This window comes from Euwallacea fornicatus, chromosome 15 (assembly GCF_040115645.1).
Source record: "Euwallacea fornicatus isolate EFF26 chromosome 15, ASM4011564v1, whole genome shotgun sequence".
In the NCBI taxonomy this organism is placed as follows: Eukaryota; Metazoa; Arthropoda; class Insecta; order Coleoptera; family Curculionidae; genus Euwallacea; species Euwallacea fornicatus.
The window spans coordinates 607,838-737,937 of NC_089555.1; the positions used below are offsets into that span (position 1 = coordinate 607,838).

General features: G+C 39.9%; 9 protein-coding genes across 19 annotated transcripts; 4 read left to right on the forward strand and 5 right to left on the reverse strand.

Annotated features, from left to right (window-relative positions):
- Positions 1 to 27,308: 27,308 nt before the first annotated feature.
- On the reverse strand, positions 27,309 to 27,916 carry LOC136343509 (uncharacterized). Its single transcript, XM_066290272.1, has 2 exons — positions 27,781 to 27,916; positions 27,309 to 27,710 (listed from the first exon to the last, which is right to left on the reverse strand). The coding sequence occupies exons 1-2, from the start codon at positions 27,817 to 27,819 to the stop codon at positions 27,363 to 27,365; spliced, it is 387 nt and encodes a 128-aa protein (XP_066146369.1). The 5' UTR covers positions 27,820 to 27,916; the 3' UTR covers positions 27,309 to 27,362.
- Positions 27,917 to 31,982: 4,066 nt separating this feature from the next.
- On the reverse strand, positions 31,983 to 44,277 carry LOC136343633 (ankyrin repeat and SAM domain-containing protein 1A-like). Its single transcript, XM_066290483.1, has 21 exons — positions 44,045 to 44,277; positions 42,460 to 42,540; positions 42,246 to 42,399; positions 41,487 to 41,632; positions 41,313 to 41,426; positions 39,628 to 39,857; positions 39,444 to 39,576; positions 39,263 to 39,382; positions 39,102 to 39,200; positions 38,645 to 38,833; positions 38,356 to 38,593; positions 38,046 to 38,299; positions 37,602 to 37,989; positions 37,111 to 37,276; positions 35,913 to 36,382; positions 35,491 to 35,859; positions 35,200 to 35,439; positions 34,988 to 35,140; positions 34,802 to 34,933; positions 34,587 to 34,748; positions 31,983 to 34,534 (listed from the first exon to the last, which is right to left on the reverse strand). The coding sequence occupies exons 1-21, from the start codon at positions 44,146 to 44,148 to the stop codon at positions 34,388 to 34,390; spliced, it is 4,089 nt and encodes a 1,362-aa protein (XP_066146580.1). The 5' UTR covers positions 44,149 to 44,277; the 3' UTR covers positions 31,983 to 34,387.
- A 241-nt stretch (positions 44,278 to 44,518) lies between these two features.
- On the forward strand, positions 44,519 to 46,896 carry LOC136343635 (transmembrane 7 superfamily member 3-like). Of its 2 annotated transcripts, none has more exons than XM_066290486.1 (7): positions 44,519 to 44,804; positions 45,026 to 45,382; positions 45,437 to 45,862; positions 45,917 to 46,075; positions 46,123 to 46,275; positions 46,327 to 46,587; positions 46,639 to 46,896. In XM_066290486.1, exons 1-7 carry the CDS (start codon positions 44,711 to 44,713, stop codon positions 46,809 to 46,811), a joined length of 1,623 nt encoding a protein of 540 aa, XP_066146583.1. In that variant the 5' UTR covers positions 44,519 to 44,710; the 3' UTR covers positions 46,812 to 46,896. The 2 variants fall into 2 exon arrangements, with proteins under 2 accessions (XP_066146583.1, XP_066146584.1); XM_066290487.1 differs by having other exon boundaries at positions 44,521 to 44,804; positions 45,920 to 46,075.
- A 193-nt stretch (positions 46,897 to 47,089) lies between these two features.
- On the reverse strand, positions 47,090 to 79,864 carry toy (twin of eyeless). 5 transcript variants are annotated; one of them, XM_066290489.1, is made up of 10 exons: positions 79,551 to 79,864; positions 71,822 to 71,964; positions 67,318 to 67,540; positions 67,078 to 67,270; positions 55,601 to 55,817; positions 52,766 to 52,912; positions 52,577 to 52,659; positions 50,522 to 50,709; positions 48,451 to 48,668; positions 47,090 to 48,012 (listed from the first exon to the last, which is right to left on the reverse strand). In XM_066290489.1, the coding sequence occupies exons 2-10, from the start codon at positions 71,832 to 71,834 to the stop codon at positions 47,924 to 47,926; spliced, it is 1,371 nt and encodes a 456-aa protein (XP_066146586.1). In that variant the 5' UTR covers positions 71,835 to 71,964; positions 79,551 to 79,864; the 3' UTR covers positions 47,090 to 47,923. The 5 variants fall into 5 exon arrangements, with proteins under 5 accessions (XP_066146586.1, XP_066146590.1, XP_066146587.1 ...); XM_066290493.1 differs by having other exon boundaries at positions 52,589 to 52,659; positions 67,078 to 67,258; positions 67,318 to 67,543; XM_066290490.1 differs by having other exon boundaries at positions 67,078 to 67,258; positions 67,318 to 67,543.
- Positions 79,865 to 87,916: 8,052 nt separating this feature from the next.
- On the forward strand, positions 87,917 to 93,429 carry tsl (torso-like). Of its 3 annotated transcripts, none has more exons than XM_066290496.1 (5): positions 87,917 to 88,102; positions 89,172 to 89,369; positions 91,085 to 91,610; positions 92,686 to 92,927; positions 93,218 to 93,429. In XM_066290496.1, exons 2-5 carry the CDS (start codon positions 89,248 to 89,250, stop codon positions 93,369 to 93,371), a joined length of 1,044 nt encoding a protein of 347 aa, XP_066146593.1. In that variant the 5' UTR covers positions 87,917 to 88,102; positions 89,172 to 89,247; the 3' UTR covers positions 93,372 to 93,429. The 3 variants fall into 3 exon arrangements, with proteins under 3 accessions (XP_066146593.1, XP_066146594.1, XP_066146592.1); XM_066290497.1 differs by lacking the exon at positions 87,917 to 88,102 and adding an exon at positions 88,811 to 88,934; XM_066290495.1 differs by lacking the exon at positions 87,917 to 88,102 and having other exon boundaries at positions 88,954 to 89,369.
- A 256-nt stretch (positions 93,430 to 93,685) lies between these two features.
- On the reverse strand, positions 93,686 to 96,003 carry LOC136343638 (tetratricopeptide repeat protein 5-like). Its single transcript, XM_066290494.1, has 8 exons — positions 95,560 to 96,003; positions 95,058 to 95,408; positions 94,761 to 95,003; positions 94,651 to 94,704; positions 94,404 to 94,589; positions 94,174 to 94,349; positions 93,975 to 94,119; positions 93,686 to 93,925 (listed from the first exon to the last, which is right to left on the reverse strand). Exons 1-8 carry the CDS (start codon positions 95,629 to 95,631, stop codon positions 93,806 to 93,808), a joined length of 1,347 nt encoding a protein of 448 aa, XP_066146591.1. The 5' UTR covers positions 95,632 to 96,003; the 3' UTR covers positions 93,686 to 93,805.
- Positions 96,004 to 96,134: 131 nt separating this feature from the next.
- On the forward strand, positions 96,135 to 101,253 carry Cpsf6 (cleavage and polyadenylation specificity factor subunit 6). 2 transcript variants are annotated; one of them, XM_066290484.1, is made up of 11 exons: positions 96,135 to 96,707; positions 96,882 to 97,067; positions 97,127 to 97,342; positions 97,397 to 97,583; positions 97,646 to 97,842; positions 98,099 to 98,384; positions 98,568 to 98,740; positions 98,825 to 99,120; positions 99,170 to 99,349; positions 99,978 to 99,992; positions 100,059 to 101,253. In XM_066290484.1, exons 1-11 carry the CDS (start codon positions 96,651 to 96,653, stop codon positions 100,267 to 100,269), a joined length of 2,004 nt encoding a protein of 667 aa, XP_066146581.1. In that variant the 5' UTR covers positions 96,135 to 96,650; the 3' UTR covers positions 100,270 to 101,253. The 2 variants fall into 2 exon arrangements, with proteins under 2 accessions (XP_066146581.1, XP_066146582.1); XM_066290485.1 differs by lacking the exon at positions 99,978 to 99,992 and having other exon boundaries at positions 96,141 to 96,707.
- Positions 101,254 to 102,106: 853 nt separating this feature from the next.
- Positions 102,107 to 103,332, reverse strand: Prosalpha7 (proteasome alpha7 subunit). Its single transcript, XM_066290498.1, has 5 exons — positions 103,186 to 103,332; positions 102,922 to 103,128; positions 102,620 to 102,865; positions 102,424 to 102,536; positions 102,107 to 102,361 (listed from the first exon to the last, which is right to left on the reverse strand). Exons 1-5 carry the CDS (start codon positions 103,204 to 103,206, stop codon positions 102,184 to 102,186), a joined length of 765 nt encoding a protein of 254 aa, XP_066146595.1. The 5' UTR covers positions 103,207 to 103,332; the 3' UTR covers positions 102,107 to 102,183.
- Positions 103,333 to 103,954: 622 nt separating this feature from the next.
- On the forward strand, positions 103,955 to 107,549 carry LOC136343641 (uncharacterized). 3 transcript variants are annotated; one of them, XM_066290501.1, is made up of 5 exons: positions 103,955 to 104,417; positions 105,787 to 106,109; positions 106,840 to 106,971; positions 107,029 to 107,140; positions 107,193 to 107,549. In XM_066290501.1, exons 2-5 carry the CDS (start codon positions 105,828 to 105,830, stop codon positions 107,375 to 107,377), a joined length of 711 nt encoding a protein of 236 aa, XP_066146598.1. In that variant the 5' UTR covers positions 103,955 to 104,417; positions 105,787 to 105,827; the 3' UTR covers positions 107,378 to 107,549. The 3 variants fall into 3 exon arrangements, with proteins under 3 accessions (XP_066146598.1, XP_066146596.1, XP_066146599.1); XM_066290499.1 differs by having other exon boundaries at positions 103,955 to 104,331; XM_066290502.1 differs by having other exon boundaries at positions 103,955 to 104,331; positions 107,196 to 107,549.
- Positions 107,550 to 130,100: the final 22,551 nt, after the last annotated feature.

Consider the following 130,100-nt stretch of genomic DNA (forward strand, 5'->3'; position numbering starts at 1 on the left):
CGCGGCCGTAATTATCGGAGCCCATGCTATCTACATACAACAATAATGGCCGGGCATTTTTCAATGAAACCAGATTTTCCACTACATTGTGAGGCAGTTTCCTCTGACGAACAGGTCGAAGAAACGACGAAGAACAACAATAATTATTGATGTTGTTTATTTAAAAAACAAAAAAACCAAACAAACAAACAAACAAACAAACAAAAAAAAGACAAAAAAAAAAGCATTGAGAATACGAAGTTTCTGGTTTGGGAACGAGTTTTTGTCAATTCCGAAGAACGCCGTTTCTCGGATAATTGTGAGATTTATGTGGTTCGTACCTGTGCATTAATTATTGGAAAAAGATAATCTATTCGGTTAGATGCCATTACAATTTTATAAGGAATAATTAGGAGAGAAAAAGCGTTCTAGGAAGAGCGCTGGCACTGGGATTTATTTCAGATATTCCATCAGAAGCGCCAGAGAATTTGATGCGATTGCGATTATGCGGATTTTTGACCGTGAGGCTCCGATGGGGCAATCAGCGAGAGGGCAACTACCTGGACGTTTGGTAATTAGCGTAATAAGCACCCAGGGCGAGCGAAATACGAACGGGCGACTGTTCGAAATTCGCGATTTGAGGGGAACCACGGCGAACCCAGCTCAGAATCCAGCTTACTTTAGGCGGGAATTTTCCATCCTCGTGCGACGGCCAGGGCCGGCCTCGGCCACCGGGCGAGATTGCCATTCGCCCCTGTTCCCAAAGAAAAACCGCCCACCGGAAAAGTCCGCCGCTGGCGTCCAGCCTCGTCCCCCTGTGAGACCGGCACTGTGTGTGCCCACGCATATTTCGCGTTTTCCCGTCATTCTTTTACGTTGTATTGTGAGGGAGAGCCGAATGAAAACCTTAACACCGATGTCAAACTTAATCTACATAAACAACGTCAAAAACGAATATGTTCGTTTCCCACGTAGTCCTTACTAGGTTCAGTGCACCTTCTCCATCGTCATGGACGCGTTAGAATACCCGAAAAAAAATCTCTAATAAAATAGTGCGCACAGCCCCTCATGCACCGCCTGAATTACCTCATAATAACTGTTTAAAACTTCTTCCCATCTGAAGCCTCTTTAAGGCGACCAAGTACATGACAATCGCTGGGGGCCAGGTCAGGTGAATGCGGAGGATGCGGTAGACGTGCAAACTTCGGAAGACTACTGCCGTTGTGGGGGCAGTGTGCATCCCGATGCAAAAGGACGTCATTACTCAGAGATCCTCATCTTCAGGTTCTGATCGCGGGCTTGAAACGGTCCTTCAAAAGTTCTGAGTACGTGGCAATAGTAACTTTAGCTCCATAGTGCGAGGAGCCTTCTAAAGTTACCCCTTTAGCATCTCAAAACAGGGTCAACCACACTCTTTATTATAGAGAGCTGAGTGCGAAAAAATCTTCTAACGACACCCGGCCTGGTATTTTGTGGAATTCCCCAGGGCGCCAGCCTACCAAAAACCTCGGCTGTGCTTTCCCTGTAGCCCGCAACGGCCAGGAATTGTCCTGGGGGGATAAAACGGCAATGTCGAGGGGCCTAAGGGTCAGCTCTCAGTTGCTTTTAGGTCGAAGATCATTGTCCCTCTTGAATACCACGCTTCACGGGCTCCTTTTCTTTGACCATCGCCAAAATGGCATTGCTACAGTGATCCCACTTTATTTTGTTTTCCAACATCCCATCGGTCGAACATGTTGGACTTGGTTGTCCACACTATTCTACTAACACCTCCCGCTAATTTTTGAATAACAAACATCGAAAATTGCAGAGTTCTACATTATCGACAATTCCCGCAATCCGGACTTATGTTCCCCATTCTGTTGGTGTAGCTCCTGAAGCTAAGGTGTTCGCTGCGCCCGTGAATCAGATAGTACGCAGTTGAGGCGCCTATACAGGGTGTTCCAAAAGTAAGAGAACGAACAGGAATGACAGATCCCTGCCATCAAAATCTTTAGATCCAACGCAATTGTCGTATTCCGAGAGTGAATGTCAACAAGCCTACAGGGTGTTAAAGGTTAAATTTTGCTTTTGATTTTATTTCCCGTCTTCACAGTCTTTTGACTTACGGTACTGAAAGTTGGTATATGGAAGGTTTCGGACGTGGGAAACCAGCTAGTGCTTCCGGTTTTGCTGTAGGTTGGAGAGGACGCCACGTGAAACCGTCTTGGCTAGTTAAAAAAGCCGGTTTGTTTTTCTATGCATCTCTAGTAGTCGTATTAATAAAAAATATTATTCCGTTTGATATTTTAGACAAAAAAAGTATACCTGCTAGTAGCCTCAAAACTGGGCCATTTGATGGCGGGAATCTGCCGTCGCTCTTTGTCCCATCACTTTTGTGGCATCCTGTATATGCACGAAGTTCACGAGTCGGGGCCGAGAATCAATCGTTTGGTCCACTAGCTCTCGTCTACCACTCTAGTCCATGGTTTGCCACTTCTCGATGGTCACTCTCCTCGCCTTTCGTCTACGTATCTTCGCGACCTGAGAGAGGGCGCTTAGGCCGTGCGCTCCTCCAGGGCTAATTCGCCCGGTTAGTTCCGTGACTTAACCTGAATTAACCTAAAAGATGTAGCGAACTTTGATAGTCATGCGGACAGGAACTGTATAAGTCTAATTGTAAATCAAAGACCTGGCTTCATTATGCGATTTTTGACGTACCCCGCGGCTTAATTCATAGCAATAATAACAATAATTAAACTAGCCGCGAGATTAGCTCACTACTTCTGTTCATTATCTATAATCAGGTTATAATAATATGGGCTTGACAGTGAAAGAATACAATTTGTGGTCAATAAATAAAAATTAATTGGCGGAAGCCCTGCTGTTTGAGATTTTGTTAACGGACGATTCCGCTCGTAAGTCAGTTGGTTTTATGTAAATATTCGTGCGAGTTGATTCGTTTCTCACACTTGGGTTACATGCGACTGGAAGAACAAAAGGAAGACGTGGAACTTCATTATTTTCTACAGGAAAGCACTCGCATCAGTTTCGATCCTTGAGCGTCCTTTCAAATAAGGCCGCATGCGGAGTCATTTAGGTCTCGAAGTCGCAGCGTGCACCTTGTCAGAATTGTTAAGAAAGTCAAAAGAATAATTGTTGAGCAGGTTAGAATAATATCTGCGAATACACGTGAGATGTACGGGGGGTTGGAATTGTGCGGTAGAATATTGCGGACCTGGAGCTGATTTCCTCGCAACGAGTTTCGGACGTTTGTGGATATTTCTAGGAGGCTTTCCTGTCAACATGTTCATATTGAATGCTCCACGTAGTTTGGTTGGAATAAAAGGAAAAATGAACATTCTAACCCAAACGTATAAAACTTGTCCACGCGATCAAACGTCCCACTTACACCCAGCGCAAGTGGTGGCTCGATCGGTTGAATGATCGCAACATTAACCAAAGAACCCGCCTGCTTTTATTTACCTCATCATCTGCTTCCTGGTGCCCGATGAATAGTGGTAGGTGGCGAAATTCCGCCAACCAACAAATGACCATCTTGACCTAACGCTGTAGAATCGTCCACCTGTACCCCGATGTAGTTGCTGCGACATAGGCGCTCAAAGGCCAAACATGAAAATTTTAAATTATTTTTTTGCATTCCAAATATAAGTTATGATACCCACAGGGGTGAACGTCCCATTCACCATACCATGTGCTTAATTGTAACGCGCAGACTCCTGCGCTGGGCGATTACACAGGGATCTGCGCAGACGCATCATGGTTACACACAGAAGTATTTCAGCGATCATTTGAAGTTCCTGGCCTATTATACAGAGTCGCGTGAAAAGAAGGTGTTGGTTCAAAGTAATCAGGGTGTTCGCACTAAAGTCGAGCGAAGTACTCAGGTCGCAATTCCTTGCCTGCCAATGGGTGACGCGTTCATAGGGGGTGTCCCGCGGAAAAACGCCCACTCTGTATACTTTTTCCGTTGTTTGTTGAGAAGAAAACACAGAAACGTTGAAAGTGACCTCCATCGACTTCCATGCACTTGTACAGGTAATTCTCAAAACGTTGTCGCACATTATCTAATATTTTTGGTATTATTGACCTAAACTTTTCGACGATTTGGACACGTAATTCCTCAACGTAATCAGATTGTGTGTGTCATAGTTTTTGGTCTTCAAATGTCCCCATGAGAAAAAATCCAGGAGACTTAGGTCAGGGGATCTCGCGGGCCACTCAATCGGATTTTTTCTGCCAATCCATTTCCGAGGAATTTTTCAACTAGAAACTTTAGCACAGCAACAGTGTTGCATGGAGCGGGTTTATCCTGTTGAAAAACTAATTATTGCTCAAGTATGTCAGTTATCCAAGGGAATATGGTGTCTTGTAGAAGTTTCTCCATTTAAATTTTCAAAAATGAAAATAAGTTCAACAGTGTGATTATCCAAAATTCCTTCCAAAACGTTATATTGTTGAGGTTGTTGAGTCGAGCAAATGAGGGTGGACGTCACTCCAGTAACGACAGTTATTTCTGTTTAGTTTCTCCAAGACCGACGAACAAAAACAGAAAATGAAAATTCGACCTTGTAGAGAATTAAATTACCTTTTCAATGAGATGTAGCACAACTCTTTTTCATACTTGAAAATTTCAAAACGGTGGTTCCCAGAGGTAGAAGGATGACATTCCAAAAACAACTTTTTCGCTAAATGATGTGCCTCTCCCCGTCAAAATTGACGTGTTTTACCGTTTTGTATTTTTTAACAAACAACAACAAAGATATTCAAGGCGGACACTTCTCTGGCACACCCTGTATGAGGGTGCGCGCTTGACCCCTGATACGAATCGGGCTTTCTATGTCAGGAACTATTTTTGTACCACCAGAAAAATCTTCAACACGGCACCCGACTAAGCGTTCTGACAGCCGGGTCGTGTGGGATTCACCGAAGCGCCTCTGCTACCTTCCCCGTCTTTGGAGAGGGTTTCGAGTTCCTACTCCCCAGGCCTCCGCTAGCTGTTCCGCGCCCTCCTCGTCTGATGTGATATCAAAAAAATCTACCGTTTCTTCAGGTCATTTGGGTCTAGTTGCATCGTCCCTGGAGTAATTGGGGGGACCTTCCACATGGTTTCGCGCCTCCCCAAGTTCGATTTGTGTTCTTTTAAGTAAAGGGTGTTAGCACTCTTCCTCCTTTCAACCACTTTGTGTCTGCCCTTCTGTACTTTGCGGCTCCGTCCCTGCCAGTTCTGTCGTCTCGTCCCCTTTTCGACTCTGCGACAGCAAAGTCAAAGAAGCGACAAAACAGATCGTTTACAGAATAGCTAAAAAACCAACACAAGTGCAAGAACTTACGAGAAAAACGTGGACTGGCAGGATGTACGTTTGCGTATATTTTGTTGTAATTAAGTTGTAATTTTTTTTTTATTATATATTAAGCAGTTTAATTGGGCCTTAACGTGGATCAGCGAGCGCTAAACAGGCTTGTGTGAGGACCGCATCCAACTTGATCGTTCAACCAGGCCCCATGAACCCCATCGGGGGTCATTGGTGCAATAACCCCTTTTTTATTTTAGGACGTTATTTTTAAAATCTCTTAATCGACTCGTTTCTTCACATAGACCACCCGGTATGTTAACGTCTTTTGAAACCTGTATTAAAAACTATATTTTCTAAATCTTCTTGAAACCGAGAAAGACATTTTAATTGGAATTTAAGGCAAATTTAAACGCCGCACTGAAATATGAGGTGTATCATTAGTATCTGTGCTTCAAATAAAATTAACTTCAACCGAGTGATCGGAGATTGAATGTGTGTAAAAACAAACATTGCCAGTAGGTACGTAAATGTAAAGTAATAACATACTAAAGCATAATAATATACAATAACCCCTCCACATTCCAAAAACCTGTTTAAGCAGAGACACAAACAAGATCAACAAGAAATAATGTAGGTATGCATTACGAATATTTCATTTCCTCTAACGAGTATGAGCTCCACGTATAAGCCCTTCACAGTTCACAAACGTGATGTTTCACGACCGCCGAAATCTTGATGCCCAAGAAACGCTCATGCTGAGACAGGTTTGAGTAATCGACTCTCGTACCCCTACACCCAATGCGAACCCAGCACTCCTTATCCCTGCAACCCGGATGTCCTACTCCCTTTTGACCCTAATATGGGAAGTACCGAGGAGCTCTGTGATCTTCTTGAACAGCGCGCTCTATACAGTTTATACAGGGTGGCTCTTTAAAAAAGAAAGACGCGCGCTCTGAGCAGCTAAGGAGAATTTATATAAAAACGCTCGTGCACGCGAAATTTATTTTTGAGCGGGAAACATTTTTGGGCCAATTGGGATTCTCCTACCCGCAAACCCTTGAGCGGGAGGACGTTCATAACGAAATCTTAAATGGGAGGGGGGGTCGAGTGATACCTCATTTTGAAGGTAGTTTAATGTAGTTCCGAACCCCCGAGTTTCCAGTCTCTGCTATAAACGCAACCAAAGTGGCGGCTGTCTAAAGATGCACAAGTTCAGTTACTTAAGTCCTGTTATTTTATCTGCTTCACGTTATTGCGGTAACCGAAAATATTCGGGTCAAAATTAAATAACACAGTGGAAAACATTGGTCTTTGCGCATGCGCAATAGAAATATACATAATAAGTTACGACACACACGAACGATTTAATGTGATAGTTGTAAACAACAAATTTTATAGTAAACAACAAGAGCAAAATAACAGTAATGAATTCCTACATCACTAATACAGTCCCAATTCAGCCTTATGAATGTTTTATTTTTTAATTAAATTAAATCAATAAGACAGTTCAATGACGTCAAACCTTCAAGCCCCGTATTCTCAGATAAATCTTAATCATTGCAACTCAGTCATAATAATAATGCTGGAATGTGCACTTACTCCAGATTTGAAGTGTATTATATCAGAGCTGAGCTATTGTAGGTGAGGTTGTCGATATTTACAGTTGCACCGAAACCTTTCAGAAAAGCCTTTAGAATATTTAATTATAGCGGCTTTGTCTGATTGGTGCCACCACGTTCCCTTCATGTCTTTTTTGAAGGCAGGCCCCCTTTTACCATTACAAACTTCGTTCAGGTACGCCACTGACCGCGAACATTTTCAACGTTTTAGAGTTGTTGAACGGCCGTTTGGCAGGATTCCGACAAAAAATGCCCTCAATGGAACTTAAGGAATAGACATCTTGCTTTTATCGTCGCCTGCATTCGCCATTTCGTCCAAAAAATGGCAATTGTCAGTAAAAAACGCTGCACGTACCGTTCTTGTAACGGCCCCAAGCACCGGAGTTCTGATGATCTATGATTTTTCTGAAAAATCGTTGCTTAATGCCACTCCGAGATTCGTCAATATTTGCCTTATTATGGCTGTCGTGTAACAGATTAACTGTTATGTAATGAAATTTTTGCATTTTTACAAAATAACACATTTTGCAGAAAACTTAATCTTCGGGCGAGCTTATTTAGATTACGCTAATTTCCTGAAACTCCAAATGTTAGCATTTCAATCTATAATCAATGGAAATTTCTTAATATGTGTTATCGTCGGAGTTGTTAATGCCACAGAATCGACTGTTGCATAAGACGAAGAAATGCCTAAAAATAAGTTTCGTCAAGATGCCTCCTGAAAATCTAAGAATAAGATAGCGAATGACCTTAATTTGTTCTAGTTACTCATTGGAATATCGTTATAACTTTCGGAGAAAACAAATGTTCGTGGTAAAAATTTGAGAGGACCAGCGACGGCCATTGCTGGGAGGAGGACCGATTCTCCTCAAAAAGTATCAAAATCGAAAAAGGGGGGTTTTAACTAACAAATAAATTGACCATAAACAGCTGTAAAGTAACCAGATAATTGTAGAAATTGAGCATTAGAGTTGGTGGAACCGGAAGTGTGCGTTAAAGTCGACGCGGTGAGAATGCGTTATCTTTAACACCCTGCATCTCAGAAACTAAGGGTTGTCCTCCATACCTTCGTGACATACTCGACCCCAAGTAAGGTTACTATGGAGTCCTGCTGGTACGAACCGATTCACCCTGTATGGATCTCCCAGTGTTTACGATCAGGACTTCAGGAACGGCGAGAAATTGAGATCTTCGGCCTTTTCCTCTAGCTTCCATTTGATTTTTTCCAATTTGAATTGTGCAAGATTTTCATAATTTTTTACACCTCACAAAAAAGAGCAGTGGCTTACTAAGCTTCGCTACAAATATGTAAATGCGAAGGCAAATCTAACCTGGTAATTCCGATGTAAATAATTATCATAAAACTGTGAACTTATGCTCTGCGGATTTTTGAAAATAAGTGCGAAGTCCTCGCGTGGTCGCATAAAATCTTTTCGACATGCGTATATCGAAAGTGCCATATGGTCGCTATCTGGTGTTAATACACAATTAATCTTTAGAATGTTTTAGGTATAGATAACATAGATGTGGGTACGTACGGAATTTTTTTTATGCAACCGGCAATACGTGAATGCATGCCGTTAGGACAACTACCACTTGTGGCGCTGCCGTAGGGGCATAAATAGCCATTTAAGCCGCCCAACGTCAATCTCAGTCAATACGAATATTAATTAAAAAAAATATATTTCCATGTTTCTTCGTGTGTCTGGGAAGTTATTTTATTTATTGTTAGGTTGGGATAACGCCCGACAGATGCCGCTGGGATGAGTTACATCTGTACATTGTTTTAATGTTACGTGAGGAGGTACCTGAGGTCCCCAATCAATTCGTTCTGCTTCCTGGTCCGGTCGTTTACGTTTCACGTTGCCGATAGCAGCAAAACGTCAAAAACCAAAGTTTTCTCTTGAATTACTTTATGGGCGTTTCCATTAGAATTGAATAATGACGGCGATCTACTACACAAGATCTCGGTTTTAAGCAGCAGAAAAGCTGCGCTGTCGGGCTGTTGCTGGGAAAATCCTGAGCATTGTTGTGTTCAATTGGAGGTTAAACGTCGCCGCCCTGAAGCGTGGGATTGGGAACGCTATCAGACAATGCCAAGTGAAAACTCATTGTTTGGCAGGGCGCAAGCCCGGCAGGAACAATAGAGTTTGCAGACAACGGCGGGCGGAGCCTCCTGCTAACAGTATTGTTCATTTGTCGGTCTCGCAGGGCTCCCCGACCAATAACTATCACCAACTTGCATAAACATTGTTCTACCGTATAGGAGGGCTATGTGCATTTGTTAATTAGACTCCTGTTGCAAATAGCCGAAGCACAAGTGCAAACCTCGGTTAATGTCTTCGTGCATAAATCTCACTGCATATACAGGTAGCCAATATGTGGTATTAGTGGTGCAATAATTAACGCTGCCTAAAACCTTTTACTTAGGGATTTACGAGAGTTGATACCGACGGGGGGTAATTAATTCTTACTTTTGATAAAGTCTCTACTGTTTGCTGTCCAATCTGGGCAGACACGCAACCGAGTAGAAACCGGCATGAAAACTCTGTCGGCTTTTGCTTTTGTTTTAGGAAGGCCGCTTCTTTGTTTAACATGCAATTAGCCGTGAAGGTTGTCTTCAGTTTCATCAGCCTTCAAAGCGATTTGGGGTGGTAAAAAGAGAGATGAAGAACAACTATCTTAAGCGGAATATTTCATCTTCTGAAAGAGTTGCATAGAAAATCTTTGAAAATCCAAGACTTTTACGTCCTGTATGTATACTTGCGTATTTTGCTCTGAAATTGATTATTCCTGACTTTCGCTGGTGTTCAAAACTCCAGAAACAGCACACTTAAAACATGGGATTTTATATTTTCTAGTTCAAACAGCTTCTTAACGAAATTACCGGACGTGTCCTGTATCTTCTGGTGTATTGTGTGTTGCCGTCTGGCCGAGTAATGCGTTGCGGAAGGGTGCCAGACAAGTACGGCCTTATCCAAAGTCACACGCGTAGAAGTGAAATCGATTACAAAGGCTGAAAGTGCAGCATTAAGTTACCGGGGGGGTTTGATAAATTTAACATTAAATTTCCCCGAATTTTAACAATTTACATCTTCCAATTAAAAGTGATTTTTGCATCAAATTAAAATTATGGAACGTGCCGTTGTCACCTTGATTCTTGGAAAAATTGAGGGTTAAGTGCGATCTAGCACTCTTTGTATTGTTTCGGGTCTATGCGGTGTTGTTTCTTGAATTTTTTAAATCTTCTCAAGTATCTCTTCCCTCAACTGGGAACCGCTTTCAGAAATTTAGGAAAATCGTTAACTTCGTAAGAGTCATAATATAAACCAGGCTTATTGCCGCGTAATGCGCAGCAAGATGTACGGTAAATGGCGATTTAGGATTCCACAATCGGCGGAAGTAAATATTTATTTAAAATAAAAAAAGAATATATCCAAAAAATGTTTTATAATACGCAAGAAAGAAATTATTTCTTTTCCTTTTACGAATTTTCAAGGTCTTCAAGATCCTGAGCATTCAAAGGCGATTTATATTAATTAAATTTACCTTCAGCTCCCCTAAAATTTCATTTGACTCTGGCCAATTCCTGGTTTCTTCAGAACTGCAGTTTAATCATTTAAACTTCCTTTAGTCACGGTAATTTTCAAAATATCTCAAATATCCTTGAGATTATTTGCTCTTCGGCTTTCACGGCCGAGAACGTCTTCAAATGTGCGTCTCAAATATACAAAGATCCGAACTGGTTTAATCCGAAAATTGAACTACGGCCTGCCCTCTATAAACAACCCCTCGAGATACTAAGACACTCTTAAATCAGTATGTGCGGGTAAGGGTAAATATTCTTATCGATTATCGAAACTGAAGATTTCGATAGTCAGTTGGAGCTACATTTAGGGACATAAAAGATTGATTGCGTTTGGACTATTGGTAAAGAACGGAAACATTTCGAACGATGCTTTATTATTGAAAGACGCAATGATAATTAATAGAATTCTTAAATGGGTTTCGGGTTACGAAAATGAATCGTATAAAGTAGTGAAGAGAAAGACGATCAATTGGTGATTAACTTTGCTTACAATTTTTAATTACTCCTTTAACTACCTGTGTTACTTCTTAACTACCTAAAATCAGCAAGATATCACCAAAGGGACAAGTGTTATAACAAGAACAATTTATTGGTCGTATATCGATTTATTAATTACTTCCTTGCCTTTTAAACTGAACTTTTGTAGAGATACGTAAGGCAATAGTTAGATAACACACCATACATATACGGATTAAAAGAAATAAAATTAGAATTGCGATCTGCTGTCGCCATCTAGGGACGAGAACTCAAAACTGGTTATGTCGAATAACAGAAAGCCTAATTTTATCGATTTGTTTCGCTGGAAACGTATCAGTTTTGGCTTCGCGCTGAGAGATGGCAATAGCATCTTCAAATAACTTGAGGAGGTCTGTTATGGTATTGAAATTGGGGATAAAGATTGGAGTAAATTGGAAGCATTCACTACTACGAATTTATAACCATTTCAAGGGGTGGCGCTGTTTGTGTCTTATTAAAGGAATCGTTTTGGGGAATTTTGGTAAATACATAAGTGCTAGGTATGTATGTAAGTAGCTAAGAGGGTATGAAAGGTTTGAAAAGGGAAAAGAAAGTCCTCTTGAGAGTTTCGTATAAAAATGTAGGGTGACCCATTAGGGAAATTCGGCTGATAATCGCGGGAAAAATATTTAACTTTTTCACACGTATCAATTTTTTTGAGCCACCTTTTGTTAATATTGAATCTCCAAGATCACCGCTTCGATTCACTGATGATGATGTATCGCATTTATTTTTAATAACTGAAAACGGTTATTTTCCCCTAAAACCATAAAATAATGCCCAAATCGACGGAGATGATCGAGAACGATCAAGAAGGAAAATACCGTGTTAACACCAGACACTGAACATCCATCAATACTGGTTGCATGTTTCGTTGGCCCATTTTGATTAAAAAGAAATTGAAACTTTGATAATGTGCGTGGCCCGCTACATCCGATTCATCCTTCCATCCGCTTTTCTGCGTCTTCCTCGATGAGCATCCCCATATAACCCGGCAATTAAGTATTCAAAACATCCAACTCCTGCATCTGCATACGCATAACATATTTAAATTTTATTCAGGAAGAGTCTTTTAAAACCCAGCAAGCAGGCCAATAAAAGAACCTCCGAAATGATTCCGTATATATATCCACACAGCAATGGGCAAGTGCCCAATATCAGGGCATATATGCGCGGAAGCGGATGGTGAATGCTAAATGTACTGGAACTTTCTCCCAGCCGTAAGTGATTGATGGGAAAATGCCCTTATACCTACTAGTGCAATATGTGTTATTGAAATATGAGATATATGGCCCTGTAGTTGTACAATCAATTATAATATTACGCCACCGATATTATTTGCCTGCAGCATTTGTGCTGTTGTGAACACACGCACTTGGTGGTGCGATCAACCGATACGCTTATTTTCTATTATTTTGACGTGGGGGTCGTAGAAACGTTAACGATAGATGAATTATTAATTTCGATATCACCCAAATTTGACCTCAAAGGGCCACTCGTTAGAGCCATCGACGGAGTCGGAGGTAATTCCCAAGAGCGTGTTTTCAAGTGTCGCCAACTTCGACAATTGCGGTGTATTGTAAAACATTACCCTAATGACAATAAAGTTGTATTTTATATCGTTAGGATAAGGGTTCTCAAATACTGCCCTTTGTGCGTTGTAAAGGATGCACAGGGGCGGACCTGAATAATTGCCCTTAAAACTGCCCGTTTATCGAGGCGTCTTGAACTAATGATCTTTTCCACCAACGAAAGTGTGATGAAATTGTAAATGCGATAACATTCTGGAAAATATAGTGGAAACTGTGTGTTAAAGAAGTTTTCCGTGTGACCGACAAAATCAACAATTTTCCGACAATATACAAGGTGTCACGGGAGAAAAAAAGGTTTCGGCTGTTAAAAGGAAATGGTGCCAACACTTCCCTTAAAATTGTGTTCTTATTCACGTCTGTCCCGCTACAAAATTAAGATGTGGGGTGGGTACAGGTAAATAAACTGATCTTAATAAGCTGCAAATTCAAAAAAAGAATAATATCCATATGAAGTTGTAGAGCTATAGCGCCCCAAACGTAGCAAAAATAGCTTTTTTGAACAAAATCAGTAAAAGAACTAGTAAACCAAGTTTTTATGGTCTGACAAACGTACAAACTACTTCAAATTCTATAGGAATAGATATGGCAAAGTGTATTGAAGAACTGCTTTGTGCAGTTGGTAGGGCCATAATGTTCAATAATACGCAGGGCATCTCTGTTTCTGCAGTTTAAAAGAACAGTGGCAAAACTCCCCTTAAAATATATTGAAAACGAGCTCCTATTTAGCGTGAAATTAAGCGAGATAGACTATGATAACTCAATAGGTAGAATAACCCTAACGGTAGGTGAGTTAAAAACATTTAATTATGCAGATTTTACACCAAATAGAGCAATTTTCGGGTCCCAATCATTGAGAAAACAATTTTCAAAATTTTTTAAATTTTCGCCTCGTCATAAGGTTCAAATTACCCAGAAACCGATGGAGATCGTTGCAGGGGAGTTATACGTAAAAGTTCTGTGTGATTGGTGGGTTCATAGTATACAGGGTTTTTCACAGAGAGACCTAGAGTTGCGGGGCCCGGTTGGCTCGAAAACTCCCGATAAATGGCACCGAAAATGCGCTCTTATTAATTATTAATTAAAGCTGTTAAATTAATGCCGCTTGAAAGCCAAGAGAGGGGATGCAGAGGGTCCTATAAACCACCGGCCGTAAAGAGGAAAAAACCGCACGTTATACATGGCGTTCTATAAGAAAAAAATCGTATTTTAGCTATTATTGGAAATTCCGCAAATGCGGTTTCGTGAAGATTAAAACGACTCGAAACCCGTAAAGGCGCCGGTTGCCCCCCACGGAAACTGCGGAGTTCGGCGTGACGTTGTGTCCAGCCGAAATCGCTCAGATGCGTCCGCCAAACTACCTAGTCCGGGCCTGACCTTTTCAGATATAAATTGAAGGAGAATGACTAAAGTTTTGCATACATCGAATGAAAAGGGGGTGAAAACATTGAAAACAACATCATTATACAATGGATATAACAAGTTATTTCTCCTGTATTTGATTTATGATTCCCAGTAGCGCTGCCTATGCTAATAGCAACATTTATATCCGTCCGAAATTCGAGTAAGTTATGGCTTTTTGAAGTTAATTTGTTAGTTTGATTTACGGCCGGTCTTAAAAATGGAAAGAACTTTCGAATAAAAATAAACCCCCGGCCCTTTTTTGCTATATGCCTTTCCTTTCGGGAAAGCGAATTAAATTTATGGAAAATGCAAAACAGCTGTTGATTTATGCATCAATCAGCTCATTTCCCGGAGGCGGAAAAAAAAAAAAAAATTGCGAGGCCAAATCGGATATTCTTAATTGGGGGATGAACGTAAGGGAGAATTAATACAACCGCATTTTGCATGAGCTAACCCGAATTTCACATCTGTCAATGATATATCTGCGACTGAATTAAGTAAACTATGGGCAGCCTTAAACGCGTTAACATTCAAGTCCTTCTGAGCGGAAAGGACTTTGTATTGAAAGAGGGCAGAAAACTGTTGAGGGTGGTGTATACGCAATTCCTCGCATGTGTTAGATTACATGCTGGATTAGGTCGGCCTGGACAAAAGTGCATTATTCGATACTTAGATTGCATGTTTTATTGCGGCATTGCATAACCAATTACAGCCTCGCCAATGATTCTGCAATTTAGGTGTGTACATGGAACAATGTAAATCCTATCCAGGACAATTCCGGCTTGGCTGGAATTCCCCGGATTCTCTCTCCATGAGTGAAGGTTAATCGGATTGATTTATATTGCGGAAATGCGCCTGATTAATGGGATTGTGTAATTGCAAATTCTTTATGTTGATGACTATAAATTTCCTAGGGAGTGTTTGAATGATTTTTTGTTCGTCTATTTCTATGGTGTTTTATTATGGAAGCAGTAAAATTTCTGCCTACATTCCCAGCTATAACAATCCCAGAGGTTTAATGCTCCACTCACAGAGATTTTTATGGCCGATAACAATAAACTTGTTATTGAAGTCCGGGCTTAATAAACCGATCTCAGTGTTTATAGACAACTCGAGACCCAAAATAGGATTTCGGAAGCAAATATCTTGACAATTCTGACAAATACACAAAACGGGCAGTTATTGGTTTCTAGAGTGGCCTGACCACCCACAATAGGTCGGATTTGGCTCACAATATGCAGCAGACTCTATGCGGTCTCTGACATAGACCTGACAGAGATCTCATTACAGATAGGGCAGATAAGCCCAAACAAAGGCAATACCGATTCTATATAAACAGTGGGTATAGCGGCGATATGCGTCAGGGAAATTACACACAATCCCAAAATCCGCCTCCATATTTATGGGGTTTGTACTTATCTGATTCGGTAGCAAATTGATTTTATATGCTGACCTCTATTAGGCCCTATAAAAATTGGTTTGGGATTGGATTTCTGGGCCTGGACATTTCGTATGAATACGGCAGACGCTCAACAATGGAAATGAATTCAAACCAAGTGTGGTTCACATTATCGAAATGTTTACATAAGCGGACGTGATTTAAATGGTAAACGTTTTATTAAAGAAACGTTTAGTAGATGTGCCGAGTGTCCAGGACAACCCTGGACATAAGAGACCAACGTGGGAAATCGGTTTTTACCTTTTTGTCTCTGCCCGGATTATCCAATCGACTTTTTTTTTAATGAAGGTCGTAGCACTCAAGGGCTGCAAATCATTCCGCAATTTTTTCAACTTTCTAGTTGGAGCCGTTTTGGCGCGAAACGCTTCCAAGTTTCAAAAATTTGAACGTCCCGCGCAACCGTTCGAGGCTACGATTGGTCAAAGTCTTGACTCCGACCAACGGCTGCGCGGGACATTCGAATTTTCGAAACTTGGAAGCGTTTCGCGCCAGGTGGCTTCAGTTCGAAGATTGAAAAAATTGTGGAATGAAGTCTGGCCGTGAGTTCCGTAACTTTCTATACCTGTTCATGTAAGAGATTTTCAGTTTGATAATTCGTGCAGGCGCGAAAACACAAAGGCCGATTGCCCATGTTAGTCTCCTTTGTCCAGGGTTCGCCTGGACAGCCGGTATTTGACAAAACAAATAAATATTGTAATGGTAATAAATATTTTTTAATTAAAAGATAAACAATTTGCAGTTTTGGTCTGCGTAAATTTGCGCTTGCGTGTTTCAATGCCTGCGCCCATAATTTACGAAGAACTAAAATATCCCCGCTTTTCTTTCAGCCCAATCCGAAGCTTGGTGGAAAACTCGTATAGCTTGCGTATCGCCCACTGGATTTCCGACTTCAATGGGAACATCCTCATCCTCCTCGATGCCCACTTTGTCCTCCTTGTTAATATCATTCGTCGGTCCATCTTCGTTGCCTAAATTAATATCAGCTGAAGGGCAAAGAAAGTCGAGACTCGCTATTCCCAATACATCAAGAACCTCCAATGACACACCGACAAGAACGTCAGCATTGGGTGGCCCCAATTACGCTTGCGGAACCATCACCTTCATCTTGATCATTGGGACAAAAGAGGTTGTTAACATTTTTGAATCGTTCGATAATTAACTGCATTCCAGGCCATACGCAAATTTAAAACAGGTTCTCGTAATGTTACCTGTGTCAAAGCCTCAGATATGTGTTCGGGATCCTTTGGTAAGACAGACGAAAGTAGAAACTTTCATTTGTATAGCTGGGTTAGTTTCATTACGTCCTGGTCCATGGGTTGAATCAATGGAGTCACGTTGGGCGGCATGCACGTGACGAAATTGACCCATCTCCGCTCCTGGGCTGTTGCTCTAGAGGATGACTTTTTGGTGCATCGTCTAATGGCAACAACGCCTTTATTGCAAGCTTTTTTTGGAAAGTTTTTACCTACAAATCAAATAGTTTTCAAATTATTAATCTGTAGAAGATTTGTGATTGCTCATTCGTTGTGATACTCCAGGGCGCTCGTGGAGCCACCTACTGCCAGTCATCCAAGCCGTTTTTAAACGGTCATTATAAGTCAGGCATTGCGCTGTACACGCAGGGGAGTCCTGGAATATGAATTTATTATATCAGCTGATGGGTCAGGGTAATGAACGTCTGCGGCCAGCGGGAGGGCCCGACTTAAACCCATTGGACCGTTTGCGGGACTCCGTGGAGGCACGTCTGACGCAAAATCCACGTCGTCCTCACGTTCCTCTCAGATTTTCTAGGTTGCGGGACAACCGAAAAAAATCGTTGAATGGGTCTCGTCGTGAAATTCTCCGAAACCACTTTTCGCACGTGCACCCTCGAGAAAACCGTCTTATCTAGGTAGAAAAGGGGCGAAGCGGGTGTTTTGATATTCAGTTCACAAGGAAAAGATGAGAAAATATGCTCTATACTTTTAAAAGATTTCGCATTTACTCATGATTGCACTCGAACGGATGGCCCACAAGATCTGGAGGGTGCTGCATTGTCCGTCCATCTGCTTCGCCTTCTCGATTTCGTGCTTTTCGGTTATTTCCGCATCGTGCACTTGAAAAGTCGCCCTGAGAGCAAGATGATGCTGCTCCCGGTTACCAAACCCATCCATCGATCTTCTCGTTAATGCGAACTAAATAAGGGGTAGATGCAAATATCTCAATTACACTGGCTTAACGTTTTTCGGCAATCTGCGTAAGCCGCAACACGTGACTTCACGACCGATTTCCCTCGATTTATTGCCAATTCTGGCAAATGCAAAAATGGCCAGTACCGACGCTGGATTCCAGGGTCGCGTGCCGACGCCATTTTTGCGCGGCGCCGTTTCAACACATCAAAGTCCGAGGCACAATTACGGGACACGTGACACTTTGCCAGCCACGTGGACACAATGGCGTCAACCAGACGCGAAATGAAGGTTTTTTAGCACCCGACGTGGAAAAGACGTTAATAAAAATTGATAGTTTGCATGGGTCGCTAACGAGGAGATGGTATGCAAATACCACAAAATTGGGGACTTTTCAGGGGTGAAAGGTCCGGGAGAAGTGGGACTTTAATCCTTGAAATTCTCTGCTTCGATTGATTTTGTCTCAGTCAGCAATTCGGCGATTTGTGAAACTCCGGGTTAGCCCCATTTCAGGATCGCTCTTTGGAGTTTCAGCGTTTTGACTAGAAGGGAAAACCGCCGAAGAGTCCGACCTCCTGAAATCGCTAAGAAATCGATGATTTCATGCGGCGTTAAATGATAAATAAAATGGCGCCCGAGGAAAACGGGCAACGGGGGCGGAATCGGCCACGATTCGCAGCAAGAGCCCTTGCAGCGTGCGTAACAAGAGGCTCCCAAAAAATACGATGCGGAAATAAGTCGTTGTTCTCTTCGAAATTTCACCGTTTTGAGTAGCGCACTGAAAGTGACGAGGGGAGATCGAAGGCAAACGGTTTTGCTCTAAATGCCCGGAAGGCAGCACCGAACCACCGGACCGCCCCTGCGGCGGCCGCACATCTCTACTCGAATCTTCCCGAAAGTACCCAAACTGGCACAAAAACTCCTCTTTTCTGCATCCCTAGAACAAATTGCACATCTCTCAAAAACCCTCCTATCTCATTCTATTCAGCATTTCCATCGTTAATATAGTGGAGTATCCCATTTAAGGATTACCAGCGGATAATGCAGCAGTCAAGTAGTCGCAGGTTAATTGAAGTTCATGCCCTATTCAGGAGCGTCTAAAGCCAGCAGGTACGCTCGTCATCCTCATTGCTGCACAAAGATAAAGCGGGGCAGGCAATCAGGCGAATTAGCGTGCAGCAGGATTACCGAAGAGAGCAGCGTGAATGCAGCCAAGATTCGCCACAATTCACAACTAGCGATCCGTATACGATTCATCCTGTGTATATTTTCTGTGTTTCCTAATTGGCTACGAAAGGACACTAAAAAGAGCTGCACCGATATTGAGTGATATGACTGAAATTCACGGAACGGGGTGAGGCCGGAGCAAGGGGAAAGTTGCAAATATACACAATTACTAATCGAATCTCTCTACAATATGCACGCACCACTGGCTGGACAAATTGTTTTATAAACTGATTATGGACGTATTATTGTGGCTATCTGCGTTAGAGCTCTTAATCAGGTTTAAGAGCACTTCAAAGATTTATCAAAATATGATTTGCCGAATTCATATTGGTGCTTTATTGCGTGGGGTTGCGTCAGATGGCAAAGTGTCCGTCGAGATGATTTAGACTCGTACACGCGGAGTGCTCGTCATACCTCGTCATTACTTCAGGCGATGAATCAATGCGCGATTCCAAGCAAAAAAACTCACGTAGGCATATGGCTGGAAATGCTCCGCTTCGTAGTCGCAAGGTAAAAGAACCTTTAAGGCCCTCGCGCCCCACAAACGCTTCGCTGCGTCCCGTGTTTTCTGTTTTGGGACATGTCGCGAGTGCTTTAAATTTCTTAAATACAATTTTGCTCGAAATTAAGCGCAGATCGCCAGTTCGGTTTTGCACTGTTTCCTCGGCCGTACCGCCCGCCAGATTTAGCCCTATCAGATTATCTTCTATTTTCAAATTTGAAAAAATGGCTCGGTGAAAAGGGGTTTGGCACCAATAAACAGGTGCAGTCTGAGGTTGATGCCTGTTTTAAAACACTCGATGCTACAAGATGTGAAGCATCACTGGGAGTGCGTCAATCTGAAAGGACACCGCGTTGGGAAATAATGTAATATTTTCCATTTTTTTTCTTTAAGTATTGAGTCGTATACTTCAGAGACTATCTTCGCAGGTACTACCACGAAACATCCTGTATAATTTAATGGGAAACCGCCATTCGTGTTATGTTTTTTTGTTGAGGCACCTGTACTAAAAAGGCGCATTGAGATGAGCTCAAGCTGCCGAACGAATTTTACCGGGGCGCTTTCAGGTTGTTCTGGGCAAATGAGACAGCCATTCATGTCAATACAAGATGGACGAAAAAATTCAGTGAAGCCAATTCAACGCCTTCAAATTGGAGCTAAATTCAGGACTCATTTGATTCATTAAAGTATAATTTGCCCAATGTATGTTCCTGTTTTATTATATATGATCGTAAAAGGTCCTTAGGGACGATTTGGGCTTATACGCGGGGCGCGTATAATAGTATGCAATTATTTAAGATGGTGAATCCATGTGTGGTTTCAAGCGGAAAGGGTGGGGAGCCACGGAGGCTTCGGTACCAAGGTACTGAATGGGGAAATTTCGAGGGGTGGTCTGCTTTAGCCCTGATGGCATTCACAATTAATTGCGATCGAAAGCTCAATACTCACAGTATCGAAGCAAGAACAAACCGTTTCGAATTCAGTTCGTTTTTGAAAAAAGGCAGAGCGGGGTAATGGGAACGGGTTCGGGACGGGGTCGAAAGGAATTTCACGCCCAGCCAACGTCGCCTCACAAATGCAAATACGTAAATCATGATAGGTGATCTGCATCCCGAATTTGAGGAAATTGCGTCAAGATTTCCTTGAAAACTTGAAAGTTTCGCACACCCCGTGGATGGATAACAAACCCCGGACCGATCGACCCAGAAGAATGGTCGGTCGCGAATGTTTGATTTTTAACTTATACGGGGAGTTCTCTAGGAACCTCAGACGACTCTTCTCCTGCAAAAGCCTTACACAGAGTGTGCACGAAAAATTGGCACGGACGAGTCTGGGATGCTAGGGGGTAAAAACTGAAGCAGTTCACCTGCTTCGCAGCGGAGCTGTCACCCATTTTCCGGGAACTCCGTTGGGGAAGCGTCGCCGAGAGCTTGAGGGCTCAACACGGGAAGACTCATACTCGCCGTCATTCAAATTCTGAACAGCTAAAATGATTTCCGGACTCATCATCGGCACGTGCGGGCATTTTTCCTCCGCTTCCTGTTTCATTTTCACTGACGCTGTTCAATATTTCTTTGGACTATCACACAGTGACCGCCCAAAAAAATCCAGTTGTTGAATGGACAAAACGGCGTTTCAACCACCCCCGTTCTGTCGATGCGAGGGGCCCGTTCTGGAGGGTCTGTCACGAGAAACTGCAGTTCCGGATTATGCTTTAATTGATTCGGGCATGCAGTCTGAGGTCGCTCGCGCGTGAATCTCTATCATTGTGCCCCAATCATTATCTCTTGCCATTCACTCTCGTAGTTAATTGCATGTCTCTCCTCATTGGTAAATTACTCTGTGAAGGTTTCTTTTTGGAAGCAATAAATTCGCAATGAAATCTGGCAGTTCCAGTCAGGGTGGATGTTTAGTTTCGCGTCATTAGCTCGCCAATGCGGTCTCTAAACAGTTTCCTTTCGGCGGATCCAACAGATATTATGGGGTACGAACTTCTGCGTTCTATGACTTTTTGTGTCCGTAATGTTCGTGCCATTGACGTAATAGCTTGTCTTGTTGCGGTAAATTATTACCCTCAGTCTCTGCCACGCTTCCGGGAGAGGTTTCCTCGATGTATAAAACTGTTCCAAGAGCAGTCAAATACTATAAATATTCATTTAAATCCGAAATTTACCTTCATCTGGTATACCAAAAATTATTATTTCAGTCGCAAAGTTCCGCGAGTTTAATGTTTGCAAAACCCGAGAGGGCCTCGCGTTCAAGTTTGCTTTGTAAAGAAGAAGCTCGGGTATTTAAAATTTCGGTTGGTCCCCTTTAAAATAATTACATTTGCAGAGGGTAAACGTGACCTCAGACCTCTGCTTCAAAGGTGAAGTTGTTATTGAATTAATTCCACCGGCGCTAACAAATAAAAACTCCATAGACGAGGGCTATTAAAAAGAGCTTTTAAGAGAATATAAATTATAATTCGGAATGAACCCCAGTCACCCCCCTGTCGGCTCTGGCATTATAAAATCATAACTGACATCATAAGTAGTTGGGGCAAACAAAAGAGCGACAAAAGCCTTTAACGCCCCAAGTTTTAAAGATAGTATCCATGACAGTTAATTCTCTTTCTGACTCCGGAGCCAACCCTCATGCAGGAAGTTTCGCTGCGCTGGACCATTATCTTTTTATCCAATTTATCATAACTGACATCTCGAGGGTGTTAATATGAGGGACCAACTCATACTTCTATGCGTTAGGAAACGCTTTCGAGTGCGCTTTTTAACCCTTAAAGGGCACCTAATTGTTCATAGTGCGTTTAAGCGCCTGAACTTGCCCAACGTGACTTCATCTGAGTCCGCACGCACGGCGATTGAACAGTCATCACGAGGCCTTTCCGGGAGCAGTCCTGACGTGAAAATGACCAAAAATCTCCGCAAATGGATCCTTCCCCTTGCAGCTCTTAGAGCTTATAGAGGGTTTAGGACGAGTCCGGGATCAGTGCCGGGGGTAGTACTCTTATAGGCGCAAAATCTGCAGTTTAACAGGTGCTCTGGGGTGTAATGCGTTCAGAAAAGGGGGCCCCGGCTCAAAAACACCGATCCCAGGGGCACGGCCGGCTTGAAACGCGAGAAAGTAAATTTTCTCGATTCCACTTCTTGCATGTTTATGCGTGTGCGTGTGTAGAGAAGGGGGGCTGCGTCCACCGAGCGACCCCCTCCGGCTTCTGTGTGTTTAATTGTGACCTTATAAAAAAATCAATGTTGGGTACGTATGTGAGGCCAACGAAGGTCAATTTTGAAATTAGCAACGGCCCTACAGGGTGTCTCAAAAAACGTCATGGTATCATTTTTTTTAAATACGATCGCCTGTCCTTTTTTCAGGCGACAGGATCTTCCGCGTCCGTCCTAGATCGTTTTTATCCTGGGATGTAGTGACTAGATCCTTTTAAAACAAATTTAGACATTTGCAATGCCTCATAGGGCAATTAATGTTGCAGTCAGGTCAAGGTAGATTTCCATAATCGTAGGATGGACTTTGGTGTAGGATCACCCTGGCGGGCGCGAACACTCGTTTAACCTACGTACGTAATGTTCACAACAACTGTAATTTTCACTTTTGCAACTTCAGTTTGTTCGGATAAATGCGACGTTATTTCACATCAAAATAACGAAATTTTCATTTTTGTTCGTTTCACCTCGTAAACACCCGCCATCCCGTTCGATAAAACCAAGAAAAAAGCGATAACGAAAGTTGCTATCGCAAGCATTCTGTGAGCATTTTTGGCTAAATGAGCATTCGTGCCTGTTAAGGTGATCTTGCGTGAGAACCCACCGTGAAATGATCGAAATCTAATTTAGTAGAACCGCAGTATCAAATTTCTTACGAGATGCTACAGAGGTCTAAAATTTCTCTTAAAACGTTATAGCTTGAAGTCGCTGCAACCCAGGGCAAAAAAATCTCGGAACTACCCCAGTATCTAGAAAGGGTTCCATTATTAGGGAAAAACTGCAGATGGTCCCATTTAAAAAAATGACTTTTCGTAACGCTCCGCCCCTTTGAGACACCCGGTAATGCCGTCACGAATTTCGAAATTTAATTTCGTCAGCCTCATTTACACCCCGATAATTGTTTTTTTCCTGAAATTACAAGTAAACTTGTAGGAGTCCGAGGGGCTGTTAAAAAGGCCACGCTCAAGTGCACGAAATTGCGAATATCAAAAAGTTAGGACACCACGCTCCTTGGAACCAAATACATGTCTGCACGACAACGAGTTCAGGCTTGTCTCCCCTGGACACGCCCTTTCCTTGCCCTGCTGAGTACCGCCACCAAATGCGGCGTCATGTTATATCGCGTTCATCGTTAAAAGTAGTACTCCCAAATTTGAACTGAATATGTAAACTTTAGAAACTTTAAACAAAAGTTTAAGAGCCATTTCCAGTGGTTCTCAAACTTTCCATCACAGCTCCTCTGCAAAGAACCTGCTGGCTCACGCCTTGTTTTTCAACAACAGACTTGATGATGCAAGTAATAATTGAAAGCGCGCCCACGTCCATAAAAACGGTTTTTCTCGTTTTCGTTTACGACAGGAACCAATAATGCATACTTTTTGAACTACCCTGTATGCTATCGCTTTCTGGCGACCCCGCAGAGCTCTTGAGATCACCGCTACGTCAAGGTGGTACCGGGCCTATTCTAATATACGTACAAGGAGCAGATTTTGAATCACGTGGTGCACGGTACTCTCCATGCGTGCAACCACTTGGAATTGAAATCTGGAAGGGAAATTTTTCATGGCTGTAAGGTGTGTTGCGTCTCGAAAACTGTTTTGTTCATCGCCACGATCACTCGCGACACCTGTCTGATGTTATCCCGAGTCAAAATGTGCTTGCGTGAACTGGAAGGAAATGACCGTACCCGGACATTCGCGTACGCACGCAATTGGAGATATACAGGTCGGCCCAAAAACACCGAATACCGAAGTTATTTTGAGTCTTCTGAATGGCGACGCCGCAAACGGAATTTTTATCCAGAAGCAGAAGTAGCGGAACAAGAACTCACAGCACGGGGGGCCGTTCCGTTACCAATTTGATCACCACAACCACTGTCTGGTCGAAACGTGTTTAATTCTTCAATATTTCCCGAGCTGGGGGGATAGATTGTACCATAATGAGGTCTGACGTAAGTAGCTACTTCGTTGTAATCCTTTAATTTACAGCAGTGTTTAAATCCAATAAAGGAAAGCCTGAAAAGTGGTAATATTAGCGATAAATTTCCATCGATTGACTGGACCCGAACAAGCTGTTCGTTGATGTGGCATTCTGAGATTGACCGGTATTAGGCGAGGAACGGACGATCGGACTGTTCTTCATTCACACACCGTTGAGCAAATCCTCCAAACGTCACATGTCTATGGCTCCAACCGGACGACACGTAATACTTTTCCTTCCACTCGGATTTGAATGAAATATTACCCCTTTTTGGGAAATTACGATCATCCCGGTCCTCGTCCATCTAATAGACGTACAGGATGACGTACAAAACACCTCAAAGAAACTAATGAACAGATGGAGATCGTAATGGTCATGGTTAAATGAACATCAAAGCGACTGCGGTGCATGTAGCACTGATTCGTTATAAGAGAAGGCATTATGCGGGTGTGGTACCAAGCTAACATCAAAAGTAAGCGGCATGCTACAACTTACAACATTTACAACACATGGGCTTTTTGTACGTGTTAAATGTGCTTATTAGACCGCAAATTTAAATCCTCAAGGCAACAAATCGAGGCTTAACAGCGTCGGTTTCTCCTTGAGGTATAGATATTGAGCTGTAAACAATTGAGCTTAGGGGCTCTGTCATTACTCAATAAAGCGTTGACGCTGCGGGTGACGAAACTCATGCACATTTCGTACCTCTTCTCTCATTCAATTCTTTACACTACCTGGCCCACTTTTGTTCCCTATCACATGATCTGCGGTCATCACTCATGCGTGCACTGATCGAGATTAGTTTTTTGAGACCCTCAGGTATTTTTTTTTCATAAAAAAAGAAAAAAAAAACCGTTGCAGCTTTTGTGGTCTGAAATAAAACTTTTCATCGTCATACAGTAACAGAGGCTAATCCACGTAAGTGGCTTTTATTGATTTGTCCAGCGCCGATAGTGTCAAATGAAGACGTCAAAAGAATCGGCGAGTCAAAGACACGTGTCCGGCACGTGCCCGGAATATTAACATTGACGCCGATAGGGGAGATTTCGATTTGACGACTAAGACCCGTCAAATTACGTCGCAGAGCGATTTGATACGAATTAAATCGTTACACGACGCTAAAAATATTTGTTAAATAAGGTCACGTGGCATATTTTTGTTTTAGACCAGTTGGTGTGGACCGTGGGAACAGTAACAATTATTAACATGCGAATGACTTATCCAGCTGGGCGGTCGGCGCTTACCAAACCCTTTACTTCGTTTGCAATTAGCATGAAAATCGCCCGTAAAAAAACAACGTTGATGATGGTTGTGGAAAGTTGAAACGTCGAAGTTCACGCATGTCGCCGCCAAGTTGTAGAGGAGGAAAAGTTGGAACGGTGACGCGCGAGTCATTTTGAATGTACAATTAACAACCTGAGGAAGAAATAAAAACGTTTTTTTTCCAAAAATTTAGTTTTGTTCGTGACTCCGAGTTCAAAATTTCAATCGGCATTTGTTGAACGGAAAAGTTCGCTCAGGACCTCGCACCGTTTACGGTGGCCGAGATCCCCATCGTTCAAGTCCAGTAACTGACCGCCGAGACCCGCAAACGTCCCTTTGGAGTTTGATACAAATTTTCAAAAAGTCGCAGCAAAATTTCGTCGAAAACTAAAAGAAGTCTCAAAAGTTCTTCAGCCGACCTGCAAAAAATCCTCGGAGGTGGTTCCCAAATAACCCTTCTTGAACCCGAAAATTGGCGCTAACTATTAAAGCTCTCACATTTGGACTCATATGCAACAGGTCTCACAGATTTTGAGAAAATTCCTCACATTTTTTGGGTTTAAGAAATCGCCCAAACTATTCTTCCGGCATCCGCAATGATGTTCTCAGAAACCTCAGTGAGATTTAAACGAAAAGTCCTTTAGCACGCGCACGAAAAAGTCTCAAAAACTCCGAAAATGTCCTAATTGCAATGACTAAGAAGTTTTTTAAATTTCTTAAAGATGAAATCTCTAAAATCTCTCGGAAGTACGTATTCTTCATGAATTAGTCTCAAGTTCCGCCACAGAAACACCTCGAAAAATCCTCCAGAAAACTACGAGAGATTGAATAAATTTCAAATTTTTAGGAAATTTCATAACGGAATATGAGAATTTGCTGGAAATACATAGAGAAAAATCCCCTGGTTATCGTCTTGTTGGGGGATTGGGTCAGGCCCTCCGAAAAATTTCTCATCTTCTTTGAGGCCTTTGGGCCCAATCTGTTAGATTCCGTTGGATGTCTTGAGCTATTTTCAAATCTTCTTAAAAAGTTTGACCTTTTGCTGGAGTTTTAAGGTTCCCAAAAGTTCCTTGACGCACACAGGGCCGGCATTGCCACCGTAATTGCTAATTTAACTAAGCTCCATGGCCATACTATCTACTTATAGTTCGTAGGATTTTTAATTCCATAAATCGTTTGAAATTTTTCTCAGTTTTATATGAACTGAAATTTTGCATGACCAGTAGAAAAAAGTTTGGCAGCAATTTCAAACGAATTACTCACGCTCCACTGCTATTGGCTGGGGTTGTTTTGGGGGAATAAAGGGTGGGTAAGGGCCCGTTTTGCGCTCGACGTGTGTCAAGAACAGGCAAGACGCCACTTCCAATACGATGTTTTGCGGTAATTGGATTAAAATTTTAATTAATCCAAAAATCGCACCACACTTATTAAGCTCGACAATGGTTCGGCTTGATTGGAGCTTTTTCCCGTTTGTTGATTTCCAGTTCAAATAAAATTTCAATTAGTTTCTACAAGCTTTACTCCCATTCACATTACCATCTTAACATTTTGCTGCTCAGGGTTGCTGTCTGGTACCAAACTTATTGAAGGAAGGGACCCAGAATACTTTACCGGCATCTGCTGCTCCAGGCTCCTTGACGACTGAGACCAGAAAGTCTGGGAACTCCGCTAGGGGGGTCAACCCCTCAATGGTGGAACTGGAGGAGTTGTTAAAAACCTTAGAGAGCACAGAGCTCGGTTGTTGTGCCAGCAACATTTGAGGTAGAATCTTTGACAAGTTGGAGAAGGTGAGGGCAGGTGTGACGGTCTTATCGGCGACACTGACAGTCTGCTGAAGGGTCGAAGTGATGTCGTCAGCTGGCGGGTCTGGAGCTGTTAAATCTGCAGGAGCTCCGATTGCGGTCTATATATTAAAAAAAAAAAAAAAAAAAAAGCCCAGTTGGTGGGAATGGACTGTTTCGCTGTTCACTTACTGCGGTAAAGTAGCAAAGCAGTAGAACTGCACCTCTCATGATTATTCTTAGTTTTGTGTTTAAGAACGTGACACTCACTAATGATCTGAGAAAACGAGCGTTATATACTCTTGTAAAATATAACGAAATCGGCAATTTGCCATGTTTCCACTCACTGTACGGTTTTACGGTGATTTAAATCGCTTCTTTATTCGCTCAATTTCCCAGAGATTTCCTAATCTCGACGTGCGAATGTTTAAAAGTTTCACTTCTGATAACCGTATTACGCATTAATTATATCATTTCTCTCTGACTTTCTTCGCATCATTATTATTTTCCTTTGTCGGATATCGAGAAATGCCCCGCCCTCGCTATTTCCCTTCCATTGATGCGTGCTTAACGAACGCAAACCGCCCTCCGATCCCGCCCTGCTTTCATATCTTTATACAAAAAGAAACATTCTCCTTTGTGGAGGTGCACTCCTTAATATGAATATCTCAGGGGGCGAGTCGAGATTAGGGATATATCCATTCTATAGGTAAAGCATGAGAAGATAAAGCTTTGTGTTGAGTTGCGATACAATGCAAAAAAGGAAAAAACCTGCTCGATTTTTCCGATTTAATGGGAGTTTCCGTGACTCTTTGGACATTAAAACTCATATATACAGAAGAGTGGTAATAGAGAACAAGGACGGATTAGTTCCTCCAGAGATAAAGATTAGAGTCTACAGTGTTTCTAGAATGATACATGAGGGCCGTACGTTGTTTGAACTCTTTCAGGAACTAAAATCACTTATCGTTTCGGAGTTTCAAAGCCTCAAAACAACTTTGGGTCGGAAAAATTACCTCAAACTTTCTCTTCAATTTCGCTTTCTTTTACCACCAATCAATCGATTTTTTTCTAACAGAACACCCCGCATATTTCCCAATATTCAGAGACTGTTATACGAGGTTTATCTGGAAAGTTCGTATAAATAATATAAATCGTCGTTTAACAGTCAGAATGATCGCTGAAAATCTTTTTTTTTTTTGAGTAAAACAGTCGTTCATCAAATGTTAACGGAAAAATTAGAAATGAAGAAGTCGTGTGTCAAAATCGTTCCAAAGCTCTTGTCTCCAGAACAAAAAGCGCGTGGGGGTGGCATGCTGTGAAGCCTGGGCGGAATCTGAAGAGGGTGGTGACTTTCTCGATAAGGTAATTACCGGAGATGACTCTTGGTTTTACGATTTTGATTTGGAACTCAAATCCCAAGGCAAGGAATGGAAACAAGCTGGGAAGCCAAGGACGAAAAAGTCGAGGAAATCGAGGTCGAATGTCAAAACAATATTGATGGTTTTTTTCGATTATCAAGGACTCATCCACTGAGAATTCATCCCTCCACGCCAGACTATCAATGGAAACTTCTACATTGATATCCCGAGACGCCTCAAAGCTCGCGTGGCTCGACTAAATTTGGCCCAAGGGAGGCGGCGGATTCTCCATCACGACAATGCCCCTGCTCACATTTCCCTAATTGTGCGTGAGTTTTTGACCTCAAATTCCATTAACATGACGGAACACCTCCCTTATTCATCGGATTTGGCACCGTGTGACTTTTTTCTATTTCCTAAATGCAAGGTGGTGTTTCGGGGACGGCACTTGGGTGATACGGAGGCCATCGAAGCTGATACAAGAGAGCTGAAAAACCGCAAAACAGAGGACTTCCAAGACGCTTTCCAGCAGTAGAAACGAAAATGGCGCAAGCGTATTTTGAAGGAGACAAAATTGAATTATCTCATTGAACGTAAAATACATTTTTTGTTTCACTTTTATACGGACTTTCCGGACAAACCTCGTATCTCTAATACCAACTTGATCCGAAGAGATGGTTACTAATCACGTGTGTTTAATCAGTTATCGAGGCTCAAAGAAGACCATTCTACAGATTTTTTTTACTTCTTCACTAGTTTTCTAGTCTTCCACAATCCAAAAAGCGAGGATGTAAACAGATTACTCCGTATATTTTTTAATATTCAAATCCATCAATTATAAAGCATATGGTTCTCCCTATACCTATCTCTAACCGTTTCGGATATTCGGAGTCTTAAAGATATCCTCTATGTAGGGAAAATTGCCACAAACTTTGGCTTCCATTTTCCCTTCTTTTATGGTTCAAAAGTTGACTTTTTCGAATGGAACGCCCTGAATATTTTTGGATATTCATAAATCTTAATTCAAAGGAATGATTTCTGTTATGCCAGCGCGCATGCTATAGTGGGGGGTTGCATATAACATACAGAGTGTCGTTGAGTTTCTGAAAGATCTAACATTGGTAACAATAAATGTAATGTGGCTTATACAGGATGGTGCAACAACGCATTTCAGTGTGGTTGGTCGCGAATTTTTAACAATAACATGCGGAAATCGCTGGATTGGTCGAGACGGGCCTCACTTGTAGCCTGCTCGATCCCCGGATTTAACCTCCCTGGATTATTTTTTATGGGGGCATCCGAAGTTATTAGTTTGCAATACTTCAGTGGAAAACGTGGAAGATTTGCAAAATAGAATCATTCCTGGGTGTGACTCGATAAGAAACGACCTAGTTGCTTTCGAAAGAGTTCGGGAGTCAATGAGAAGATTGGATCTTTGCATCCTAGATGAAGGTAATGATTTTCGACAGTTTTAAGAAACTTTACATGTAATATTTAGTAATAAAATTTTGATATTGTCGAAAATTTTTCTCGCCCTGTATCTTCGGTGAAAAGAGGCTTTTCAAAACTCATCAAAGTCCAAAATATTCTTAGAATTGTCCAGAGGATAACTCCTTGAATTTTTACCGTATGTTTAACGGACACCCTCTATATGCCAACATGATTGAATTATTAAAGTAAAAATACTTCCTCGAGAGTTATTTCACCGCCATAAGATGCAGTAAACCGATTTTGGAGTGATTGCCCCGAAATCGATCTACTCTCCCTCTTGAAACTACGCAATTTAAAACAAATTTAAAACAGAGAAATGCACCCCTCAGGGGGTGAATTCAACCACTATCGGTCTCCACACATAGGAAACGTAGGCACAAGACATATTATTCGACATAGGAAATAAGCCCCGTTTCTGGATTAGGCTGATTGAAAAGTTAACCCCCAGGGCAGGTGAGATAACACGGGGTGGATCCCTCGCCGGATAGGGGGAAATAGATAGGGACGAGCAAAGTATTTGTTTATTGACGGTTAAATTTAAAACGCATTGCCAATGCGGCTTTTTATGAACCACAGATGCCATTGTGTGGCGTTGTTGGTAAAATGGCCGCCATTTTGTGGGTTTCGGGGGGTGAGAAGGGCAGGTGGTGGGATGCGACTTTATAAGAAGCTTCTTAGTTAAACGATAAAAAGGAAATAGTCAGAATGTTTAAACGTTTATCGAAGGTAAATGGCAACGTTGCCCTTAGGTATTGCTTTTAAACGTGTCTGGTTTATGATGAGTAGGGATGCCCGATTGGGCTCAAAATCTTTGACTTAAGGAGTTTTTAAAATGCACTAAACCGACTCAAAATTTTGGGTGCTTTGTGTCATAACTGTCGATTTCGAGTTACGATCAAATTGTTTTTTTTTTCAGCGCGATTTGCTCTTTGTGTTCAAGTGACGTCAATCAAACTGAAAAAAAAAATTCAGTAATTCTAATTTCCCAGAACTCGCCCTTTCAAACGAATAGCAATGTCCTCAAAGGAACAATATTGCCACTACTGCCGATTAGTAACTTACGGCAGATTGTCAACAACCCTCGACCATAAACATTTAATTCCGAAAGGGCTTTAGAAGAAAGCAAACTCACTTTACGATCTACATACCTAGTAACATTGATAATAGAAATCTGCGCGGACTGCGTTTGATGAATGAAATATCCAGGGGCGTATCGCATGAAATTGCCTACGGGAGATGTCTCTCGCTACAAATCACAAAATGTTAATTCTGGAATTTCCTCATAATCCAGTTTGGAAAAGCAGTTCAGAGGCGCCCCTGTGAGCCGGCACAAGAGCGAATTCGTCCCCCAATTGCAATTAGGCCTTCATGACTTGCGATTGCTATTAACTCAATTTGGTCGCGCGTTATTTGCTTGTATTAAGTGCTTGACTGGCGACCCTTGTAGGTCCTTCTGTCTGCATCAGCCACATCTCGTCGTAGTCTGCACAGAGCATCGGAAAATTAATGGGATTTCGAATTGAAACTACTCGAATTTTTGTTCAGAGCATTTATTATGTTTTAACAGAAACCAAAGAAACAATGCTTAGCGCTTAGAGTCTAAAAACATGATGATATAGTGATATGATAGTAACAATCTCGTCGAAAATATAACATATATGTCATTCGAGTTTATAAAAAATCACGGTTCGGCAGGAAAAGCAGGCATCATAGTTTGGTAAACGGTTGAGGTTGGACCTTCAGCAAATGTCAAATTAGTGGCTACGCACTAAATTTCTAACCTCACTCATTCGATCTGCCGAGGTTTTAACCTCACACACTAGTCAAAGCCGGTCGCTGTCACTTGTTTTCAATGGCGAACCAAGATTCTTACTATTTTTGAATAAAATATGCATGTCCAGCAACTTTACTGCTGCTTGCAAATACACACATTACATCGTTATCTTTATTAATATAATTTGACACTGAAATCTAATAATTTTGAACCCTGCTAATGATAAACTTTGAAGCATCTATTATAGTAACCATGTCTAAACATTAATTTTAAATAATTTACCAATGAGCAACTGCGTCTGTTTTGCTTGATTGCACAGAAAATTTTAATAGGAAAATATTAGAAATCGACAATGTAAACTAAATTGGGATATAAAAGTAGTTTTATGTGAAATCTAAATACATTGCTCCCCAGTATCAGTATAGATGTTTGAGCATATAATTTGAGAGGGACATCTACATGTAAAAACTATGCAATATCGCAGTGAAGGTTCGGTTGTCCCACATTTGACTGATTAAGGGCAGCAGCCAAAGCCTCAACACGACATTCGTTTGCTCTATTATTGCTGAATTATTTACATACTTCAAGGTGGAAAGCGGGGAAATGTTTAGTTAGAAAATTTGGCAGTTGTCTTAGCAAACAGACCTTTGGAAAATATTATCGGACTTGTTCAAAAAATCGTTTTTATAGTCCAATTGTTGTATATCATTATAACGTATATCAATATTTATATATTTAGTGTCATTTACACACATATCAAATATGTATAGTATATAAGCTAATATCAAGGTTTCAGTATGTATTAAATATTTACTTTTATTATTATATTAATTTTAAAGCGGAATGCTGAGAGATCAACATATAAATATTGCCACAATACTAATATACTATATTTATGTATCTGATTTTGATAAGAGTTCGCATTAACAAGTCATAAAGCTTTTAATCTTAGTGAAGCGTACAGGGTATTTTTGAAAAATCCCCCCAACGCGTCTTTTTCTATTTCGTCAGAAAAATATAGAAAACGCAGCAACGCCGGTTCTGCTCCACGTTGCCCACTTCAAATGATCGAGATTGCTTTCTTTTCCATTCGACGCTCGCACAAAATTAAAAAGGGCGAATTAACGCAATCCGGCAACGTCGCCACACGTCTGACGGGAAATGACGACATATCCATCCAAAGTTGTCGGCTTTTTACGTCGCGAAAATACAGGAGACGTCGTACCAATCTGGGGTGTGCTTCCCTTTTGCAACCTAATTTAATTGTCAATTTGAGACAGCTACATTGCCAAACTTCCAATGCTTCGGTTTCCTATTGGAACGTCGGACAGCGAGTACCGTTCGCAGACACGGAATAATAAATTCGTCAAAATCACTCAACGCGGCAACGTTGTCTGGGCGTCGACAGCAATTACTTCAATTTGCCAAGTTTAAATTTCGGAAATTACAGTTGATGAAAAATTCCTGGGAAACGGGAAATTAACAAAACGCGCAAACTTGGCCGTATTTTGATACTCTTACATGAGAAAGAACAGCTGTGTTGCCGATTCTCACAATATTAAAATATCGCTGCCATTTCGCGAGTAATGCTAATAACAAACGAAAGCTACGATGTTGTCAAATTTAAATTTTGACGCGATTCAAAATTTTCATCTCGGTCGAAACGATTTTCGGGAAGCTGAAAACGTGTCCTAACTGAGGGACACCAAGAAGTGGCTAAAAAGATATAATGGGCATGAAGGAAAATTCTAGAAAATGGACTATTTCGAAAGTGACGAAACGAGGAAGATATTTGAAGAAAAAGAAATTGCGTTACCCATCACGTAAGACCATAAAAATGCGTTTCAAAAACACCCAGTAATAATCGTTATTTTAAAACGCCTTTCCAACGTTTTTCCTATTAAATGTACACTGAAAGTTTAAAACAAAACTAGAAATTACTAAAAAGTTTGACTCAAACGTATTTTTGGATTCTCCTCACTTCTGGATTCCGTAATACATCACCATGACTAAAACCAGCATTTTCACATCAGTTTTTCCTCAATGCTCCCAACTCCCTTACGGCCCATCCTATTTGAATTAAACCTCTCACTGTCACTAAAATTGACGTCATGCTTTTGTGCGTATCATGAATAAACTTGCTCACACACAGATTTCCTTACAATTCCCCAATCTACGCACTAATATCGTTACTTACAACCTTAGTTGGTGTCTTGTTTTGGCTGCCAGAACTGGCCGGTTCCACTGCAATGGACAGTGTCAGTGGCATGATCTTTAACGGGTGTCCGTTCAGCTTCATATCGGCACTTTTCGTCGTTTCCTATATTGAAAATAAAAGTGCCGTTACTGGCTAAAAAGCTCACTTTCTGGACCTTGAAATCCCTGCTGTGGGACGACACTGAGCTGGGACTAACTGCGGTCCTACCAGAGTCGCTCTTGGGTTTGCATTTGTTCGTGACGTGATCCCTTAATGCCATCTGATAGGCCAGCTCGAAGGCTTGACCCAAGGTCAAGATTATTTCAGTGGTGTGCTCCTAAAATTGGAATAATTTCATTGAATATAGAGAGTATTTAGATGGGACCTTACAGGGCTGAGGGTCTGGAAGACATGGCAGTATTGTAAATCATTGTCCTTGGTGATATAAGCAAAATATGACTGTTCTTCGTCGTCTTGGCAGGCGCAGTTTATGTTCACTATTTCATGCTCGCAAATTATGCTCTGGAAAGGCACATATTGAGAATGCTGATGAGCTGAATAATGGCAAAAACATACTTGATTTGAAGGATTAATGAATTTTACTCCTTTGTAGGAGATGGAAAGGACGATCTCTTCGAGATAATGATCTTTAGATTTCACCACTTTTTGGATCGATTTTTTGGTCGATTCAGTTCCTTTGAATTCTTTGATCGATGTAGAGCCCCAATACTACAATGGCATACGCATTAAAAACATTATTGTTACACATCAGTCAGTTTCAAACATACATTTGCCGCGTACTTCACCGCCCCAGTTATAAGCAAAATGGGCTGATGCCGCCACTGGCTTTTGATCGAATTATTGCCCCCCACAAAAATCTCATTTTTTTTCTCCTGTTTAACAGGGGGAGGGGGTGCTGGCCTTGACTTTTTATGTCTATGTCTTATGGTGCCAGTATTACTTGACCCTGAGTGGTTGCTTTGAGCTGAGGGCGAGGGCATCTCCATGTCAGGCTGACTAGTCGCTTTCTATCGCAAACGTTTAATAAACAAAAGTCTCAGAGAAAAGAGTCTTTTTACCAATAGAGTCGCCTCAGTGCTAATATCCTCCATCTTCGGTCCGGCAACAATATTATCGCCTCCACTAACGCTGGCCAAAATCCTCTTTCTATGGCCGATTTTATCGATATCCAAAACAGCGGAAAGTTCCACGTCCCATATCCTCTTAATCCTCTCCATGTCGTGGTACAAGTGCTTGTTAAAGGTGTCAAAATAGTGCTCCAAGTGAATCCTTCTTAGCCACAATCTCACAGTATTCTGATCTTTGTTACTACTCCCAATCTGGTTCACTTTTAGGGGCAGTTGTTTGATAGCTTCCAACATGGCACTTCGCTCCTCTTTGCTCGTTATGCCCATGTCTATGAGATCACTTTCTTCTATAACTCCATTCTAGAATGTTATCAGAAGGTTTTTTCACACTCAGTTTGCTGTTTGCTACGTACCAAAAACCCAACATTATCGAACCCGTTGGACATGAACAACCCCACATAATCTCCCATCCCAATGCTTTGTAGCCACTTTTCCACAGTCATCTCCGCCGCATTAGTCAAACTATTCTGTGAACACGATATGGTCATTAACCTATTTTGAAATTCTTTTTCCAGTTCGGCAACAAAAACAGACTCCCGGACGATTCCGGTCCCGAAGGAGGCCATTATTTCCTGGATTTTGGCCCACTCTTCCTGCTCGTCGAACGGACTTAGGGCCGACATTCTGTCTCCTTTGTTAGTTCGGTTTTCTTTATTGTCCGACTCTTTTTCTGAACTCGAAGAGATTTCGTTATCGCTTTTCAGATCATCGCTGGTCGAATTGTCGTAAACGCGTTTAAGCTTTTTCAGGGTTTTGGGGCGTACCGCAGGGATGTTCATGTTGAGGCTTTCGAGGACGCCGCTGCCTGAACCTTTGATCAAGCCTGAATAACGGGTAAAAATGTCGAAACTCCGAAAAAATTACTTATGAACGAATTTAGCTTTTAGTAGGTACAGGGTGTGTCACGTAACGGGACCACTAGATTTTTCTGCCTTATGCTCGGATTTATATAAAAAGCGACGTGTCTTCTAGCACTTTTTCATACCATCCAAACATCTTCTCAAAAGAATAATTGAATGTGAATTTTCCAAAATACTCCGTGGCCCGCTTTCGGGCGTGTCTTTCGTACATTGTCAGTATCGCCGAAATCGCTCGAGCTATAATGCCGGGTCAGTTATGAAAAGGTCGCCTTTGTAGAGCTTCTTCAAGAAATCGATATTGTAGTTGCGGCAATTTTCTCGATTTTTTCCTTTTTTGATCAACCCCTGGCACATCACTGTCGCATTCGGATTTCAATTGTTAGGCAGAAGGAACTACTCTGAGTCGAGCTGCACTAATGACATTGGCGTAGGTCGTTCTTTAGGATACATGGGAGTTTTACGGTAGTTCAACGAAACCTGAGAATTAATGTTCCCGAAGTAGGAGAGTTAGGGATTTCCGATAATTTTCACATCTCGAAAACCACCCAAAATGAGCGCGAAAGTTTCCTTGAACAAACTCTTGAAAAGACCACTTTTCAAACTTAACCGACATTGTAACAACTCTTCAAAAGACGCCTGTACCTCCACATTTACGACTGCCCCTCGTGTGAAGAAATCGCATTGATCTTACCTGAGTACGGAGTATCTGAATGATACTCTTCAAGAATATTATCGACGCTTCGATCAGAAAGAGAAACACTGCTTGAGAAGCTGCCGCTTGATTCTCTACCACCGCCCACCAAGAGGTATTCCTCCTCGGTTTCAGTTTCCATATCCCTGGACCTTCTTTTATATTCCTGAACGAGTGACAAAAACACTCGATAAGGGGTATTAAAAAAGTAAATAAATCAAACGGGAAATAATAATCATAAAATCTATTTAATAAAATAACAGTGCGAATTGAAACAAATAATAATAAATAATACTAACGATACGTTTGAACAACAAAATGCCAACAATGTGCTGCAAAAATAAAATCGTACAATAGAGCTAACTTATCATACGTCTTGGTAAAATAAATGCATGCACTTATTTCGCGCTAATAGAGCAACTTAACAACATTAATACAGCTGCGCAAAACAATACTGAATATGAAGAAACTGCGCTTAATCACAAACTCACCTGACTCAAAGGGCGAATTTTCTCGTAAATGATGCTCTCGGCCTGCATGGCAGAAGGGGGCGGATGCTCCGGAGTCGGGGGTTGATTATAGTGTGTGGGAGAAAGAGGATAACTCTTGTTCTCTTTATTGCTTTTGTATGTCTTCTCCCCATTCTCCGATATCATGATATAAGCACTGGAAACGAAGGTCCGTTCTGGGGCAGTGGGAATCTCGTCGCTTTTCTTCAAATTATAGTCCTCGTAGGCATCATTGTGTCTGCGCAGCTTTCTTCTAGGATTTTGCTGCTTAATCAGCATATTCTCGTACAAACCCGTAATGGCCACAGGTTCTAATTTCTTCCGGCTGTCGAGATCTTCGCTTTTGCCTCTTTGAAGTTCGCTCTTTGGTCTGAAGTGGAAACAGGCAATAAAACATCACTGGGGAACTAGAAGATAGAAAACAACCTCTCGATGGGATCGTCGTCCAATGCGATATTGAACACATTCATCTCCACATACTGATCCATGCTATGTCCATGGGACAAGGCCCTTCTGCCCTCGAATTCATTCAGATTATTCTGGCTTCTGGTTCCGCTGTGTGCCAGAAACAGGTATTCGTAGGCTCCATTGCTGACTCCATCGACTGAGCTGGACATTGGTTGCATGTGAGTGGGAGAAAGAGGAACTGATCGTCTAGGAGGCTTCTTCGGAGGGGTGGGCTGGATCACGACTAATTGATTAATGAAAGGAGACTTTTGAGCCCACACGACCTCACCGAGATTTTACTTCCAGATCCAGGACTGTGGGACCCTTTATTCATAGGAGTGTAAAGAGAAGCTCCGCCACTATCGGGTCTTCGACCATAACCTAAACTAGAAGCCGCAGATGAGATGGATATTTGATCCGACTCCTTATTGGAGCAACTAAGACAGTTCAGATCCTCGGAATGGGTGCTACTATCCATAAACTGTCTAGGGGCCGAAGGTAAATGGTAGAGGCTATTGTCCGAGTCTCTGGAATGGTTTCATTAAGAGGTAGGGGACAAAAAGAGGTAAATTGCACACCTAGAGGAATCCGAGTTTATACAACTAAAACTATCATCCATAGGCAAGCATTCGTCACCAAAAAAGCTCCTCTGGGGTAAGCTATCGGTAAAATTAAAAACAATGCCGTCTAAAGGTGAGGAGAGTTTGTCTACTTTAAGAGGTCGCATGCGTTTACAGGTACCGTTTTGAAGTGAGTGGGGAAGAGGCCTAAAACATGCAGCTGAAGAAGATGGAAAATTCGATGACACTCTGTCTGAGCAACGAAAAATGTATAAAGATAACTTTAGCGGGAAGATAATTTCCATAGAAACGAGGATATTTCTCGGTAACATTAGCATATTCCAGAGCAACTTAACAGCCTGATAATACTTGAATCCAACAAAAGCACATTCTAGATCTAATAAATTGCCAGCCAAGCCAGAGTGCCATCCTAACAATAACTCAAAAAACTAATAAAATAAATTTAGCTCCTTACATGCCTGAATAATTCATATCCATATAGACATCATGATCATTATTATTTGCACTTGTACTGACACTTCTAGAACTACAATTCGACCGTGTGCTGCTAAAACTTCAGAAAACATAAATCAAAAACTCAAGAATCTACTAGAAAATTAAGAGGGGCGGACTTACATGGAGTGCTGGGAGACGCCCGAGACCCTCCTGTCTTCAAATGCCTCAGGAGGGCGGGCATATCTCTGGTAATCCCATCTTTGAGGAGATGTGCAGGGCGATAGCCCTGATAGTACTGACCTGAGGTCAGAATTTTGTAGGTAATCATGGGCTTAAACGACAGGAGACAACATTGTCATACCTTGCATTTTTGGAAGACGGCCTCACGTTTTCATAAGGACTCCCCAAGTCTGAATCCGTGTTTGGTAACGTTGGAAAGGGTTGATTTACACTTTCCCCGTCACTGTCTACTAAGGGAAGACCGCGTTTGTGACCTGAACGTATTGGGTTATAGCTCAAGTCATAAAATTTTCCGCAGAACCTACGCTTCAGTAAATTAATGATTTCCTGAGCTGCCTGGGCGTTATTGAACTGACTCAATATATCCATAACTGTGAGATTATTGGAATCCCTTATTCCAGGATTTACCCCGTGCCCCAATAAAGTGCGAGCTACCTCGACTTTTCCGCAAAGAGCCGCTTCGTGAAGGGCCGTCCCCGATTTCGTACGAATGTTAACGTTGAAACCGGCTCGCAGAAGGACTTCAACGACAGCCCTAGCAATAAAAATGTGCTTAAAAATGATTGAAAATTGACTTTTAATCGGTATTAAAGATTAACCCACATACACACCGTATGAATTTAACTGAATGCGTAATGGTTTGTCCAGGCCGATGTAATATGTAAGTTCTATCATGCGTAAATGAGGCAGATTGCATCTAGATGCCATCAGATGCTCTCTGGAATATCCTATATTGCTGTTTATACACCGTGTGGTAATTAGGACGCAGTGGTTTAGGAATTTGGGAAGTTGCTATACATATTAATGTAATCTGGGACGAATTAAAAGGGGAAATCCGCAGTGTTATTGGTAGATAAGCACAACATTTTCAGTATAAAATATTTAAATGGTTGTGGTACAGTTTTCAATCTTCAAAATCAATTACAAAACTTGGCAAACTGAGCAATACCGCAAGCTCCAATGAAAGAAAAAAAAAATAACACAAGTAATCTGCATGTTTATTTATTAGGGATGTACGTGGAATCCCTTTCAAAATATCAATATTTCCATCATAGCCACTGGCACATCACAATGTTGAAGTAATAGTGAATTTACCAAAGCTTAAAATTAATAAAACATAAAATTTCACGCTTGCGCAGAAAAAATTTTCCGGTAGGATATTCACTCATTTTTTTTTGTTGGGTGTTTAGGATTGCCGCTTATGGAATACTTAGGACGCTGCAGAGGGTAAAAATTGACAATGAAAGTCTGAATTATTTGAAAATATCTCCATAAATAGGGTCAGGTAACAAGGTAGAACAGCATTTTATTACGCTTTACAATGCGCAATTACCTATTTAATTATCTCCGCACAGCTCCTTATGTGGTACACCACGGCAAATCTGAACGCTCGACCTCGAAATTGACGTTTCTAAACCGGTACAACCGGGTTCCTTTCCACTTTCTTCTAATATCTGAACTGCAATTTTATATTATCAAGTAATTCCTCGAAACTGCACAATTCGAGCACCCCAACAAGCGCAATAAAAATTTTCTTGAATTAACTCTCATCCGAATTTCCTAATCTCCTTCCACTCGACGAAAAAGGTAATTAATCCCACTTGATCAATACGTGCATAAACGCGTAAACTCTAATGGCCTACGTCGTAAAACGTTCCCCAATTAGTAGGGCAAAATGACCATTAATTGATTGAGCCAGTAACCCAAACGCTGAAATGTGCATTCGAATCGCATTAGGCATCCGCATCACGGCACTAAAGCCGTGCACCTTCCTGTATCGAGGGACACAAAGGGGGTGTTTCTGTGCAACAGCTTGTTTGTTGCATACACCTGTGAAATTCATCAATGCGCCGATTCTGGATTTATTCGCTCTGATGATCCCTTACACATCGCTGCCCGTGTAACGCCAAAAGCACATGTACATGTACACCGTTATTACCACCTTTTGTCGCGTTATATCATGCACTTAAGTGAAAAAATTTGAGCTTACTTGTGCCCGTTTCGGCTGGCCAAGTGAAGGGGTGTGTGAGGAAAAACTATGTCCGGGGTTGTTCGTTGGATCAGCATTGGGTCCATCCTCACCAACAGTTCCACAGTCTCCAGCCTATCGAAGGAAGGTGCAAATTAAAAAAAAAAAACAAAATTCTGCTAGAAACTTCTATACCTTCCATACTGAGCTGCCAATTCTAAAGCGGTTTCTCCTCTACAGTTTCTTATGCCAGGGTCGCAGTTCTTTTCTAATAAAGCGCTAACTACCCCAGTGTGACCGTATTGGGCTGCACAGTGCAGGGCGGTTTCATCATCTTTGGTCTGAAATCCAAGCAAAACTCTCCTTAAGGCGTGCATTTATACCAAAAGTTCTTCAATCAAGGCACAAACTGTATAACAACATATTTCAAAGTTTCAATTTATAACCGAGTACTGCATTCGCATCTTTTCAAACAATTTGAATATACGAAGTTTCCTCTTACATTAGTCCCATAAGAAAGTTTCTTTTCAAGGTGCGGTTATTGGATCCAGGAGAAGTTATTTCCGTTATGTTGCAGTTTCTAGGCAGGAATTAATCTTTAACGAGATAATTAACGAACTCAGACACACGAAAATTGCCCAATCCAGTCCGTTCTGGTACTAAAACGGACTTGCAAAACCCACTACATGTAAATGTAATGTTTATCTAATTTAATATCACCTGAGATAAGCCGTCGAAGTACAAAGAGTTAAGGCGGCCTGGAGTTTCCATCTTAAACTTCAAAGTTATCACTCGGTGCGGTATCTTTTGAATTAAACTGAATTTAATATTCTGAGTTTCCTGCTGCGAAACCGGTATGTTTCGTTTTTGTTGCCAGAATCTTATACAAACTTTCCGCAGCTTTTCAACTGATTTTCTTTAGTTGAAAATCATGCCGAAAAGTCATAAGCTTACCGTTAAATTCATATTGCAGCAAACTGGCCCGGAGAGGAGAAGTTTGACGATTTCGAGATGTCCAGACCAAGCCGCTAAATGTAAGGGAGAGGAACCTTTGCTATCAACTATATTAGGGGATGCATCGTGATCTAGAAGAAGACGGACGATTTCCCTGGAGTAATTAATATAAATATTAGATAGAAATGTGGAATATTATAACTTTAATGTTTACGTATGGCCGTTCAGGGAAGCATGATGTAGGGAAGAATACCCGCTATTGTCTTGGACGTTGGCACCGGGCCCTCTTCGTAAGCTGAAACAAAGAAAAATAATTTGTTTCAATTAGAGAAATATAGGAATGTTCTTTCTATTTAACTCATATATTTAGCCGAATCGATCGACTCGAATTGTTTTCGTCGTTTTGCCACACCCGCAGCTCACGCGAGAAATTTTACTCTTCCTGTCTGTCAGCGAGCAATTTTATGGAATTTAATTAACACAATAATAGGGCTTTGTGTTGAAACTACGGAAAGTTGTTAGCTATGGCTTTATTTACAACGTTAAACGCAATTTTGATTGTGTGACATCAAGGTCTAGGTATTGTTTTATTGTTTGTTTCTTAACAAATTGGTCTCTATAAGTATGTAGGTGCCAAATCAAATTTATACAAACCACCTTAAGTAACTACGTTGATTTGAGGATTGAGGATAAAGAAAAACTCTATCAGTGAACCAATATCTACAGGATGCTTGACAAGGACAGAAAAGTTATTGCCATCTCAGTTTTGCAGATATGGGGTGTTTTAAAAACTGCCCGTTAAAATACATGCAGTCATTTGTCTTTCTCATACACACCACTATCATGATAAGCTTTTCTTTATTTAACTCATTATCCTTGCAAAAAGTCTTCTTGTTATATGACATTCAGTTTCTCTAAAGAGAATAATATATTGTTTATATAACTTTCTTTCTCAAGGCATATATCTATATGCAAATTAAATTTATAGTGTAAATTACACTTAAACATGCAATAAATATTTTTCAAATCATATTTATAACTAACTGTAATAACTTGATAATGCTTTTTACTGCTTCCAAGCTAAAAAGTATACTTCACCATATTAACTTTGCTGAGAGAGGGACTGTCAGCAGCATCTAGTTTGATAAAATAACTTTTCCATATTAACTGCATCATAATCATCATGTAATCACAAAATATTTTCTTCTTGAATTTTAACTGACATTATCCAACACCAGAAAAAAATTTACTTAAATATGCTGATATGCCATTGCTTTTCTTGTAAAACCTCCCTTACACCCTATTCCTTCTACACCTTAAACAACTATATAACTCTCATGAAAGTTAAGACACTAAACAATACATAAGAGATATATAAGTGTATCTATGAAAATTATGTTCTTAGATATGTTCGAAGATATGTATGTTCGTTACGTCCAAAGATAAAAGGACGATCATATAATACTATCTTCATAAAAGCAGAAAATATGTACTCTTTAAAGGATGTTAGGATCTGGTTAAATGAAAGGTAATTCCATAAACTATATACTGTACTTAGTGAGAAATTATAACAATTGCTTAAATCAAAGTAGTTATACCTGTTTCAAGGATAATGTTGTCTGTGATTATCTTAAAGGGCAATTTTACCACACATAATTTAAATTTTGATATTGAATAATTATCCATAATGTTAACAACAACAATAAAAACTAATTTGAATAAAATAATGAGTATTGAAGCCATCACGGGAGCTTCAAAATTTAAAAACAAATACGACTTGACAGCTGATTGTAACCCACCTTGCAAGGGGACCACTCCTTTTTGCCCTTTGTCCCAATATTTTCTCCACTACGGCAGTGTTTCCCTTTCTGGCGGCCTCTAACAATTCCTGGTCCTTCCCCATTGCAGCCCTTCCTGTTAGTTTCACAGGAACACCTTCATTTTACACATTTTACACGCGTAGTATTCGGCACTATACGTTCATTGATTACAACAACAACCACCATATTGCGACTGGAGCGCCTCTAGTAGCCACTAGCTGGAAATCAGGATCCGGAGGATTTCCGCCATTATCGATTTTGTTTCAATAAACTAGAGAAGGACTAAAGCGAGTGTGTTTCTTCTTTGTTTACAGCTATAGAAACGAAAGTGATAGGTACTGTTCGGTTTGCGAGGGTGATTGACATTCCTTTCTTAGTTACGTGCCAAGAAACTTTATAATAGAAATTGTACAAAAGCAGTTAGTGGTTTGTCTTTTTCTAAATAATTTAAAATGACAAAGATGTGAACTATAATTTTGTTAGATCTGAGTAACTCTAAACCCTACCTTAAGCAGTTAAAGTGTTATGTGTAACTGAATATTGTTGAATTTTTTATATTTTATTTGTGTTTTTTGGGTTTATTTTTGTAACTTAATTATTTAATACACAAAATATAAAAAGGTGCTAACTTAGTCACCAATTAACATGCCTGGAATTTCAGCTAAAGTTAACTATGTAGTACTTTTTATATTAATTTCCATTGGTACTTATGTCTCCAGAATTTATGCAGAAGCAATTTGTAAGTAAATATTGTCAATCGTCCCAGATAAGCAATTGACCCCTAATGAAGCCCTATTTGAAATGAAAATGTGTCGCTTAATTTTCCTATGTGTATAGGTTAAGTTCTTAAACTTCCCCATATTATTCAACTTATGAAAGGGCTCTCAATCGTCTCAACATCACAGTCAAGAAAGTCCTAAATTGCCTTTATTTTTAAAATAAATTAATTACACTTTTTAGACCCGCAGATTTCCATCAATCTCAACTACCTTCCTCCAGGAGAATCCATCACAAAGTTCCAAAAGCTCACAAACCTCGATTATAATAACATTATAAATATAACAAACATACATCCCAATGTCAGTTTTATGGTAATACAAATCCACACACTCACAGAGAATTTAACTCTATCTTACACTGACCCCATTTACGTAAATTCCTTCACCATGGGGAACCACATCGGCTTGGTGTGGAATGATGAGATACCAAAGAAATATGGCAAAAATACCATAGAGGCAGTGTTATATTTATTTCGTCAAATGCCAGTATTGGCCCCCGTAGATGTGCTCCTCTCAGTTAAAACATACACAAAATATGGTACGATTTTTGTGACTTTGTGGAAGAATTTGAACTCAATCATCATGTTTCTAGATCCAGTCCCTGGGGGTTGCAACTTATCCTTTGAGACTGAAATTGCACCCTATCAAAAAATAAATTTAAGTGCTGCAGTTATTACAATCACATCTCAACCCCCTTCAGTATTTGGAGAATTTTGCAATCGCAATACAATTACTACTGAAATGTACTATTTGTTTTTGCCTGAAAATAGTTACAATAGTGATGAATATTTCCAGAGCATTGAAAAAATGATGATCTATGAAAATGTCATTAAGTATGGTATCAAAGTGCGAAAGGGAATGGGTTTTACTAAATTTAAACAAATGTATAATAAATATACTGGAACGGGAAGGGTATTTGTTGTAGTGTCGACATATCAGGGCAGAAATTGTGTCTATGTACCTATAGTTTCTTATGGTTGTAATGTTAATGCGTGGGAAGAGGATTGCTTGGGCTCTAGTAAAAACGATTTGCTAGAACTCGCCTGCATACTTAATATATGTGAAATTTCAGGAGGTCTTTATTGGAACATAACAATTGCCTTTTATATAATTTGTGGGTTGTTAATTTGTTTGGGTGGCCACAGATTTTTCAAGATCACATTGTTCATTATTGGGTATACTTTTGGGGCTACAATAATGTTCCTTCTAGATCAAGATTTTTCTGGCAAAGGTGAGACATTAGTAATTTTTTTTTTCTTATGAAAGATGAAATTTAAGGAAAAGAAACTAATGCCTGCATCGTGGGGCTATTGTTCGGCATTATTTGGGTGTTTTTATGGTGGAAATTTGGCGTTCTTGTACTAGCTGTTGAGTTGACCTTTATGTTGGCTGGAGTCCTCGTAGCGTCCACTTTATTGTTTGCGCGATGGGGTATTTTACTGAGTAAAATTATGAAAAACCAATAATTGCAATATATTTCAGGAGAAATAGACATATTCACAAATGACCTAAACTTCTGGATGTTATTTGCGTCCATCATGGTGGTCACCCATACTCCATTATTGTGCCTTAAACCATTGTATCATATCATTGCTTTGGGCTTGTTAGGATCTTACGCCTTTATAGTGGCAATAAACTATTACATGGGAGGAAGCTTACACTATATTTTAATCAACACTTACCGCAGGTTAACTGTGAGGAATTTTGGGATGGCTATTGTTGACCCACCTTATCAGCGTTTAGGTAACCATATTCTCGTATAGAGTGTTGTTATGTGCGATTTTGCTTTTACAGAAATTTACTATACTCTTTTGTGGGCGGTTATATTTGGACTAGGAGTATATGTTCAATATAGATATTCTATTGGGAAGCCTCCATTTCCCCCTCATAAGAGCAGAACGGAATTTACTTATTTGAACGAGAGGACACCTTTGTTGCACGAGGAACGAACTATTGTGTCTATTTAATGTATAGAAAAATCTGCGGTTTGCAGACGTGTAATATTTTCATGACAAGAATAGAGTTTTTATTATTCCTTACCATTGGTGAGTACAGGGGGTGTTTTTTAAATCTATGGCGCAAATTGAAGGCAATATTCCTTGGGAGCAAACGGGGAAAAAGGTTCGTATAAACATTTGTCTAGAACCGCTTAATTTCGGAAATACATGATGTCAAAGTAGCCCTGATACTTATACCCAGGAGTTTTGTGGGAATCTGGACACACAAGAAATAACACAACTCCACATTGTATTTACTAATTTATTTCACAAACTAATTTTACACATCTACACAGAATACTATGTGCTACACTGGGTGCATTTTAATGTCACTTTTTATTAAAATTAATCACAGCAACAATAACTTACCAACATGTACGATTTACAGCTATCCGCGTATATTACTTTCGGTTCTATTTACAAAGCGCGTTTTTTAAGAAATCTTTGAATTTTTTACGTTAGTACCTTAGTTATTGGACAGGTGTCTAATCATGCAAAATGACCATAGTTGTCTAAAAATGGTCTGTGTGCTGGCCTGTAAAAGATTTAGAGATACCTACTAATTTATACAAGTTCATTATTGCGATCATCTCTAGCAACTCTCTACCAAAAATACAACATTGCTTCTGAATTGCTTAGTTATAGTGTTAAAGTTTTTACAACATAGAAACAGAGTTAATTTACAATTTTGTATGCACAACTCTTTGCGTGGGAGAATTTTAAGACCAAGACGCTCCGGCGCATGAGCTCAACGTAGTTTACCCTGCTTTTTAATTAAATTACGTTTAGGTAACTTGCCATTTATATACACTGAACATGCTAGTTATTTACAATGCTCTCTTACCTCCAGTTTTTAAAAATGTATCCTGGAAAACGTCCACAAAACTAACACCTAACACTTATCAAGTCACTTCACGATTTTCCTAAGAGCTCTCCTGATCGGTGGGCGTGACGCTCTGGACCGGGAGCACCCCGCTGGGGGGAGCAGGAGATGTCATAGGGGCTGGATGGTGCAAATTGGCCACCTGGGCTTCCTGGTGCATGAGTAAACTCGTCGCACTGGGAAACCCAAAGAGTTGAGATCACTGAATCCGAGGCCAGTAGTTCGAAGCCAGATCGGCCGCTTGCGAGGGGATCTGCACCGGCACTGAGACTCCCGCTGATATTACACCTGGAACAATGAAACATGGCTGGAGAATTTTTCTCGATATAATTGCCTTTAAAGCCAGGGAATTTATGGGAAATTCTTTGGCTTCCATAAATCAAACATTGAAACGTTTCCATAAAATCGATTTATCATCCTCGCTAAGCCACCGCGATTGTGAATCCACGGACGTAAATTTTATTCTCCACGATCAGTTTAAAGTGTCGGAGAAGGGTGGTTTCCAATTCTCGGCTCGGCGAACGCTCAATAATGTGCGAACTAAAGTGGGGGTGGAGACGACCGTTGTTTCGGTTGCAAGCTTCGTTTGAGATCTTCTCTCTCGGGAGCCTTCACGTGAAAGTGCATTTAACTTACAACAGGGCTTTGCCACTAAATTGGCCGACTAATAAAATTCTCTTGCAATTCACTTTCGTAGCAAAGGGAAAATGTCAAAAAGCAACTTACCGGTGCCCGTGGAGACGGGCGTGCCCCCCGCGGAGCCCCCAGAAGCGTACGAGGGATGATGAGTCGTCGGCTGCGAGTGGGCCACTGCAGGATTACAGGCTGCCGCCCTCGAGTTATATGAAGAACTCAAGGAATGCAGGGGATCGTGGAACATGTAAGGGTAGCCCGTGGTTTCCCTTTGTTGCAGACAGCTGGAGGTCAGGCCACCGGTCATCGGACTGTAAAAGAACAAGAGGTATGCGGTTAGACCGTTTAAAGGGGAATTTTTTGATTTCGGAAAAATGCTCAGTATGCGCCGCTCCGACGGACAAAACTGGTCCGTTAAAATGCGGATATTACAAGGAGTGAAAAGTGTGTTTAACCATTTTCGATACAGCAGTAACGCGTGTATACCTACAAGGTGTCTGTTTTTCCACTTCAAACCTGCTGATCTGGTTTAAACATTTGAAGAGGTACGAGGTCAGTTAGAATAGGATCGATTGCGTTATTTGGAGCCAATGGTTATTGATAACCTCGCGTTTATGACCACTGTTCACATCGACCTTTAACTCGAAGCTGGTGGACCTGCTGCGCACCATAAAATCGTCACTTTTTGGTACATGTCCGGAGATTAAGACGGGAGACGTAGCATGTCCGTCGGAGTAGGTGGCACTGGGTGAGATTTGATGATATCGACACAGTGGTGGTAAATGAGATTTCTAATAGCGAAAACGTTTCTGGCACTTAAGTACGTTTCTTCCTAGAGGTGCATTAGCCAGAGAAAATTATTCCATAGTCTCAAATATTTTATTTAGTGATAAATATCGATACATAAATTTTACTAATTTAAGTATTTGCTTTCTGCATTTGAATTTCAGGATATATCTAGGCAGCATTAATTATGTATCGAATTCTAAGACACGTGGAAATTGATATCAACATTAGTACATATTGTACGCCTGGCGTGCTATCGCGGCAGGTAAAAGACAGAGGCAAAAAAGCGTGGAGCGCTCGACCGAGTGATTTATTGCTTCCTTTTCTGTATGTCCAATATTCTGATATCTTTGTTTATGCTGATGTTTGCATGTGGGAAAGAAAAGTGGAATCTTCAAGTCATAGGATCTTAGCTACCATGCCCGTTTTACAAGTCTCTTCGTTGAGATCTCGATTGTCTTAAGGAATAGCAATCAATCGAATACCGAGACCGCAACGTTATTTTGTATTAGCACGTTCCCTTCACTGTCAATTAATTAGTTGAATTTAAGGGAACTTAATAACGTCCACAATGACTTCGTAGAAAATCAAAGATTGAAAGAAAATTGCATGGAGATTACAAAACAATATATAAATAATACAAAAAAGGACAGTGGCAGTGGGAAAAATATCATAGACTCCGCAGAGTAGACTGAATTATTGCATAGAAGTTTGAAAGTATTTATTGTTGACTTAAGGGGCTCGATAAAGAGCTGCACTGCTTGAAACTTTACACCTAAATATTGTAAAAATGAAATAAAAATTGTCAATACAGTGCCGTACCGAACCCCGAATCAAAAAAGACATTCGATATCTCATAAATTCAAACCGAGATCCCCACGCTTAATGAGCCCGATTTTTGGTTGCCGTGAACGTCAAGTGCGGCGCTTCATAATTAATGATTTGAACCAAAAGAAAATATTCTTACGTGACCATACCCCCTAATAAATTCCCTAATAGGATTTATTAGATTTGAACAGGCTCTACCACCAGATTGTCCCAAACTTATCTCTGGCCATAATACGACAAGCGACATGCACGCCATTCGCGTGAGTGTCACTTTACATAGAAAATTCTTGGAAAAAATCAGTTATAATCATGCAAATCAGCCGAAAAAAATCTAATTAAAAATGCCGTATGTGGCATGTATCCCATCTCATCTTCACTGTCAGTGGGTAAAGAATGTTTAAATACGAACGGTAGCCCTGCTATGGAATTATGAAGTGACAAGAGGCATTTAAAGACATCAGGCCCCCTGCCGCTACGCTTATTATCTCTTGAGACCCAGTTTAGTAACAGACACAAAGGTAGCTTCACGTACCTAAATGGTTGTACGTACCTATACGAATCGGCCATCGTGGCGATGGGCTGTGGTATCGAGGAATACATAGAATTAAATCCCGAATTGATGGATAATCTGCTGGTGGGTGCTGGAGGGCTGACTGTACCCACTTGGTCCACAGCTCTGCGTTGATTTCGCAGCTTTTCCTCGCGCCTCCATTTCGCCCTTCGGTTGCTGAACCACACCTGAAGCACAAATCACAACATGTTTCCCCAAAGGATAATCCAAATTAACCCCCCTTCCTCACCTCCTCCCCCTCTCAAAAAAATTAATATTTGAAAACTCTATTTGCGCAGGCCGCAGTCGTTATGATATGAAAGATCAGCATTAAGAGGGAGGCAAACAAACTCCGACTTGAAGTAGTTAAACACCATATTGAATGCCCGACAAATTGATGCGTTTATGTTTACTTTTGTTGCCGGCAGGGTTGGGGCGCAATCCCTTTATTATATCAGGGGGCTTAATGATAAGTTAGGGCTTCGATATTGCCCTCTTACGCAAACGAGTGGCCATAAAGAAAATTTTGATGTTGAGAGACAGAGAGGGTGCGCATTAGATGTGGGCTAACTGTATTGGGTATCTCTGGTCATCTGTTCGTTTTCTCGGACGCTACCTCCTCCTGCCGAAGGACGGCGGAAGCCCCAAAGTTTGAGGATTTTAGGAATTTCCTAATTATACGGATTCTGCTGTGTTTATACATTTTAAGATGTTCCGCTAAACCACCTTGTGGTTTTCCGTGTTGACGCCCCTCGATTTTGAAAATTTTTTTGAAAATTTCCTAAAAATCTCCCAAGGGGGAATTGCAGCGAATATATTGATATATGTCTGTGCCAACTGCAGCGAATTCCCCTGGATCTCTTTTCATGTTTGCAAATTTTCTAGGGCTAGGCGGTAATAACCCAAAGGGTACATTATAGGGGCTTTCAGCAAATGAAAAGCCGTGTATGCAGTTTTGAGAAAAGCGGCGCTAACCTTTCGCCTTTCATTCGATGTTACTTATCTAAATTGCAAGGTTTGCTATGAAAGAGTTTTCGGCCAGATATAGAGGGACTCCTTCAATGCCTTCGGCTTTTATGGGAATTTTCAGGAGGTAGAGATTTTAGTATATTAAAGACTAATGCTGAAAAGATACAAGACGCTGATTACCTTGATGAAATATCCGAAATGCAGAGGCTGTATGTACAGGCAAATGTTAAATTACTCGATCTCTAATTCCTTAATGTAGGCAGCACCATATACACGTGCCCGGAAAAAGTTCATTGTGTGCCACGGACACTTTACTAGTCTCAAGAATTGCGCTGTATTTTTCCTTAAAAATCGTCGTAAAATCGCGTCAACCAGTAATTTTTTACATCCCTAACTGGATATTCCCAATCTTAACATGGAAATTGCACTCCTAGTCACGTGGAATCTCATCAGAATTCCCCAGGCATGGAACTTAAAAATATTCACACACAACAACCACACAAATCGTTTAGCTTTTGCCCCTAATCAATGTTATTTATTATGCGCCCTTTTGCCTCATATAAATCGCACTCATTTATATATGGGGATGTAAAGCGATGACACCCTCAATACTGCGGGGATGATTTGATGGATATGCGGATGTCGCAGATACTCACTTACAGGGCGTCCCAGAGTCGCTCCTCGGCATTGGAATGATGTTATGTGGACCTTGATCGGTGTCCAATATGAAGGATTCGGTTTTTCGGGCAGCTAGACAAAGTAGTCTAAATTTTTTCGATTTCATTGCTCTTCTCAGCTTAAGCCCTGCAATTTCTTGAAAACTGGCAGAGACATCTATTGGGCATCGGCTTAACTTGAGGCAGTGCATATACAAGGTGTCTGGTAGACAAAGTTGTGGAAATTCAACTAATTTCATTTAGTTTCGCAGCGTAAACCTTGCAATGAGCCAAAATCTTGGAGACCTCCATTTTAAAGACCGAATTTGGGACACCCCGTACATATGGAGAGGGGTAGAGAAAGAATTTTTCCGGCTCGAATATGAAAATGGTTCGCAATTTTCCTACTTATTTGCAAAAAAATTGTTACCTGGATACGTGCCTCAGGCAATCCAATTTTCTCGGCCAGCCTTTCCCTCGCGAAGACGTCCGGATAATGGGTGCGCTCAAATTCTGGAACATGGAGATGGGGATGTGTATTTTATTTGACGGAGCAATTTGCAAGATCCAACGTAATGGGAACTGGGAGAAACCCCCTAATATCAGGCGAAAACAATACCTTTTTCTAGACTGTCGATTTGCTCGTTGGTAAATGAAGTTCGGTTTCTTTGAAGTTTCCTTTTCAGCCTTAATCTAAGCTGGGAATCTTCGTCGCCGGAGGAGTTGTGCTCAGAGTTCCCGTCTGATGTGTTCTCATGGATGGCGTCTGGAACAAATCCCGTTTTCAGTTTGCTGATTGCGTTAATACCCATTTTACAATATAAAACCCACAGCGAAATGTTTCCCTGAAATTACCGAACAAAATGGAAAGAGCTTTCAATAGTTCAAACAGTTTCAAATTAACGTCGCAAAATACTTTCGGTCTCATTCATATATAATTCCGAAGCGCAAACAAAGGGCTTTACAATTTGTTCTGCTGGTAATAACATTTTGAACTGCGCCCGCTCTGAAACCAAATTAAGTCGATAGAGGCTCATTAATGTATTAAATAAATTACAGGAGCTTTTTTGGACCAATAGATTCATGTTACTGCAGCTCGCATTGTCACAGAACGAACGACTTTTCAATAAAACCCGGTACAAAGTAATATAAGCTAAAAATTTCAAGAACCTGAAATTATGCAAAGTCCTGAATAGAGATTTAGCCGGCAGAAAATAAAAACAACGAGCGGCTGCGTTCCCCACGGCTGTTGGGGTAGAGCTGGGGGTAGGGGGAAAACGGGGGTGAGGCGACGGGAGAAAACCGGGGGGACCGGGGAAAAGGATCAGAAGATGAAATAAAACAAGGAGAATGAAATAGCGAGGGTGGATACAAAATAGGGTGGAGTTTACAGAAGCGGAAGTAAATAGGGACGCGCAGAAACAGGGTGGGAAATATATAGAGATGCCAACTTCTCTGGTTCTGACTGCTTGCTCGTTCGCCTCCATATGACGCACATGTTACTGCCTTGTTTTCCACCAATTCTGCGATATTTCGAATAAAAACGTCGTATATTGCCCTGGAAATGCGGTAGCGATTCTGTTTTCTGATGGAAATGATTGCCCGGAGAATGTTTCCATGAAATTGGAATTTGGAAAGTAAAATTTTGTTTTGTTCCATATTTCCAGCACTCTGTTACGAGAGATCTATTGGGTTTGGGATTGTTCTGGGAACGCAAATGGAGTTGAACGCTGATTGCTTTCTGCAGAATGAGCTCCAACTAACCTAGACCAATATGACGTAGAACTGGGAAGTGCAGTGGTGTACCCGAGGGCCCGCTTGCCACTTGACTCGTCACCGCGTGCGATATGGGACTCCCAACAAAGGCAGTGATGTTTCAAACGCCAGTTTTAAGAGTCAGGTAATAATAAACAATTACGAAAAAAAAATCAGGATCTTAAAGGAATGGGTTAAAAAAGAGAAAATCAGATCACCCAAAATTATGAAAACTCGTAGCGACAATGAAGAACGAAGTACGCCACTGATATTCATAGATATTGAAACCTCATAATTTTAAATTTGGTATTTTATTAACGTAAAACTCGACAATCCGACTCCTTGATTTTTGCTGTTCATTTCCAGTCCTGGGTACGGCCCTGACACTGATTTGATGTAAAATTTTATGAACTTTTACTGTCTACAAAAGACAGTGGTGTATTTAGGTTCTGAGAGGCTTCACACATATGTATTACAAAATGCGAGAAAACGCTGCCTCCTGAAGTTAACTCGTTTGGAAATTCCAAACGAGTTAACTTCAAGAGTCTCCAATTCTTAGCTTTTTCTTCAACCCTCCTGCCCTGATATTTATAATATCGCCTAAAACTTTACAAATTCTATGGAAAACTCCTTAGATTTTCATAGCTTATGAGAGACAGTGGCGATGGTTGTTGGAACTTCTACGAGGTCGCCAAAATACGGTACATAAACAGCAGACGTTTTCCGGACTTCTTGCCGCAGTTTCAAGTCGTCCCGGGTGCGGCCCTGATATTTTCTTATCGTCATAAAATCGCCAGGAAGATCTTCATGCCTACACCCTTTTATGGCCCATATAAGGCCATGGTGTATCTCGAGTATTCATAATTTTTTTGGTGACAAATCACGTTCACCCACCAAAAATCAATGGTTCCTCCTTTGAAAAATAACTTCTTTGATATCGTAACACGTGACTCTTTACGAAATATTGCAAATTTCTTTCCTTATATTCCATATAAGTATCTGCAATCTTTCGGGATCGTTAATTGAATAGGGGTACTGGGTGAGGTGAAATAAAATAAAAATAAAACAATTAAAAAATACAATAAATAATATGATGAAACCTAATCATAGCCAAATTCACCATATGTATTTTATCCGATTTTCAATTATGTTATATGTTTGTTTTTGTTTGGGTTAGAATAGTTTCGTCGGATTAGCTAAAGTTTTTGATGGGTTTCGCTATGGTTGGGTTAGATTAGGTTTTATTACATTATTTATTATACTGTTCGACTCTTTTATTTGCTTTATTTTGCCTCACCTAGTGCTCCTGCTTACTCCACGGTCCCGAAATCTCGCAAATACTTAAACGAAAAATAAGTAAGCAAATCCGCAATTTTTTGTAAAGAGTCACTTGTCGCGATATTAAAGAAACCATTTTTCAGAAGGAGAAACCATTTTTCGTGGGTTAAAGTGATATGGGCCCATTTTTTAAAAATAGAATAAGACTTCCTGGCGAATGTCAGCGTTTCGTGCGGCTGCAGTCTTACCCACCCAGTATACAATAAAAACCAGATTTTCCGCGCTTCAACCCCAATTCGCAAAACAAATCTCAATGGATTATTTAGTCAGCGTTCTCCATTAGGAAACGAAATCATAAATCCTAGATGTGCTGACATCTAAACAAATAGGCCACATTCGCGTGATTTATCATCAGCCTTACCTCGTTTCTGGATATCATCCCTGGTAATTTGCGTGGCTAGAGTGGGAGCTGGATGCAATCCAAGATGGGGAGCAGTGGGGGTCCCCGGGTACCAGGCCCAGCCGGGCGCCTGGCCGTTAAACATCCGCAGTTTATCGTAAACGGACTCGTTTTGGGCCGAAGCCTGCTGCTCTTTCTGACTGGCCAAGTTCCGAAGCACTCGATTTATCGAGGAGACCTGAAAAGAAGAAAATGATTTCGGTATCAACAATGTAGAAAAACAAAATTGGCTTGTGGGAATGTTCGATGCCAGACAAAAGAGAAGCCAGATGCAATTCACGCAAAACATAACTGGCTTATCCCTATCCCTATGAAAGGGCGTTATTATGCCCTCATTCTTCGGGTTAAATCAAGTGGAAGTAAAACACCTCGTCACTGTACGTCAGCGACACGCATTCGCCTACGAAATATTCCCTAAGCTTTTTTTAACGCATGGGAGGCTTAAATTAGCATATTATTTATATGACAGGAAATTATCGATATTAAATATTTTTCCGATTCGGACACACATGAAGCAGACACGTGAAGGATTCAAAACTTCCCGGTAAATTTTACTCTTCGTCGAAAATAATAAAACTGTAAAGGAACCTGAGTTTTCGTCAAATTCGCAACTGAAAAAGCCCCATACTTCAGCGTCTCAAGGGCCTTGACATTATTTTTAAAATCCTGATTGTGTCGAGACACCACACACACCCCGGGTGTAGGAATCTTGAACGCGACCCCGTCGGAACATGTGCGGTTTTAATCGGCAAAAATTCGAGGCAAATTTGAATGACCGTAATTTTAACACGGGGTGTCAGACTTTATCTCATACATTTATATAGTGCAGAAAGAAGATTATTTTGGTGTTAAAATCAATTTATGTGTTAAAAATGAAAGCACCGAATTGTTCGACGTTTCGAAAGCAAATTAAGCAAAACGCTCTATCTGCACTCGCTATTTTAAAGGTCTTTATTTTATTACTGAGAGTAGAGGCGCGTTCGGTTTATTACACAGTCCCTGGGAGAATGTTCTCGTCGCTTTTCAGCAGAAATACGAATCCAATAATTACACCAGGTGTAACGCATTTTCCTTCCCGACTCTCCAGAGTATAAATCGTGAATACAGAATATCAAAAAAAATGTTGTATAGAATGTAGCGAATGTAGAAAATTGTTTTTTACACGAGAAAAAATACGAATCCAATAAGATCGAGATATGACTTATTTACTTCGGGCGTAAACACCCCGAACTCAACTCTAGCGAAAAGTGTCAAAGGTCAAAACTAGGGGTTTCCATGCAACTTGGTTCTGTTCGACAACTTTGAATTTTGCTGCGTTTGCGCACAAGCGGATGGGCATCAATGTGAATGAAATAGAATTACAATATAGAAATTGGGAAGCCAATCTGGTTTGCGGCCAACGGATAACAGTACAATTAATGCCTTAAATTTGCAACGCGTTGAGAACATAAGAGGCGCATAACCCCAGCCCTATCGGAGCAGGTGCAACTTACACCAGTACTATAAAATAGGGATTTTCAAGTATAAATCAGTTCCGGGTGTAAGTCCATACAAATTGTAAACGATGCAAATCATAGTTTATTTTGGTGGAAAATCATTTTATCTGGCAAAATTTAAGGCACTGAATTGACCTACATTCAGAGGCAATTTTTTTTCGGGCAGTCTCGGTTCAGTATGTTACACGAGGAAAAATACAAAAGTATCAATAGTTGACACATTTATGCCTATTTGCTTCGGGTGAACAAAATTCTGAACTCGGCTAGAGCGAAAATTTACTGTCAAGTGTCAGCAATAGAGGTTTTCCAGCAACTAGTTTCAATTTTAATTTCAAGAAGTCTGCTTGAAACTTTCATGCCTAATTACATATTATGCACTTGTAGACAATATAGAAAGTAGCTCAACAGGCAATAATTGCTTTTAGAAGCTAAACTCTTGCAAAATTTCTTAGTAATTAAAGTCTTGACATTATTTTAAAACTCTTGATTTGATACGAGTGCAATCAGCGCCTTGAATGAGACGCGTTGAGGAAACACTCACACCGAGTGTGTGAATCCTGAACGGCGCTTCGTCAAAAGATGAGCAATTTGGGAGTTTTCAATTAGCTTAGTTCCCGGCTTAATTCCATGTGCAGTTTTTCAGCGCGATGATGCCGTAAAGTTCGTCTGAATGAGCCCAAATGTTTTTTTTTTTAATACGAGAACCGATATTGCCTCAATGTGATGTTGTGTGACTTGCAGAAGGCTTTTGATTGTGGGTCTCGTTACAATTTGTGTGAAGATAATTGTAAGGTCTAGCACTTGCATCTGGAACACGGGCTGCAGTGCACTGCAATTAATGGTAACTCTTCAGCCGTCAGAGATATTTGACGTGGAGTTCCGCAAGGTTCGTTGCTCGGACCCCTCCTGTTTGTTCCGGGTATCGACACTGTATTGTTGCGGACGTTACGGCTTTCAGAGCATCTGAGAAGGAGTTGAAGGACCTGCCCCTTTCGGGTGCTAAATGTACGATCCGGGACATCTATTTGGTGTCTGTCAAACAGTTTTAATGAAGAAAAGCCGAGATCTTTGGCCAGCGCAAAAGCGATTCCTCAGCTAGTATCGATTATTTGGCTCATTTGGATGGCAGATTTAACACCATGTAAATCATATACGTTGTTCTTGAAGGTGATCATGAAACATTCAATACACCGTGCGGCTCTAAATTGTAACCTCCTTAACTTTTTAGCAAATCTTTTTTTTTAACTCAACATCGGCATTAAATAGGAAAAAATGCTATATTTTGACGTTTGTTTATTTTTTTAAAGGTTGCTTACGTCATCGGTAGGGCAAAATGGCCGATTTAAAAACAACTCAGCCATGGGTCGAGTGACCTCTCGAATTAAAAGTATTTAAAAATTACATTTAAAGGTGTATCGCAACTCAAAATCTGTGGATTAGTTTTTGAGGACGGCATGTATAAATTTGGCCAAAATTGCAATAAAAACTCAGTTAAATAGTACCTAAACAATGAAAAAAATTGTTTGTTTTCGATTTTGTGTTCACAAAGAGTTTTGGGTTAAAAAAAAGAATGAAAAGATAAATAAAAATAACCAAAGACTGTTTGTGAGCACAAAATCGGAAACAAACCAATTTCCTTTCAACAAACAAGTTTTTCCATTGTTTACACACTATTTAACTGAGTTTGTATTTAATTTTTTACCAAATTTGTACCTGTTTTTCCCCGAAAGTAACCGATAGATTTTGAATCGTAATACGCCATTGAACGTAGTTTTAAAAGACCTTTAATTTGAGGTGTCACTTGTCCCGCGTTTCAATTAAAAAAAAAACCGGCCATTCTCCATTACCGATGGTTCGAAAAAAATTGAAAAAAAGAGGAAAAAAAATTTAAAAAACGTAAAAAAATAGAATTTTTTGTCATATTCAATGCTGTTTTTGAATTAAAAAAAAAAATGAACATTTGTTAAAAAAATTAACAGGGCGGCGCAGTCCAGAGCCACACGGTATTATTCACCGAGCTGCACATCTGATGCATTCGGGAACACTCTCTTATTCACAACCGACAAAATATGACAACTTTCGGGCCTCAAGGTCGGTGCCTCCTTTCCGTCACCGTTCGGTATTAATTTTTCAGGTTGCGCATGGCAGCATGCGCGACTCACAAATGACAGCGTGGTGAATCTTCATTTCGCGCAAGGTCGTTTTGAGGACGTGCATCTAAATTTAAGTTTTCCTTAGTTTCACTCGTCACCTTTGCGTCCTCGGCGTCTGCACAAAGCTGCACAGCTCAGGTCTTGTGGAGAGGTGACTCCTCTAAATCATCAATATTCATGTTTTGCCCTGAATTTCAAATATTTAAACTTCCCTGGTATATCCCTATATTGACGCAAAGCCAACTCCAGTTGATGCAAGAGCGACTCGCAAATCTATTCGATTTATCAGTTTTCCCGATCTCCGGCTGTCCGGAGCAGAGAGGGCTCGACAAGCCGATGACATGTGTGGCTATAACAATACCGCATGCTCTACATACATTTACATTAATTTAATTACCATTGTCGATTGTTCAACGAATCAGCCGGAGGGGAAAGGGGGGAGAGGGGGGGAATCGGGGGGGGTGGGTATTATTAAAAACTGACTTGTGCAGAATTCACTCTCGAATAATGGCTCAAATAATGGCCACAACTCAAAGGTCAAACCTCCATATTCAAAACTAATTTAATTCTGCTTACCTCCAGAGACATCTGTCTCTAAATACACATTTAGAGCGCCCCGCAGCGACGTACGTTCTCCCGGAATCGAAAGGTAAACACACCTCTATAATTTCGTAGATCTTAAACGAGATCTCTTCAGTCTAATAACGAGTGTTTATGTAACATGTCGTATGTCAACGCTAAAGCAAACTCTATTAGTGACAATATCTTACCTGTGTTTGCTCTTATGCCTCGGGCGCAGGTAGCGGAGAAAAGGGGCCAGAGTGATACTCCAGCACGACAAGAGTCTATTTTCACAACGTATTACTACAAATGTCCCTGTCGACACATTAAAGAGATTTATGCGAGTCCTCGAGCAGTTTGATAAAGGCACTTTTCAAGCAAAAATTGCATTCACTGCCTCAAAGGAACCGATGAAAGGAGGGCTACTATTGGAGATCGAAAAAATTGCTGTTTCCAAAGATTTTTGTTGGCCGGAATGTTTTTGGTAAGGGACCTGAAGAAAGGATGATTAATTGGATTTATTTCGGAGCAAAATGGACTTGTCAAAAGAATACTAAATATACAGGAGCCATTGTGGAATTATAATAAATACAAATCTGTGAAATGTGTTATCAATGGGGCACAGCCCCATTGACAATACTGAGACATGCAGGGGTTCACCAAGTGAAGTAAACTGGCCAGCGAAAAATCCTATTCAAGTCAATTTTAAGCATCATTTTCGATAATAAAAAAACTATTGATTGCCCTCATACTAATGTGTAAAGGGTCTTCTATTTTTTTCTAGATTCTTCTAGATTCTAAATGCTGCAAAGAACTTCAAATACTAGTGCTGGACCGGGTAACTCTGATTTTCGTTATTAAAAACTTGTAGGAATGTGTCAGAAACATAAATTAATATTTTTCAGGACCAAATTACTAACTTTAGCTTCCACCTGATTTCCATGTAGTCTGGCCGATACCCAGGCTCTATTTGAGCGTTTCAATGTCATTAGCTTGCAGGTAAAGTTACCATCACGTTAATAATTTGGACCTTAATGATACGAACTCAAAGTTATTATTATCCTTTACGTCCCATGGGTGATTCCATGCAATCGCATTCTTGAGTTTTCCATATATACTTTTATTCCCACCGAGACGTTCCTCAAGCAATCATTTTTCACTTTAAACCACAGTGTGTTGTCTTACGAACACCCATTTAACCAGTTTACACGCACTCTGGTCAGTGGCACGGCTAAAGGTAAAAAAAAAGCATAACAAGCTATTTAGGTTCAAGTTAATTGCTTCGTGTTCTTTCCCGTTTGAAGTCCAGGAAATTTCTCAAAAAAATGTGGCATTTTTAGGAAGTCTTGAGAAACTGTTAAAAAAACCAACAGAAACCCTTAGAAGTACTGAACATCAAAGAAAAAATCCAAAAATAAAATTTTTTTCTTAATGTCTTCTCAAAAATTTATCAAATTCAGACGGGATCATTCGAAGTATACGAAGTTCTATCCAAGAAATCCGGAAAATTGCTGGAAATTTCTCAAAGGTCCTCGAAACTACTAAGCGTTCCTTCGAAGTTTGAAGAAATCAAAACTAACTTCTCCGTTTAAGTATGGGGTGTTTAGCGGTCAAGCAGAAGTATAAAGTATATATGTATGAAGCAAAAAAAAAATCGAACTGAGTATAACTAGCTACAAAATAGAGCAGATAGTTAAGAAATTAAGCAAAAAATTTGATTTCGATTTGGAAGAATTTTTAAGTAATTTTAGATTAATGAGGTCTATATGTCGACTTCCAAGAAACCCGGGAAAATGTCCAAATCTGCTGGAAATCCCGTAAAGACCCTCAATTATTCGCCCTTCCGGATAAACTCCTAAAGCTTTAGGTAGATAAGTCTTAATAGGAATGTATTAATTAAGACTTTTAATAGACATTTAAGACTTTTAATAGAAATAGTGAACATTAGTTTCGAATTGCCCTCTATGCCGATTTTATTCGGGTAGGTCAACTCATGCCACGGAGGACTAAATCAAATCAAAGTGATTGTAGGATAGTTAGTTGTGTGTCACTTTCATGAAATCCTGGAAAATTTCTGGCACTCCTGGGAATCCCTGAGCCCTTCAGTAATATTCAATTTCTCTTAAAAATGTGGAAAACTCTGCTTCCACTTCTTTGACAAATCCCATGTTCATGTTACGTATATAAAACCTGCATGTTTTATGCGAAAAACTGATCGATCATTGGGGTTCTTCTCAATCACCATGTTCTTGTCGATCTTTTCTTCCACTTCTCTCCGAAAGTGGCGTATATCCAATCAGCCTCCACGCCCTCAATTCTCAAAATTACGGTTTCCCACTTTTCTCCTTCAAAATCCAGACAACTAAATTACGAAGCTGGAAATTAAAGTTTTCCACGGTACTTTCAAAGAATTAGATTTTGATGGGAAACCACAGTTTTCGATACAATTAATTTCCCGCATGGTCCTTTGCGGGTACGTGTTACGCAAGTACGTGCGACAAAGTGCGTATCGTATTGTTTAAAGTTATGCAAAGAGAATAAACGATCGACGAATTTGATGCTTTTCTACATGATACAAGGGACGAAGTAGAAAAACATTTTCCTACCCCCCGTATGAAGGGTAAAGGGCGTTCGGGGTTCGTGAAACTTTTTGAATGAGATCAGTTAAGCGTGTGTCACAATTCGGGTGCGGTCATATGTGAAATAGCCGGGCAGAGCCCATCAGAGGGGGTATAGTTCGATAATAATGCGAATTTCAAAACGAACCCGAAAGAAATTCCTCCTCCTAAGCCGCGGTCGAATTATTGTGTATTAAATTGTCCAATTTATAAAGCCACTATGATTTGCTTTAGGTAAAGGAGAGCTATTTTCTTTCCGGCCACAAGGGACAAAAGCCCGTAATGGTAATGATACGTTGGGATTTTAATGATTTTGAATATTTAATGTTAAGGCAAATCGGTTTAAATTCAGCAAGGGGAGTTTTGCTACTGAAACAGATATAGAAAGACTTTCAAGTGCTTAACACAGGAGCCCATGTAACCGGACACTGATGTTTAATGCAAACAACAATCAACCCTTTAGGGTGCAGGATGACTGAAGTGCATCGTATAGCTTCGCCTGGAGGATTAGGAAAGCGACGCAAAATTTCGGGCCAAAGTTCGAAAACCTACATATCCGGCAAGAAACACTTTGGAACTAATCCGACCCTTAACCTTCACGTAAATAATCGAATCGAGGATAAAAGATAGTGGAAACAGTGGAGAGTGGGCCCATGATAGGTCGAACAATTCGAGTTCAGTCGGATGTGAACAGGAAATGCCAATGTAAGGAGGAGAATGCCTGTAAATAGGGCCGTTTCGACGCTGCTAGATGACCAGCTCTTCTCATCGGATGCCCGAGAAAAAAAATCGGAAAAGTTATTTTATATTTGCTTTGTCCGGAGATGGAGTTTTCGATAGATATTGCCATGTTTCCGTTCGCCTTTTGTTCCCATTTTCTTAGCCCTTTATAGAGAAACTTATTGTTGCAACTAATATAACGAACCCTCCCATGAGACTGCGCCAGGTGAGGGCATCCTCGATGGGTTTTGCGGTTAAATATTATCTGGAGATTTAGATGGGACCCATTTTGCGAATAAAGACACCACTTATGGTATTAAAGTGGTGTGGTTTGGTCTATTATGAAGGGAATTAGGTGTACCGGATGTTGAGGGGGTTCAACTGAATATCGAGTCAGGCTCATGACGATGGGTCAATAATGAAGTCATTTTGGGCGAACTTTTTTCATTGGGATTCTCTTGTATGTCGAGAATGGCATCCGAATAATCTTCAGTATATCACGAGGACCATGCTCTAAACGAGTCAAAATTATGTGGATTATGGCATGAAGGAAGGAAGTAGCGTTACGGGAAATTTTCTTAAGTATTTTTTCTTCGGTATTCCAGACATTGATGAGTCTTTGAAGATCTGGCATTCGAGAGTAGCACTAACCCTCGTATTCGTATTCTCTATAAGCCCACAAGCCGAGCTTGGCCCTAAGCCTAGCTACACTTCTACACGCTAAACTGTCAGTTTAAGCCACACTTAAACTAAAGCAGGGCTTATGGAACTAAAGCTGGGGGATCTATGAGGAATATGGGCATGAATATCTTAAAAATATATATTCGAATAGAGGGTCAAAAGCAAATAAACCCAGTTTTTTCAAATTAATTTTTTTTTTATAGAGGTGCTGCATCGCCGGACCGACCATAGGAAAACCCATGTAAATTTCAATACCATGTAATACTATGCTCCCTCGTCGATTAAGGGCAAAATTGTATTAGACTTTTTTCAAGCTCCTTTTATGAGGGACTTACATGTAAAATGTGAAAAATGTTCTTCACACCATTTGCGAGATATTCTGGAAGAAACTTTTCTAAAATCTGCGAAGTTATAATGCCGCCATGATATATTCCTCAATTAAACCACCAGCAACCGTCACCTCATTATCCACAGCGGCATTATATAAATGAGTTTTGTCAAAACGATTCTATCTTTATTCAAATTTCTTTAAAGAGCGTCCTGCATAGTAGCAGAGGAAGTAAACATGATTGAATGGTACTACATTGGAAGCATTTGGGATTAATTGAACATTTACTAATTTAGAAATAGAATTAGGAATGTTTATGGCTTACTAACACTATTAAATAACACTATTTTGCTCCTCATGGTTTAATTGAAGAAAAAACAGGGGCGGCGTTTTAAGTTTGCGGATTTTAGAAATTTTTTCAAAATATCTCAAAAACGATGCGAAGAACATTTTTCATATTATACGTGCGAATCCCTCATAAAATGACCTTCAAAAAAGTTTCATACGATGTTGTCCTTAAACGAAAGAGGAAGATAATGTTAAATGGACTTAAAATTTGCATGAATTTTTTTATGGTCGGTCTGGCGATGCATCACCCTGTATCTAGAAGTTGTTTCTTGTAGAATTTTTTTTATCCGAAAAAAAACATGTTCCTCGAGAACGAAATTGTGCATTTTCGCTATTAGCAACATCCTATTCGGAATGTTTTTTTGAGCCATCAATGTCGCGAACTTAATAGGTTGGACGAAGACAGGTTTATTGGAATTATAGTGGACAAGAGAGAGATAGACGTTTAGAGATAGCGTGTTAAGCTTACAAATTGTCCGAATTTTTTGAAACTTTTCAAACTTTTAAAAGATGAACTGTCTAGCGTGGAAAGTGTTACTAATTCAAAAATGTAGATTCGAGTAAGACTTGAAGGAAATATTAGTTATTCATCTAACAAGTGCGAAAAGTAATACTTTTCCGAACCAGCTGTTATGCGGTCGAGTGCGATTTCGCAACGAAAATTCATTTCTCTGACAACGGCAACAAGGGACGATGTGACTGTAATCATACTCTGTCACGTTGCCGGTGTCTATGTGGCAGTAATCATCAATTTCACGGAATATCTAGTTTATGCATTATGCGATTTGTTCTCTCTATTTCAAAATATAATGCCAAAAAGTGGGCTGACCAAATCCGGTGAAGATTTCGCCGTTAAAACGCAGTCTAAACCCTCCCAAAATTCATATTCAATAATTAATTTTACCGTTCACCCCTACATGGACCGATGATAGGAAAATTTCACGCATGCGTGCGTCCGCTCATCGATACGACGTGCGATACGCAATGCGTTCCGATACACTCGTCATGGCGGATTTTCCCTTGTCCAAGGGTTGGAACTCAGGAGGAAATTGTACGAAAAACGATCTTTAACTCATATTTATTATTCGACTAACATAGTTACAGCTCTATGCGAAAAAGTTACGTAGAATTAAATTTAGTACAAACAACTTTTGATTTTAGTACAATTATTTGATCATAGACGGTAACCTTGTCCGAAAAAAATCATCCCTATTCCCTGTCAGCGGAGCTTCGCGGATTAAACTGGCAACGAGGGATGTTCAGGACAAATGAATAATAAAATGGCGGCCGATAAAGGGCCGCCATTGGACCGTTGGGCCGCCGTTTGTTTTTATCACAATAGGGCGGGATGCATCAAGTTATTATCAAGTAAATTGGGCGCCAGGTGACGGCCAACGTGAACGCATTGTATTCTGCGGTATTATTTAGGGTTTTTGATTAAAGGGATGGGCCCTACAGTTTCTGCTCGGATTCACGCATGAATATCACGTTGAATACGTAACTAGTCTTCCTATTATGTTCGGCATATGGAAAAAAAGCGACGGGGTTGGTGGCGATGAGCCTGCATTGTTAATCCACATCGGAGGGGGAGAAGAAATTGCATAAAAAGAGAGGAGAATCAAATTGAACTATTGAAAATGTTCTTACATGCCTCCATGATTCTTTGTGTCATCGATGGACTCTTGGGAATCTTTGGATACCAGGGAAACAGGACTGGGCGCCTTGAGAGAAAAGATCTAGAGGGAAATCACGTCTCCATGACAATAATTATAAGAAAAAATTAATGTCGCATTGTTGCCCGTTCATTCGCTCACATTCGGCTTCGTGATTATGGCCGTATCTCGTACGTATTTTGACGGATTTTCCAAACTTCAAGTACGCCTTTGTGGTGTCTCGACCACTAGAGCTTTTTTATATGTGAAAATAGTGTGTTTCTCATGACGCAAGGGACCTATTTGGACCCATAAAAAACTGAAAAAAATTCCCAAAAATCATAAGTTTTCGGGGGTAATTTTGTTTTTCAGTTTTCGCTTAAAAAAAAAAACAAAAACATTTCAGGGAATTTCGCTATGGAAGCAATCTATCGAACTAAAACTTTAAAGACGATATGTGGCCCCCTTAGATGGAGCGTCCTAGGTTTCATGATCATGACCTCAAAAGTGGCTACAAAACGGCACTCTAAAGTGGATTATAAACACTAAAGCGAATGCATAACATGCACAAACACTGAATATCCGAAAAATCTTTCGTCGCTTGACGTAAATTAGAAAACATATAATGTGCGAAGCTTTTCAGTTCCGTTCATCCACGTAAAATTTTACAATTTCCCTTAATCCCCGCTTATTTTTATGATCCCCAACATTCCGTCGTTCTCGCCCTTTTCCTGCTTCAGCGGTTGCCATGACTACAGTCTGCTCCCCAAAGATTTTTGCGACGTTCCGATTTACCCGAGCAAAGCCTCCTTTCGTCCTTTGTTTTGTAAATATTTGCTATTTGGGCCCCCTCCTTAATATTTCTAGCTTTAGGTACTTACGCTAGGAATGTTGTCGTTGTTACAGACGCCTTCGCTGAGCAGCCTGTCCCGGATTTCCCACGCGAATATCGAAGGGCACTCCCTCTTGAAATCGGCGATTTTCTGCACCACCGGCTGAGTGGCCACCCTCGGCTTGGAACCCCCAATGGCCCTGGGTTTGATCGATCCCGTCTCGTAGTACCTGCAATCGAACCTCCAGGAGTTGTCAATTGGATTTTAAACCTGGGGAGCAATAGTTACCTTCCGAGTATCTTGGAGACGCACCCATTAGAGACTTGAAGGATGCGGGAGATGTCGCAGGGCCGCGCTCCGGAATGGGCCAATTCTACGATCTTCTGCCTGGTGGAGTCAGGCAAGGGCCTACCGTTGACGTAAACGCCTCCCAATTGGTTGATTCCACTGTGACCAGCTGCTGAACACCCGAAAATTGCATTCTGGCTCATAGAGTGGTGCATGAGATCTTCTTCTGAAAACAACAGAGGTGCACAATACATTCGTTTCATGGCAGTAAGTCAAGGTAAAAGCTGATAAATCTGCTGATTACAACTGACCAGTGGGGTCAACGGGTCGTGGATTGCATCGTAATTCAAATTTGATTTAAAAAAATGTTTAAAAAAATCTTCTGGTTTCTGCCACTTCGTCAAAAAAAAATGGTTCATTCTTGCGTGAAAATGCGAAAGTGAGAACAATGGCTCGAGACGATTTTTGACTGTTCTTCCATAGTTGAAGAAATTGGCGTTAATAAAAAAAATTGTCTTAAAATGGATAAAAACCTATCAGGCCCGGATTTAGGAAACATATTGATGGTGACTCCTGGCAAACGAAAGAGCGTGCAGTGAAACCGAGACCGTCATGTTGAAGTGCCTTTAGTTTTCACTTACGTCTTTCATCGCGGGTCGAGGAAAAATTTAAAAATTAAATCGAAAATTTCGTTTTTTTTCCTGGACATTACGAAAAAAGCAATAACTTTGCAGATCCAGATGCATCCGGAAACTGCGCTCTGGAATACGCAACTTTTCTTCCATCTAATCAACTCTGTGTTTACGAGGTCCCCATGCTGGACATCTTTATTTTGGATGTATGGTTTAAGGCGTTTTAGATTAAAAAAAAAAAGTTGAGCTATAGTATCTCTAACGTGGCAAAAATTGTATTCTGAAACTCGGTTCGTCAGGAAACAAATTGGGTTAACAACAGGACGTTAAGCATGAGCATATGGCGCGTACTAACAGTAGTTAACAACTTCGCTACATCCGTTGTACGAGGGCCCACTGAATATCCCTAATGCAAGCAGGCAACTTCCATTTTCCCTAATGCATTAAGGATTATAACGCACCTAAATGTTAGCTTTTATCAAATCCGGGAAATCCTCTTTATAAAGTGACGCGACTGCATGCATTTTCGAAAATAGATTCTCTCCCGCTTCTCTTCTCACATCATCATCATCACGCTGTTATTATTAGTTGTCGGTTTGAAAGGACTGCTGATTTGTCAAGTCCTTGTCCTTTTGAGTGGTTAACCCGCTTAATCGCACCCCCCAATTATTGTATAGGGCTGCGGTCTTTAATCAAGCAGCAGCAGTTAACTGAAGTTTTTCCCATTCACCCCTTCCTGTAACGATCCAGTTAATACACAGGGCACGGCATCTCGATCGAATGCTGCTGCGGTTCTCGATCAAGGACCGATCCCGCTGCTAAAAAGCAGGAAAATTACTCGACTAATTGACTTTTCTAAAGGAGTTCGGTGGTCAGGGCCCTTTTTTCCATTCGGTCATTATTTTCTATAAACGCTTGATTAGGGCCGAATAAAAGGGCAGAAATTTACAACTCAATTTATCTCCCTACAAACCGAACTGGCGAAAATGGCGTTTCTTTGTTGACTCGGTAACCGGAGGTTGGCGCAGCCCGCGTCTCAAATTGCATTAACCTTAACATTACATGGAGAATTGAGGACGTAGCCAGACGTGAACGCTTGCAAAGGCCTCTTTAAGCGGAAGATGGCGACAGCTTGTTCCCGATTGTTTTATACGCGGCTTTGAAACCCGAAATTTATACTTCTAATGCTCGCAGCATTTTAACCTCAAATTACCACTTATAAACAAAAAAAAAACAGCTTCTCTGGTTCCTCCATAGAAAACGTAACTCTCCTTCATAATTAGGGGAAAGGAAACAGCACTTTTGCTCTCTAGGGAGGAAAGAACTTTTACTCGTCAGAGAAGGAAATTAGGACGGCAACACTATTGCTCTCTAGGAAGGAAAGATCTTTCACTTTCTAAGGAGGTCCCTCTTGCCCCGCAAGAGCCAAAGTATTTTTCTCCCTAGGGAATAAAAATTCTCTCCTTCTCAAAGAAAAAAAGTGCTGTTTTTGTCCAAACGTAGGAGGAAAGTTCTATTTTCTAGCTACTCCGACTGCGTATTTCTAACCTACGCCTAACGGTGAAACATTGCGAAATATCACCCCTCGCTGGGCACCTCGACGTTCATTCCGTCATTCACCTCACCAAGAACTGGACAACTTCGCTGATGAAAGGCGTGAAGAAATTTTCATCGCAGTTTATCGTAGTTCATCTGTCCAGTTTCTCGCAAACGCAGAGGTAGCAAAACTTGTCAGATTTAGATGGTGATAGTAGCTCGCCAAATACCTTGACATGGTGGCTATTATTAATTATGGTTAAATCTGGTCGCTCAAGCAGTATCACAAATTTTGATTCTCTACCCTCAATGTACATTGGGTCCTACCATCGGACCGAACACATGGGTACTACTGATTAAACACAACTAAGACTCTGCCGTGTGGAGGGAGTGGGGGGTTGAGGGAACCAATCAAAGAACAAGTTTTAAGCACCACGTCACTTGAAAACATAATATTTTGTTCCTCATTTTAAGGCGAGCTACCCCACTTTATTTTTACCCTAACAGATTCAAAACAAATATTTATACGGAATACCCACTACATCATGCAATTTTCGAGTTTAAACCTAGACATTTCTGCACTCATCTTTCTGAGTTTTCAAGTGATACAAGCATTAATAAAGGCACATTTTCAATGCTTAACTGCTTTTTAGTGAGACTTCTTGATATAATTCTGTCTGTCCTGGAAACGCGAGTTTTAGAATCTTTGTCCGGTTGTGCCCCTGAAGAGGTACCTCTTCCTTGAAGACATATGAGGAAAGTTAAAGCGTTTCCTTCAGGTAGTTTCGAAGAAACCCAGTATGCTGTTTTTACACCCGACAGCATGTCTAAAAAAGTCGACTTTCTTAACCGACAACGAACCATTGTATCATTGTTTTTGAAAGCTGCAATTGCCCCCTGTGCCTCCAAACCTCCAAAGGGTAATCAGGAAAGAGGAAATCTGACATTTAACTATCCACGTAATTAGAAAATGGGACTGCAACGTGTCTGATTAAGAAAATATAGTTTACTCGTCCGATATTTGACCGGGCAATTTAATTTTACATGTTAGAACTGTCAGCAGTCGCTGTCATCTGGGGTCGCATATGTCACTCATTCTGTCATTATTGAGGCTGACCGTCAAACATGAAAATGTCCAGTCAAGCTCAATCTGACATTCTCTTCTGGATCAAATATTTGCGCGGTATTTTATACCGGGTGTCCAAGCCAACCCTGGACATAGGGGATTAACGTGAAAAATCGGTTTTCATTTTTTTGCGTCTGCACGGATGATGCAATTAAATTTTTTTTACATGGAGGCCGTAGTGCTCAAGACCGATCATAATTCCGCAATTTTTTAATCTTCTAGAGCCGCTGCAGCTCAAAATGCATCCAAATTTCAAAAATTTGAGCGTCCCGCATTAGCCGTTCAAGGTCAAGATTGGTCAGAGTCAAGGTCGGAGTTAGGCAAATACAAAATCGCCAACAACAAATGCGTCAAAACTCCATGTCGAATGAACTTTCTCTTTTTTCATTTAACCTTTTATTCGAATACAACAAAGAAAAAGTGGAGGCAAATAAATTAAACAACATTTAATGTTCACCCAAACAAGTATGTGAACAACAACAAAAGACTTTAACATTATTTTTTAACATATTTACGACAATTGTTCAAAGAAATCACTGACCAATTGTGGCTTCGGATGGTTACGCCGGACATTCATTTTTTTCATTTCGAGGTATTTTGAGCCAAATGGCTTTAATTAAATGTTTGAAGAAAAATGTGAAACCATGGCTGGTACTGAGTACCATGGCGTTGATATTAAAGTTTTTTAAATTGGATTCTCCGTGCGGGCTCAAGAAGATAAATTTCGCATGTTAAGTTCTTATGTCTAGGGTGCGCCTGAAGACCTGGTATGTCACATTTTCAAGTCTATTCAGGCAACTAATTCTTTTCCGACTGGCAGTGGTATTTCGTCAATTGCGGACAAATGCGAAAAGCGGCAACACTGCGCTCTTTTGTTGTCTTCGAAGCACGTGTGTGTATTCAGGATGTTTTTACACATTTTTAAAATCTCTTATTTTAGGTTTTCAATGCACGTTGTTGACCTGCAATCTGGCTATTCCTCAGGTTAATTCCAAAAAACAAGGAAACCATCTTTAATTTGATATTCATGGAAAGGATTTACTTTTAAATTTCCTATAAATTTTGGAATAAAATTACCTAGTTTAGATTAGATTTATGTTAAATTAAAATGAGTAGTTAAGCAGTATACTCCTCGTGCGGCACACTCTTCCTGTGGTCTGATAACATAAATTGAGACGACTAATTACGTGCTACTCCAACGATTACTGACCTTTGTGAGGCATTTTCCAAAGACTCTCAGCACAGGATGATTCCCGTAGGGAAAGCGTTTTTGCGGCTGAAATAACTGGTGAAAACCCGCCCGGAGTCGGGACGGGTCCGGACGTGGCTCCCAGGTTGGACTTTTAGAGAAACCTGAAACGAAATGGTTTATTAAAAATTAATTAATTTATCCAATAAGAAGATGAAGTATATACATCTCTAATCCGCTTTCAGCACCTTTCCCAGCCGCGTTTCCAACGGATTTGGGTTATAAGAAACTGGTCGTTTTAAGGAGCTTAGACACTAACGGAGCTGGGATTTATGTTTACGTCTTATTTGGCGGTATAAATCTGATTTCCTACATACGATTTACATTATTTATTTATTGTTATCAAACCGCGGGGACGTTAGAAGACACTCAGCTATAAACGGCAACGTCGTGAATAGCTACAGCACACAGACTTAGGCAGCCAGAAATACACGCTCTATGCTTTGTGCAGGTGACGTTGCTTTCCTTCCCACGAAGCGTTTCCTAGCAAATTTCTGAACCATAAAGCTTCTGGTTTATGATTAAACCCACCAAAGCGTGGTAGTGACAGGTCGCGGTTGCAATCACCTGATCATTTCACTTCTTAATCATCATCATCATCATCAACAATTTAATTAAACATAAACAATACCGTTTTGAAAGCTTGGGCGTAACTGAGAGCGTCGTTAGTGCGGCTCTTAGCCCATCAATTACAATCAATGCAAGTATTTGATATCTTGATAGTACCGAGTCAATTGTTTCTAATTCAGATGTCCGTTGGCAATCAAACATAATCAGCGGGCGGCTAAAAAGAGAAGAAAACCCGGGGCGAAAATTTGTCTTCATTACCTTTACGGTGGTTACTGGCCGCCCGTCGTGAACAATGGAGATTGCCCAGTCATGGTACCTTGCTACTCATGTTCATATATCACCAAGAACATTCCCTGTTTTATTTCGTTTTTGTGTGGTGAATAAGCGGCGTGGTAGCTGTGGACCTCTGATTGACGCCAACGAAGGTTTTATGAATGATTTATGATTTTGAGTGGTTTGATTTCTCGTATGAACTAATATAATAATATGCCATAGTGGCCATTGTCCATGCAGGGATGATACGCTACTGTTGGTTGCGTTTTTCGCTATAAAATTTCAGTCCAAAAGTTGGTGAAGCCTCGTCGAGAAACTTCGTTAGATTTTTTGCTAAAACGAGCAACAGACTGTGAATTGGTGCCTGGTTCACCACTTTTTATGGCGTATTTGAACACCACCGCTGGGGAAAATTGAGGATGTACAGGAACGTATTTTGTCCTTAGATTTTTTCAAAATCTGACTCCAAATTTAACTTGGTTCATAGCTGAAGCAGTGAACTATGCGTGTGGGTCTAGTGCGCCACTGGTTACAGCTTAATTTTAGGCATCGCTTTGGTACCATGTTAAGAATGCCGCAGGATAAAAAGTACGTCAGGAAATTGGGATTATTTCGTCTAGGAATATTTCTCAATGTTGTATTTCCTGTTTTCCTAGCATACTACTCAGTATCTGAGTTTGACACACCCCTATTGATAGCCTACCTAGAGTGCCAATTAGGGAGATGACTGCGAATGCAAGGTGTTCTGAAATGGTGGTTAAATCTTTGAACAAGGTATACTAGTAGCCATTTCAAAGGGGGATCTTCGTATGAAATTTTCCAATATCGGTCCGTCCTGTGCCAATGCTCGAATCTCAAAAGGGCGGTAAATAACGACTTCTTTTTCTTTTCTTAAAAACTGTTAAACTAAGAAATTTGAATTTCGGCATGTATAATCAGCTAGTCGAACGCTGTTTTGTGGTGGAGTCTATTCTTTGACTCGTGCTTCCGGAGGGCGGGAATCAGCAACCCCTAATTTGCTTTCGTTCAAAACTTGTTTCCGCAATAGTTAATTTCAAAAAAACCTTTTTTTTATAGTAGACGTTGCTTTAAAAATTACATTTTTCCACACAACGGACAGTTTTGCGTGGAAAAAAGTGAAAATAGTTTTTCTTCCCCTGTTAATCATCTTTTCGTTACCGGTTTTTTATGTGTGGCCTGTTAGTGTTGTCAACAAAATCATTCGGATTGCGTCTGTCTTACCTCTCTGTAGTCTAGGTCTGAGAGGTCGAACCAATATGTAAATATCGCTAACCTTCAGAAAGGAATGCCGGATCTCAATGCTTATTCCTATAACTGTAGTCAATCCTGTCGAATGCATATTCTATCAATTTATGTGACAATATTCATATCTCAGTGAGTTGTTTACAAATATTTTATAATAATAGATCCAATCGCGATTTGTTAAACAACGAAAGGTCAGGAAAGCACCAGTATGACGAACATCTATTGTGTTTATTAGCAACCGGTGGCGCAAAATGGTTAATAAGGGAAGAAAAACTATTTTTATTTGTTCCACGTGAACTGTTGGATGTGTGATATTAAAAAAAAAGTTCTGTTGAAATCGGTTGCTACAGGAAAAAATTCTGGAAGAAATAAAATTAGGGGTTGCTGGGTGCCGCCCTCGGAAAACGCGAGTCGAAGAATAGTTCCCACCACACAATAGCGTCCGACTGGCTGATAACTTGTACCAAAATTGAAATTTCTAAGTGTGACGGTTCAAAAACAAAAAAAAAAGAAAAAACCCTTATTTTCTGCTATTTTGAGACTCCAATATCTCGCCAGGAAGCGCCCAAATTGAAAAATTTTATACGAAAACTCCCCCCTAAAACTGCTAGCGGATTCCCTTGTTAAAAGATCTGAACATCATTCCGGAACACCCTGTACAAGGCGATAAATCCACGAATACTTCACGAAATTTTGGTCATTTCGTCTCTGAGACGTGTTTAAAATTTAATTTATTGCTCATCCTAATTTACATCAAGTGCCCACTATCTGAATTGGATATGCCTGCGTTTGTTGCATAGTTGAAGTGCTAATTGCGGAAATTAAGAGAGACATATGAAGCCAGAAATTGACCGCAACTAATCCAGAAATTCCGTTGGCCATATTTTTCTAAAGTTAACCTGCACGTTTTAGTTCAATAAACAAGCGACCGCTCTGAAACTGGGTTTGATACGCCTCTGTTTATGACATAATTGAAGCGCCAATTTAAGAGATTTATGGCGACGTATCAGGCAACAAGCATGCGCAAACTCATTTTTAAAAAAGGTCTGTTTTTTACTACCAGAGATTTAAATACGACGATTTGCTATCTAATATCTAAATGGATGCAGATTTGACTCCTGAGAGGCTGGACTTGATACGCCTCAATCTTCAGCGTATTTAAAGCCATTTTTCAACACACCTAGAAAGCCGCAAACCTGCCAATCCTCGTTCGCAAAATTTTATTATTTCATGTCTCAGATTTTTTCTGAATTCTTACTTAAGCCGCCTTCAAGGGTTCCCCATTTGCAACCCTTGCAGTTACGCCCTTAATTTGTAGTGTGTATTTTAAAGAAAAATAATTTCCTGACAATCCGCAGTGTCTGGCAATTCTTCTGGCCGATATCGAACTTCTCAGTGGCGTACCGAGCGATGAAACATTTCGTTGAACGGTTATTCTACACTTTCCCTCCTCGCAGAGACGACCCTGAGTTTCGATACGTTAACGAAATTTAACTTCAGATGCTTAGGCTCATGTGGCCATTGTTCTAGTTGTAATCGAGATGCCCAATGGCGTATCGAGTGGTGGAAAATTTCGTTAAAAGCTTTGCAACCCCGCAACAAGGGTAATACGTATGGTTCCACATCTGCAGTCGTTGCAGGAAGTGAATAAGCTTTGAGTGTATTTAACGCAGATAATATTGCTAATGCAGCAGGAAGTCAATTAGCATCACGATGCACTGCCCGATCAATTGGCATTCTGCCTTTCTGGCAGGGACAAACACCACCCGGTTTTCCCACATTTAGCAAGTTTAGTTTTCCGTTTTCGTAATTAAATCTAAGCGTCATGAGAATAAGGGCTTTAAATGGACCCATGCAGTCATCGATCGAGCCCTCGAAACTCAAAGACCGCCTCTGGTCGGCATAGAAATCGGCAAAGCACTGACGCACCACTCGACAAATAATTAAGAGTCAAGTTTTTTTCGAAATGATTTAGACTTAACGACGTACGTTTATATAATTGTGAGAGGCAGAGAAGATCAAAGGGCAGCAGGCAAAAGGGTAAAGTACCCGCACAGCTATAGACGACAAATAAACATGAAACGAGTAAGAAGAAAATTGTACGGGCGACTCGTCTACATAGTGGAGAACTCGAGGATTTCTGATGTATTTCTTTTATGAGAGACTTTTAGGTGCTTTGCGAACCGTTATGAAATTGTAACATTACGTAACTTTTAGGTTGTCAAGGAAAAGGCCGAATGGAAGTCGCTGGATGGCGGCTTTGACCGCTGAAGATGAAAGAAACGCGACGGATGGGAATTAAGCTCTAGAAGGAGCACTGAATTTCTATTGAATACCAAGGTAATGTTCGTTTAATTACTGTGAGAACACGGCGATTTGTAAATGTGCATCCAATTATTTTGACGTTATTGGTCATTAGGTAGTCGATAGTGGCTTTTCACTGCGTCTATAAAGTTCCAAGTTTTTGAACAAATGGATCACTTAAAAGTAGTTTTCAGGTAATTTCCCTCACCGAGCTGCTATCAATCTCGTCAAATGTTCATCCACTTCACCACTTCCACTAGAACTCCCCGCCTTCCCGTGTAGTTGCACAAAGTAAAATGACCTTTTTTCGGTGTACTTTACCTCCCCCTTCCCAATCACTTGTCCATATCCGGTCATGCTAAAATTATCTTTTCTATCTGACGTAGTGTTTCCAAGATGTCAATAAATTTCGACGCCTCAAATTGGACTCTCCTTTTCCATAGAAATTATCTTTTCGGTAAAATTGCCGGGATATCGATACATTAACCGTAAGCGATGAAAATCGGCCAAAGAAGACAGTAACAGAGAAGTTGAAAAATCTGGAAAAATTTACCTTTTTTATTATTATTATTTTTTTTTTTTGCAAAATCTTGGACGAGCCTGAGGAGCTGGAAGTGAAAAAACGATTTTCGGTTAGTGGCTCTTCGAATTATAAACCAAAAATCAGATCCTTTTTAAACCGAAATTGTAAAGATTAATTACTAGTTCGCGAAATAACCAAAACACACAGAATTAACCTGAATTAAAGGGGGAGTTTTCGTAACTTTTGAGCTAAAGGAAGCCAACTAACAAGAAGCTTAAAACAAGGAACCCAAATGGCCCTCGACCCATTCATTGCTCGAAAACCTGCAATAATAATTGTTTTTTGACATCGAAACACGGTTAAACTTAATAAGAGAAAGAGGCGCGCGCAACCTAAACTAGCCTAAAAATAAATGCACTATATAGATATTTTTAAGAATTTTTAAGTTCCCGAAAAAAACATCCCGAACTTAAAAAGGGAAAATGCCACGAGGTTTGTTGTATTGTGAATATTCGATTTCAAGCAAAAAGTAATTGGTTAACTATTTCAGATAACCGACTAAATTAAACTTCAAGTAACCTGAATTTACCTTGACTAGAGAACTATTTTCACAACTTTTGAAGTTCAGAAACTCCACCTAAAATGTGTTTAAAGGCGGCAACTAAAAGTCACCTGAACGAATTCAATATTGATTTTTTTGTTACAAGAAACCCGGTTAATTATGTGTAAAATAGGTGGATTTAAAATTTTGGCAAAGCTATCAGAAGGTTGAAAAAAGCGGACTAACCTGGATTCAGTCCGATGAAAGTTAGCAAGAAAAGAAACAAAACCTCATGCTCCTGGACTAACCCTAAAATTGATTATTTGTATCGCCACATTTAGATATGCAAAACAAGCATTAACCTTATAAAAAAATCAAATAAAAAAAACGACTTAAGGATACATAAACTAATGTAAAAGAAACGTGAAAAGAAACTAAAACAAAATTAATAGAAAAAATATTAAAACGAATCGACTAGAAAAACATAAATATTTCAAAGTGGACACAAATTAACTTAAAACAACAAAAACAAAACTAACCTGAATTAAGTTAAAAGAACAGAAGTAAAACAGAATAAACTTAATAAATTAAAGAAGTTGCCCATAGTTCCTCGATGCGAATAAGTTATCTAGTTCTGAGGAGAAATGAAGGAGGAGAAATTACAATAACTCAAACTAAGATTAAAGAGAAATTGTGAAATTAACCCGGATATTTTTTCAAACATCAGTTCCAGATATCCAGAATGCAAAAGATGATTGGTATGCCTTAACAAGTGATTAAGGGGTTACAAATTGTCCTAAATCTAGTTTTGATTTGAGAAGAAAATTCTGATTGATATCATAAAAAAGACCTGACAATTCCAGTTAAACCTAGAGGACATGAGGCATGCACGGACGTATGAAATTCAAGAGTTTGGGTTTGAATTGCTCACATTTCTCTTCGAGCCCAATTCAGGATTTTCACTTTTTTCATGTGCAGAATATCAACTTTTCCAAGACTTTGAGGCCAAATTTCTTTTCTCTCATCTTCATTGGATATAACGCGGCAACATCAAAAAGCAGGATTTAAATATTTGAAAAAACTGCGGTTGTCTTGAGAACGGGTGAAGATCGCACAAATTTTTCTCCCTTATTTACTTAAATTTCCTTGTAAAATTCTTTAAAACGCCTCTTGAAGCTTCTATATGGTCTCCACATAAATTTAGTACAAATAAATAGGTTTTTCCTAGATTTGGCATGACATTCTTTTGGGATTACTGTAGAATACTCTTCAATCACATCTAATCAAGATTGGTTTTTTATTACGTACGAAACCAAGGTTTATACAGTATCGTTAAAGATGTCATGCAGATGCGAATTTTCCCAAATTTTCACCCAATTTTGGAAAACGCGAAAAAATTAATTATTTTGATGTGACATCACTTGAATCTAAATTGATTCAACGCCGTCACTATTTTTTATGATTTTTTTTAATTTAGGAAAGACTTTCAAAGTGACGTTACTCATTCGCAATTACAATTTTCGAAATTTTGAAAATTGAAGAGATGAACTTTTCCCAGATGATGTCAACAGGATATTTGCTACGCAGATTTTTTTCATTTAAGTTTTTTTTGTAATTGTCCACCCTTATAAGAAAAATTGTATACGACGACGTCACTCAGATGCGAATTTATATACACCTCAAGACAATTTTGCAAAAGAGATGTCGGTTGATTTCGATTTTTTGCAAAAACGAACGAGTACTGGAACCTCAGAAATTGCTGCTTTATTTATAACTTACTTTTAGACTATAAAAACAAACATAATTTTCCTTCGCAACTCTGACGGTTTTTGAAATATTTATTTGAAATTTTGGGAACGTAATGTATGAATGATAAAGATTCCCATGATATAATGTGTATTGTTGTTGATACAAGTTTATGCGATAGTTTACGCAAGCATAAAAAAAAAGCTTGAAGTGATGATGTAAATGTATATCAATCACCCTATAGGTTTTCCCCCTCAAAACCTAGGAAGCTCTCAAATTCGGCCAATTCTGGATAAACTGTTAATATTGTAATCAAATTTTCTATCTCAAAAACGAAACACCTCACCTCTGATATTTTTCGCACTATTTATGACACCTCTCGTATGTTAACTTGCAGTATAATAGTACGTTAATGTCATATACCTCACATGTAATTGCTGTATTAGGTCTTAAACAATAATATGTACCTCTCGGGCCAATCTAAAAACGGACTACGCTCCATTTAGACCAATCAACCATCATCATACAGGGTGGCACAAAAACGTCGAAGCCACCGTCGGAAAGTTAGTTTCTTCTGTGGCTAAAATTCGAATTACCGCGGCGGGAAAACAAAAGGAAAACGCATCCGGCCAGCGCGAACTATACTTGATTAAATCGCGGGCGTGCACCAATTCCGCTTGATTTGACGAATTTAATTTCGCGTTTGCTCGAATGATCTTTCGGCCTAGTCAAGCACGTGTCCCCAAGATCAGCCCCGATGAAACTTATGCTGCTGAGCCACGCGAAGTGTACAGAAGACTGGCTTTACCATCATGTCAGTCTGTTGTTCAAGGGTGACTTCATCCTAGGTACACAAGGGAGGGCCTTAAAAATGGACACGCCCACATCGAACAGTCACGGACAGCTAAAGCCACAGCTACAGCACTCTTACAATTCTCCGAGATACCGGATGCACAAGGCCCAACTCTTTTGACACATGTCAGTTTTGTCTTCTATTAAAACAACTGTAGAACAATGTCATTTGTCACTGTTTGAGGTCTACTATAGGAAAAGACGGTCTTGGTGCAAAGCGCCACTGCCTTCGGTGTCCCGACAAAGACTGAAGATTGACCATTTGACCATAATATGGGTGATTTCTGGGCTAAAGGTGTTGAAAACTAGTAAAATGCAATCAAGAGGCGTACCGAGGGAATCGAGTGTTACTTTCGCCTGAATGGTCGCGTAAATCTGTGAATTCGATTGGCCGAGGGAGCGGCGCCATTGTTCGAACGTATCGCCACGACGGCGCATTCGAGCGCGACGCTTTTCCAACGTTCCGACGCTGATGTCGCGGCGGCGACACTTCCGTCCCGACGCCTGAAACTTCACGACGTTTCGCCAACAGAAAAAATCACAGTTTTGTGTCAGCCTGCCCGTACAGTTTACTTGGGGAGTGCCATATTGTAGTTCGGTGCGTTCAAGTTCACATTTTTGCTCAGTTTTACAACTGTGGGAGCCGAATTTGTTATCGTGCTTTTAACTGTATCATTAAGTTGTGCAGTTAAACTTGACAGCACTAATGTAACAATTTGGCTCCAAAACATGTATGTGCCGGTTATTTTCTTCCTTCCTTCCAACCAGATTTAGTTAAGTTCGATTATTTTCTGACATATTTAATTCATAGAAATTCTACAGTGAATACCTTGTTTTCGGACGTACATACAGAGCTTAGGTAATATTGAAAAAACTCATAAATCACGAACGTCGTGTTTCTCAAAAACTTTGGGGCAAAAACGCTCGACTTTATGGCGGTCGAATCCAAAGAAGTTTCACAAAATGATGATGAATGATGGAAAAGACGATGTCGCTTCCATGTTTTAGGACCAATGAAACTGCCATGAACTGTCGTGAACAACAATCGTCGGAACTGTATGCGCACATTAAAACTTCTAAAGGTCAACTAGAAGCGACTTCGGCGTCAGTTTGGCTGGCATTTGCCACTTCAAAATTGGTATATTTTTCCTAGTTTTGGCCATGGACGTAAACAAAGGTTAAACATACCAATTTAAAGCACCCAACGCATACGACTCACCAGCTGAAATCACCTCAGACTTCTTTAAAACGGCCCAACTAACTAACTCGCGAGTTTTCTAACATTCTTTAAAATGGACATTTCTGATGAGTGCAATTCTTAAGCATTCACTTAGTCTGCGGGGACCTCCTTGACCTTTTCTCGATAACGGTCGGAACCGCATAGATAATATTTATAACATTTTTTCAACAATTCGTATCTCAAAAACTGAGCAAGGAACCTTCCATGAATTCCTAAGACGTGCAATTACTTTCAATACCCAACAACTTCTGTAGAAGAAAGGTATTTTTCGACGCTTTTGAAGAGACAAAGGAAATTTGAAGTTTAGGAAAATTGGTTCCTGTTGGAAGTCAATGGATACAATTCTTGTTACTAAGAATTATTCAGTTTTGAAAATTATTCAAAGAATGGCAAAGTTGGAAAAACCGCATCTGGGTGACGTTCTTTTAATGCAGTTTCTTTCCCATATCTGAAAATTACATTATACGTTATGAAAATTTGCATGATACACTACCACACGCCTGTGTAATCTGCAATGTAGCTTAAGCTACATTTGCAGGGCTCTAGAACCTTATTTGCGGTGCCTACGTGGGTTCAGTATATACAGAATAACTTTATCCGATGGTTAATGAAACGATCTCGAAACCTAGTAGGAATACATGTACAGTTGCTTATATGAGGAAATAATTACAGTTTTAGTTTAATGATTTTCATGTGACTGATATGGATTTTTGTAAGAGCCTCCACAGGCTAATTCTTAAGAAATTTTCTTCCTGCCTCAAAGTCCACTGTATCCTTAAGGACCTCGCAGGTGTCCAGGAATGTATCCCTGCACGTTCTTACTGTCGGAAATTTCTTCACCGCAAAAGCGAAGCAAATTTTTCATCAAGGAGGTTCTTACCATTTTACAAAAACCATCCCTGAAGTAGTACTCATCAACTTTGATCTGTATAGGCTGCAAACTCGATTTTGATATGTGAAAGAAATCAACTGACGGTTTCTTTCAATATCGCCACATGTTTTCTTCTGAAATTGTATAAATGAACGTCATCTTGTGGATTGAACACTGGTTTTATTGTCTGACCCAATTTCTAGCCTTTAAATGACCATCCGTTGCAGCTAGATCACCATGATTTATTAGGCTTTCGTCGCGACGTCCGATTGAAATTCTTTTCTTTTTTTTTTTTTTAATTTCTTGGAATTGGTTCGAACATCAACCCAAATCCATTATCAATCCTTCTTAAAACATTTTTTTAAACGTAGCCGTTCTTCGACGGGAATTTGTGTCGCTCCGGATAAGACGAATTGCGGCTTTTGCCGGTAATATTCTCATTTGCCACCACTGGCCAATGTTAAAATTCATCAAGACCTACGGAATCGTCCTCGTTTATTGTACCGACTTGGACGAAGGTGACAGCTATGACATTGATCATGCGACCCTCAGTAGACAACTGCAGGCCCTGGATGAAGTTGAGACGTACGCTGTCTTTTTTTCTATCAACGTACAAGCATGCATCAGAAAAGAATGGTTATATGCCGCTGGGCAGCTGACGTTATGGTTGAGTCAGAAGTATGGTGGCAAATGGCGGTTTAAAGCGACAAAATTGAAAATTAAAGATGTGGCATCTTAATAAATACAGAATTCGGAAGGTTATTTTACTGCGGGACGAAATCGAGATTAAGGTGTTGAATCTTTAATGCTAAAGGCTATAGAGATCTCTTTAGCTACTCGCCTGAACGTCTTCTCTTGCTCACTCTACGGGTGCATAAAACCTCGGAAGGGTGGTACCTCGAGGGTGATTTTCGTATACGCCCATGGGCGCCGAAAAAAGCCATCAACTTATTGACGTTTATACGTGGCAGGCAGATTTTAACACTGGATAACGACGTATAAAATTACCTGGTCGCTCGTATCGAAGCCGAGATATAAAAAGATTCAATTTCACCTGTCTTTTGTCAACTTATGTGAAGGGGGTACGGACCTATCAAGATGTAGGTATTTGGAGCGGGTGTCGATTTCTGTTTTCAAGAGACCAACGAATAAACGAGCTCGTATGTGCATAATAAGAAGAGAGGATTAACATAATTTACGAAATAGCGTAACTCAATCAAAAACTAATTTAGGTGCCACGTGATTTTAAATGCGGCAGATATAGAGCAAATGGCTAGAGCCTCATATATTAAGTAAGTAAATTAAAATCCGACATGCTTCACTTATTTTAAACTCGATTGTCTTCCTGAAATTTCGAGAGATTGATATCAGGAATGGGGGCAAAGTTGGGAAGAAGATGCCGCCAGCGATGGCAAACTTAAATGAGATCAAAACAAATGTGAGGGATAACGCTTTTAGGTGCAATTTTGCACATTTTTCTAATGCAGCAATAACAATATTACGTCGTGATCCTCCCCTCGGTAGCGTCTGTCCCCCCCGATTGAGACCTCTTTCATTGTGCTCTGTGATGATTAGGAGTATTTTAAAAGAAGTCTTTCACTGTTACCGGCAATTACTTTTGGCACAATGCTCACAATAGACTGCATAAAACCCATTTTAACCTGAGATAGCTATCAAAGGTAAGCTGCCGCTGTATGCCATCAATACCCTTATTGGCCCGATGTTTTGCTCTTCATGTTGCCGAATGTGAAAAATGCGTTTACAGTTACTGTAAGAGGATACTATGTTGGGCCACCCATAGCCATCCATAGTGAATTTCGGTGGTTTACTGGTCGTACAGCGTGTAAGTAAGTCGATATTCACTTGGCTGTACATGTTTTCAATTATACAAATTAATTTGGCATAGATCGATGTCCGAGATAAACGGTCTGTTTGATACGGCGCTCCTTTGAGCTTCATTCATGGGCTTTTTCTTTTGCGGGCGATCTAGATTGGTATCTGTCCAAATACAAAGATACTTTTCTTTTAATTGACGACGTTATTTGTATCCGTTGGATTAGTGACATCGACGCAGAAGAGAAAGACACACATCCACTTAGTATGCATGACGTCCGATCATCGAAACAAGATTAAGTGTAACAGCATTAAAATTTGCCTTCGATACTTATGCGCGATGATAAAATCGCCCCTATTCATTAAGGCAATAGAAAATGATTCGTTGCGAATAATGTCAACACAAAAGAATCCCTCCGGTTGGGGTGTCGGACCCCAAGTTACGCCGATCTTGATTACGCAACAAATAAGGGGCTAACAGTTTGGGTCATGCACTCTTACGTCTATTCATGATCGATATTAACAAGATCTATTACACCGTCATTATTGAATTGGTACACAAACATGTGGACACTGGGACGAATTCGCAATGGCTTAATTGGATTACTCCTGTCGATTTGTCGCCGGCTCTTAATTGCCCTCTTGGACCTCCGCATGGTCTCAGAGATACACCTTCTCATAAATAAAAAATCAAACATCCATTATGGCAAGAAGTGTCATCTAATCTGCTAATGACCACCAATCTCGATTAGATTCGAAAAATGTGTGATACAAAATCGTTGAATAGAGCGATAATTTTCAATAGTACACTCCGTTGTAATTTGTGCTTGGATGAGGCAAAAGTCGGTAGCTTTCTTCTGATGATGGTGGCGATCAAAGTCGGCACAGAGGATGAAAGGATGCTGACTGTTCATATTCTTTCGAGCATCTAGAAGCGGTATTACTTTTCAAACGGGCATATTATGAAACTGGGAAGTATTATCAGGCCTTGTCATTCATAGCTGCAGTCAAATAGACGAGGAGCGCCCATTCAACGTGGGGCAAAAAACAGCAGAAAAACTTATGTTTCTGAAGGTGGATGGTTAAAAAGTCCATTGATTATTTCCCGTGTAAGTCACAGAGCTGAACTCCTGCCTAGCGCGCCGCAATTCGTGCTATAATTAGTAAGCAAAATTCCGGATTTGCAAACGACATTTCACCCTACAAAATCACATTGGAGGTAGGCCGATCTTGGGAGAAGTTTCAATTTAAAAACAAAAAATTGTCGGGCGTTTCTCCCGTAGTTGCCCTAGCCAGATCTCTGCCTGGTGCGCCCCTGCCTGTTTATAAATTTGAAAATTTGTAGAAAACTTCGTAGACCCCCGCCTCCCCCTCACTCCACACGTAAAATATAGAGCGTGTTAGCGATTCGACTGTCGGTAGTTTTCGCCATGGATTCTGGTCGCAATGTGCTCCAGATGTAAATTAGATGCTGCGTCTGAAGAAACGTCGCCCTCCTACAGGATCTTCCCTTATACCTAGGACCAAAAAAATGTAACAAAAAAACCCTATCGGCGGTCCCTTTAATGTGTGCGAGAAATACTAGATAACCATCATTGCCTATGTGTCTGTAAAAAAGTTATATTATCTTATATGAACTACGAATAATAGTCGGTGCCTTTGAGTCTTAAAAGTTCCTTGTAGAAGAATAAAAATTGTAGTAAGCTTAAGAAAGGACCAGCTTTTTACATTACGAGGCTTAGAGGAAACACAGGTATCGAGCCGAGCCAATATTGTGGCTTCGGGGTTTAGAAAAGATTGGCTCGACTTATATCTTCGTATTATTATGCCGACCTTTTTCTTCCCAGATATGGATACCGATATTTTATTTTCCTTTTTTTTTGGGTGACTTGTTTTATTGTTACTTATTTCGACTTGTGCTTCCAATCTTACTCCTCATAATGCATGGGCTTTCATGTCTAGCCAAAGCTCGAAACAAAAAACTTTTGTTCCACGGGAAAATATTACTTAGAAATGAAAATAATGTCAACAATACGAGACTTCATTTCAAACAGGGTTTTATATTATTGTATCTTTCCTTTATTCTCCCCCTTTTGCAGATATTTCAATATTCTCTCGGTGAACAAAGAGCTTTGTTGTCGTTGGGGAAAAAAAACGCCCGTGTGGGTTAAAAATTTAAAAATTGCTACGCTTTTCTAGAGCCAAAAATGGGATCAGATTTTTTGGTTGATACAACCCAGATTTTGTCCCCATTAAACGGCTTATGGACAGTCCCAAGATAACATCGCCTGTCACTGACACCAAAACTAAATTGGGGATCAAGCAATTATGTTATATTTAACAATATTTTTCTCATTATCTTAACATGGCTAAATGTACCGGGCGGCTGTCGATTCATTAAGGCTGTTCCCTTCTCTGAGAATATGATGGATCGCCCCTTTTTATCGAGATGTAGAGTTTCTTTCGACTTGCTTGGTATAACAATCAAAGAGAGCGCGAGATGGCTGGTGGTCCCTCCTTACGTGCCCGTAGAACGGTCTTTAATCGGGAGATAATTAAATATTAAAAGTAATTTCATTATGTGCGTCCACTAAAGTCAAACAAATCCTGTATATTTTATTCGAATTTAATTATAAAAACTAACAAAATGAAACAACTCATTTTGACTAGGTATACAAATGAGGAAAAAGTAGGCAAGCTTCAACTGCACACAACCCATGAAATTTAATTAACTTGATAAACACACACGAAGTCATAAATAGGAAATTGTATGAAATTCACGCAACAATATTGCAAATTTGTTTTATTATTGTTTTGTTATAATTTTGCGAGTTAATTTTCGGAAATACGCATTACAAGTGGGAAGATAATGATATGGTTAACGCACCATTTATCAAAACGAGCATCAATCGATTGCCGGGCTAATACCGTGGAAAAATTGGAAACTCGGGACTTAAATCGCGGTTTGGCAACGTCGAAGCAGAACTGACAAGACCTGACAGTTAAATCAGCGGCGCTGCGTTGTTGGATTGTGTAGCGTCTACGTCAAATTCATTATATCAATAACTCGCAACGTGATCAGGTCAGCAGGCCTAATGAATCTGCCGACGTCTTAAAAGAATTGAGAATTCATAGCAGCTAGGGGCGACTAAGTGAGATGAATAGGGGGTCGACCTCACAATTTTCAAGAAAGTTTGAGAAGATGTGACGACGGCTGATTGAGATCAAATGAGGGTTCCTGTGTTGCCGGATTGATTTTTTGTATCAAACACTTTCTGAGATCTTGATTATAAAAACTAGGCATAAATGTTGAATATTAAGGTACATTTAAGTACTTAATTCTATAACTTCCATCGCATAGTACAGGGTGCCGTCCATATACACTCCCCTCCATAACTCTTTAATTTCTATTTTGAAAAAATGTTTAAGCAGCTAATGAATTTATTCAAGACATACCTCTGATATTTCAACGCCTATTTAAGGTTTCGTGTAATCAGCACCTTTCATAAAATAACATTTACAACGGGATACCGTGCATACCATATTTCTTGGTGTTAAGAGGGCGCACAGTGACCCAAAAGAACTTTAATTTACTATTGACAATGAGTCGTTTTACTGGGAACCCTGCACCCCTTCTTGAGCCTAAATCAGTTGATGAAGCATCAAAGCTACAAAATATTTGTTGACTATGCCAAGTCAACAACCTTAAACAAACCTGCTAAAGGTTTAGCACCTTCTTTAAAAGGTGTTTGCAAGCTTAGGAACCAACTGGTGGATTTTAAATAAGAATTTCTAAGTAGGTAAACCATAACTGACCGCAGTTTACCACCCAGTAACAAGCTTTCAAGGCAGATTCGTCCATTTCACTCCTTTTGTAAGTAGATTTCATGGTAATTAGGAAGGGACCTCCCTCGGACTTTCTTTAATTGATCTCCCGGATTATATTCCTCATCTCGAGTGAAAATACCTGCGTTTGACCCCCACGGCGAACGTCAGCGGCGGCACGTTTGATTGACATTGAAATTAGCCAGCCGGAAGATTGGTCAGACCTAAATAGCAGTTATAAAACTAACCGGAGTAGTGCTACCGTTCGGGAGGATGCCCCCGCAGTGAGTCTATTTGTTTTGCTTCTGTGGGATTGCTGGTGGTGCCCATATACTTACATTCCTTTCATCTTTGGTGGGACCTCGGATTGATCGAAAACGCATTAATAGAAATTCGAGGTGAGAGAATCGTTTTATGTGTATTTATTGATAGAATTTTACGCGTGCCTCTAGTATTAACGACTAGTTTTAAACTCAAGAACAGCCGGCGGCAGGATACTTTTGGTGGCAGCTCGAAAACGGATACACCCATACACGCAACCTCTTGAATTTTGGCTACTACCAATTATTTCTGTCAATATCAATAAAATAAGGGGTTGCGCTGCGTGGAAATACTCTTCCAGATAAAGTTACCAGTACCATATCCCATTGTGTCTACCTAGTAGCCCTTAACAGTGAAAATTTAAGATGCAAACTGTAGCGCGTGGTGCCATCTTCCAGCTTTAATACTTATCAAATCGAAATTTTCCATTAAACTGGGAGGCCAACTCTTCATTGAAGTAGCGAGCTTCGGCTATCGGCCTATAGAGGGCTGTACTAAACCCGCGAAAATTTCAATTTTAATTTTTGTGCTATTAACGAGATTTTAATGAGAGTTTGCTGCCAATATATCTCGTAGAGTTCTGATATGATTTTCTTACGCAAGAAGTTCTCAAAATTTAGGCAATAAATTGCACAATAAATGTTGCATAATTTCATCATGTATTTCTGCTAAAAATCTTGCGGTGATTTTCCTCTATCCCCCGTATAGTTTGACCGATGGTAAATTTGGTTGTGTTTTGTACTGCGACTCCACGAAAGCTGCCGATTCGACAACCTCATTAAAAGTCCGCACCATTGCTAATTATTAGTACAAACGCTTATAAAATTACTAATTCTGGCTGTACTACTGATCGGCACAAAAGTAAACCGCAATTAATTTTGGGTCATTGTCACTTTCGATTTTAATCAGGTGCGCACTTACAGCTAAAGTCGTCACGTTTTGTATAATCACCGAAACAAAGATTTTAGTTGTCATAAAAGTTCTTGGGATGAATCAAAATAATCATTGAACCCCTACCGAAAATCCTAAACAAATTCTACCAAATAAGAACGAACCCGGCAGCAGCCTTCGCGGTTATCACCTTGAATCCATTTCAGTCAAGGCTCTTTATTTGCCATACCTTTGACTTGTACTTTTTGATTTTAGTTGCCGCAGCAGCACCCCGAGCCAAGCAAGTACCCAAGCGGTACCGAAGTGCCAGTACTAGTCAGTCGTGTGTAGAATGTGGGGTCGAGCGCGGCTGCTTGTCCTGCTACTGCTGGGGACCACTTTTGCGACCTGCTATTGTGCCTTAGACGACGAGAGCCAACTGAAGGTCGGAAGGTCCATCGACATCTTCACCAGGTCAGAATACCCCCTCGTTTTCTTCTTACTCCATGCTAATGTGTTTTAAAGGTCGTCGTCTTGTTTGTTTACGTTTATTATTTATTGTCGTTGATTAATTTTCGGTGCGGCGGTCATTGATGCAAATAAGCGGGGTTGAATAACAGAAAATTGTTGGATGGTGGCATAGAAGAGGAATAAAACCAAACAAATAATGAGAAGAAAAGGTGGCTTTATAGGAGGTCAATAATCTCCATGGACCTTTTGCTTGCGGAAATTCTTCAAAACTGGTTCACATACTTTTTGTTCGAGGTTCCGATGGCCTTTGCAGCATTTCACGTAGAGTATACATGATTCCAACTAAACTTAATCAGAAATTCCCCGAAGTACGTCTATTAAGAACCCGCTTACTTAATTTGCTGTAAAAACGTAATATAGTTTTGTTACTGAGCTTTACATGCATCCTATCATAATTAGCAGCTTGATTGCACAAACTAATTGGATATACATCATTGGTAACTTGACCGTAATGATGTCTCTTAAATATTTTCAAGGTTTCTTATGATGTTTGTGCGCGTCTTCAAATCGTTTCGTAACACTTCCTCATGGTTCTCGTTCCATAGAGGAAAACATTTTTTGTAAGCAACTTTAGGGGCCAAGCGATTTCTCTGAATAGGTTTTAATATTTTTGATTTGCCACGAGTTCAAGCCACAAAGGTTATCAAATGTTTGAAGCCTATAACCAAAACCTTTTTTTTCTAATTTTCAAACACTGATGCTAATAAGGAATAAATCTTTGGCTAAGTTAAATAATACGGATAACACATAATCAAAACGTATTCATATTCTTTTTGTCTCAATTTGGTAAAAATCTATAAAATAACTAATTTGTATTAAACGGAGCTAAAAGATTTTAACAATATTAGGTCACCAATATGTTAAGAAAATATATTATGGTTCTTGTCCAATCATATACAAAATGTTCAAAATTACATGCAGTTAAGCATCTCAAAAGTTGCTGGTTCAGGTAATTTTACTATGGCGAATTCATATGCACACAATAATACATCCGCAGACTGATCGTCACTGAAATATGGGGTACTAAAAGTTACTTAGTAAATTTTTATTCTACAGCCACCCATCAAACTTTTTGTAACACGCCACTGACTTTTACGTTTGAAAATTTGAATTTATTGTCAATTTTAAAACTTTTTCCTCTTTTGCGTTTTTCTCGTATCTCTTCCCGTATCGGAGTTATGTGCAAGAGCAATGAAGAAAAAGTTAAAATGGGGTGTGTAAAATTGCGGTAATGTAAATTGCAACTGAATCACTGCAGAAATGATTGATATCGTAATAAAAAGTCTTTCCAGCAACATCAAAATTGCCTAATCCTACTTAGCTAAAGCCCATCCCAACCCGACTTCAGCAAACATTTAATGGTATTTCGCTTGAACTAGAATCGTCAAAACGAGAACACCTCGTTACATAAACCATTTATTTTCATTAAGCAAATTAAATTTCATAATTGCGTAAAGAAGTGCAAGTGTAAGGCGACTTTGACACACTTGTTTTAGCAACAATAATGATTAACTGCTATTGCTTTGATTGTCTGGGTAACCGGTGCGGTCTCACACAATTCATCGAGTTAAGTCTTCAAAGTACACAACACCCAGTGAATGGAAACAATTTCACAACTCTGATACAATTTAACTGTTATTGGCAAATTTCTATTGCAGATTTGGATACCTCAGTCTGAGCATGAAAGTGGTGCCCCGCAACGATTCCGACTGGATATTCAGGGAACCCACCATCGACATTTTCAATGACATGGATAGGTATTCCGTGCAGCCAGAGCGTTCATCCAGGAAGCAACGTCGTGTCTTCGAAGGAGATTTCCACATGGAGTTTTGCGACACCCTGAAGCAATTAGTCCAGGCCTACTTCCGGGATTTTAACTTCGAGCTTCTGGACCAACCGTGGAAAGCCTTCACTTCGAGTTGGAGCGCTGAAACACTGGCCAGGAATTTGGGCATCAACGCCACTTTCGTCACCAAAGATCATTGTTACGTATTAGTGAGACTGTCTCGGTTTCGGGATAGCGTCCGGCTGGGCAGGGTGCCGGAAAGCTATAACGTGGTAGAGCCTGTTAAGGACGAAATCGACAAGATCCAGAAGGGTGATGCGGCGAGTGTGCTGCAATTCATTAAGAAGTTTGGGTCGCATTATATTCAATCATACGTTACCGGAAATTCTCTATATCAGGTGAGGAAGTTATATAAAGAGTTCCGCATGGTTACTTTTAGTCGCATCAAATCAAAGAAATTTGCAATCTCTTGCTCCTGAGATCTATTTTTTGATATTAAATAATTAGTAAATAGAGCTACAAGGAGGCTGCAAAAAAGCTTTTATGTGTTATTAAGTTCGAAGGTTAGCTTGCTCCACCTTCCATATTGCTCGACATTTCTAATGGGTGTTGCCCATTTTGCAAGCATTAATCGATACATCCGGTAAAGTTAAAGATCTGTACCTGTCTATAGAATATCGTTCGCAACAGCAACAATAGCCCGATTATCACACAATAGAAGTGACTTGTATGCGAGCCCAATCTGATGCTATTGTCGGTCTTAGCTCTAAGGATGTTTCTTTACTTTTGGTTTACCTTCGAAAATTGCGTTAAATCGAAAAATAAACGTACTTTCCAAAATTAAAATACGTGAGATGCTAATTACAATTTTCATGGTAGCACGAGTGCGTTAATATAAAATAAAAGATAGCCGATAGACGATTAGTGAGGTAATTAATAGATGTTGCAGTGGAATTGTCTCGAAATAAGCCCAATGTAATAATTTACCACATGACCCTGAAATAGAACTTAACAAGTTTTTCAATGCCTTAAAATCTACCAATCACCCGGTCTCTTTTTATTTCTAAAATATCAGTTTTGTAATTTATCTTGACAAATTATGTATACGCATTTCCTTAATGTAAATATTATATCACAATTTTGCATGGACAATTAATTTAATAAGGCGAATGAAAGTGAAAATTATTATTAAGATTATTGTATGTGATACCTGCATGTGTGCTCGGAATGCTAATACATAAAATTATTTATACGTTATGACTTATTAAGAGAGTTAACAATGGTTAAATTATAATGCAATCCGCCCATCTCTTATGGAAAAACGGAGTTAATCGATCGTGGAGGCATTTGAAATCTTGAAACTTTTCACCATTTTGTTTCCACCATCATATTGAGCTTTTAATGACCGCCAACCTGTATAATTCCAAATTACTATTTATTTTTCCAACCACCCAATAATTAATTTTCTTGCAGGTGTTTGTCTTCAATAAAAGCCGCTATCACCAAATCAAAGACCGGTTGAAAAACCAGGGGATTTCCCATATAAACGAGTCGGAGTTGAACCAATACTTTAGTCCGTGGCAAGCCGCCCATATGGGGTTTATTAAGGTGGCCAGTGGCAACCGGACTGTTGAGAATTGGGCAACGGAAAAGCTGCGTAACAACTACCTAATTTTCACTTATCCATCCTTGCTCAAATCTAAAGGGGATCCCAGGTAAAGGTTCAATTTATTGTGTATCTTAAAAACTGAAAGAGATAACTATAAAATTATGTTCTCGTCATAAGCACCCGAATTCAGACGTGAACTAGAAAGTTTATAATTCACTGATTTTTTAGCGACGCAACAATGCAAATTTCTTCATATAAAAGTCTTGAATGGGCATTAAAAATTGGCCAATTTAGTTAATAACTCTAAGCATAAACCCAATTAAATTTCAATTATTTTCTGGTTCAAATTGCTTTATAATTCCAATTGACAATTCCACAGATTAAAACATGTTTTAGATTGCTTGCCAGACTGAATAATTTACTGAAAAACGAAGCCATCCTAGGAATGGACATGCGATCTTTAGGAGTGGTAATAAATGATCCCATCAAAAAGCAATGGTTCGAGGAAGTACTGGACAATTACTTGAAGCTCTGGGAGAGCAATTTGTAGTCTGAAATGACTTACGCTGTAAGGCCAAGCATAATTACACGATTAAAATAAGTAATCTTCGGTTAAAAAAAAAACAAACACGCGCGTAATGTCGCATATTTAGATTATGTAATAATGTGAAGTGTAGTTCAGGAAGTGCCTATCAGTATACAGATTCCTGTTGGAAATGTGATAAATAATGTGATATATTTATAATGGGGCATATAAATCTGTCAGTATATTTAGTAATTAATTGGACTTAGTTTCTACCTAGTTTTAGAGACATTTATAAAACATAATTTTATTTAGTCTAAATAAACACTTATAACAGTAAATTCAAAAAAGGCAAAAGGGTTTTATTCAAAAATTAATATGTCAGTTCCAATAAATAAAAAAACAAAACAGTCCCCTTGAATGGACAATAAAAATCTAAAAAATAGTATGACAGAATGCGCCTAATCAAATTTACTTGATATGGAAATCTGCACTCCTGCCCGAGTATTTCTCCCCAATTTCTTAGAGTTAACCACCATTATCACCGGTGTTTCAACGCGTACAAGCCTAAACCTAAAGTTCTGCAAAACAATCATTCAAAAACTTAATCTGTCAACAAAAACCACTTACATTTTCTTTATAACTAAAATCTACGTCTGTAACATAGGGTTCAGGAATAGCCACAGAGTCGCCTATAATTACACCTTTTCCATTGGCCAAATTAAATACAGTGGTCACAATCACAGATCCAGTTTTGTCTATCGAACAATAAGTACTGTAAAACTACAATTTCAGAAAAAGAAAATCCCCAAACAACAAAATTACTTACAATGGCACAGTGTCTTCATTGCGCACAGAGCAAATCACCTTCCCCAACACAACTTTTTCCTCATTTAAACCCGGCTTTAGGCTGTCATAAGAAACTTCTAGCAGCTTGGCTTGTTGTCCAGTTGAGGAAGTATAACTGCCACCTCCATAAGGGCCCAGCTGCTTCAAATCTATTGTCTTAAACTTCCATAGTGAATAAAATTGAAGAGACAAAGTAATGTAGGATTACACCTGAACTATTTGCTGAAGTTTTTTGGGTTTTAACTTCCCTTTAGAAACCACCAACTCTTGGACTTCTTGTAAATATTTGAGGAGTTGACTCTCTTTTACTTTAGGGGAGTCCCAGGTTGGATCATAAAGGGAAGATTGATGGAACGTTTCTAGAGCTAATTTAAATTCTTCTTGATACTTGAAGGTCTAAAATTGAATTAGATACTCATGTTCCTTCATTCAAAAATGCCTAAAAATTTATACTTACAATTGCTTTATTATAATGTAAATCAGATGACGTTCTGGTAACTATGTATTTCTCCTAAAATTGCGATGTAGAGGCAAGACTTTTTGGGAAAGAGTTTTTAAAACTACTACCGATTGTGAATAGGCACTCAAACACTGTTTAAGAACACTTGGGTTTTGCTGCACTACAAAGAAATAATACAAATAAGCATTTCCCAATATTGCCCAAGAATTTCCATCTTGTGGATCAAGCTGAACAGCCTCCTTGGCAAAGCTTAACCCTTGCTCCACATTTTTCTGCTTTTCCTCCTGAGATTTGTTGCTTTCCTGCCTAAGTATTATTGACAAATTGCGCAAGGAAATTTTATTTTTTTTCTAAAATTTACACATCAGATGTGCACCACAAAAATAACATTTATTACAACAAACCTCTTTCATAGCTCCCTCAAAACAGCTCTTAGCTTTGACGAAGTCACATATTTTACAATAACATTCTCCCAATTCATTCCAAGCATCAACCAATTTAGGATCTAGTTTTATGGCTTTGGACAATAAAGCCTCAGCTTCCTTGGAATATGTGGGGTACACATTCAAGAGTTTGCCCTTTAAGTAATTATAGCAGGCTTTATTTGCATTAAGGGCCATTTTTTCGTGTTTATTAAAAATTGCCAGGTTTTGAGTTACTAGAGACTCAATGTCTCGGTTCTTATTGATGGCCTGTTCGATACTGTGGGTTTCAAAGTAGGTCTCTTTGTAATTGTAGACTTTGTTGATAATTTCCTGTAAAAGGTAATGGTAAGGAAGGGTGATTTGCTACGGTTTAAAAAGTTATAATTGATGTATTACTAATTAATTTCTTTTTATGACTGTAAGTAAATGTGTATATTAACATAATATAATAATTATGTTCTGCATCTGTTCATTTACTTACCTCCAAAAACTTAATTACATCATCATGGGCTTTAGGACAATTACAACACTTTTCAGGCTCTGATAAACTCATGTTTTTTTGCGGGTTCTTCCACTTTCAAAGAAGTTTTAATTCATTTTTTTGTATTTTCATTTGTAAAAAATATAATTTGGGAAGTTGTAAGTATAAAAAATATGTGAGGTTAGAAAGCAAGACAGATGTATCTTATCTTAAAATTTCAAGATGGCAGCATATGCTTGCCTAGATACTGCTTGCGACAAGTTGTTTGAATTGGTAACTATGGACTACAAAAAGAGGATGAAAAAATGGATATTAACGTTGCCGTTATTTTACAGATGCGGCGCATGCCGAATATTAAGCATTTCTTCAGAACTAGACACTCCTATAAAAATATATTTTAGATCCGAATAATTACTGATTTAATTGAAAAATTGGCAACAACGTATGCACATGCGTGTGCTGAGCTTAGTTCGCGTAACATATCGTCTATGTCCAACTAAGAACAAAGAACGCGCACTGTGTGATAGAGGTGTTTGGGTGACAGTGACATTGAAATGTCGAGCCAATCAATCGTTGTTTGAATGCTCGCGTTCTGATTTCGACATTGTCAGAGTCCTAAAATTCCAATTATCCTCTTCTTCATGTCGAATTATCGCCACTGCCGTCGTTTTCGATGTTTGAAATGGTTATGACATTTTACGTCACTGAGGATGCATTATCTTGTTTAAATATTCCCGAATTCACCCAATCCTATAAACAAGCATCCAAACTCGTCACAACCGGCAACCCTGTTGATGCCGTAGAACCGTAGCGACGCTTCGATGTTGCCATTGTCAAAGGTTGACGACGCTTCTGTAAGTTAAGCCATCATGTAATTTAATTTTTAATAAAAAGTTTTAATGTTTGCACATTTATATCTATTGTATCTGAAATATCACTGGAACAAGAGGATTTTTTCTTAGAATTCATCATTTTTGTTATCATCGAAAGATATATCCGCTTTTAAAATCTGGCAACGCAGGTTGTTCATTTGGCTCCCCTTCCCCACTCTCTTCAAGCTTTGTATATGTATAAGTGGAAGTAAGTAAAACATGGCGGAAAATGATATAGATTTATATGGGGACGATATTGACCAAGATTTCGCCCAAGTAAGTACTATTTATCTTCAACAATACTCAGTTTGATTTACTCTTACCGACTTCTCAAAGCGCCATTCTCACCAGCGTTTTTCTGCCTGTATTTCACTTGGTCCTTTTTTGCCGGTGTTGGCGTTTCCACGATTTGCAAATATATCGATTTTTCAACTAACTTTTCTTTTATAGGATGAGTATAGTGGTGAAAACGTGGACTTATACGATGATGTTATTGCGACTGGAACAAGCAATAGTACAGAAAATATAGATGCCAAATTTGAGGTGCCCGAAAATACCAATGGCACTGCACCTCCTTCAGTACCCCACACTACCTCTGGTAGACGACTACAATTGTATGTCGGAAATCTTACATGGGTATAACCATCACAAATATATGACAAACTGCCATACCAAATTATTGCATTATTTTGCAGTGGACGACAGATCAAGATATTGCTAATGCAGTACATAGTATTGGAATAAATGACTTCCATGAGGTTAAGTTCTTTGAGCACAGGGCTAATGGCCAATCAAAGGGCTTTTGCGTCATATCTCTGGGCTCTGATGCCAGCATGAGAAAATGCTTAGAGCTGCTTCCAAAGAAGGATGTTAATGGACAAAGCCCTCATGTGACTCTTACTACAAAACAGGTATATTCATATATGGTTTGTAATTTATCTGTTTGATATATAAATGTATTTCAGGCACTATCAAATTTTGAAAGTCAGTCTAAAACACGGCCAGCTCCAGCAAATAATCCCAATTCAAGACCTCCACATCCAAGTGCCCCAAATCAAGGCCCAATGCAAAACTTTGGAAACCGAATGCCTCCTATGAATCAAGGGCCAATGCGGGGCCCACCCATGGGCCCTCCTGGAAATCCTCAATTTGGTAAGGGTTGCACAAAAACACTGGTTTTATTAAAACCAATAACTCTTTTTTTATATATTTAGGTGGTCCAAGGATGCAGGGCCCTCCAGTATTTAATGGACCTCCAAACATGCAGCAACAACCTCCAAGGTACCAAGGTCAACCTCAGTGGAATGGGCCCCCAAGACCAAATGGCCCTGGACCTAATATGGGCCCTCCTATGAGACCTGGTCCTCCTCAGGGTCCTCCACAAGGTCCACCTAGACCTGGACCTCCAATGGTAAGTGCAATTTAATATACAACTTTAAGAATTTTTCACCATTTAGACCCAGTTGTGTAATTATAGTTAATAGGTTGGTTTAACTGAACCACAACTAGCATTTAGACTACTTCATAAGATTAGCATTCCTATGTAAGTCATTTAATTTATTAAACTGTATCATCTGTAAAAAAATTAGCATATGTCATATATGGTGTTTTGATTTGTTCAAAACTATATGATTTGTCTGTGATATGTAAACATGCATATTTTTTAGTTCCAAGGACCTCCACAAGGTCAGCCACCTCGTATGCCTCCTCAAGGGCCTCCCCCAGGTCCTCCGGGAATGCGACCTGATTGGAATCGTCCACCCATGCAGCAAGGTTTCCCACAAGGTCCCCCGCCCATGCAAGGTCCACCAAGAGGCCCTCCGCCCATGCAAGGACCGCCTGGAGTCGTACCACCCCAAGGACCTCCACAAGGGCCTGCTCCACATGTAAATCCGGCTTTCTTCCCTCCTAATGGGCCGCCACCGATGCAGATGGGACCTGGGCCAGGGCCAGGTAAAAATTCATTACTAGCTTGACTTATTAGAGTGAGACAACTAGTTCCTTATTGATTAATTAAACTGAACTTTTTTCTTTATAATCTTGTAGGTACCACACAATTGTATTTGTCGTGATAGGCCTTGTCAAATGGAACAGTAATTTTTTGTTGTCTCATTGGTCAATTTTATTTTGATGTAGTTATGAATCAAGGACCACCGCACGGCCCACCACATGGTCCACCTCATGGTCCACCCATGGGCCCGTCCCAGCCTCCACCCCACGGCTATGGCCCTCCAGCTAACATGTCCCAACCACCTTATGGAGGCCCGCCGCCTGATCATCGGCCTGATATCCCTCCAATCAGCGAACAGGTACAACATTGTTTTCGATAATTTTCAGTTTTACGAACCCTGAGCTTAACACTGCACTGGACTGAACAAGAAAATTTCTTTTAGGAGTTTGAGGATATTATGTCCCGCAATCGCACTGTATCTTCTTCAGCCATCGCTCGTGCAGTATCAGATGCAGCAGCTGGTGAATATGCCAGCGCAATTGAGACTTTGGTAACAGCAATTTCGCTGATTAAACAGTCCAAAGTTGCCGGTGATGATCGGTGCAAGATTCTAATCAGTTCATTGCAAGACACTTTAAGAGGGGTGGAAGATAAAAGTTACAGTTCCTCTAGGAGGGAGAGATCTCGGTCCAGGGACCGATCTCACCGGAGGGGTAGGAGGGAGAGGTCTACTTCAAGGTAAGGAAGGAAAATGACTTGATTTTTTATATTTGAGGTATTATTGTAGATACCGGGATAGAAGCAGAGAGCGCGAGCGTGAGAGAGATCGCGAGAGGGAGCGCGATAGGGACAGATACTATTCAGACAGCTATCGGGATAGGGAGAGGGAACGTGATCGTTCTAGAAGTAGGGGAGAGAGAGCTGAACGTGAAAGAGAACGAGATTACAGGGAACGGGAGACTGAAGAGTAAGTCGAATGCTAATGCACCATGAACACACTTTACTCATGCATGTCAAAGACCTTGGAGGTCAAGGACTTGCCCCGGCTAATAATTTTGTTTTATAACTTAAAATAATTGAATGGTTTTATCTTCTTAATACCGTATTATTTTTGCTTTAAAGAGCATTTCAAAAGTAAAATTCTAAGACATTTTTATTAAAGTATCATCAAAGTATCAACATGTATAGAGCATTATGGCTGTCTTACAGTGTGATTCACATTTACCTGTAAGTCATGTTAAGCAGAATGATTTTTTCACAATATAATCTTTTAATTGAAAAACTCATTTACAGGATCTTTAATTAAATTTTTATTGCAAAATAACATTAGTTATAATTGCAACAATTCAATAAAATAATCCCAGCCCATGTGTGGGGAAATGTTTTATAACAGTTCGGATATAATATAAAACTCGTAAGATTTTTTGATTTTATAGATGTGTTTATTATATGTATATCTTATAAATTATCTTTAAAAGTTTACTTTAAATACTTGTCTAAGATAAGTTGTTACAATTTCAAAAACTTAACACCAAATTGTTAGTTTGGGGCCAACACAAACAATTTTTTAATTTCAAGCACTTTCTTTCTTGTAGGTTGAAAGAGAATAGGTAGGTGAAATCAGCAATTCCTTCCTGACAGGTTTGCACGAAAAGTGTTTTTTTCTCATTTCACAGACCGCGTGTTTCCAGACCCAGGAACAAATCACCAGTAGAGGCCCCCGAAGCACCCGCAGAGGCTCCTTCCAAGTCACGGTACTACGAGGATCGCTCGTACAGGGACCGGGAAAGGGAGAGAGAACGTGAATCTGGACGCAGTCGTGACAGCGAGAGAGACAGGGACAGGGACAGGGAAAGGCGTGAAGAGTCTCATCGTTCCCGACATTAAGTGTTGGGTTGAGCTGGCTTTTCAGATTTTCTTCAATAATTAGTGTTAGTTGAATTTTGGTTTCCTGGTGAAGATTCAGCGGTAGCATTTCTGTTGCCTCATTTGACTCGATGGATTTAGCACTTATTTAAGAATTATGATGATCATTTTCGTGACGTCTGACTTCCCATCATTAATCTTAAAGAATCATTCAGACGACGGTTTCTCATTTGTAACAAATTCCATATTTATGTTTCAAAGCAGGTACGCACGTGTAGCGTACAGAATTAGTGTATTTAATCCGTAAACTGACTACTACAAAGATCGAGGAAGCAAGTTGCTTTGATGGACGAGACTTTGCTTGTCGAAGAACTGTGGACCGAAGACCGAAGCTGAAAGAAGAATGTAGAAGTCAAATTAAAAAAAAATATTTAGAAAATAAATTCGTGCTGTTTATGTTCTATTTACCTATTTCCTGTAAAAAATAATTAACGTTTAAGTTAAGATGACAGATCAGACAACCAAATAAGAAAACGACGCTTAAGTTTGTTGAATTATTTGCAAAATAGGTGACGTTTTTCTGTAATTTTGTTCATCGCGATTAGTGAACACTAGATTCTTGTTAATATTCAATTTAAGTGTTTATAAAACGCTGAGCAATAAGTCTAGGTATTTTTCAATCAACCACTTTATACATCTTTAAACTCTAACAAAAGTTGTTTATTTAAAAAGCTAAGAAATGATGGTTTATCCAGCTGTTAATTTTTAAATTATTGTGTTGTAAAATTAACCGACAGTTTAAATTCATAAGAAACATAATGTCGATGTGAAGTTTTAAGTCAAAAAGACAGGAAAATCGAATAACGCAGTCGGACAACTTCTCATCTCTAACCAAAGTATGTTCTTTCTAGTTACTGACTCCGATTTAAGGCTGTGAAACTTTTGTTATAGGTATATTCAGGATTGCACAAGAAGTCTTTAAAGTGAAGAAAAAATTATATTTTATTGTATTTTTTTTTATCTTATGTTATACACGAAAATTATTATGTTAAAAGGTAGTGGCAAGTTCGCAAAAAAATAGAACGTTCAAATGGTAATGGAAAACAGATGTTGAGCAACACGTGTTTGTACTTATTGGATTCAATCAGGCATGTGAGCGTATCAAGTAGGTACACACACGTGCAGCCTATATTCTATCAAAAAATAGGGCAGTTGTAAAGCACACAATTTTTATAGAACGCCGAAACTCATGAACTGCACTTGATGAATTTTTTCTAAGGTGTTATGCCATTTCCAGAATTTTGCAATTGATGTGTAAGTGTTGTCATCTTCTGTAAAATCATATTCCCACATGCCACGGTTGAATAAAGTCAGGTACGATATTAATTCATGCCCACCCTGCTTTTGACAATAACTGAAGTTTGCTTGTGATTTTTTTCTTCTATCCTTTCCAGACTAGATCCGCATGCGAGGCCGGAACATGCTTTGTACGCACACGTACGAGATGAAACCAATAAGTAGAAACATGTGTCACTGTTTGGTTGCTCATCATCCTCTTTCCTTCGCCAATTGAACGCTCTATTTGTTTTTGTGGTTTTACTATTAACTTTTTGCACTCATTCATCCAGACTAAATTATTTTCAATTTTCTTCTCAAACTTTTTATTCTCCATTTTCTATGGTCCCCAAATATTGCATTGACTTAAATTGTCTTTAAAAATCACTTAAAGATGGAAACCTTTATGATTTGTTATTTTTTTCTCAATGTTGTGACTAGATAGAATATCACTCCAAACAAATGTGATACAAAGAAAACTGTGATAAAGATAGAGTAATTATAATGTTAGTAATTAAATTCCTTCTTGTAAGGCATGTTTATTAAATATCAAATAAAAATTGTTTAAAAAAGTAAATATTGTATTAAAGAGTGCTTAAACTACATATCTTCTGTATCTGATTCAGAGTCGGCTTCCATGGCCTGTTTAGCCGCCCTTTCAGCCTCCTGATAAACAGTTTGAGGCACTCTTGTGTGGTGCCCATTGCTGTCCTTGCAAACCCAAGAAAGTTCCAGCTCGAAGTTTTTATCTTTAAGCTCATCATGTACTAGATAAATTCTGAAATTTTAATGCACATAATTTAAAGACAAATGATACACAGCAACTAGCAAAAGACTAACATTTTTGCCGCCTCCTTTGCAAGTTCTCGGCAAGTCAACTGTCCTAATTTAAGCTTCTCAATCTCAGTCTTACCAGATTGTTTGGCTTTCCCAGCAGCACATCCATGATTTCCCTTTGGATAATTAACATATAATTTTTTCTCCCCAGGAATAGTATTACAGTAAAAACTTTTGCAGGAATACCAGCACAACTTACATAGCTCACACCTGAAGGATCAATGGTGTACATAACAGGCTCATCGTGTTCATAACCAGCCAAAATCACACTACACCCATAAGGCCTAATAGCACTGTATAAAGTATAGGCATGCATATACATGCTGACGCGATCATTGAGATATTTTAATGGGATATTTGTGCCATATTGCTGCCTGTATTCTGCAGCCTCTCTGCGAGCAATTTGGACAATTTGTCTGGCATCGGCAATCAGGCCTGAGAATGCCTTTATAAAGAGATAAAATGCGGTTTGTGTTGTTATAGTTAAAAGCACTTTCTCACCATTCCTATGTGCTTATCAATATTAAAGATTCTCTGGTTTGTACTTGGTTCATGCAATTTTGACAAAATCAATTTTTCAGCAGCTAGAACGATCCCATCTGTGCCTTTTAGTCCTATAACAGTGCCACTGTTCTCAACGGCTTTCATAGCGTATTCCACTTGGAAAACTCTTCCGTCCGGAGAGAATTGAGATGCAGACAAGTCATACTGAAACATATATGGAGTTTAGGGAGTTTTGGTGTATAAGTTAAATAACGTACTTACCCCTGTTCCAATAGAACTCATGTTTGTGGAGTTTTTTAAGTATTGTTAAAAAATGACGAAGCTTTTCCTAAAATTTGCCTGTTGTGATTATTTTAGGTTATGTTCAGTTATATATTTCAGTGTTGCCAATTCTTAAATATGTATGTCACGCTGAGTTTGGCAATTTTATATTAATTTGTATTAATCCGAATTTAAGAAATTTAGATATGCAATACTTTATTTCTTTATATTACTTGTGATAATTAACTCAAATTCTATTTTTTATCAAATGGGATTCTGCTGCATTATTGCCGAATTTACCTTATATATTAGTATCAGAATTGATGTGTGTACTTTACTATTTTTCAAGATTGCTAGATTTGTCCTGAATTTATGAAAGAATTTTAACGTTCCAGATACGAATTGAACGGTATGCTATAACAACATTACGAGTTGTAAGCGCCAAATGCAATTTTTGTTTTGTTTTACAACGTTGTTCCATAAAAGTTCCGCATTTGAACAAACCGGTAGTTATAACATTGTTTTAGCATAGTGTTCGATTGTTGACAATATGGTGGAGGAAAACCTATATTCATTAGCTCTATTCTCTTAAAAATCATATATATTGATGTACTTAATAATGTAGGATAAAAATCTGTTCTTTTAGTTGCCCTTGAAACGTCCACTTAAATTGAACATTATTTCAACTCTGGACATATTCCAAAACACATGACACATTTCCAGTTGTCTAGCAAAATTTTCTGTTCTCATCGTCACTTTGAGTAGACGATCGCTGAAGCTTCTCGGTCGGGTTCGTTTGAAAATCTTGACGCTTAAATTTTCTAATTATAAATTGAGATAATATTTAGTTCTGTACGTCACGACGAGAATCTCACACACAATCAGAGTCGCAAGGTGACACCTTTCCTATTTTACATCTTAGACCTCGAAGTACATCCATTATATTAAAGTGGTATTTTTGTGATTGATTTCGAAAGCCTGCAAGTTTTAATTGAATCCTGTTGTGTTATATTCAAGTGATTTTCCTATGAATGGTCAGTGGGAAGACTGAAAAAGCAGAAAATTATGATGTAATTTTGTGTACTTTCATGTTTCTCTGAGTGAGAGTATATACATATGAATAGTTATATTTATTTCCTGTTACACGTGAGTACAACTACCCACTACCTAGTTTTTGAAAATTATATCGGTAGTACCGGTCTACACAAATTTTGCGCCTGGATTTTCCTGATGTAAGTGCGATTTATCTTGTTTAACTCAGTACAGCTTTTTTTTAACTATATATCTATAATTTTGACACCCTGTATCTAGGAAGTGAAGCGATGCCACATATAGAGGGTGTTAAAAAAAGAGTATAAAATATATAAAGAGGTAATGGTATGGGCCAAAAAAACAAAATAGTCGTTGTAAATGTGGGTCCGCAAAGTAGCGATTTCGAAGATATGGAAGGTTTTTATTTTTTGAAACGTTTATTTAATTGCAATTATTTATTACTCATTATGTCCAAACAATTTTTTTTCTTATCCCTTTTTTTTGCAAAAACTTGCATTTTCTTATCACAATACCAACGGTAAACATGTGACTGTTTTCAGCACACAAGTTTTCGTTTGCTATGGATGTTGAACTAATATGCATTTTTGCCTTAACACCAAAGGCAACAAATGTAGGTCGAGTATGACGGTGCTCCAGCTTATATTCCGATTGCCGTTTAAATAGCGTTTACATCAAACTTTTTCACGCAAATGCGTAAGAAGGGGCGGACCCATGTTATGGCCTGCAAGATCGCCCGATTCGAACCCTGTAGATGTCCTTTTGGGGATATTTGAAAACATTAGTCTGGCACTCCTGTGAATAGCCTCGATGAACTGCAACTACGAATTAATCAAAAATGCCAACAAGTCCCAGCCAATGAGGAGGTTTTTGGAAAGAGTTCGAATATCCTTAAGTCAAAGATGTCGTGCCTGCTTAGAAATGAAAAGAGGGCACTTTGAACATCTTATGTAACTGTATTTTTTGTTTTTACTAGAAGTTTCTTCTTTTTGTTTATTCAAATAAATAAGTAACAAATAATTGGAAAATAAATGTTTCGAAAAAGAATAATCTTCCATATCTTCGAAACTGTTACTTTGCGGACCCAAGTTTACTAAGACTTTTTTCTTTATTCTGGTCCATACTATTATCTCTTTGAATAGTTTATACTCTTTTTTAACGTTATTTATGTCTACAGGAACTTTTTGCTTATTTTGACCTAGGAAATATCTTGAAAGTTGCGCTACATGTTACGGAGACACCCTGTACATCTATTGATTACTGTAAAAGAGACAAGAGCAAATTTTTTTTATTACAAATGAGATTTTTGGATGTTTTAGATCACAAAAATTCAGAAAATTGCTATTAAAGCATTAACGCAAAACGAAAAAATCGCCGACCTGAGAAATCCCTTCAATTTGCTGCCGCAAAAAGCCCGAATTCGAAGAAATTAGTTTGGACCATACCGATCTTTTAACGCACTTGCAGCAAAACCATTAAAATGCCTCTAATTGAACCAATTTTGCGGCCTTTTGTTTGAGCAATTAGGAACATTTTTTAATTATCTTTCAGGACATAAAAGCAAAGGCATCCATTGCCGTTCCAAGAAAACTATGAACCCAAGCTGTTATTTCACAATCTCAATAACACTTCAGCTACTGGGAGCGAGCGCAGTACTGGCAATTCCAATTGCAGATATAAATGGCGCGGAAGGCGTTTTGGTACGCACAGCACCATGGGGTACCAACGTTATACTAAGGTGTGGGAGCAATGATGGGACTCACAACTTCTTTTACTGGCACTTGATCAACAAAGGAGTGATTATTGGGCCTGCTAACAAATATGACATTTCCAAATTCAGATATGAAATTTTGTCTGGAAATTTGATGATAAAAGTAAGAATGATGTAGTAATTTTTCGATACAATTTTTCCACTTAATAGAGATTATCGAGACATTATTTCTTTGTTTTAGCTGCATTTTCAACTTTGCTCTTCTGGGCCTGGGCTACTTTGTGAAATTGAACTTAAGTAGACCTGTCTGCAAAGGATTTGGCTCAGAATTGATGTTCCCCGAGGGCCCAACCCCAAGGGTCTAACTTGAACTAACCCGAACTTACATAAACCGTTCTTGGAAGGATTTTGCTCCGAATTGATGTTCCCCAAGAGTCTGACCCGAAAGGTCGCACCTGAACTAACCTGAATTAACCAGAGCTAACTCGAACTTACGTAAATCTCTCTGCGAAAAATTTTGCTAAGCATGGTTGACTTGTTATCTATCATGTGTCTATTCATATCAACCGAAAGACTAAATATTTGTGTATTTGAGTACTCCCCTACGTAAAATTTCTCAGCAGATAGTAAACACTCGTGATTTTCCATTATTTATAGCTTTAAATGGAGGTGTGTCCTTACGTCTCCCTTCACCAAAAAAAAAAATCAAAAATTCACGATCATTCGCCAAAACTCCCACTTGTAGTAGCATTCACTTTCCGCCTATACTCACACGCGCACGTGATATTCTGTCTAATATGTATTTTTAGAGCAAAGTTGAAGGTGTGTTTCTGACGTATTTAACACAGACGTACGAAGAAAATCATCACTCGAATGAAACCATCATATTTTAGGGCATCTCTACACAAGAAGAAGGCCTCTACGAGTGCGTCTCAAGGGCAGTGATCGGGGATGGCTTGAATATTCGGGTGGTCCGAATGGTCGTTCAAAATGACCGGACAGAATTCAATGATCATGACTATAACGTAACTTTCCTTCTTCATTATTTAAACTTGTCTAATAATCATTTCTGTGATTTGCAGATCACTATGATCCGGATTCTCTTAGCGCTGATTACTTTGGTGCTGCTTTCCATGGGAGCGTGGTTCGTTTACGTGATCTGGAAGGACAGATATAGATATCCTCACTATCTGAGTATGAAGAAAAAGCGTGGCTTTTTATTGTACTAAGTTGATTTTTGCATTAGTAGATAATGATGACGATGATGATAGCACTGAAGAGCTGTTCAGCCAGCCCAGCACCTCCAAAGGGCATTCAGTGAAAAATATCGTGCCTGTCAAGCCAAGGTCCATAGTGAAGGAGCCGAATTTTGATGACGTTGATATTAGCACCGACTTCAGGAGCATTTTGGATACCGCTAACGATGAATAGCAGCATTTTAGTGCCTTCTTAATATATTTGCGAATTATAGTGTGTTCAGGTATTAAATGGATTTTGTCCCCCGTGGAAATCTCGCATCTCGCCCCCCGTATCGTACGGTAGCTATTTTAATTTTTTTAAGACTGATTCAGAATTCAACAATAAAATTTGAAAAACTTGGTAATTGTCTAATAAATATCAATGTTTATCCACTCACCTTTATGCCATTAACGTTCGGATTAACGTATGAAATTCCGTTAACATATGAAGACGCCCCTAACATATGAAATGACCCTAAGGATGGTGTCGGTGCCAATGCCATCAAAATGTTCCTGGAAGTTGGACGTTGTCGTAAGTTAATAATTACTTTACGGGCTTTGACCATCTGCGAGCTCGAAACTTCTTTAGGCTTTTTTTCCCTTAAAACAAAGTTTTTTCTCCCTAACAAGGAAAGCTTTCTCTACATCTTGTAAGTACACTGCTCTGCAAAAAAACCACCTACCTCGAGATTTTAACATGACAAGACGCAATTTGTCGTCAAAATATACGGAGCGGTACCTCTGAGACGGTCACGATCCAGTTTACCATCCCGAACTTTTTTGTCGCATGCCACTGGTCGTCTATTTATCGTAACTCGAATTACCCATTGAGTTTAGAAAGTTTGTTTGCCCTCGTGGTGTATTTTCATCTTCCAGTTAATTTTAGGGTTTAGGGAAGTATCTAGGAATGCTCACAATTTTTCCCGTAGGAAGGGCACACTTACAAGCTACATGTGTGCATTTTTGGATTTCCAGATGCACAAAAGTTATTAAAAAATTTGGGTGATTTTTGTTGTTCAATTGGGTTACTGACCACATTGCGGCAAAAATTTAATACTGTTGATCATACGTGGAATGAACTTTTTAAATTCGATTCTTTTTTCTGTAATAACATGAATTTGATATAAATTATTAAATTAATTGCTAATAAAAATTAAAAGTAAATAGATTAATGCTCAGGTTTATTTGTTCAATCGTTTTATACGGTAAATGAAAAAACATTTTCTGAAATATATGGGTCAATAGTGGAGCAATTAAAACATCTCTTATATTTCTCTAACAATTAAATCTTTTATTTAGAGTCTAGTGGCATATCCTTTATTTTTAATGACTTCCCAACATCTGTTGTTTATAGACTTTATGAATTTTTCAATAAAATCTTCATATGTTGAGTTCCAAGTATTTTTCACCTCTTTGAACAGATCCGCAATGTTTTCTATAATTTTCTCATTAATTATCCTGCCAATTTTTGTGTGATTTAAGACAACTTTATGTAAACGTAGGTTCGGCACTGCCTCCGTTTCAAGATGCAGGATTCGAAAGTTTTCTTTTAAATCGCGTCTTCGGAAATTTTCAATAGTCCTTTAGGTAATTTTGATTAAGTTCGAGTCTTATTCATGGGATCGTTATGATGAACGCGCCACTGGCTTTTTTTCAACTTAAATTTTTTTTGGCATGAAGCCCAGCCGGGGCCACCCAGGTCACCAGATTTGAACCCGTTTGATTTTTCCTTCGGGGACATGAAAGGTCCTTCGCTCATCGAACTTCGATCCACATTGAGGAAGAATTCACGCTACGGATACGGGGTTCAGGTAATCAGATAAGATATGTCGCGAATATTTCAACGGATTCGGCAATCGATGATAAGACGAGGTAAGGCTTACATTAAAGTTGACAATGTTTTTTAATGTTTTTTTTAATAAAAAAAAAAAAATCGCGTGCCATTTGATCAAGTGCAGTTTTAGTGAAATGTTTTTCTTGTTTGATTTTCCTAAATTTCCGACGTTACCTCTGCGTACGCCACTAGAAGGAAAAGGAAACAAACAATTTCCAGCTTAAAAGATTACATTGTATCATGTGAAATGATTCGAACCAAGTGTTAGGTCACATTAGTTTACGTCTTGTTATTTCGGATTTTTTAAATGTAACGATACAAAAAAAGTTCGACACCCTGTATCGCGAAGACGAAGCTTTACCGAACCCACGATCGTATAAATTGTTCGTCTCAGAATCACTCCTGGACTCACCCCTTCAAGCTTGGCCACGTAGCGAAATGACACCCTGCATCTAGGTACTCGGAAATCTGGGGGTTTCCAAACGGAACAGTGTCACAAGCGAAGTGGATGTTTTCCGTGAAAATAAGTCATTGAAATAATTAAAGAGCATTTAGTATCTGCTCATAGCATGACGTGTCGTTTAGAGCGATCATCGAACCGCGCTCATTAATTCTTAAATACCTGCAATTTCCCTTCGCAAATGTACATTATTTTTTAAAGTGGAGTTTATGAAAGAGGCAATTGAATAATAAATCGTACAATAAATTTTTGATAATTTTATGTACGCAATAATGACAAAAACCTCACTTTTCTCCGAGCATCTGCCGGATTCCCAAAAAGAACCCTGTGTCTCTCCCATCCAGCTCATATTTTCGATTCGGTTGAAACTATAGGTTTTTTGCTCCTTCCGCGGAGGTCATTAATAGTCTCCAATATTGAGTGATGCATCATTGCACAGAAAATGGTAAAAAAGCGAACGGGCAGGAACTAGATATGAGCCAGCCAACTGAATTATGCCGCAGGAGGCCGCGGATTTTCCGAAAATGAAAAATAACACAGTCGGGCTTAGAGCCTCGCTCTATGGTCAAGTTATTTATATGTCCCACAATTTGTGTATCTCTCTATTTCCTTATAATCCCTACCTGCCGTTTTGTTATTGGACAGTTCAAATGCAGTTTATTGGGAATTTTTCGTGATGTTAATAAGGGAAGTGCACCGTACACTGCGCTTTGACTTTAATTATACATATACGGAATCGTTCAAATAAAATTTAAAGTTGGACCCTGCTATTTAGCATAATATTCCTGTTTCGCCCGACCGACAGGCCGATTGCTAATCCGTGCACTCATCGCGAGAAGGGCTCCTGCTTAGGGCCCTTTTAAATTAGAACAGAGCTGTATTTAAGAATTTCTTTAAACAGCGGATTCAGCGAAACGAAACCGGATTGAATATGCTGTCCGACCACCTTTTGCCTATCAACGGGTGTCGTTCACCAATTTGTCCAGGAGCGGTGGCTCAATTCCAATCAAGATCGTTAGTTAGTACAATCTTCCTTCACCACTTAATCAAGAAAAAAGAACAAACTTTGTTTAAATGGAAGAAGTGGTAAGAGTTTCTACGACTCCTTAAAATATTGAGACTTCGTTTCACCACATAAGCGTGTAGTTCCTGTCAATTGAACGGAGTCCTGTCCTGAAGCCGTGGACTAACCCCTTCATCATCTCGAAAGACGTAATTATAATATTTCCCTAATAAGCAAGACAGAGACAGAAGTGACTCACGCAAAAGTAAATTATACATTGAAAAGGCTTTAATATAATGAATTCATTCATATGCATGAGTCGAGAGAATGCCGCGCGCGGCAATATTTGGCCCCGGCGTCGTAATGAAATGAATTTATGCAAGGCTGTAATGCGGGGATGTTTAGCATACAGCCCTTGCCGAAACATCGAACTGTGTGTCGGGGAATCTGCCCCTTCCTATTCCACAACGGCCTTCCACGACATTACGACGTGATGCCCCGAATATTGGATATTAATTGTACCAATCGTGACATTGTCGTTGGTCCGTTCCTGAGGCCTGGATGCGATTTCCACTACCGCTTTTAAATTGCTCCGAAGACCGAGTTTTCCATCATCATCACAACTATGAGCATTTTCCTCTGTCGCAAAACTTTACATTAAAGCTCCCTTATCGACTAGTGTGATCGAGTGTATAGCTCTAACGGTATAATTAGCTACATAGCTGAGATCGAGTGAGGTAATTAGAGAAAATGTTACGTTTAATTGCTAATTGAGTTTCTGGCCGGGGCGATGTGACTCCAAATTTTAATTACCTAATTACGTGACTGCCACTGCATCAATCGAAGAACGTTATCGGAAGTGGAGAAAGCAGAAAACGGGGTACTAATCACCTGCAGCCCTTTATTATCGCGGATTGAGGGAAATCCTTCGTTATCACAGCGAAAAAATATTGTTTTCCCTGGATAAGTACGCCGTCGAATCAATAAGGCAATGCACGCTCTAGATTAGCGATTGAAAAGAGAGGGGCCCACAGAAAAGGGACGAAGGGCGCCGATATATCGGATTTTAAAAATTTCGTTCGTCCATCCCCGGGGGTCGGTGCATCAACGGTTTAGACCACGTTAGGCGAGAGGTTTAGTCAGGAATCCAATGATTTCTCTCTGGGGGAACAGCCTCGAAAACAAATCAAACCCGATTCGGGTTTACGTTCGAGGACGTTCTTCATCTAATTCAATAGAACAATTTTTTTCACAGCGGACACCCTATATATTAGGAGAAGAGGGGAGACGAGGAACGAGCCAGGAGATTTACTTCCGTTCCGCATGCTTCTGAAAGTTCACAAAAGAGGATGCATCTAAGTTTAGTTAATTTTCAGACTTCGACCATCAATATCTCCGAAATGTGCGGATAAAACTGCCCGAAAATATTCATCGACGGACTCCATAAAAGACCGCCCAAACAGGGTTGTAATATCTCCTTTGCTTTCCCAGACATGGGGTCACTTTGTAAGGAAAGCCATTAACCCGGAGAGATATTTCTAGGTCAAAGTATATTTCCAGTATAATCGAATTTGTTTGGAGAAACGCTCAGAATGAGCACTACATAGACGATTTTCGGTCCGGACTCGTTGCTGGCATAAAGAGTTTTGGGATATTTGTCTACCACCAAGGAGGCAGTGACAGAGGCATTAAAAAGGCGACCCCTGGTTGGGGGAAGTCGATCGGTGAGATATCCTAAAAAAGGTTTTCTCCAACAAACTCTCCAATGGCAAAAAATCGCAGCTGAAGGGTAAGACGTCGGTTGAGGCCCCGCTCTGCCCTCGTTTTTCAAATTTAGCTGCTCGGGAATTTGCCAGTTTTTTCGTCGGTTTGTAAATAAAATTTTATAAGTATTTACTCTTCCTCTGCTTTCAGGCATTAGAAGTGGCTGTTAATCATGCACACACGCATTAAGGGGATCGACTTATGTCCCCGGACTACATCACCCCATTTTTCCCATATTTTTTCATCCCTTCCGACAGCCACCCCCTCCGGCCAACATCAGCGACGGGGACCTCTATTGGTTAATGCCGATTGGTTTTTTCCCTTTTTTTAATTTTTAATGTGTACAGATTTATTGTTATATGTAGTTATGACTTTCCCGGGCCCATATATACATTATTTACAGATGAATATTTATTTTCAGCTGCAGACATTTTTTATATAAAAATGATGCATATCGAAATTAAGCGCTCTGGTTTTTTTTCGTATTTTTATAGGCGTTTGCGTTTTTTCCTGTTTGTTGCATTTTAATTTTGATTGGCGATTTTTAGCGTTAGTCCTAGATGTTTTCGGAAAAAGAATCATTGAAGTTTTCAAGGGGGCGAACAATGGAAAGTTTTGGGAGACGCGAGAGCAGGATGCGCGATACCTGTGGAATTTTGGGGAATTTCGGCTGAAATTTGCAGGAGAAAAATGCCGAAACTTAAACTAATAAACTTGGAAATTGGTAAGTTCCCTTCGTCAAAATGTGGGACGCTTTTGACCGGAGCAATGCAGGAGTTTATTTAACGTTCCAAAATAAATGCGGCCCTGATAAAAAAAACGGTCGGAATGTTTTTTATGTCGATAAAATTTATTTTTATTTTTACGTATGCGCAAAATGTAATTTGTTTTTTTTTCTATGCGTCGGAAAAATTCCCGGGCCACGGACCGATGTGAAAAAAAATTTAATTGTGAATACGTTTAAGCATATTTCTATTTTGATATACAGTTTCAATTAAAAATTAACATGTATTGTTGGATTTTTCGTCGGATAAAAATTATTTTAATGTTTTTTTTTTTTTTTATTTTCGCAAACGGAATCAATTTGGACTTTTTAATTAAATATCTATGAGGCCGGACCGGCGAGGATGGAATACATTTTTTCCAATATTATTAATTCAATAAAAATAATTTATTACAAATATTGCGTTGGATGAAATAAAAGAAATAATTCGATATTATTTAATTATAATATGAGCTCGCCCGGCTTAAAAATATTCACTTGAAAAATATATTAAAAATTGACAATATTAACAATTTTCCCATCCGCATCGATTGAGGAAGAAATTAACTGCAGCCCGTTGGAGACGAATGCGGGTATGGACCCTTTTCATCGGATTATTTAGAATTAAAAAATGCGTCCTTAGGGTAACCAGACATTCTGTCAAATATCAGAATTGGGGCACCAGAGACGTAATATACGCTTCGATTTTGAATGGAAAGCAAGAGGTCGAGACGCCTAATGGGTCTCGGTGCCGCTTTCTGCCACGAAGAAAATCTTCAAACGACACCTGGCCTGGCGTTCTGGCCACTGGGCAGTCTGGAATTTACCGAAGCGCCTCTGTCACTCTCTTCAACTTAGGAGAGGACTGCAAGAATCTTCAGTCTTTAGAGCTCCCCTGATCTCATAAAATTTCAAAAAAATCTACTATTTCTTTAAATCATCTTGGCCCAGTTGTTTCGCCCTTACTGAAATCGACTGCCTTTCTAATGCCTTCGACCCCCCCCCAAACCGTTCGGTTTGCGTCCTTTTAATTTACAAGGCAACGTCACTCTTCCTCTTATCAACCACTTGGTCTCTGCCCTTCTGGCCCCACTGCGTGGTGGTACCTCTCGTGAGAAACAAACTTAGCAGAAATCTTCACCTTTTCCTTCAGCACTGGAAATTGTCTCGGCGCTGCTCTGTGCGTTGCGATATCCATACCTCTTTTGTTCATGGCCGTCCTCAGACGTGCGACCCCTTCATTCTTTTTTTGCCATTTCTTGTCGTACTTGCTAATGCCTGGTTGGTTTCTGACGTTGCTTTGGCAAGGATTGATCCATTGCATTTCCACCTTTCAGCCCAGGGCGCCTGTCACCTCTCCATCCCTCCTCCGGGGGTGCTTTCGCCGAGTCGGCAGAGGAAGAACGTGAGGATATGAACTGTCTCTCACCTTTCCAGTATTGAGCCCAGCCATGTTTCCGTGAGTAATCTTCGGAAGCTTGCTAGTATTCGTACACGCATGGAGGTCAGCAAGCAAGCTTAAACCACTCAGATAGAAATTACGACCACTTGCAGTTGACTTAAGAGTGAACATCCCTGGTGCCTGCCTGAAGTTGCATTAACGGTCCTCCTCCGAATGCGGAAGATCGAAAGGAGTGATTTTGTACCCTTTGGAGTGTAAGGAGGCGCCGTAGCTTCGATAAGAATAACAATGCTGGCCGTGATAGATTGACTTCGGCGCTTTCTAGGAACTTGCTTCCTGTTTGGTCCTTCGAACAGGATGACTTTTCTACCAGCTGGAGGCCTTTTTGGTTTGGGTCAGCCTGCAAAGTCTGGATCCAAAGAGGACGTTAATAGATATAAGGGAGCTTTGTTCAGTTTTCGCAGTCGAATTTTATACGTTGCGGAAAGTCGCAACGTATATAGGAAAAATTTGATATCTTATTACTACACAAAAGATTTGTACACACGGTGCGACATGTCATCATGGAGAGATATTGGGCGACGATAGTTTTCCGCCAAATATTAAGAGATGCTGCTAGACCCATGGTCAAAAACGTACCGTTTCCGATATACAGGGTGGAAAAATTTCACGCTGTTTCTCATATTTTGCATTTTCCTTCTGCACGCCTTGAGTTAATTTTTTTAATTTCGCGCATTTTTTTATTTAAGGCCCTCTACAGGATGTCCCAGAAACATTGGTGCAAATTAGTACGGGGTGAGAGAACGTTGAAAAATACTGCTATTAAGCTGAACACGTCTCACATAAAACTTGTTCCTTTTCGATCTACAGGGTATCGAAATTAAAAGACTTTTTGTAACTTATCGATAAATCTTATATTTTGCAAGTTTTTGAGGTGAAATTTTGCCCAAAGAGGTTTTTGGATGCAACAAATTTGTCTATAGGGCCCATTTTTAATGGGCTGATGGGCGGCGTCACCCACGTCGTGCACGTGTTTTGTAAAACTACTGTAACTTTGTAAGTATACCTCGTAGCCTAATTTTTTAAATAAATTTGGAAAGACGAGACACTTTTACAAAGAACAAATATACTTAAGAAAAGTGCGTATCTCTAACGGTTCTCGAGATATTTTAGCTTGCATTTCGCGCTGCGTATGCTGCGGTTTCCTAGTAGTAATGCTGTTTGACAGGCAGCCCACGATTTGTCAGTTGTTGGCCTACCACATTTATAACATCCCGTATAAAAAGATGTCAATGCTGTCGATACCCATGTACGGGGTGTCACGTTGCTCTGGATTAGGTAGAGTCTCGTGCTCCCTACCTTTTTTTGGAACACTCCGTATGAATTGTAATACCAAGTTGAATGTCTGTCCATGGAAAATGGTGCGTTTTCACCATCTACTAGTATTTTTTATTATTATGCGGAGTGCTTCCGCTCCCTGAAATATCTCCATGATGGTACGTTACAACCTGTATAATCTTCTTCCAGCCAGCTTCTGGGCAGAAACGTCAGTAATCACCTTGGTAGTGGCACCAAGAAAAAAGTACGAGGTAACGAGATCCCAGGGAGACGTCCCCGAGAAGGCTCATGCTACTGCGTCACCTCGATTGAGTCCGCTCAACCACCCCACGCGGCCTCCTAACATCAACCCTCGTAGTGACTGAGTCAGAACAATCTCAGGGATTCTCAAATCGAATTTCGCAGCCCTTTTTAGCCGCATTTTGCAGAACAAAACTGCCTCAGCTAAAGCCCTGTCTGAATGGCTCAAAAGCCGAGATAGCCATTGGTTGAAATGGTCTATCCAAATCAAGTTAATCTCACACGATTGGACGGTATTACAAGGCATGATAATTTGACAGTAATCGTTAGTCGGTAATTGCCCATCAAGCTTATTAAACTGACCCGATTTCACATCACAAGCAAAAATTACCAAGTATTAATCACGGAAATCTGACGGGGTAATTGTTAGCCTTCTCAATAAAGTATCGGTGTTTCAATACTGAGGAATTTAATGGAAAAGGAGTTTAAATTATGCTAAGCAAAAGATTATGTAAACATAAGTCATTAAGGAAGCTTGTTCGATTAAAAGTTTATAATGACCAGGGGCCAGTCTTGATCATAATTCATCCAGTGCTTATTAGTCGCTGTTAAAGAGGAAAGAATTTTGATTTGCTAATAGATTAATGGAAATTCAATCATCTCATGTGGCATTCTGCGAGAGCCAAAGAAATATCTTCATAGCGGAAGGTTTGCAATGGTCAGGTTGGTCAGTTAAAAAAAAAAAACATATGTATTTGCCAAAGGGACGGAAAAAACTCCCTTAGGGGCCGAATTACTAAGCTTGAAAAAGCTTTGAAATCACTGGCGTATCATGGCGTTCTAAAATTCCGCATTTTCTTCTTCCATTTCGTTTGTTCGCTATGTGTTATTTGCGTCGAAAATCTAGGGGGTAATTGGCGAAGGGGGTTGTTGCAGTGTTGCTCCTTCCTCCCTCGTTTCTCATTTATTCAACCTCCTCTGGCGGTGGTGTTTTCATTAAAACTGATTATTTCACTCCATCTCCGTCTAACCTTTTTTTTGAGTTTTTTGGAGTTTTTTTTGAGTTTGGAGGATGGATGAGCATCTCAGATTCTGTGGTAGTGGGGTGTTGTCGATGCATTCCTCCTTCTCCCTTCGTGCTCATTCCTTCCACCACCCCTGTCGCTGCGGTTTTCGTCGAGATTAATTATTTGATTATTTTATACATATTAATAGTACTAACAATAATATTTCGAATAATTACATTGATTTCATCTCTGTCTCTCCCATTGCAGCATTACGAGGCTCTGGTTTGGTGGGCGGTTTGCCTCAAACGTCTACGGGTGACGAATGAGGTGGGGCCGTTGCTTCATTCTTCTTTCCTCCCTCATCCCTCATTTCTTCTACCACCTGTGTCGCTGCGATTTTCGTTCGAGTTTATTATTCGTGTTCATCTTTGCGTCTCTCAGCGAAACGGTACCAAACCGTGGTTCGGTGCGTGGATGTTATTTCCATTACAAGTCTCGGGGTACACGGCGAGGGGGGCTGTTGCTGCGTTCTCCCCTCCTCCTTCCTTCATCGTTTCTTCTATGTCCCCCATCGCCGTCGTTTGCATTTTTTTTTTAAATTTATTTATTTTATTACGATTATGATATTATATGATTATTTAACTCCATCTCAGTCTCTCGCATTGAAGTAGCTTCAGACCATGGTTTTGGGGGTCGGTGTTATTTCCGCCAAAAATCGAGGAGTGCGCGACGCCGGGAGGTCTCTGCCGAATTCCTCCTTCCTCCTTCTCCCCACATTTCTTCTGCGTCCTCCGATGCTGCGGTTTTCGTTAAAATTGATTGTTTGATTTCATCTCCGTCTCTCCCATCGAAACATTGCAAGGCCATTATTATTTATTGATCAATTATCAGAACAGCCCTGTTATGTTAATCTAATATCCCCCGATGCCATTAATTAATTTGTAGAAAGTAGTATCAGTTGCAATAATAATAACACTGTAATCTAGGTTTCATGTATTATTTCCCACCTAAACGGGGACCGGCTTGAGGAATTTTCATAAAAATCCGTTCAGAGAAACGAGTTTCTTAATTATATTAGACCAGTTGATAATAATTACAAATTTAAATCAAAGTGTCAACTAATATTATTGACTCGTTTGGAGTGCAATGCAAGGCACGCAGCTTAGAAAATCAGCCTTATGCATTAATACATGAGAAGCAGCCTTATGCTGGCAATGGACCTTCGGAGATACATTCAAAAATCCTGAGCATTTGAAGCGATTCACTTCCGTCAGGAACGGAATTCCTCATCATCGGAGGAAAGCTCCACTGGGAGCTTCGAGATGCCGCACCATCGCAACATATATACATACATATATATATATATATATATATTCGAGGATAAAACGTTATTATTTCCCTGTTTATTTAAATTAACCTGCAATAATCGTAATTTTTCATTACCATGTCTGCAGGCATTAAATCGTTCTCCATATGTGACACTTCCAGATCATGTTTCGTGAGTGATACCCTCAGATTTTCACGCTCGTAAGTTGTCCCAGAATTATCAAGGAAATGGAGTTTTAGCGGTAATTATTGTTAAATCTTCTGTAGGAATTTTGATGTTTTTGTATCCCTCAGGAATTACGCCTGGATAAGTTCGGCCGAGACGAAGAGGCGGATGCTGCTGGTGGCGCTGCTACGGAGGGACTGTGGCTCCCAACGGGAGGGCGCTGGGTGCGGGGTAAGTGCCAAAACTCTTAATAAGACCATTTTATAATGGCAATGGTACTAATTTATTCCGAACTCTCTGCGGCGCGTATAAATGGGTCTAAATTCAATTACCAGATCAGCAATAGAAATTAAGCCGAGCTCGTTCTGAAAGTTATTACTTTAATTACCTCCCAATGTATAAATATCAAACTTTTAGCGATTTTTCTTGACGCTCAGTTTATTAGGTCTACTTTAACTATTTATTTCATTGCCCGCGATATTTAAACTGTTTTTGATACCAAGTGGACAGGTTTATGTACCCGATAGCGCGTTCGCCCGTACATAACTAACTATCACATAGTGAGACGATTTAATTCCGAATCGATTCATATATACAACGAAATAAATTGCGAAAGTTGTATACGAAAATCCACCTGATCGAACAATCGCGATCGTGATTTTTATTGGACATTTTTATGGGAGTAATTGAAGTTTGGCAATTTCGGAGAGACCGCACTTTAAATGAAACATCGAGTGCGCCTTTTTCCCGCAAAAACGCATTAAAATCGGACAAAATGTAAATGAAAATTCAACCGCAGAAACGAATAGCCAAGTCAAATCATCAAACACAATAAAAGTCCGCATGAGGGCCCTTTTTTTTTGGTTTCACTGTAGATCACATCGGGGCGTAGGAAATGATGATAAACTGGACGGAGGGGCCGTGAGTGACGAAGAGTGCCGCATCTTCTCGGGCGTTCAGGTGACGCTGACGGGTTTTCTTCCTGCCAAAGAAGGTAAAACGGTCATTTGCTACAACCGGCAGTTTCTTGCATTGTGCATCGAGGATCATCCGGTGGTCTCGTTCTTTGCGGTTACCGGGTCTTTGTCTGGCCGTTTCACCGGCCATCCCATCGGTTTTGGTCGGCTCAATTTTCCTTCGGGTCTCGCAGCCAGACCTTCGCACGTCTTCCAGGCAGTCCGATGAGAGGAACAGCTCGGCCCGCAACAGTTCCCGAAGCGGCGAGATCCGAAGAGTTGACGACGTACCCTCAACCTCTACCACGAAGATAATTTGTTCGCGTTTCCTTCGTTTTTCTTCTTCCATTTATGTCCATTTACTCGGTTTTCATTAAGGAAATTACTTACGGATTTAGACATTCCGAACTTCTTTTTTCCGTGTAGCTGCGCTAAAATGGGGCCTAACGTCTTGCTTCTCTGCATCAGAGACGGTCATCCTTACACGTAAAAAGTGAACGCTTGTTTTGAATATCTAAATCAGTTGAGGATATGCTTAGTTAACATCAATTAAATTCATTTAAATTCAGAATATAGGACGAATCGACAGTAATTGAATGTCTGTTTGAAATAAAAGATCAATTGAACTAGTGCCTGTTCGTCTTGCGCATTTTCTTGCCGGAAATGGACCCCGCGAGCAGTTCTTCAGCACGAGAATTCACCATTCTTAAGTCAGTAAAAAAAGCTACTCGCGATAAGTAGGACTCTCGTTCCAACGCGACATTTACTTGACAGAACCGCAGGAAACGAAAAAATGGGCCGTTTCAGTGCAGAACAATAAAAATACATAAATAATACACAGGAAATTAAACGAATTAATATTTAATTAATTCTGAGTTGTCCATTAGTAGACCAGGACGATGGTCATAGAAAACGACCTTCATCTCCGATCGCTGGAACCAGCGGCCACTTCCAGCCTCTGGCTCCCTCTACCGAGCTATGGAGAGACAACGCTCCGTTCGGTCTTATTGGATTCGTCCCGTCAGGTAATCTCAGCTGCCTAGTCGGGGATTTTGAAGGGAGAAAGATCGTATTTACCACCAGAGGTACTCACTCCCAATGCCCCCACCCCTCGTCCGTACCCCCCGCAGCTGTGAAGTGCTTATGATGATCACATGTTAGGTCGCTGCCTCATCCGGCTTTTTCTTTCATGGCTTTTGAGGCGGTTAGTTCACGTAAGACCAAGTTAGAAATCGCATTGTCCGAAGTAATGCCGTGAGGCGGCTCCGGACACGAGGAGAGCGGGTATTGTCGGTCAGTAATTCCAGGACGAGAACGTCAATTCGGGCACAAAGAGGACACATAAGATCGCCTCGGGCCAAGTGCTCAGTCTGGTAACCAGATCAATTTTGGAAAGAAAAAGTTAGTTCAGATTAATTCAGGCAATTGGGGAGTGCAAAGGGGATGGGGACTTATTCACTCAGGTCTCGGTTCTCTCGCTGCCTCGTGGCGTCTCGCGACTTGTACTTGAGGTTCGGGTCATAATGATGCGCTTCACGACTTTGGGGTGTAACGCATTATCGCTGAGCACTGGGAGCGATTCAATATTGAGTGATCGATACCATTTTGTTCAACAATTGGTGAAGTCGTTTCGGAATGTTTTGATTTTCATTTGAAACTCGAATAATTAACATATTAACACCGGTAAACGGCATTACGCATTTTATGTGTAACACACAAGCAATGAGATTTAATTCAACTCGTTCGTTTACGGATTCGCTCGCCAGCTCGCAAAGCCATAATAAATTCATATACTTTATGCGTTAATAACTGCTATTTCTGGTGTTTACGTACCTCTAAGTTTTGACTTAAAAGTTGAATTATTGGAAAATTAACATGAAATCGGGCATTAAACGTTACATATGTAACGCGCACGTAAAGTGGTTCCATTTGACTTGTCCATTTACCTAATAGCTATATTTTTTAAATATTTAAATAATTTCAAAATATCAACAATCTTACGCGTCCAGCGGTGCCTCGGGGCGCGTTTTACCACGCCAAAAATCGTCTTGAAGCTTTGAAACTGCCGTTATACAGGGTGTTCCGTGACAGTGCGTGAAACGTTCGGGGCGAGAATTTTAGGGAAATAAGATGCCATGACCGTGGATTCGTTCTCGCTTTTTGCCTGAAATACCGGGTGATATATATTTTTTGCTCTTTCCTGATAAATCCGTCCCGGCGTTAAATAATATTATGAAAATCGGAGAGCGTAAAATAGGTGTAGAAACACATTTTTCAAGGGGAAAATGGCGTTTTCAATTTCGCCAGTGGCGTTCCCATCGATGCGACCCCAAATGTTTCAATCACAAAACGCGGAACGCCCCTGTTTTTTTGATAACAATTCTCAATGCTTCATGTTTACGTGAAAAAAAGATATCTGGAATATTTTTCACAACGTTGACCGTTTTCATGGATAAAAAAACACAGCAATCAGCGACTGAGGAATCGCATAGGAGTAATTTGTTCGTTTAACACAACACCAGGGATTTTTCATATAATATGTGATAATGCGCGATAATATGTGAAAAAGCGCACGCATCACCTTGTTTACTTGTTTTTTTATAAGTAACGTAATACGCCTAATTTAGTCTTGTCGGTTTAGTATTAGTTAGAAAATAACGTTTTTTTTCCACGAAGTCGGTTAATGTTATGAAAAATATTTACGTCCTTTTTCTCACAGAAGGCTGAAGCATTCGTAAAATTATTTCGACTAAAAAAAACAGCGGCGGGTCACATTTTCTGTTAAAAAGGTTCAGGAACATTTCGAGGGGGGCACTGGTCAAATAGTAGACAAAAATTATGTGGATAGATGCGCCGCTCCAACTATTTTGCTCTCCGAATTTTTCGTAAAAATATCTAATGCCCGTACGGATTCAAGAAGAAAAGCCTTTTTGGAAAATTCATTACCCCGTATTTTAGACAGGAAGAAGGAAGGGACCCACGCTCGTGCGAACTCTTTCTTGCAACCGTCCACCGATTCATCCCCCGATTTTTTGACGTGTTACAAAACACCCTGTGTGAGCCGGATGCTGGAAAATATCGGGTTTTTCCCTAATTCCCTTTGATGCCGCCAAGGGGTTGGAGCCCTTAATTCGGAGCCCTTAATTGTGCTTAATTTTCTAATCGCTATTCAAATTCGTCCAAAAAACTTTCTCCCCGAAGGACTGGCAAGGGCGAAAGGGTGCCTTCACTTAATGCAGATTATTCGAATAATAGAGCCGCGAAAACAATTCCGGAAAGTACCCGAAATTTGATTTTTAGATTGTGTGATATTAACTTTAGGAGTTCATAAGTAAAATATCAAAAAAATTAAACATGCAATTTTTATTGAATTCAATTTTGATTACAACTCCGGTAAAATACAATTTGATATCGAAATTTCTCCCGAATGCCTCGTTTTTTATTAATGGAATAATTAAAGAGATTTAGTTTTTTCGAATAAAAATTAATGGATTTTACATGCAAAATATAAAAAACGCTCCCTCCAATATAATGCTCATATATGCGCGTTCGCTTTTTTTTATTTTGCATACAAAATAAACTGCCTAAAATATTAATTAAGGCTTTATTCGGACTGCAGCCCGCCCCCTAAATGCAGTTTTTTGATTGGCCGATTTAATATTGATAGAAAAATCGCATTTACCGAAGAAAATTGTGTCATTTTAACTCTCATAGAAGGACCAATCCGCAATTTGTTCATCAATTTGGGAGATGAAATTGATTTATTCATTGGACGAGCTTAATGGTCTTAGCTACTAACTTTTAAATATTAAAATTAAGCTTTCTGATGATTAGCCATTGAAATAAGGCGGCTTTTACGGCCGGCTGCATTTAAATTGAGCTTTTTCTGTCTCACGCACTCTGAAGTATTAATTACAGTTTGCGAGATACTGAGATTTGAGCATAATGTTTTGCTAATATAAATGTAAATTCTCGCGTTCATCGGGCTACTTAGCGGGTAACCTCTAGTGGTGTATAAAATTGCGCAATTTTTATCTATATTTACTTTAAAAATCACTTTAGTAGCAACAAGACATTAACAAACATTAATTCGATTCAAAAGGCATTTTGCATACATCCATTTTTTGCGCACTAATTGCGGCAACATTTAAAATTTCCAACCATAATAACAATTAATAACGAACCTAATTGCAGGCGGCCTTTAACAGCTGCACCCTTATGGTGATAATCTATTAATCAGACAGGTAAATAACAATTAATTGATAGCTAAATCAGTGACATCATGGTCAGTCACAACGCGATAGAAAAGAATAAGGTCGAATTAAGGGAAGTACATTCTGAGAAACGCCCGCGGAACAAACTTGGTCAATGTCTCGGGAGTCGGATTCGGCGAGCGGGATCCGCGGGGAACACCGCGGCGCGCGTGATAGGGCCTGCACTGTTGGTTGCATACTCTCGGGCGAGTGCGCTCGTTCACATCGCTATGCCTTTTTGTGTTTTCAGGACTGTTGAAACCTCGGCGATATGCAAGTAAGCCTAATAAGGCGATTGCAACTTATACATAATGTAAACTAAATTTCTTTTCGCCTTATTTCGTATGCATGGAATGGAAAACGCAATAATTACATTAATCCGAACACGTAAAAAACTGGATCGCAGTGTCTTATTTGAGACAAACATGCATTTGATTAAGGGCAATTAAATTTCAGTCGGACAGCGACATTTTTGCATGCGAACCGTTATGGTCGCGGCTGACTCCGTTAACCAGATTTGCAGAAAAATTGAACGAATAAGGCCGATATTGACCCCACCCAAAGGAGGTCCTGCGGCCGTGTTCCAGACAGCGATTTTCAATCTAATCAAAATCGGTAATTTCATTTGCGGCCTGCATAATATCCCATTCTATTAGGAATCAATTACGGCTTAAATTAATTGCACTCATACCGCGTTTTTTTCAATTGTAATGAAATTACTTTATATTGAATTCATATTTTTTAGGGTCAGTTTGATTATTAGCTTTGGGCGTTCGTGGAGATAGCAATCTTGATGGTACCGGGACGTTGGCCTCCCCGCCATTTGAAAGCCTCCATGAAGACCTATCGGGAGGATTGGGTATTGTTTTGTTAGCATTATTATTCAAAAATACGTGGTTTTTTTTTTCAATTTGGGGGACCGTTTCATCAATTCCCGCGCGAGCTATCAGGAAATTCAGGCCGCGTTTGAATAATTAGTCCCTGCTTCGGCCGTTTTTATTTCGCAAATAAATTATGGACGGCCGCCCTTTTCCCTGCACCGGAGGCCACCCAGCCGCCCACCCTCGTGTGCAGTCCGTCCACTGGCGGAGATACGTTCCACCGTTGCATATGTATGATAAGCAGCCGCGAGTTCCTCTACAGTGTGTTGGAAATTCTACTGAAACCGTAATAAAGAGTTTTCCGCCAACGTTTTATATCTCGCTGGGGTGAAATAGCACGCCAGATAAGCGATGGGAGGGTCGAGCTAACCGCGATACACGTAGTTAAACTACAAAGCGAGATTCGAAAATTTGGTGTATCAAAATAATGGAAATTCTTTAGTTTTCTGTATCTAGTGAAAATACAATTTTCTGTTTGACTTTGCGTTAAATTCGATTTAAAACTTTTCACCTCTGGGAAAGAGCATACAGACTTTAGTGCCTTCCGCAGATAATTGAGGACTCTTTAACTGCTCGCTCGGATATACCAGAGGCGCAAACACCCCTGTCCTCTCTCTGCTACATAATTCAAAGTCCATCGTCCAATTTTTATTATTTTCCACAGTCAAATTCCCTCTGTTTTTCTGCCGTTGCCGCTCTCGGTCAGCGAGGGACTTTTCCGATGCGATCCCGCGTAATCATATTTCCATCCAATTCCGGTTGGCTCTTCATTTTCCATCTCCCATCCCATTAAAGGCTCGCTAATGCCCCCACGTGATATTTCGCAGGTTTTTCATCAGCACCCAAAGTCACTCTTTTGTCACATTTTCACGACGCAGCGGTAGATTTTTTTCCAATGTCTACAAGCTGATGGAATTTTCCGGGTCCGACACTCCGATTTCCGTCGAAAGCGACCCTTCGTGGTAATCCGGGTCAAGGGCAGATTGAAGACGGTCGACGCGACGAGGTGGGTTGGGCTTCGGGAGGTTTTCCATAGGGTTAAATGGAAGGCAACGTTCCTGATTCCATGGAAAGGAAGGGGACCTGCGGACGAAAGAAAAATTGGATGATGCAGCTAAGATGGGTCAGAACGGATCGATCCAATTGGGATTGAATCGGAATATGGATGACTCATCAAAACCGACACAGTTCTACTCCATCTTTGGCGCGTCCAAGATCCCTCCATCTAATCCGCCTCTAGATATTAGATAATGGACGACTGGTCTCGTTAATTTTTCGATCGTTCCAAGAGTTCGATTTGAGGCAAGTGAGGGGAGTTTGATCACAATTTTTTTTTTCAATTAAAAAAACCCACGTCTTGGATGATAGATGGGAGGGGTGGACGAAGAAAAATATCTTGAAATGACGTTAGGGGGTTCCCCTGGATTCAGGAGGGACGCACTCCTTCTGGAGGTTTTGCACGAGTTAATCTCACAAAATATTATTTCGCTCAATTGCCGAACGACACCTACAGGTCACAATCGCCGATGTGGCCCGGTTTACCCATCGTCAGTTAAACAAAAGTCAAATACAAGTTCGAATTAGCCTTCGGAATATATTAGGACGCTCCTATATCTCGGCAATTATGGCGCCTTTGTAATTATTGTTATTCAAAATTATGGCATTTTCGATGTTTTATTATGGTGATTTAGGGGCGTCGTGCCGAATTTACTCCTTTATTCCTTTAATGTCGTTCGCTAGACATCCTTAAGAGTCCCAGGCCGGCAAAAATTTGAATTTGAATAATAATTAATAGACCCTTAGATCGTAGTTTTCAAAGCAGGAATATGAATGCGAATCGAGAAACCTGAGGCGGGAGTAACATTTTCATGCAGAGTCCTGCTTGAATAATAATTATTGAAGTCTGCCATTAGTCAGTTGCAGGTCTCATAAACATCCGAGTTAGGGCATAAATTTGGACGTGGCCGGTATGTGTTTTAGACACGTGTTGGCTTCCTGATTTAATTATTATTAACACATTATGATCATAAGATTCGGCCTACAACATGAGAGAATCAGTTACAGACAGCCTCAATTCGATTTGCATAAAGATATTAAAAACGCTAATTGTTTCGTAAAGAAAAAAGGGTTGCCGGGGAATTACAGGACGGGAGGATTAAGTGACAAAATAGCCATTTTTTCGAATTAGGGGCTTAATGGCGAAATGAATTTTTTAAAATTTGTTTACGAAATATTAAAATTTACATCAGTACCGTTTTTAATTATGGAGACGGATTACTGCGCTATATTGCTTCGCGCATATTAAACAGCTTTTTTTTATCGTCGTGTAATTAGAGTTATGTTCACAAACAACATGTATATACAGGGTGTACGATTATGCTCAGGGGGGAGGCAGGACGATGACCACCCCTCCTCGAGGAGTGTAAAAAGCCGCAATAATCACACCGGAATTATTATTTTCATCATATAATGGTGTAAGCGCAATCTAAATGCAAATGGTCTTATGTTAATTCGGTCGCTCTGCGCCCATTAATTTTAAGTAGCCTATAATTAAATTTTATATTATTTTTCCGGGGGGCGACGGGGGACAGTGATGGATGTTTCAGCTCGTGCAAAAACGGCTTATTATGGGTTTGTAACCCTTTTAATTAAAAATCGCGGACGCAGCCATTGCATGAGATTTTTAATCGAGTTTTTCGGGGGCTTATAATATAATGTTGCGCCGCGTAGATTTATGACAAATGAGATTTTTAAATAGGATCCTGTAATCATATCCCAAGGTTGATGCTGCTTTAGGAAAGTTCACCGATTCTGGTCCATTTTCTTTATTTTTCTGCCTCTTTCCATAACTACTATTATCCACCTTTTTCTAAGCCGTATTTTGATCCAAAGAATGGACGAAAGAAGTCTATTGTCCAAAAGTTCGTATCATTAAAAGCACCCAGGAATAAAACGAACAATAAAAAATCAGTGTGAAATTGAAAAAAAAAATCGTATATTTGGGCGAACTCGCAGAGCCGCGAGATTTTTCTAAGAAACTTCGACCCATCAAGTCGGGTAAATGACCAACGGTCTTCAATTAAATTTCAAAACTTAGGGCCGTGCGCAAAATTCGGAGGCCTGGCTTGAAACCCACCAAAAATTATTTCCTACTTTTGTCCGTCAAGTTTTGTAATTACCACCACTGTTCCGTTGAATCTTATGGTGAAAGTGCCACCATTGTGCCGCTATCGCCCATGGCCACATGCGACGTGAATTGCTCCGATCATATGTCGTCCTTATTTATCACACAAAGGCAGATAAGGACGAATATTATTATATCTCCAGTGATCCCAAATCAGCGGCGGAGCTTTGAGAACCGTATCGAATTTCTTTCTAATATTTGTTAATTCTTCCTCAAGGTTCGTCCCCCTTTTAAACGCAGGCTGGTACGTTTCAAATGTAGAAATTCTCGTATATATCACAAATTATAGTGTTGCATTTTTTGGATGTAGTGTCAAACTAGTGAGAGGCGTAACTCCCTTTGGGGAACTATATCAATAGAAGGAACATATAATTGTTTATTTTTCAGGAGTTTTGACAATCTTGCTGCGTGGAAACTGCGCTGGGCCCTTTCTTCTTGTCTTTCCTCTTCTTTATTTTTTCCAAATTTTGAAGCTAAATCTTAAGATCCTTCACCTCTAGAATCAAGGGCAGTTAGGGCTCTTTTAGAAGCATTTTTTTTTTTTTTAATTTAAAAATTGTTATTAGTGGTTTTTTGTTTTTAGCCGTTTTTACGCCCCATTTGGCACGGCCATGGCTGCTGGAAGTTCTCTAATAAATAGCACGGTTTGGGACTGGATCTTCATGATATCAAACCCTATGACGTCAGAAACGTATGTAACTGCTGCAAAATTTCTTAAAAATAGGCAAATATTCAGAGAATATATTGAAGCTTGGACCCCTTGTAGGCAGAAGTTGGCAATAGCCTGATATCTAGGAACTCTATCGAAAATCCTAAATTTTCAGGTTTAATCTTCAGGGTGTTAAGGACGTCAGCGGCGTCACATCCTCGGGCGCGCTTCCACAGCCCGACTAACCCGAACTATCTTGAAATAATTAATGTACGGAGTCATCTGATGTACCATGATGAGTGCCAAATTTCTCCAAAGTTCCGCTCAGTTCAGCGTGATCACCATCCGGGCCGTCGAGAGTTCGCGTAACAACCAGCATTAAACTCGTTTTGTTTAGGACATCCGATGTCCGTAAAATGGATAAATTGATTATCTTCCTTTGATCTTTTCTGAGCTTCCAGCTCAGTAAGACCTAAATCTAAAACTAAGACGATCTATGTTGCATTCCATGGCCACTCTTCCTTTAATTGGCTCAATTAACGAATATAAACCGAGATGCCTTTATACTGACCCAGAGGCGAAAATTTTAGACCGGATCGTAAATTACGCCGATGGCGGTTTCGCCATTGCGATCCGGCCACGCAATTAACATAATATATTATGACTAAGCTGGAACTGAAAATTAGTCGGATTGTGCTGACGTGACCCGTTCCGTTCAATCGTAGGCGGTTGAGTGCAGAACAGAATCTTCCATGGTCGTACCGAACTTTTCCTTCAAGAAAGCCATCGTTTTTTGCAACTTTCAACTGACCGTTTCTTATATCTTCACTGTACGCAAAGCCGCCTTCATCGAATCCGGCAATGGCATTTTGCGCGGAATTTACTCGAAAAAACAGATGGAACGCCACTGGGCCATCTGAATGGGAAGTTCAATTTAAATTTAGTTGCAGGAGCGCCTTCTGTAAATCCATACACACGCAATTCGAATCATTAAAACCTGTTTCTGCTTCTATTGAAAAGTCCGTTTTCATTATTACTAATCGTTTAATTATAATATCCTAATTATACCATCGAACAATAATTGCCCGATGGTGGAAAATTTATTAATGGATACCTCAGTAATTGAAGGTGTGGATTAGATTCTCCTGCATTTCACTACATACTTGATTACGAGACTATATGACATGTATTTTAACCTTGAGATCTGATTTGTTTCATCGCCACTTGAGCTTAAATGGTCTATGGTCAGTAATTAAGAAAATGGGCGAACACGTATGCACAAATGCGTTAATGCTGAAATCGGTTATTATTTTTACCCTTTTAAATTTGCAATTCCCATCACTGCGTCATCGAAATTTGTGATTGTCACTATTGTCATCCGTGGCAGCGTGCAACGGCGCGCACTCCCGATCATATAGGTCTCCTTGTTTACCGCGTGAAAGTAGATAAAGCAAAAAAATTCCTCTGTTTGATACCCAACGCGTTAGAACAAAACCGCCCAGTGCTAATATTCTTTATGTGAGATGTAAAAAAAAAAGATTTTTTAGTTGAGCGATTGTTCAATAGTTTGGGGTAGGGGAGTTTTTGCGTATGTGCGTTCAAGTTGGATCTTCCAACAGAGACGAATTTCCCTTGTCGACGAATAATAAATCGGAGCCGTCAGAAAATTTTATCTAGGAAGAAATAATGA

Bases quoted from the DNA above. Each gene is read 5' to 3' on its own strand.
- LOC136343509 (XM_066290272.1), bottom strand. From the start codon at position 27,819: ATGAGAGGTGCAGTTCTACTGCTTTGCTACTTTACCGCA. The intron at 27,711-27,780 runs GTAAGTGAACAG...TTTAATATATAG, and splicing joins TGCTTTGCTACTTTACCGCA to ACCGCAATCGGAGCTCCTGC.
- Cpsf6 (XM_066290484.1), top strand. From the start codon at position 96,651: ATGGCGGAAAATGATATAGATTTATATGGGGACGATATTGACCAAGAT. The intron at 97,343-97,396 runs GTATATTCATAT...AATGTATTTCAG, and splicing joins TGACTCTTACTACAAAACAG to GCACTATCAAATTTTGAAAG. The intron at 99,121-99,169 runs GTAAGGAAGGAA...GTATTATTGTAG, and splicing joins AGGGAGAGGTCTACTTCAAG to ATACCGGGATAGAAGCAGAG.
- toy (XM_066290488.1), bottom strand. The intron at 50,710-52,576 runs GTAACAATTTTT...TTTGTGCTTCAG, and splicing joins TGCCTGAGGCACGTATCCAG to GTGTGGTTCAGCAACCGAAG. The intron at 48,013-48,450 runs GTAAGTTGCTTT...TCATTGTTCCAG, and splicing joins GCCCGTCTCCACGGGCACCG to GTGTAATATCAGCGGGAGTC.
- tsl (XM_066290496.1), top strand. From the start codon at position 89,248: ATGTGGGGTCGAGCGCGGCTGCTTGTCCTGCTACTGCTGGGGACCACT. The intron at 89,370-91,084 runs GTCAGAATACCC...TTTCTATTGCAG, and splicing joins TCCATCGACATCTTCACCAG to ATTTGGATACCTCAGTCTGA. The intron at 92,928-93,217 runs GTAAAGGTTCAA...AACATGTTTTAG, and splicing joins AAATCTAAAGGGGATCCCAG to ATTGCTTGCCAGACTGAATA.
- LOC136343633 (XM_066290483.1), bottom strand. From the start codon at position 44,148: ATGGGGAAGGACCAGGAATTGTTAGAGGCCGCCAGAAAGGGAAACACT. The intron at 38,834-39,101 runs GTAAGGAGCTAA...TGCATGTTTTAG, and splicing joins GATATGAATTATTCAGGCAT to GCCTCTTCCCCACTCACTTC. The intron at 34,749-34,801 runs GTAAGGTCCCAT...TTCCAATTTTAG, and splicing joins TCTTCCAGACCCTCAGCCCT to GAGCACACCACTGAAATAAT.
- LOC136343635 (XM_066290486.1), top strand. From the start codon at position 44,711: ATGCCTGGAATTTCAGCTAAAGTTAACTATGTAGTACTTTTTATATTA. The intron at 44,805-45,025 runs GTAAGTAAATAT...TACACTTTTTAG, and splicing joins AATTTATGCAGAAGCAATTT to ACCCGCAGATTTCCATCAAT. The intron at 46,076-46,122 runs GTGAGACATTAG...ATGAAATTTAAG, and splicing joins TCAAGATTTTTCTGGCAAAG to GAAAAGAAACTAATGCCTGC.
- Prosalpha7 (XM_066290498.1), bottom strand. From the start codon at position 103,206: ATGAGTTCTATTGGAACAGGG. The intron at 103,129-103,185 runs GTAAGTACGTTA...TATATGTTTCAG, and splicing joins TGAGTTCTATTGGAACAGGG to TATGACTTGTCTGCATCTCA. The intron at 102,866-102,921 runs GTGAGAAAGTGC...CTCTTTATAAAG, and splicing joins TTGATAAGCACATAGGAATG to GCATTCTCAGGCCTGATTGC.
- LOC136343641 (XM_066290501.1), top strand. From the start codon at position 105,828: ATGAACCCAAGCTGTTATTTCACAATCTCAATAACACTTCAGCTACTG. The intron at 106,110-106,839 runs GTAAGAATGATG...ATCATATTTTAG, and splicing joins CTGGAAATTTGATGATAAAA to GGCATCTCTACACAAGAAGA. The intron at 107,141-107,192 runs GTATGAAGAAAA...TTTTTGCATTAG, and splicing joins TAGATATCCTCACTATCTGA to TAGATAATGATGACGATGAT.
- LOC136343638 (XM_066290494.1), bottom strand. From the start codon at position 95,631: ATGAGTTTATCAGAGCCTGAAAAGTGTTGTAATTGTCCTAAAGCCCAT. The intron at 95,004-95,057 runs GTTTGTTGTAAT...TGTAAATTTTAG, and splicing joins TTGAGGGAGCTATGAAAGAG to AAAAAAAATAAAATTTCCTT. The intron at 94,590-94,650 runs GTAAGTATAAAT...ATTCAATTTTAG, and splicing joins TACATTATAATAAAGCAATT to ACCTTCAAGTATCAAGAAGA.